Consider the following 144,179-nt stretch of genomic DNA (forward strand, 5'->3'; position numbering starts at 1 on the left):
AGTGCACAGCTGTCAGCAGATAGCTCCTGAGTGAGGCTACAGTGCTCAGCGAAAATGAGTACACCCCCTTTGAAAAGTAACATTTTAAACAATATCTCAATGAACACAAACAATTTCCAAAATGTTGACGAGACAAAGTTTTATATAACATCTGTTTAACTTATAACGTGAAAGTAAGGTTAATAATATAACTTAGATTACACTTTTTTTCAGTTTTACTCAAATTAGGGTGGTGCAAAAATGAGTACACCCCACAACAAAAACTACATCTAGTACTTTGTATGGCCTCCATGATTTTTAATGACAGCACCAAATCTTCTAGGCATGGAATGAAAAAGTTGGCGACATTTTGCAACATCAATATTTTTCCATTCTTCAACAATGACCTCTTTTAGTGACTGGATGCTGGATGGAGAGTGATGCTCAACTTGTCTCTTCAGAATTCCCCATAGGTGTTTGATTGGGTTCAGATCAGGAGACATACTTGGCCACTGAATCACTTTCACCCTGTTTTTCAGAAATCCAACAGTGGCCTTAGATGTGTGTTTAGTCATGTTGGAAAAGTGCATGACAACCAAGGGCACAGAGTGATGGTAGCATCTTCTCTTTCAGTATAGAGCAATACGTCTGTGAATTCATGATGCCATCAATGAAATGCAGCTTCCCGACACCAGCAGCACTCATGCAGCCCCACATAAGGACACTGCCACCACCATGTTTCACTGTAGGCACCATGCATTTTTCTTTGTATTCCTCACCTTTGCAACGCCATACAGTTTTGAAGCCATCAGTTCCAAAAACATTTATCTTGTTCTCCTCACTCCAGAGTATAGAGTCCCAGTAGTCTTCATCTTTGTCAGCATGGGCCCTGGCAAAATCTAGGCGGGCTTTTTTATGCCTGGGCTTTAGGAGAGGCTTCTTTCATGGACGGCATCCATGCATGCCATTCCTCTGTAGTGTACACCGTATTGTGTCATGGGAAATAGTCACCCCAGTTTGGCTTTCTACTTCTTTAGATAACTGCAGTGAACTTGCATGCCAATTTTCTTCAACCCTTCTCATCAGAAGACGCTCCTGTCAAGGTGTTAACTTCCATAGATGACCTGGATGTCTCTGTGAGATGGTTGCAGTTCCATCTTTCTTAAATTTTTGTACCACTTTTTCTACAGTATACTGACTGATAAGTAAAGCTTTGCTGATCTTCTTGTAGCCTTCACCTTTGTGGTGTAAAGAAATTATTTTTGGGGGGGAATTCTGAAGAGACAAGTTGAGCATCCATCTTGAAAAGAAGTTGTTTCATGGTGGCAGACACAAAGGGTTTGGGACATAAAAGCTGGCTTGACCAAAAGGAGCCTTCTGTTGAGACAGTCTGTGCATGTTAGTTTGGAAGCTGCAAATGAAGGATTCACAGGTTCCACTGAGATTTGAACTCAGATCACTGGATTCAGAGTGCTAACCATTACACTATGGAACCAAAGTCAAACAGTGTGATTGTTTTAACCATCAAATTACTGGCATTGACCTGGCAAAAAAAAAAAAAAAGCACAGACCAAGATGTACACAAGCCACAGTCCTTGATGCTGAAATCTGGGCTTGAGCCAAAGATGCTTAGATTTTCAGTCTAACACACTCCCAGCGGAGCTATTTCAGCAACTCCTGGGGCAATTACATCATGACTCTATCCAAACAGCTGGATACAAAATTTGTCCCTTGTCAAATACAAACAGCAAGCCGAAATTTTGTTTTGAGATTACATTAGAATATGTTACAGGCATTTAGCAGGTGCTCTTATGGGACTGTGGTCACAACAGATCCAGTTCGAATCTGCGTGACAGCACTGCTTTTTCCAGGTCACTCTTGAATGCTGGATCAGTGGCAAATATCGATGGACAAAAAGTGTTTGCCCATCAAGTGGGCGGTCCTCACTCTCCGGTACTACCTGCTCGGACACCCGTTCACCTTCTGTTCTGACCAGTGGGACCACCGCGTGGATCACTCTGGGTATCACCCTTCAGCACTTTAAATTCAATTTGGCCAGGCCGGGGGCTACATATGGTGGTGGCAGATTACCTCTCCTGCCAGGTAATGCCAGGAAAATGACAAAAGGGAGGTCATCAAGATCAATTTCCATTGACCTTCTCAGGGCTCCGAACCGGGCTTTTAGCCTACCAAACGCACATTCTATTACCATCCGTGCATGGCCCAAAGACAGTCCGAAGTACTGCTCTTGGGCAGTACTCCCCCCATTGGTGTATTCTTTGATCAGATATGGGAGCAGTGGATACGCGGGGTCGCCCAGTAGGTAAATTGGTATGGCCTCTTCATCAATAATTTGCCTGGGACAGGGTGGAATATTTCCATTTTTCAGGTATGTGTTTAGATTAGAATTTGCAAACATACGAGCATCATGGACGCTCCCCAGCCATTTATTTTAACATGATGGTGGCGCTGGTAATGGCGACAGGCAGCAGCAGCGGTGTGTGAGCGTATGAATGTCAGTGCGCATTTTTGTAAGCTCTAACCTCCTTGTTTTTTGTCTTTATCATCATTACTAACAAGTTCGGACTATTGTTACTATTACCTGCAACAATTACAATGACTTACCGCGGTATGTTGGGCCTTCTATTTCTCATCACTTTCTTCTGCCACCTGCTGAGTGGATTATGTGACCACTGAGGGCCTCTCCAATATGGCCGCAATTTTCTGCTGCTTCTGCGGGACAACAACGCTGGCAGTGTGGATCCCTCATCCACCTTCCCCGCGGAGATCATCCGTCCAGTATACATCAGCAGTAACTAGGGCTGGGGTCCCAAGCCACTGAGGAAGAGGGGGAGACGGGGTAGTGTGCGCCAGAGACTGAAGAGGCAAGGCCACCGCCGGATTCCTCTGCCCACTGTCATCTTAGCCAATGTCCTTTTCACTTCGCAACAAGATTGACGAGCTCCAGGCAAATGTCAAGTTTTCACCTGAGTATAAGAACGCTTGTCTCCTTGCCTTGACTGAGACATGGCTCAAAGATCATGACCCTCAGTCTGATTTGGAGATCGATAGCTTTGGAGATCGATAGCTTTGGGGAGCCTGTTCGCTTGGACAGAGATCCCTCGGTGACAGGTAAATCACTGGGGGGAGGCTTATGTCTCTATGTTAATAAGAACTGGTGCAGCATGGTGATAATCAGAGAATCACTATGTCACTTCGTCCAGTTTATTTACCAAGGGAATTTCCACAGTTATTTGTAACACTTGTCTCCATTCACCCGAAAGTTAATGCCGAGTTAGCAACCCAGGTTATAGTCAAGGCGGTGCAGTGGCTACAAGGGATTTCCCCGGATGCACCGGTCCTGGTCATGGGTGATTTTAACCATTGTCAACCAGGGAAGTCCCTGTGGAATGTTTACCAGTATGTGACTTGTCCGACTCGCCATGGAAAATGTCTGGACCTCTGTTACGGTTCTGTGAAGGGTGCTTACAAGTCCTTGCACAGAGCCCCACTTGGTTTGTCAGATCACAATGCCATGTATTTACTTCCGTCCTATAAACCAGTCCTGAAAGAACACAAGCCAGTGAAACGTTTGGTTCCAGTTTGGTCGGAGGAATCAATCCAAAGTCTACAGGACTGCTACAGCTGTACAGACTGGGCCTTGTTTAAGGAGGTCTGTACTGATCTAAATGATCTCACAGAGACTGTGTCAGCATATGTAATCTTCTGTGAGGACTTGGTTATTCCACTCAAACAGGTTTCTTTCTTTCCGAACAACAAACCATGGATTTCCAAATCAGTTAAAAACTTAATAAATCAGCGTAACTTGTTCTTATCAGGGGGACACTACTAAGTATGGAGAGCTACAAAAACAAGTTAAGAAAGAACTTAAGCTCGCCAAGTGTAGCTATAAAGATAGAGTGGAGAACCTGCTTTGTGCCGGTCGCTCCCGCCCTGCATGGGAGGGGTGAAATCCATGATGGGTATGAAAACCAAAAAAATGTTCTATTTCCCATGGCAGCATGTCTGACAATGAACTGAATGTTTTTTATAACCATTTTAATACACACAACTTTGCAGTGGAACAATCCCATTTTAAGGCTGTGACAGCGGACCAAAATCCCGTCCACATTGAGGAGGGTATTGTCCGGAGACTTTTCCAAGGTGTGAAGGAGAGGAAAAGTCCAGGCCCTGATGGTATCAGTGGCCACTTACTCAAGAATTGTGCACATCAGTTGTCTAATATTTTTTGCAATATTTTTAGATGCTCCCTCCATCTCAATAAGGTCCCTTGCTCATGGAAAGATTCCATTATTGTCCTCGTCCCTAAAAACAGAGCTCCAAAACAGCTGAATGACTACAGGCCCGTTGCCCTTACATCCCTTGTTATGAAGTCATTTGAGAAGATAGTTAAGAATGCACTATTATCCACTGTGAAAACCGGCTTGGACCCATTGCAATTCACCTATAGGCCAGGTAGAGGGGTGGACGATGCTATATGCACTGTACTGAACTTGGTGCTCTCACACCTTGAGGCAGCTAACACCTTTGCACGTCTTGTTTTTATTGATTTTTCCTCTGCTTTTAACTGTATCCAGCCACATATTTTAACTAATAGGTTAAAGAACACACAACATTGACCCTGGTCTTATTTCTTGGTTGATGGATTTTTTAACTGCCAGATCCCAACGTGTCAGGGTCAACGATGTTTTATCTGATGCTCTGCTCTCCACTGGTTCACCGCAGGGTTGTGTTCTCTCCCCCCTTTTATTTGTTTTATACACAAATTTATGTCAAAGCCAGCACACAGGACGGCATATTTTAAAGTTTGCTGACGACTCTGTTATTGTGTCTCTTTTAAAGTCAGATGATCCTGATCATGGCTCAGTGGTGTCTGATTTTATTAACTGGTGTAAGTCATCCTTTTTAGACATAAACGTCAGCAAAACTAAAGAAATGATCATTGATTTTAGAAAAAACAAAGATGTCATCTCCCCTGTATATATTAGTGATCAGGTAGTTGAAGTTGTGGAGGAGTATAAATACTTGGGTACCATAATCGACTACAGATTTACTTTTGGCAAACGTGGACACTGTATGCAAGAAAGCTCACCAACGTATGCATTTTTATCATAAACTGAGGAATTTTAACATGGACAGCAGTTTTATGAGAATGTTTTACAGTTGTTTTATTGAATCTGTTCTTACTTTTTCTTTTATCTGCTGGGTTGGGTTGCTGACACAGAAAAACAAGAACCGTATTTTTAACATTATCAGTCTCTGTAGCAAAATTGCCAAATACTCCCCTGAACAATATCTCCACTCTCCATAAAATCAGGTCACTCAAAAAAGCACAGGCAATTTTAGCTGACCCCAGTCACCCCCTGTTCTCAGAGTTCTCCTTTTTACCATCCGGACACAGATTTGTTTTAAAAAGGTTGTAGAACCAACAGATTCAAAAACTCATTTTTACCTGCTGTAACCATCCTTTTAAACACTTCTTGATGAATGTTTTTATTGTTCTAATTATTTATGGTTGGTTTATGTCTTGATTGTGACTGTATTTATTGTTGGTGCGTGTTTTTTTCTGCTGGCTGCAAAATGAATTGCCCTCAGGGGACATTAAAAATACCTTGAACCTTTCACCACCACGTCCATGAATGTATATTTGTAGTCGCAGGTAGCTTGAATATTTAAAGTATACCTGCCTTTCCTGTTAATGTAATCTGTGGAATTGGCTGAAGGTTGTTTTATCTCTATGTGTGCGCGCCCTCTACAGCACCTTGACACTGGGGGAGGCCATGCGCTTGCTGAAATCCGTGCACAAGCTGTTGGACAGCAGTTTCTGTTGTCGGCAGTCGTATGTACTTAGGACCAAGATGCACAGTAATCACTTTACACACTTCTCTGATTATTATGGAAACCATCGACCTAGAGAGCCCAAATGTATTTACCGTTTTCCGTATTCTACCCTCATCAGCTAAATAATATAGGGTGCAGGCTACTTTTGTCAATACACTGACTGGGCTCCGCATGACAGTCGTCTGGCCTTCAATGTAGGGATGCAGTAACTCTGCAAGCGAGAGCAGCAATGACTGCGACATTCGGAAGCTCTCGTGCCATTCCTCCAGGAGAACAACTTCATTTGTGAAGTTTAGCCACCAGGCAGCAGTTCACCCGGGTCAGATCCAAAAGCGGTGGCGACGTTGGTAAGCAGCAAGCCTTTGTCTTGGTGGTAGAAAAAGTGCCTGAAAAACTGCGACCCTCCTTGCAGTCCTTCTCCTCTGCTCCTCATAAAGCAGTTGTAGTCCTATTTGCAAATGCAAACAAGCCAAAAGTGTTTGCAAATATGTAAAAAGGACGACCACCCATGTTGCATCCATGAGACCATCAAACCAAAACATTGAGCACCTGACACAAATATTGTTCTGTGACGCATATCGTGACGTCGAGAAAACCTAAAACTCCGTTTTCCTCTATTTACACGCAGGCATGAAAACAGAGTTTTCAAAGAAATCCGTTTTCAGTGACTGAAACTCTGTTTACGTGTAAATGAGAGGTGCAACTGCATAAATAAACATGCGTCTTCATAGATATTCGGCTTTGTGTAAACACACCATGAGAATGCGTGTCACTTTATAGCTCTGCGGAACACTGGGAGCTGTTTGAGATGCGCTATCCTGGGGTTTAATATTGAAGGCACGTTCACGCTGTCCCTCTTCTTCCTCATCACCCGCTTCCTCCTTTTCATCACTTTGTTTGCACTGAACCCATTTTATAATGCCATCCAAGAAGTCTTTGTAAAACTGAAATTTTGGTTTGTACCAGTCTGTATGATCGGCCTCTCTTTCATAGTCCTCTTTTATCAATCTCTGTACTGATGCTTGCAAGTTATTAAACTCAATGAAAAATCCCTCAAATAACTTAATTTGTTTCTCAACAGTTTCTTTATCTTGGCCGGATCCAATAAGGCTGTTGATTTCGTTACGTTTATGTGTTAGAACACCAAGCTTCCCTCTGCGTGTTGCAATTAACTTAAACAGTTGTCGTTCATTTGAGAAATCCTGGTCTTCAGTCTCTTCCTCAGTCATATTGAAACTTAACTCAAAAGCTTTAAACACAAAAGTTCATGACTAACTTAAAAAGGTTGAACACAGCGCAGTAGGAAAGGCGAAAGGCAGTGCGCGCACAGGCCGGTTCAGTTTGTAAAGTGCGCGCAGCGGCTCGAGTTCAAATGTGAGCACGGCGGCCTGTTCAGCAGTTCAGCCTCATTCTCACCAACCAGAAAAGTCAGTCAATCCTACAAGCACGTAAATCCACATCCACGAACTCCCGACAAGTAATCCACAAGCTTGCAACAACGCAGCTTCCAATCTTCCAAGTATCCAAAGCAATATTTGAATTTCCACTGCAGTTGCCCAAACTATCGCAACGCTTCCAAACTGTGGTTTTCCAACTTGCAGGAGATTTTCGTACTTCAGACTGGGTTTTCCAACTTTAGGCCAGTTTTTCAATGATGCAATGTCTTCTTATAAGATACTAGATGCCAGTCAGAGATTTCAATAGTAGTTGTTGTTTTATTCCAAATGTAAATTAAGTAGTAAACAAAACAGTTCTTAAAGTCCATGAAACTAAACTTCACGCAAAAGAAAACGATAAGCAAACAAGCGATTGAAAAAACCGTGTGCCTGCTGGCATCTCCAAGCTTCTAAACTTTCCATACACCCTTGAGCACTCACGCGCACTCCGCTAATTTGCGCAGGTGAACCAATTAACCCTTTCATGTACCAGGCTCCACTTAAGGCCAAGACCAACAACTCATATCATCTCTAGCTGCTTTATCCTGTTCTGCAGGGTCGCAGGCAAGCTGGAGCCTATGTTGCAACAGAAGGCTTGGTTCGTCTTAGAAATGGTCAATGCACGACATAGGGGATGGCGTACGAATCCCCAAGAACGTCACAAGAAACTAAATTGCTATAGAGCATAATTTTTTGACACTGAATTTTCCTGATTCAGGGATTATTCTTTTGAGTACAAATTCCAACTCTGGACCCACCAGAGGCATCGATCCATCCATCCATCCATCCATCTATCTAAATTGTATCCGTCATTAGTCAAGGGGTTGGATTGGGAAACAGAGAATTTTGAGGTCAAAAATTGCAATCATTGCTGATCAGTGGTGAAGGTTTTGGGTTAGGAAGCAGAACATTTAGAGTTTAAGAATGCAATTATGGCTAGTTAAGTGGTTAAGGTCATGGGTCAAGAATTAGAAGGTTTTCAGGTTAAAACAGCAATCATTGCTAGTAAAGGGGTCAAGGTATTGTATACAGAATTAGAAGGCTCTGAGTGTAAGCAGACAATTAAGCCAAGTGTATCATATAAAGAATTGGAAGGCTCTGAGTGTAAGCAGACAATTAAGCCTAGTGGGGGTATCCAGTCAATCAGACTTGTTTTAAGGGCTATTCCCCACAACCCCTGAACCTAACCACAACCTCTACACCTAAATTTAACCGTGATCCCAGTACCTAACCCTAACCTCAACCCCTAATCTCAACCACTAAAATCAAATCTTGGATCTAGACCTTCCCCTCATCCCGTTCCCGAACCCTGGTTGAGGACCGTCAGACTGATCACCAACCCCTTCGACCAACATCCAGATTAAGGTACAGAAAGATTGTTTGCTCGGGAGTGTGATGTCTGGGCTGTGGGGGGGGTGAGAGAGTAGATGGACTTTGGACCGGCCCATGCAGAACGCAGGCCTCAGCTTTTGCTGGGGCAACGGAAAACGTTCACCCTCACCCTACCCTAATCCTAACCAGAGGTAGCCTATTTTGGGGAGTGGGCCAAAGATAGCACCTTCTGGAACACCAAACTTTACTTTAGCATGCATACCAAAGTCACCATTTACGTATACAAACTGACAATGATCAGTTAAATAAGACCTGAGCCAGCAGAGGACCATTCCTTTACCTCCAATGACATTTTCTTGTCTATCCAGCAGAATGGAATGATCAGTGGTGTCAAAAGCTGCACTAAGGTTAAGCAGCACAAGCAAGGAGACACACCCCTGATCAGGAGCCATTAGTTGGTCATTTACTACTTTAACCAGTGCTGTGGCTCTGCTATGATGAGATCTAAATCCTGATTGATACCTTTTATGGATGTTATTCCCATGTAGATATGAGCATAACTGTTATGCCACAGTTTTTTCTAGGATTTTGGAGATAAAAGGGAGGTTTGATATTGGCCTATAATGGGACAGCTGACAAGGGTTGAGGTAGGTTCTTTAATCAAGAGTCTGACAACTGCTAGGTACAAGGATTTAGGTACATAGCCATTGCTAAAAGAATAACTGTTTTTCAAAGAGGTTTGTTTGCTTCTGGTGTTATTTGTTTAAAGAATCATATAGGTAAGGGTTGAAAAAAAATCTCCACAAGTACACAAGTTGAAGATTTTGATTGAATAAGTGAAATTAGTTCGGTCTCTTTAAGGAGTGTAAAACACAAATCATTACTGTAGGTTGAATTGGGATTAATTAAATTATAAATTATGTAATAATTGATAATTAAATTAATCAATTTATAAATAAAGATCAGTCTCATAAAATCTTAAATTATTAATCTTAATACTCACCGTGAATGGTTACATTCAAGATTAATGGTAGCTCTGTATTAGATGGGAAACCCAGTTGTATACAAAAGCTAAATTCTGAAGGAAAAAGGAGTTCTAAATAGTTGACCTTGTGAATAAACAACAGGAACAAGTAAAATGCAATTCGATTTTATTAGCTTTTATTTGTCTACTACTCACTAATAATAATAATCTCAAAATACATTCAATGTCGGCAAAGGTAATAACAAGACAAAACAATGGAACAATTACACCTGGACTATAAATTTGAGGGAAAGAGAGAGAGAAAGAGATAGAAGGAAAAAGAATCCCTTGTGTGTGCGTGTGTGTGGAGGTGTGTGTGTGTGGAGGTGTGTGTGTGTGTGTGTGTGTGTGACCTAGCTTGTCGTTAGCTAAAACAAAGGAATGTTAGCTAAATAGAACAAAGGATTAGCTCTGTGGCTAATGTGTGCTTTGTGTAGGTATCGGTGGGCAGATGCTAACGACTAGCCACTCTGGCAATGCTTAAACAAAATGGCGGTCAGTGCCTAGGTGTCGTATCACAGGTAACTCAATGAGGGAGGTAACAAAATGGCGTCGGAAAAATGGCGCCTGCAGGCCTAGTCGAGAACACAAGCCTACGAGCTAGCGTATCACCCTGAGGTAGCTAGCAATAAATTGCTAAGGAGAATCCGACCACGCTACAGCTGGATCCAAACACTGCACTTAACAACAATTTCCAACAGACTATCTAGGCAAAGAACTCAACGAGAGAGAGAGAGAGAGAGAGAGTGTGTATGTGTGTGTATAATAGGTGTTGGATGGAGAGAGAGCTAGGCCTTGTAGCGGTCTAGCCTCGGAGATTAAAATAACAAACTTGTCGCTGCGCTGCTAATCAGATAGGGGAGCTAGCAATGGAGTTAAGGAAAGATATCATGCAAGATACCCTGTCTAACAAGTTCAAAGAAAAAAAAAAAAAACAGAACCAAAACAAACAATAAAAACAAACAAACACCTTTCGTGTCTGAGCGGGTATGCTAAATAGCTCAAAGCTTAAACATGACCCTAACAACCATCTGAATAAGCTACAAATTAAAAATTTGCCCAAGTGCCTACTCAATGCGATGGAAGTTCTTTCTCCGATGTCCGCGCTGAGGGTCGCAGTCCGAGGAGAGGAGGTTAGCGGCGCGTTGCGTCCAACCGCGGCTAACGAAACAGGGAGATGGAGGCCTAGCTGGCCCACGGTGCTTCAGGAGGAACCTCCGGTGATGCGTCGACGAGAAAAAGCTGAGAGGAGCGAAGCTGTCCGCAAATGCCTCTTAGCGTGGAAAACTACTTAACTGTAGTTAAACTTTGCAAAGGTTTAGAATCAAAACCACTATATCGCTGAAACTTAGCGGGTCGTTCAAAAGTTCGGCCGAAACTAATTTGAACAGGCTGTTCTCAGACAATAGCGGTTAGTCTCAACACTGTAGGCGAGCGTGCCTACAGTCCGTCCGACCACTCCAGTAGTCAGAACATGAGAGGACGAATCGAGGCGCTCTCGATACAGTTAAAGCAGTTCCACTTTACATCACATCCGGGTGGAGCGCGCAAGGAATTGTGGGATCGTTATAGGGGGCGCTGGCGAGTTACCAACATTACTCATAGTCATAGTTTTGGATACTTATCAAATTGTCTAGTTTCAAATTAATAGTTTGATATTTTTGCCTGATATTTTCAATTTTGCCATTGAAAAAAAAACTTCATTAAGCCATCGCTACTACATATTGAAGGTTTGCATGTTTCTGTGGTGGTCTTATTCCTAGTTAATTTTGCTAAAGTATTCCATCAAAATTTAAGATTATTTTTGTTATCTTCTATTATGGTGGAGAGAAACATTGAACAAGCAGCATTAGAAGCTTGTCTCTGGAGTTCCAGTGGCTCTCATTCCATGCTAATTGGAATACTATCAATTTTGTTTGACACCATTTTCTAATTTTACATGTATTTTGTATGTTTTAAGGTGCATGTGTGATTGTTATACCAAGGTGCTAGGTTTTTTTTTTCCTCCTGAATTATTTTAAGTGGAGCTACATTATCTAAAGTAAGGCAGAATGTTGACTCGAAGCATTCAGTTGTCTGATCAAGTTCTGCGAGGTCTAATGGGGATCCAATCATAGTTGATAACTGGGAAACTACTGATAAAACTTTATGCAGTAGTTGCTGTGAATGTACTTTTGATGTGATGGTGTGCAGGGTGCATATATTATTGGTAAGACATTTCAAAAAAGATGAGGTCATGGTCTGAGGGAGCATCAGACTGTGGAAGTATGACTATATTTTCTATATTTAATACAAATGCAAGTGCTAGATTGAGAGTGTGACCACTAGGAATCATACAAAAACCTGAACAAAAACAGGGTTAGGTCCTATGACATTCTGATTCACCCCTACTGAATCTAGAATGGACACGGATGCTGTTCTCAGAGTCTTCCAGGTGATTTAAACAAATAATGTCTCTAACAATTAATCTGTTGTCTAAAGATACAACCAGGTTTGAGAAATTCGGCAAATTCAGAAAGAACTTCAGAATTTAAACCACGGGTCTGTAAATAATTAGCTGAATCAACTGCATAGATTTTTTTTTTTAGCTACATACATTAGGATAAAGAACTTCAAGCAGAGTGAATTTTTGTTCAGGTTTTTGTACAATTCCTAGATTATTATAAACAACTTTGATGCCTTCTCCTCAACCAGTGAGACGAGCTTCATTTAAGTGCTCCGTACTCATTTGGTTTGATCGACATTTCCATTAAACATTAAAATCCTGATCAGAAATAATTCCATGAACAATTAGTCTCATGCTGCAGTACTACACTGATAAGAGTTACAGTTAAATCATTATTTGTATGGTGGTAATTAATGACTACTTAAGAGCAAAAGAAAACAGTCTCATTTTAAACATCACTATAAGGTTACAGATTTTAAAACAGTCATAGAACACTGGTCTACAACCAAAATGCTTCTGAAATAAATATAGTCAAACTTTCCTAATTCTGGATCACTGAGAACGAAAATGAAACTTAAAATTGTTCATTGGCTCGTTTTCAAGATTGGCTCTATGAATAAATCTATGAGTGGGTTTGGATAGTACAACCCCGATTCCAAAAAAGTTGGGACAAGGCCATGTTTACCACTGTGAGACATCCCCTTTTCTCTTTACAACAGTCTGGAAACGTCTGGGGACTGAGGAGACAAGTTGCTCAAGTTTAGGGATAGGAATGTTAACCCATTCTTGTCTAATGTAGGATTCTAGTTGCTCAACTGTCTTAGGTCTTTTTTGTCGTATCTTCCGTTTTATGATGCGACAAATGTTTTCTATGGGTGAAAGATCTGGACTGCAGGCTGGCCAGTTCAGTACCCAGACCCTTCTTCTACGCAGCCATGATGCTGTAATTGATGCAGTATGTGGTTTGGCATTGTCATGTTGGAAAATGCAAGGTCTTCCCTGAAAGAGACGCCGTCTGGATGGGAGCATATGTTGCTCTAGAACCTGGATATACCTTTCAGCATTTATGGTGTCTTTCCAGATGTGTAAGCTGCCCATGCCACACACACTAATGCAACCCCATACCATCAGAGATGCAGGCTTCTGAACTGAGCACAGATAACAACTTGGGTCGTCCTTCTCCTCTTTAGTCCGAATGACACGGCGTCCGTGATTTCCATAAAGAACTTCAAATTTTGATTCGTCTGACCACAGAACAGTTTTCCACTTTGTCGCAGTCCATTTTAAATGAGCCTTGGCCCAGAGAAGACGTCTGCGTTTCTGGATCATGTTTCGATACGGCCTCTTCTTTGAACTATAGAGTTTTAGCTGGCAGCGGCGGATGGCACGGTGAATTGTGTTCACAGATAATGTTCTCTGGAAATATTCCTGAGCCCATTTTGTGATTTCCAATACAGAAGCATGCCTGTATGTGATGCAGTGCCGTCTAAGGGTCTGAAGATCACGGGCACCCAGTATGGTTTTCCGGCCTTGACCCTTACGCACAGAGATTCTTCCAGATTCTCTGAATCTTTTGATGATATTATGCACTGTAGATGATGATATGTTCAAACTCTTTGCAATTTCACACTGTCAAACTCCTTTCTGATATTGCTCCACTATTTGTCGGTGCAGAATTAGGGGGATTTGTGATCCTCTTCCCATCTTTACTTCTGAGAGCCGCTGCCACTCCAAGATGCTCTTTTTATACCCAGTCATGTTAATGACCTATTGCCAATTGACCTAATGAGTTGCAATTTGGTCCTCCAGCTGTTCCTTTTTTGTACCTTTAACTTTTCCAGCCTCTTATTGCCCCTGTCCCAACTTTTCTGAGATGTGTTGCTGTCATGAATTTTCAAATGAGCCAATATTTGGCATGAAATTTCAAAATGTCTCACTTTCGACATTGGATATGTTGTCTATGTTCTATTGTGAATACAATATCAGTTTTTGAGATTTGTAAAGTATTGCATTCTGATTTTATTTACAATTTGTACTTTGTCCCAACATTTTTGGCAAAACAATGAATGATGCAATCTGAAGCCGGTATTGCATCATACATGACATTAGGTTATTCCTGGAAGTCACTGATGATGCATTCATAAATCAACTGACATCACTGCTGAACAAACGGTCTTATATCAGCTCAAAAAAAAAATTCATACAGTGCTATGCACTCGAGATCAAGTCTTTGCTTGACAAGAGATGCTCCGTTTCATGAATACAAGAGACAAGCTGCCAAAAAATAAATAAAAACCCATTGCGTACACAGAGAATAAGGACTAAACCTATTCAGTACTTATACATAATTGGTTTTTGCAATTTGGTTCATAATACATTTTATTTATATAAACTTTTTGCTGATTTTCTAGTGTTACATAAAGAGATCAAGTGAAATATCATGTAAACCGACCATAAACACATGAAGAGACCTAGTTTTACAATTTATATTTAAAACATTACGATCTATACAATGTACACAAGTATAAAATTTAAAATCTTAAATATCTTGGAAGCCATAGCCAATCAGCTGATTTACTGTCACTTATAATTCAACACACCAAATTTCATAATAGCCAATTTCATCTCTGAAGCAGACAACTTCTGAAAAATTGTTGACCAGTGTAACATGAACAATAAAGTTCAAAGTACAGGTCATTTTCAGTCAAAACTGTAATAACCATATTTAATTTGACAACTTTAAATCATGCAGTGTCTCTGACTTGGTGCACTTGAAGGTCTTAAATGTAACTAAACAAGCAAACATCTTTCCACACTGTGAGCAGTGATGCGGCTTCTATCCTGAGTGAATGCGCTGGTGTGTTTGGAGATCACACTGACGAGTAAAACTCTTTCCACACTGTGAGCAGTGATACGGCTTCTCTCCTGTGTGAATGCGCTGGTGTGTTTGGAGATTACTCTGGTGAGTAAAACTCTTCCCACACTGAGAGCAGCGATACGGCTTCTCTCCTGTGTGAATGCGCTGGTGTGTTTGGAGATTACTCTGGTGAGTAAAACTCTTCCCACACTGTGAGCAGTGATACGGCTTCTCTCCTGTGTGAATGCGCTGGTGTGTTTGGAGAGCACACTGCTGAGTAAAACTCTTCCCACACCGTGAGCAGTGATACGGCTTCTCTCCTGTGTGAATGCGCTGGTGTGTTTGGAGATTACTCTGGTGAGTAAAACTCTTCCCACACTGTGAGCAGTGATACGGCTTCTCTCCTGTGTGAATGCGCTGGTGTGTTTGGAGATCACACTGCTGAGTAAAACTCTTCCCACACTGTGAGCAGTGATACGGCTTCTCTCCTGTGTGAATGCGCTGGTGTGTTTGGAGAGCACACTGCTGAGTAAAACTCTTCCCACACTGTGAGCAGTGATACGGCTTCTCTCCTGTGTGAATGCGCTGGTGTGTTTGGAGATGACTCTGACTAGTAAAACTCTTCCCACACTGTGAGCAGTGATACGGCTTCTCTCCTGTGTGAATGCGCTGGTGTGTTTGGAGATGACTCTGCTGAGTAAAACTCTTCCCACACTGTGAGCAGTGAAACGGCTTCTCTCCTGTGTGAATGCGCTGGTGTGTTTGGAGATCACTCTGACTAGTAAAACTCTTCCCACACTGTGAGCAGTGAAACAGCTTCTCTCCTGTGTGAATGCGCTGGTGTCGCTGGAGATGACTCTGACGAGTAAAACTCTTCCCACACTGTGAGCAGTGATACGGCTTCTCTCCTGTGTGAATGCGCTGGTGTCGTTGGAGATGACTCTGACGAGTAAAACTCTTCTCACACTGTGAGCAGTGATACGGCTTCACTCCTGTGTGAATGCGCTGGTGTGTTTGGAGATGACTCTGCTGAGTAAAACTCTTCCCACACTGTGAGCAGTGATGCGGCTTCTCTCCTGTGTGAATGCGCTGGTGTGTTTGGAGAGCACTCTGATGAGTAAAACTCTTCCCACACTGTGAGCAGTGATAAAGCTTCTCTCCTGTGTGAATGCGCTGGTGTGTTTGGAGAGCACTCTGACTCGTAAAACTCTTTCCACATTGTGAGCAGTGATATGGCTTCTCTCCTGTGTGAATGCGCTGGTGTCGTTGGAGATGACTCTGACGAGTAAAACTCTTCCCACACTGTGAGCAGTGATGCGGCTTCTCTCCTGTGTGAATGCGTTGGTGTGTTTGGAGATTACTCTGCTGAGTAAAACTCTTCCCACACTGTGAGCAGTGATACGGCTTCTCTTCTGTGTGAATGCGCTGGTGTTGTTGGAGAGCACTCTGGTAAGTAAAATTCCTACCACACTGTGAGCAGTGATGTGGATCTCCTCCTGTGTGAATGCGCTGGTGTGTCTTGAGTGCATTCTGATAACGAAAACTCTTTCCACAATCTGAGCAGTGGTGAAGTTCCTTCTGTATATCATTATGGGAAGTATCAGAATGGATAATATCAGTTGATGTTGGTTGACAACTGGAGCATTTGGAGGGGATCTGAAGCTTATATTTAATCTCTCCTGATTCTCGCAGTCTCACGTACTCTTCATAGTGGCATCTCTGGATATGCTTCTCGAGGTAAATTTGAGATGCATCGGAACGAGGGCATGTGGAGCATGAAAAGACTTGCAGCAGAGCGTTCTTTACTTCTGGAGAAATGAAAGGACAAAAATAACAAATTGAACATGAAATGCAACAAGATTATAAAATATAACAAACTAACCCAATGTAAGGAGTGTTTTTACTGAAAATCAAGATTCTACATGAATTAAGACTGAGACAAAAACAAAAAGGTTGCGGACTAAGATATAGCAGCCTCTAGCTTGGAATACTGGGAGATTCAATAAGGTCCTGGAACAGCAGCTATGCACAGCATTGGCCATAGCCCCGTGGGTCTGAGCGACCAAAGGAGAGTTGTTGGTTCCTGTTGGACATCATGTCAAGTCTAGGTAATGGCAAGCCTAGCCTTATTTACATCTCATCCAGGATTGAGAAGGAAACTCAGCCCTCACATTCAAGGTTCTGAAAGATCCAAAAATGGGCCTTATTTATCAAACTGGATATGGATAGATTTATTTGCAAATAGTTTCTAGCAGCATTTACACAAGCAAATATGTATTTTCTATCTGGATTTTTTATATGGATTAGGTTGTCAAGTTTAAAAACACTTATTAATTTCAATTACACACAAATTTCATGAAATTAAGTTTTGTGGGATTTTGTGAAGCCCCATGATTCATATTAATGTAATTGATGAAAGCAAGCCAACATCCATAAATTAAGACATATAACAATAGTCATTTAAATTAAATGTAGGCGTATAAAAAAAAAAAAAGGGAGACACTGCATCGGTTCAGTTGGCATTCAAGTAGGTCTGCAGCAGTAGGAATTTCCTTACTGCAGTATTTGAAGAATGCCATGGTGTGGTTTATAGTAATAAAGCAGTCAAACCTCCATGTGTTTAATTGTTCATTAATTCAATTGGACGCTATTTGCTCCTTAACATGTAGAAGTTCTTCAGCTGCAAGAGTTTAAAGCGCATATCCAGGACCAATTTCATTTTTTTTATATGAAAGTATGTCCCTTTACACACTCACCCAGAAGGGTAATTTTGTCCAAGGCCATCTGTCGACAGCAGAAAAAAATAAAATAAAATGTCTCATCTCGTCTCGTCCGCTTATCCGGGGCCGCGGAGGCAGCAGCCTGAGCATGGAAGCCCAAACTTCCCTTTCCTCAGACACCTCGGCCAGCTCCTCAGGAAGAACACCGAGGCGTTCCCAGGCCAGCCGAGAGACATAGTCCCTCCAGCGTGTCCTGGGTCTTGCCCGGGGCCTCCTCCCGGGGGGACATGCCTGGAACACCTCCCCAGGGAGGCGTCCAGGAGGCATCCGAAAGAGATGCCCAAGCCACCTCAGCGGATTCCTCTCGATGTGGAGGAGCAGCGGCTCTACTCCGAGCTCCTCCGGAGTGACTGTGCTTCTCACCCTCTCTCTAAGGGAGTGCCCAGCCACCCTGCGAAGGAAACTCATTTCGGCCGCTTGTATCCGCGATCTTGTTCTTTCGGTCATTACCCAAAGCTCATGACCATAGGTGAGAGTCGGAACGTAGCTCGACCGGTAAATCGAGAGCTTCGCCTTTTGGCTCAGCTCCTCCTTCACCACAACGGACCGGTAAAGTGACCGCATCACTGCGGAGGCTGCACCGATCCGCCTGTTGATGTCACGCTCCATCCTTTCCTCACTCGTGAACAAGATCCCGAGATACTTAAACTCCTCCATTTGAGGCAGGACTTCACCACCAACCTGGAGAGGGCAAGCCACCCTTTTCCAGTCGAAAACCATGGCCTCGGACTTGGAGGTGCTGATTCTCATCCCAGCCGCTTCACACTCGACTGCAAACCGCCCCAGTGAATGCTGAAGGTCCTGGTTTGAAGAAGCCAACAGGACAACATCATCCGCAAAAAGCAGAGATGAAATCCTGTGGTTCCCAAACAGGATTCCTTCCAGCCCCTGGCTGCGCCTAGAAATTCTGTCCATAAAAATTATGAACAGAACCGGTGACAAAGGGCAGCCCTGCCGGAGTTCAACATGCACTGGGAACAGGTCTGACTTACTGCCGGCAATGCCAACCAGACTCCTGATCCGTTCATACAGGGACCGGACAGCCCTTAGCAAAGAGCCCCGAACCCCATACTCCCGAAGCACCCCCCACAGAATACCACGAGGGACACGGTCGAATGCCTTCTCCAGATCCACAAAGCACATGTGGACTGGTTGGGCAAACTCCCATGAACCCTCGAGCACCCTATGAAGGGTATAGAGCTAGTCCAGTGTTCCGCGACCAGGATGAAAACCGCATTGTTCCTCCTGGATCCGAGGTTCGACTATTGGCCGAACTCTCCTCTCCAGTACCCTGGAGTAAACCTTCCCAGGGAGGCTGAGAAGTATGATTCCCCTATAATTGGAGCACACTCTCCAGTCCCCTTTCTTAAAAAGAGGGACCACCACCCCAGTCTGCCACTCCAGAGTCACTGTCCCCGACCGCCACACGATGTTGCAGAGGTGTGTCAGCCAAAACAGCCCCACAATATCCAGAGACTTGAGATACTTGGGGCGGATCTCATCCACCCCCGGTGACTTGCCACCGAGGAGCTTGCAAACCACCTCAGTGACTTTGGCTTGGGTAATGGACTAGTCCACCTCTGCGTCATCAGCCTCCGCTTCCTCAATGGAAGACATGACGGTGGGATTGAGGAGATCCTCGAAGTATTCCTTCCACCGCCCGACAATGTCCCCAGTCAAGGTCAACAGCTCCCCACCTGCACCGTAAACAGTGTTGGCAGAGTACTGCTTCCCCCTTCTGAGGCGCCGGACGATTTACCAGAATTTCTTCGAGGCCGACCGATAGTCCTCCTCCATGGCCTCACTGAACTCCTCCCAGTTTCGAGTTTTTGTCTCCGCAACTGCCCGAGCTGTGGCACGCCTGGACTGCCGATACCCATCAGCTGCCTCAGGAGTCCCGGAGGCCAACATGGCCCGATAGGACTCCTTCTTCAGCTTGATGGCATCCCTTACTTCCGGCGTCCACCACCGGGTTCGGGGATTGCCGCCACAACAAGCACCGGAGACCTTGCAGCCACAACTCCGAACAGCCGCATCTACAGTGGAGGTATAGAACATGGTCCACTCAGACTCAATGTCCCCCGCTTCCCTCGGAAGCTGGGAGAAGCTCTCCCGGAGGTGGGAGTTAAAGACCTCCCTGACAGAGTGCTCAGCCAGATGTTCCCAGCAGACCCTCACCATACATTTGGGCCTGCCAGGTCTGTCCAGCTGGTGGTGATCAGACGACAGCTCAGCTCCTCTGTTCACCCGAGTGTCCAAGACACAGGGCCGAGGATCAGATGAAACGACAACAAAGTTGATCATTGACCTCCGACCTAAGTTGTCCTGGTGCCACGTGCACTTATGGACACCCCTATGCTCGAACATGGTGTTCGTTATGAACAAACCGTGACTAGCACAGAAGTCCAATAACAAAACACCACTCGGGTTCAGATCGGGGAGGCCATTCCTCCCAATCATGCTCCTCCAGGTGTCACTGTCGTCGCCCACGTGAGCACTGAAGTCCCCCTGTAGAACAATGGAGTCCCCAGTCTGAGCACCTCTCAGTACCTCTCCCAGGGACTCCAAGAAGGCCAGATACTCTATACTGCTATTCGGCCTGTAGGCACAAACAGCAGCAAGAGGCCTCTCCCTGATCCGAAGGCGCAGAGAGGTGACCCTCTCATTCACTGGGGTAAACTCCAACACATGGCGGCTGAGCTGGGGAGCTATAAGCAAGCCCACACCAGCCTGCTACCGCTCACCATGGGCGACTCCAGAGAAGTGGAGAGTCCAGCCCCTCTTGAGGAGCTGGGTTCCGGAGCCCAAGCTGTGCGTGGAGGTGAGCCCGACTATCTCTAGCCGGTACCTCTCAACCTCCCGCACAAGCTCAGGCTCTTTCCCCCCCCACTGAAGTGACATTCCATGTCCCAACAGCTCGCCGCTGTGTTCAGGGATCAGGTCGTCGAGGCCCCTGCCTTCGACTGCCACCCAATCCACACCGCACCGGCCCCCTACGGCTACCTCTGTGGGTGGTGAACCCACAGGAGGTCGGGCCCACGTCACCACTTCGGGCTGAGCCCGGCTGGGCCCCGTGGGCAAAGGCCCGGCCACCAAGCACTCGCATACGAGTCCCAACCCCGGGCCTGACTCCAGGGTGGGGCCCCGGCTGCGCCATACCGGGCGACGTCATGGTCCTTGATCTATTATTATCCATAAGGGTTTTGGTGAACTGCTCTTGGTCTGGCCTGTCACCTAGGACCTGTCTTCCTTGGGAGACCCTAACAGAGGCATAATGCCCCCAACAACATAACTCCTAGGATCATTCAAGCACACAAACACCTCCATCGCAATAAGGTGTCAGTTCTAGGAGGGAGAAAAAATAAAATGCATCTGGAAAAATCCCAAGGGAGTCTGGAGCCAGATTCGTGACGTTACTTGTGGAAGCGCCAGCAGGCTGCGAGAGCTTGCATGGTTTCAGTGCACAGTCTGTGCGAGTGTGTGTGCCTCGCACAAAGCGCTCCCATTTCTCTCTCCTTGTCAGGTCTTTTGGAAAACGATGAATACTAATCCCATCATGATTGGTGTTGCTACAACCTCCTACGATACATCTGTTAACCATTTCAATAATTATGTGATAACACTGAAGAAATTTGCAGAAAACCACCAGGTCATTTTCTCATAAACCAGCGCTGACGTAGGATTCAGAGGGAGGCATCCCACACGCGACGTCACAAAAATCCAAATGCCAAGTTTTTTCCAGAGGCGGACCATTTCACCTCAAATGGCTTGATTTCAACTGAATTTTTCTGGTCTTGCGCAAGGTAAAATAAGTGCACAAAATGCAAAATGTTACAGATATTTGACCATAGTTTAATATAAAATAGGAGAATTACATTGATCTTGCTCCTGAATTTACCCGTGATATGCACTTTAAGGAGCTAAAATTTAACATACTTAAAATGATAAGTTCTCCATGGTATGACTCTTGCGGAATTATTGAATTCCATAAAAATACTAAAATTGTTATTGCTTGTTAAATTGCTTGATAATATAACCATCACATATGCTCCTGAAATGAAATGTGTTGCAATTGATTTTTATAATGGTTGATGGGTTTGACTGACATCTGCATTATCCAATTAACAACTTCGCTTGGTTCAGACACACTGCATGTGTGTTTTCAACTAACTTTTTTCCAGCCAGCTGGTTATATTGCACTGAAGGTATTATAATGACACCCCCCCAGTGTTTCTGTAATATGGGGAGGTCTGACATTATCCTATATTATGTGTTTGCTGTGACAGGGCATCCCCCCCCGGATTTCTCCCTAATTTAGCCATGGCCAATTCCCACCCATCAGACTCCTCTCCAGTATCACATAACAGCTACCAACCAGGGAGGGCTATCATGCACTTCCTCCAAGACAAGAAACACCAGTTGACGACGTTTTACTCATACAATATCAGGGGGCTGCAAAGCACACTCGGACGAAAGCCCAATCCACTTACTTCCTATTAAATGTGCTCTCACACACCCATGGCTGGCCAGTGTAACTGACAGGGCAGAGAAGAGAGAGCATGCCATCTCTCCCTCCCGGAGAGCCCAGACAATTTTGCTCTCTTGAGCTCCCAACCACAGATGATTGTGGCGTCATCAGGATTTAAAAGTGGCAATATCTGGATGATGACTGGGACAACACTTTTCTGCTGTGCCACTAGGGATCCACAGGGCATGCATTTTACGCTACTTCTGGTTAAACTGGGCATGATGAATAAAACAACAATATCTTGTGGTTTACTATATACAGTGGTGCTTGAAAGTTTGTAAACCCTTTAGAATTTTCTATATTTCTGCATAAATATGACCTAAAACATCATCAGATTTTCACACAAGTCCTAAAAGTAGATAAAGAGAACCCAGTTAAACAAATGAGACAAAATATTATACTTGGCCATTTATTTATTGAGGAAAGTGATCCAATATTACATATCTGTGAGTGGCAAAAGTATGTGAACCTCTAGGATTAGCAGTTAATTTGAAGGTGAAATTAGAGTCAGGTGTTTTCAATCAATGGGATGACAATCAGGTGTGAGTGGGCACCCTGTTTTATTTAAAAAAAGAGGGATCTATTAAAGCGTGATCTTCAAAGCATGTTTGTGGAAGTGCATCATGGCATGAACATAGGAGGTTTCTGAGGACCTCAGAAAAAGCGTTGTTGATGCTCATCAGGCTGGAAAAGGTTACAAAACCATCGCTAAAGAGTTTGGACTCCACCAATCCACAGTCAGACAGATTGTGTACAAATGGAGGAAATTCAAGACCGTTGTTACCCTCCCCAGGAGTGGTCGACCAACAAAGATCACTCCAAGAGCAAGGCGTGTAATAGTCGGCAAGGTCACAAAGGACCCCAGAGTAACTTCTAAGCAACTGAAGGCCTCTCTCACATCGGCTAATGTTACTGTTCATGAGTCCACCATCAGAAGAACACTGAACAACAATGGTGTGCATGGTACGGCTGCAAGGAGAAAGCCACTGCTCTCCAAAAAGAACATTGCTGCTTATCTGCAGTTTGCTAAAGATCATGTGGACAAGCCAGAAAGCTATTGGAAAAATGTTTTCTGGATGGATGAGACCAAAATAGAACTTTCTGGTTTAAATGAGAAGCGTTATGTTTGGAGAAAGGAAAACACTGCATTCCAGCATAAGAAACTTATCCCATCTGTGAAACATGGTGGTGGTAGTATCATGGTTTGGGCCTGTTTTGATGCACCTGGGCCAGGACAGCTTGCCATCATTGATGGAACTATGAATTCTGAATTATACCAATGAATTCTAAAGGAAAATGTCAGGACATCTGTCCATGAACTGAATCTCAAGAGAAGGTGGTTCATGCAGCAAGACAAGGACCCTAAGCACACAAGTCATTCTACCAAAGAATGGTTAAAGAAGAATAAAGTTCATGTTTTGGAATGGCCAAGTCAAAGTCCTGACCTTAATCCAATGGAAATGTTGTGGAACTGCTCGCTTCAGGCCCTTCATATGAGGAAACCCACCAACATCCCAGAGTTGAAGCTGTTCTGTACGGAGGAACGGGCTAAAATTCCTCTAAGCCGGTGTGCAGGACTGATCAACAGTTACCGGAAACGTTTAGTTGCAGTTATTGCTGCACAAGGGGGACACACCAGATACTGAAAGCAAAGGTTCACATATTTTTGCCACTCACAGATATGTAATATTGGATCATTTTCCTCAATAAATAAATGACCAAGTATAATATTTTTGTCTCATTTGTTTAACTGGGTTCTCTTTATCTACTTTTAGGACTTGTGTGAAAATCTGATGATGTTTTAGGTCATATTTATGCAGAAATATAGAAAATTCTAAAGGGTTCACAAACTTTCAAGCACCACTGTAGTCAGTTTCACAATAGCAAGATATGCAGTGGGCGGACTTCACGTGTCTCAAAGGAAGCTGATAGACTTCACCCTCTCTGGTTGGTCACGGTCATATGATCGAGAAGACCTACCTGGTTGGTGGAACAGGTCAAAATGAGTTCTCTGGGGAATGCTCTAAATATTGCAGACTGCATTGTACAACAGCTTTCATCCCAGAAACACTGGTAGGCTCAGAAACGTCACGAAATGATGCAGAAAATAACCTCTATAACCTCTTAGACAAAAGTAACACCTTGCTGTGTGGTTGTTCCTGTAGGTGCAGGACTAAGTTCTTTGGTGTACTCCTCTTCATACCACACCAAGAGCTCCTGTCCTGGGTTAATCGATCGACAGCAACGATACAGAATTCCCCCTTGATACTCAAACGCCACAAGATTCTGTTCTTCTTCATTACGGGCACAATTCACATACCTAAAAGAGTGAGGCAACGTTTCAGAAAAAGGTAAAAAATCAGATCAGAGTTACAGACTTGGAGAAAGCATGGTAGAGATATCAATGACATGAAGATAAAGTTCTTCCAACAAATGAGGAGCTGTAAAATCAAATCACTAAAACAACCCAACAGCTGGTGTACTGCTCACCTCATCCAATTCACATGCGTCTCTCTTTTGGCATCGATGTATTCTTCACACTGCATGCTCCTGTATACCTGTAGAAAAATACCACATTTACATTTTTTTTTTACACGAAATCAAAATATGGCTTTAAATGGGGGTTTACAGAAACAAGAACAATGGCTCATGCCAATATTATTAAGCCTCATGAAGGCTGAATTAAAGGTTTTTGACTGTATCGTAAGATTCACAAAACAGCTGACAAGCTCCGAGATGAATTTAGTAACTATAGGAAAATGCAGGCAAGGCTTTATCAGAATTTAGGCAAAGGAAAGGTTTCTCATAAAAGGCTTTACTTCTGACATGGCAAAGCTGTGCTGTGAATCAGACCTCTCTGATAAATATCTGTCCCTTGTGTTTTGGTCTCTAAACAGACAGCTACAAAAATACACAACTTTAAAAGTCAGTTCTGTCTCTAAATGGGTTTTATATAAAATATTTTTGATCTGCACAAGTAATATTTATTTGGGCGCCAATGTTGTTTTAGTTCAGTGTAGCAGTGTTCATCTTTAATTTAAATGATTTAAGTTTACTTTTAGTCTTGTGTCCTGAAAATAGTAGCTACATTTTAGTTTTTTTTTTTTTTGGTCAAGATTTCATCAATGGAACTCAATTTTAATTTTAGTCCATCAATGTTTTAATCATAATTTCCTCAGATAGTTGCATGGTACTTGTAAAATATGCCCTGCAGTTTTAAGAGGGCCTGTTGCAGCAGGGGTTTAGCCGGATTCCCCCCCCCAAGCATATGGCTGGTTTTGTCACTATGCAGAAGTTACAGTACTCAGCATAAATGAGTACACCCCCTTTGAAAAGTAAACTTTTAAACAAACAATCTCAATGAACATAATTTCCAAAATGTTGACAATACAAAGTTTAATATAACATGTTTAACTTATAACGTGAAAGTAAGGTTAATAATATAACTTAGATTACACTTTTTTTTTCAGTTTTACTCAAATTAGGGTGGTGCAAAAATGAGTACACCCCACAACAAAAACTACTACATCTAGTACTTTGTATGGCCTCCATGATTTTTAATGACAACACCAAGTCTTCTAGGTATGGAATGAACAAGTTGGTGATATTTTGCAACATCAGTCTTTTTCCATTCTTCAACAATGACCTCTTTTAGTGACTGGATGCTGGATGGAGAGCAATGCTCAACTTGTCTCTTCAGAATTCCCCAAAGAAAGTAATTTCTTTACACCACAAAGGTGAAGGCTACAAGATGATCAGCGAAGATTTACTTATCAGTCAGAATACTGTAGCAAAAAAGGTACAAAAATTTAAGAAAGATGGAACTGCAACCATCTCACAGAGACGTCCAGGTCGTCCATTGAAGTTAACACCTTGACAGGAGCATCTTCTGATGAGAAGGGTTGAAGAAAATCGGCATGCAAGTTCACTGCAGTTATCTAAAGTAGAAGAAAGCCAAACCGGGGTGACTATTTCCGGTGACACAATACGGCGTACACTGCAGCGGAATGGCATGCATGGATGCCGTCCACGAAAGAAGCCTCTCCTAAAGCCCAGGCATAAAAAAAGCCCGCCTAGAGTTTACCAGGGCCCATGCTGACAAAGACGAAGACTACTGGGACTCTGTACTCTGGAGTGATGAGAACAAGATAAATGTTTTTGAAACTGATGGCTTCAAAACTGTATGGCGTCACAAAGGTGAGAAATACAAAGAAAAATGCATGGTGCCTACAGTGAAACATGGTGGTGGCAGTGTCCTTATGTGGGGCTGCATGAGTGCTGCTGGTGTCAGGGAGCTGCATTTCATTGATGGCATCATGAATTCACAGATGTATTGCTCTATACTGAAAGAGAAGATACTACCATCACTCGATGCCCTTGGTCGTCGTGCACTTTTCCAACATGATCCTAAACACACATCTAAGGCCACTGTTGGATTTCTGAAGAACAACAGGGTGAAAGTGATTCAGTGGCCAAGTACGTCTCCTGATCTGAACCCAATCGAACACCTATGGGGAATTCTGAAGAGATAAGTTGAGCATCACTCTCCATCCAGCATCCAGTCACTAAAAGAGGTCATTGTTGAAGAATGGAAAAAGATTGACGTTGCAAAATGTTGCCAACTTGTTCATTCCATGCCTAGAAGACTTGGTGTTGTCATTAAAAATCATGGAGGCCATATACAAAGTACTATATGTAGTAGCAGCGCTCGAACTAAGTCTCGCAGTCTCGCCGCGACAGTTATTTCCTCTGTGCGAGAGTTGTTCAGAAAGTCAGGTTGCCCCGCGTGCAACTTGATTTTTGGGGCATACAAAACGATCCCTTTACAAGCGGCGCGGCACGGGCTTTAATATATGCCAGCTGAAATAAACAGCGGGTTGATTGACGTCCCGCCTGTGTGGCACACGTGAGCGGCGCCTTAGTCTACCCCACACATAGGCTGTTGCCATGGCACCATGCTGGAGGTGGCCGTTTGATCTGGGATCGCGTGTACACTGCGGGTAAATCTATTCATTGGTCAGCCAATCACTACGATGGGCGCAAATTTACGAAATGAGCTGGAGACGTCGATGTTCACCGCAAACAATACGAGCCACATGATTGGTTGTACGAAACTGATACGCAAGTTCCAAGCCTCACTATCAAGTTTCTTGAACATCTATCTGAATATGGCGGGTAAAAACACGCTGTTAAAGTACTTGGCTCCTCGAGCATCAACAAGCCGAGAAGATGATACAGAAACTGCTCCCTCAAGTACAGACTGAGGAGCTGACCCCGAGACACAGGAGGAGGACTTGACAGGCGGGAAGACCGCAGCCGGGAAAGCACAGAAACGCGTGTCAACAACCCATGAAGAAGACACTGAAACTGCTTCCTTGTCAAGTTATGCGGAGCACCACGGAGCTGGCCCCGAGACACAGGGGGAGGATTCGACAGGCGAGAAGACCGCAGCCGGGAAAGGAAAGAAACGAGTGCGGAAATGTGCGTTTCTGGAATCATGGAAGAAAGATCGCGAATGGCTGCGTCACATCACTGAAGGAGACGTTGAGACTATGGTGTGTGACTGGTGCATCGAGTTCAATAAGTCTGGGGGCAGAAATAATTTCCGAACTGGCTGTACCACAACGAAGAAATCAAGTGTAACCGCACACGAGAACTCCGACACGCACAAGGTTGTGAAAGAAAAGAGAAGACTTTCATTGCTGCCTCGACAGGTTTGTTTACACAAGTATTCATTTTGTCTGAGTCGAAAAGTCATCCAATAAATTTTACATAACCCAGACAGGTTTGTTTACGCAAATATTCTTTTTTTTTTGTCGAAAAGCCATCCGATAGATTTAACATAAGCCGGGGTAACTTCGATTCACATTTGAGAAAAAAAAATTAACCGTGTCATACACGCAACTACACTGTACTGTTCTGACAAGAATGTTGCTGTTTAATAAAGTCCTTTGTGCGGCCATGTGGGCATGGCTACCGAAACTACCTCTCGTATGTTTTTCTCCTCTCGAACATGAGTTTAACATGGTGTTTTCATATATTTATAGCTGAAATAGGTCGAGCCAGGAATTGTAAGGCCGGGGACATGGGTTTTATTTTTTGAGTATGTTAATTTTTATTTTACGGTGAATTGTTTTAATTACTACATCATTTTTGTCCAAATGTAGAAATAGCATATTTACTAGACAGGCGCAAAGAAGCAGGAACACATCACCCCTGTCCTCTCCTCTCTGCATTGTCTTCCTATTTGTTTTAGAATTCAATTTAAAATACTACTTTTGGTTTTTAAGTCACTTCACGGCCAGGCCCCTATGTACATCTCTGACATGCTTCAGCACTACTCTGCACCCAGGTCCTTCAGATCTGCCGACAAAGATCTCCTCCATGTTGCCCGGTCCCGCCTCAAAAACAAAGGGGACCGTGCTTTTGCTGTGGCAGCTCCACGTCTCTGGAATGGTTTGCCTCCTGACATCAGATCTGCTCCCACAATCACTACTTTTAAATCCAGACTCAAAGCACATTTGTACTCCTTGGCCTTTGCCTCCAAGTTTATCTTTTATCTTGCCTTTTTATTGCACTTGTCTGTTGGAATGCTTTTTGTATTTTATGTATTTTATTCTTGTTGCTTGACCATGTCTCGCTTTTAGCTCATTTTATCATTTAATTCTAGTCTTTTAGTTTGACACTGTACAGCACTTTGGCCAGTTCTCGCTGTTTTTAAATGTGCTATATAAATTAAACTTACTTACTAGACATTTTTCCCTTTTTCACAATGCAGGAAAGACCCCTGCTACAAGCAGTGTGTAGGATGGAAGTACAAGAACAGTTGCAAACATTGTTCAGAACTGCCTTCTATTTGGCAAAAAACGGTAGGCCTTTTTCGGACTTCAAAGGCTTGATGGAGCTACAGAAGCATAATGGCCTTCGCACTGCAAGTGAAACATACCTGAATGACAAACACGCAAAAGCTTTTGCTATGTATATACATGACACCATGTTTGAGGAGCTGAAGAATGTTGTTGACCATGCAAGTTTCTTCTCTGTTCTGTCTGATGGCAGCACAGACACTGCAAATGTTCAGGAAGAAATTGTCTATGTTCAAGTCCTTGAAGGTTTTAGGCCAGTAACAAAATTTGTGCCATTGAAGCCAATTCACAACGCGGATGCACAATCTATTACTTCTGCCATAGTGGAAGTGCTCGAGAATGATTTGGGCCAAACAGAATGGCACAAGAAACTGGTAGCTGCGGGCGTGGATGGCGCAAATGTCATGTTGGGGCACGTATCAGGCGTTGTCACCAGGTTGAAGAATGAATCTGTAGGACAGCAGGTGATTGGCATTCATTGTTCGGGACATAAACTTGAACTTGCAGACAAGAACACATTAAATGATAATGCATACTTTAAGCATGTTTCTGACACCCTCCAAATCATTTACAAGTTTTACAAGAACAGTCCGTTGAACCTGTCTAGCTATAGGGCCACAGGTGAAGCACTGGACTGTCCTGCACTCAAGCCTGCCAGCACTGTGGGTACAAGGTGGATTGGTCATACTGAGAGAGCTGTAGGCGTAGTAGACAGAAGTTTCCAGGCTCTGGTCACACATCTAGAGCAAGTGGTTGAAACTGGAACTGGAGAAAGTAAAAGTAAGGCCAGAGGAATTCTGCAGACCGTAAAATCTGCAGAGTTTGTAATGTTCCTCAAGTTCCTACTGCACATCTTGATATATTTATCATCGCTGAGTAGTTACTTCCAGGAGAGGGAGGTGACGTTGGAACGGGTGACTACAAAAGTGGAGGATATAAGGGCAAAGATGGAGGAACTGAATGAAGACAACAGCAAGCTCAGGAAGATGATGATGGAGGACATAGAAACTGACAGAGATCAGCACCCTACAAGATATAAAACTATTAGTCTGACACACGGAAGGGGGAGGGGACAAGAGGAGTCTGTTATGGACATGGCGGAGTCTGTTGTGTCATCTGTTATCTTTCATCTGGATGGTAGATTCAAAGACACACTACTTAACAACACAGTCCTACATGCAGCTATGGTATTTGACCCCACACAGTGGCCACCAGCTGGTAAGAAATTGGACAGCTATGGGGAGGAAGATGTATCCACCATTTTTGCCCATTATAAAGAAGCCCTTGAGAGCAAAGGACACTCCCTGGAAGACTGTCTCCTGCAGTGGGTGAGTTAAAGAGGGTGGTGAAGAGATAGTTGGCCTCTGGACATACCAAGTACCTTGACCTGTGGCAAGAAGTCATGAGGGACCACATGGAGTCGGACAGGTTCAAGGACATCTTAGTGCTTGTACAGATAGTCTTGCTATTCCCACTGTCGACTGCAGCGTGAAAAAGAGGGTTCAGTCTTATGAAATTGATCAAGTCTGACTGGCGCAACAGCCTTAGGTCTGACTCACTGCCTTGATGGCAATATCACTTTCACCGGTGACAGTTGACAACTTTTGCCCAGACGATGCCATTGCCCAGTGGTGGTCTGCTGGAAAGACAGCCAGAAGGCCAAGGACCAGACCATATGGACAGAGGCCCAGGTCTGCAGAGTCTGAGCTCGAGTGCAGTAGTAGTAGCTCTGAGACTGAAGAGATCTGAGAGAGGAAGGTAGTGTTTTTCAATAAAACATGCTGTTTGAAAGCTTTTGTATTTATTTCTTGATAAAACATAAGTAGTTAACTAGAAGAAAAGATAATGGATAAGTAGCTGATTTGAAGAAAGTAATAACTTGGAAGTGGGGCAACCTGAAATGCTGATGGGGCAACCTGGCTTTTGACTCAGGTTGCTGCCTGGGCAACCTGGCTGAAAAAAGTATTTCGAGCACTGAGGAGTTTTTGTTGTGGGGTGTACTCATTTTTGCACCACCCTAATTTGAAGTAAAACTGAAAAATGTGTAATCTAAGTTATATTATTAACCTTACTTTCACATTATAAGTTAAACAGATGTTATATTAAACTTTGTCTCGTCAACATTTTGGAAATTGTGTTCATTGAGATATTGTTTAAAATGTTACTTTTCAAAGGGGGTGTACTCATTTACGCTGAGCACTGTATGTGGAGTTAGCCACGACTGTAATGGTGATGAGCGCTATTTTCATATGAAGACGTTACTTTGTTCAGACCAATGCCGTGTGTGTCCCCTGACTCATATACCCGTTAGAATCCAGGAGCATTATGAAAGCCATGCGAGCAGGGAAGTGAGCGAGTCTAGCAAACCGGATTCACTCCCGCTTCCCAACTACGGTCAGGAACGTGAAAAAGAGGGAAGGCAACATACTGGAATGGATTTTGCAAAGGATATTTCCCCTAGCTGTAAAAATTCCCTTGAGAAGTAAGCTAGGATGACTGTCTGAACAGAACCAGCTATTCTTGGGTCACGTTTATTCGTCAGGGCATAATGAACAGAGATTTTGTTTTGCCGTGCTTTTACCGGCCCTCTCTGTGGGCCTGTCATTTCAGGTTCACATGACAGCATACGTGTTCTCACCGGTCAATCACAACCAAGTTAGCTAATGCACATGAACATTCTACACTAATGCAAAAGCAGTGTGTAGCAGTGAAACAAAAGCCATGGAAAGGTCAAAAATTAAAGGAGGGGCCAAAAAACAAACAAACCAGGCATCAGAGGCATAGGCTTCTAAATGTTTTAAAAAAAGAAAATCTACATACTGTTTGGGCATCAGCACCCTGAATTGGCCTGCAATGCCATTTTCAAGGACCAGAATGTCCTGAAGCACATCAAAGGTCAAATCAGAATGTCAAGGCACACCAAATTAAAAGTTGGCTATCGATTATGAAGAATGTCACACATTATGATGGGCTGGAAGGTCATTTGCAAAATTTGACCCAGATTGCACTACAGCAGATTGTCATAATTATTAAAACAGATAGGTAAATCAGACAGGCAATTGTATAATTTATTAAAAACGTGAGGCAACGTTCATTACAGTGTTTTCCATGAGTTACCTAGACTGTAGTGACCAGGGCAGAAATTTCACGAGGGCCACGGCCCTCGTGCCCTCTCAATTTGGCTTTGTGCCCTTGGGGAAAAAAAAATATCTGCCCTAAGGCCACAGTGAACTTGATGCTCTGCGGTTTTGTAGTCTGCCTCGTGACTGCCAATAGGCTTTAACATCACCTGCGTCTATTGAGGAAAAAAAAAGTCTTTTGATGACATTCTGGATTCTTATTGGGCAACTCATCAGTGGTGGATCGGACTTGAGCCTGGCATGAACCGCTCTGACATGCTATAATGACACCAATCTATCACCAGCTAACCAAGAGACTTAATCAAATGCAACCCCCGCCCACTTGTGTCCGCGTCCGAGACGTTGAATTTTCACAGGAGGAGGGAAGAAGTTGACTGAGGTAAGACTGTGTGATAAATTAATGAACGAATAAGAGAGGAATTTCAACATATAGGGCTTAAGTTTGTTACCGTTAAATAAACATTGCTTGTACAGTAACGTTATGTCGTTATAATGCTGACCCACTTTTAATGTGCCAAGTACCGACTGTAGCCGGTAACAAATGCTAATTAGCTTGCTGTCAAAAGTGCAAAGACCTTAAATTGCTCTGTGTAAATTAGAAAATGGCGCAACTTCCTCTGTCGCCGTCAACAGACAAGCAAAGACTTGTCTTGAGCTTTGAGCCGATCACAACAGGGCAGCACTGTGGCCTGAGGTAAAACATAATAGTTTAAGTTTGTTTAAATTACAAAAATGAGTAACCCAATGACTGTCTTATATACTCTTCAGAAATGTTTTCTTTGTCGTCTATTTAGTTAATTTTATTTCCTCAATAATTTTCCTTGATTGAGAAATCGGTCTGGGCTCTTATGGGTTAATCAGTAACCTGCATGCTAGTATATGTTCCATTTACAGTCAAACATTTTGATGGACTCCAGGCTCAATTTTGATTAATCAAAAATCTGCGTAGTAGTACAGTCTGAAGATGCTCTTGCACATTCGGTGTCAATTGAACAAAAATTATGGGAGGATATAGGTTTAATAAGTTTTACAATTTTTGAAGTGAGTGATAAGTTTAGATGTGTTCAATATTTTCTTATCTTCAGACATAATAGTGTAGATGTTTCTTTACCTGCTTGATAGTTTCAACTGAGACTCCAATCTTCCTCAGAAGAGTCATTAGTCCTTAAATTAAATTAATTATAGACGTGAACTTAAAATCATTCTTTTATTTTATGGCCTTGGTGCCCTGGCTTTTGGCTTTCGTGCCCTCAAAAAACTGACAGCACAAAAGGGCAAGTGGCCTTGCCCCTAAAATGACGAAATTCCAGGCCTGGTAGTGAAGGAAGCATTTTCAAAACACAAACACCATTTGATTTGAGACTGATAACATTAAGTGTCCACTCCAGTCATCCACTAGTCCAAACACAATACTATGGTTATCAATTTAAAACAGCAAACAGATAACATCAATGGAGAAGTTAGCATTGATAATTAGCATTCATTAAACTTGAGCTTAGTTAGAGAACGTTAACATTAGCATGTCCGAATCTCATCTCCTCGCTTTAAAACAGTTCACGGTTAAATTTGTAGAGTTTTAGCTTATTTGAGTCAGAAAAGCTGCTAACACATCCGGTAGCATGTATTCGTCATTCAAAACACAAGTGCATGCTCTAACCAGAGTTCAAAATAGGTTTATTTTTGGCTAAAATGAAATTATTCTGCATGTTCTCTATTCAATATTTTAAATTTTCTAAAAAATAAATAAACCAGTTGAACACAGGTAACCACTTCTGCTTCATTTCTCTGAGCTAAAATGTATGCTCTAGTCATTTTATTAACCGTTTATGAACTGAAACTCCTTAACCATGCTTTGTGGGTGTGGCCTTTTTGCTGTGGCATCACCATTCTTATTGATACATACAATGTGTTTATGCTTAAATTACTAAAGCACAAAATTTTGTGCAAGTTCTTTATAGATCTAAAACTCTTAATTTTGCTCTCAAAGTGCACCAGTTTGATACATTTAACTTTAAAATAAACAAAAATAGCTCACAGGGGAGCATGCCCCCAGAGCGAGGTCCACTGACCCAAGTTTCACAAAATCCTGAGGGAAACACTATTATTCTGTCCTCATCTCATCTCATCATCTCTAGCCGCTTTATCCTTCTACAGGGTCGCAGGCAAGCTGGAGCCTATCCCAGCTGACTAAGGGCGAAAGGCGGGGTACACCCTGGACAAGTTGCCAGGTCATCACAGGGCTGACACATAGACACAGACAACCATTCACACTCACATTCACACCTACGCTCAATTTAGAGTCACCAGTTAACCTAACCTGCATGTCTTTGGACTGTGGGGGAAACCGGAGCACTCGGAGGAAACCCACGCGGACACGGGGAGAACATGCAAACTCCACACAGAAAGGCCCTCGCCGGCCCCGGGGCTCGAACCCAGGACCTTCTTGCTGTGAGGCGACAGCGCTAACCACTACACCACCGTGCCGCCCATTATTCTGTCCTTTTTTTTTTAATAACTACTGCCAGAGGAAAAGCTACCTGTTCTTTTGCAAGTTAGGGTAGCTGTGAAAGAAATCTCTCTCAGCTCAAATGTAGAAGTAGGTGACCGTGATTATGCAACATATCCTAGAAGCATGTTGATGTTCAAAAATAAACTTGAAGGGTAGTGAACTAATGTGGCAAGTGTGTGTGGAAGGAGAAATCATGAGACGGAGAGCTCCGCTTTTGAATATAAAAGTGTCTCATTGCATATCGTACAATGAAATTGGACGCCATCCTACCAGTGCAACATCTGCTTATTTTGGATTTAATTATTTATTTCGGTCATTTCAACTTTCAATAACATTCACACTGGTTACATACATATCAGCAAGAAAGACTGAAAAGGATTAGACTGAAGCAAAACGTCGCTGTCAGGTCAAAACCTGCTATGTGACATTTTTCCTTTTTTACAGGAGACGTAAAAAAACTGAATAAAACTCTGAAATAACAAGCTGAGAAGCCAGTAAAAGTTTACTTGTTCTATTATTAGCTTGGTCAGTTAAATATCCATCAAAATAGCTAATTGCAGCATTATATTAGCATAAACTGCAAAAGAGAACCCAATTTGACCTAAATTGTCACATAGCAGGTTTTGAACTGACAGCGACGAAAAGCTTATTGCGTCTACCCTTATTACATTTCATAAATTAATAAATCTGTTTTTTATGCCAAAGGAATTAAGGAAAGAAACAAAAAGGAAAAAAATTATAATAGTAACAATAGTATCCGTTATAGTAATAGTTATGGCTCTTGGGTAGAAGCTCTTTTTCGGTCTATAGACCCCTTACACTGACATCACATTTATGTTAGCAACGGTCACTACCCTACCCTATACCTGGGGGACAAGCAAACTTTGTTTACATACTGAAGCCAAGCAAAGATGTCAGACGTCCGTTGCTGTTGTCTGAAGAAAACTACAGCTAAAAAAGCTCTACTAACGGATTACTTGGATAATCTTAGTTATAAAGAAGTGAAGGATACATGGAAATTAGAGAGTTTATTAGTGGCTATGATCTGTACAAAATTCCTCAAAACCTATGGAGTGACAGTGCAGATTTGTGGCCTAGTGTTAGATACATGTTGGAATGTACTTTCCTTTTCCGGAAGAATCTGGACATGGAAGAACAGTTAAAAAAAAAATGCACACCCCACTACATAAACAAGAAAACCTTTGTGTAAAGAATTTTTACCGACATCAGCTTTAGGGAACAGAATGCTGCAAAAGCCTGAGCATTTACTCTCAAAGGACAACTACTTGAACTGTGGGCTAGATGGTATTCCCGGCCCACCATGTCTCAACAACCTCAAGGACATCAAGTTACAGAGCTATTTGCACTCATTTATACATTGATATTTATGATTTGTTAAAAAAGAAACAAATCTCCGAAATATTATTTGTAAAATAACGTTATCTTGCTCTAGACATTCAAACAATGTTGTAAGATTTCATTTTAATTTTATCTAATAGTGGATGGTACAATAATTACAATTGCAAACAGAATCGGCACATTCCAGTTGCAGCTGTAGTCATATAGCTAACTATAATCATGTAGTTAGCTATAATCACCCTTGTATTAATAATTTCAATAAACTGTTCATGTTCAGTTCCCTCTTCATTTATTCTCTATTCAAAAGGCACAACTGAGTCACACAGGTTGATAAGTGTGCAACAGACAGTAACAATTTTATCCAAAATAGTTTTTCCTGCCTTAGTCGATTTATTTCCATTTCACATGCCTGCAGCTGTTGTAAAGTTCAGTGCGTTTGTGTAGAACTCTCTCAAACTGTAGGTTCATTACTACACTCTGGCTCCAGGTTGACATTTTGCACAGGACTGAGTTCATCTGATAAGAGAAGCAAAGCTTCAGTGCTTTTTGCTCTTAATCTTTTCTGTTCTTTCAGGATGCATCAGGAGCATGTCGCTCCTTGTTGGGATTTTTAACGAATTATGTCAGCGTTGTTTGTTTGGTGCCCAATCTGGGTTTTCCATGTCGAATGAGGAAGTTGGTTCATCTGGAAGAAAATCATTTGATTTTGTCTGAACACTTTCATGAAGAAGCTAATTCAAATGTGAGCAGAAATAAAAGGAGATTCTTAAACAAACTCTTCCATACTCTGTTGCGCCTGTCTATTTAAAAAAAAAATACATTTTAAATAGTTGCAAATTTCTCTGGAGTTTTCAGGGTTAGCTCCTCTCGTTGTATTCTCTTTAACAACTCATTTCTTCATTGTTCTTGAAGCATTTGCTTCTCTTTGTTAACATTTTTCTTCATAGCAGGGAAATGGTAATATCCTTTATCTATTCCTCGATTTAAATGACTGAAACAACCAAAAACAGCGCAAAAATGAACCATATTTAAGACTGGTTAAGGCTTGCTTACACAAAAATTGGTGTCTTTTCACCTGGGGGTCAATTACCACGTGATGCGTAACATCATGTGCAAGGGGTCTATTTGTCCATTTCTTAATTGACCTGAACTGCCTACCCAAGGGCAGCAGTTCAAACAGAGAATTTCTGGGGTGGGACGGATCTTTTAATATACTGAGGGTTCTTTTGAGGCAGCAGGAACTGTAAAGCTCTTCCAGGCAGGGAAGAGGGCATCCGATGATCATCTGGGTGGTGGTGACAACCCTCTGGAGCACTTTTCTCTCTGCTCCTGTGCAGCTGACAAACCACACACTGATGCAGTATCTAAGTATGTTCTCTATGGAGCAACAATAGACACCATTTGACAAGCAGTTTTTGAGGGAGGTCGTTCATCCTGAGGATCATCAGTAAGTAAAGTCTCTGCTGTGTATTCTTTATCACTTGTGTGACATCAGAGCTCCAGGTCAGCTCCTCCTCTATGTGCACTGCAAGGAACCAGAAGTCCAGGATCCTCTCCACACATTGCGCACTGATGAGAATAGGCTGAAAGTCCATTTTCTTTTTCCTGAAGTCTATCAGCAGCTCCTTGGTTTTGGTGGTTGAGGACCAGGTTTGTTGTCTCAGCACCACCCAGACTCCTTCCCCCCAGAGATGAGCCCCAATATGGTAGTATCATCCGCAAATATGATGATGCCATTACGGGAGCGAACAGGGTGCAGTTGTAAGTGTAGAAGAACTACTTTTTTAATCCTAGAAAAAGCCATGGCACAGCAGTTATGCTCATATTTACATAGGCATAACATCCATGAAATGTATCAGTCAGGATTCAGACCTCATCATAGCAAAGAGACAGCTCTGGTTAAAGTAGTAAATGACCTACTGTTGGCATCTGATTAGGGCTGTGTCTCGCTGCTTGTGTTGCTTGACCTTATTTCAGCATTTGATACCATTGATTATTCCATTCTTCTGGATAGACTAGAAAATGTTGTGGGAGTTAGGGGAACCGCCCTCTCCTGGCTCAGCTCTTATTTAACTGATCGCTATTAGTATGTTGATGTAAATGGAGATTTTTCTAGACATACTGAGGTAAAGTTTGGTGTTCCACAAGGTTCTGTCTTGGGTCCACTGCATTTTTCTGATATATATATATATATATATATATATATATATATATATATATATATACACACAACCCCAATTCCAAAAAAGTTGGGACAAAATACAAATTGTAAATAAAAAGGGAATGCAATAATTTACAAATCTCAAAAACTGATATTGTATTCACAATAGAACATAGACAACATATCAAATGTCGAAAGTGAGACATTTTGAAATTTCATGCCAAATACTGGCTCATTTGAAATTTCATGACAGCAACACATATCAAAAAAGTTGGGACAGGGGCAATAAGAGGCTGGAAAAGTTAAAGGTACAAAAAAGGAACAGCTGGAGGACCAAATTGCAACTCATTAGGTCAATTGGCAATAGGTCATTAACATGACTGGGTATTAAAAGAGCATCTTGGAGTGGCAGCAGCTCTCAGAAGTAAAGAAGGGAAGAGGATCACCAATCCCCCTAATTCTGCGCCGACAAATAGTGGAGCAATATCAGAAAGGAGTTTGACAGTGTAAAATTGCAAAGAGTTTGAACATATCATCATCTATAGTGCATAATATCATCAAAAGATTCAGAGAATCTGGAAGAATCTCTGTGCGTAAGGGTCAAGGCTGGAAAACCATACCGGGTGCCCGTGATCTTCGGGCCCTTAGACGGCACTGCATCACATACAGGCATGCTTCTGTATTGGAAATCACAAAATGGGCTCAGGAATATTTCCAGAGAACATTATCTGTGAACACAATTCACCGTGCCATCCGCCGTTGCCAGCTAAAACTCTATAGTTCAAAGAAGAAGCCGTATCTAAACATGATCCAGAAGCGCAGACGTCTTCTCTGGGCCAAGGCTCATTTAAAATGGACTGTGGCAAAGTGGAAAACTGTTCTATGGTCAGACGAATCAAAATTTGAAGTTCTTTATGGAAATCAGGGACGCCGTGTCATTCGGACTAAAGAGGAGAAGGACGACCCGAGTTGTTATCAGTGCTCAGTTCAGAAGCCTGCATCTCTGATGGTATGGAGTTGCATTAGTGCGTGTGGCATGGGCAGCTTACACATCAGGAAAGACACCATCAATGCTGAAAGGTATATCCAGGTTCTAGAGCAACATATGCTCCCATCCAGACGACGTCTCTTTCAGGGAAGACCTTGCATTTTCCAACATGACAATGCCAAACCACATACTGCATCAATTACAGCATCATGGCTGCATAGAAGAAGGGTCCGGGTACTGAACTGGCCAGCCTGCAGTCCAGATCTTTCACCCATAGAAAACATTTGGTGCATCATAAAATGGAAGATACGACAAAAAAGACCTAAGACAGTTGAGCAACTAGAATCCTACATTAGACAAGAATGGGTTAACATTCCTATCCCTAAATTTGAGCAACTTGTCTCCTCAGTCCCCAGACATTTACAGACTGTTGTAAAGAGAAAAGGGGATGTCTCACAGTGGTAAACATGGCCTTGTCCCAACTTTTTTGAGATGTGGTGTTGTCATGAAATTTAAAGTCACCTAATTTTTCTCTTTAAATTATCCATTTTCTCAGTTTAAACACTTGATATGTCATCTATGTTCTATTCTGAATAAAATATGGAATTTTGAAACTTCCACATCATTGCATTCCGTTTTTATTTACAATTTGTACTTTGTCCCAACTTTTTTGGAATCGGGGTTGTATACACACACACACACACACACACACACACACACACACACACACACACACACACAAAACCCCGATTCCAAAAAAGTTGGGACAAAGAACAAATTGTAAATTAAAAACAGAATGCAATAACTTAAAAATCTCAAAAACTGATATTGTATTCACAATAGAACATAGACAACATATCCAATGTCGAAAGTGAGACATTTTGAAATTTCATGCCAAATATTGGCTCATTTGAAATTTCATGACAGCAACACATCTCAGAAAAGTTGGGACAGGGGCAATAAGAGGCTGGAAAAGTTAAAAGGTACAAAAAAGGAACAGCTGGAGGACCAAATTGCAACTCATTAGGTCAATTGACAATAGGTCATTAACATGACTGGGTATAAAAAGAGCATCTTGGAGTGGCAGCAGCTCTCAGAAGTAAAGATGGGAAGAGAATCACCAATCCCCCTAATTCTGCGCCGACAAATAGTGGAGCAATATCAGAAAGGAGTTCGATAGTGTAAAATTGCAAAGAGTTTGAACATATCATCTACAGTGCACATCATCATCAAAAGATTCAGAGAATCTGGAAGAATCTCTGTGCGTAAGGGTCAAGGCCGGAAAACCATACTGGGTGCCCGTGATCTTCAGACCCTTAGACGGCACTGCATCACATACAGGCATGCTTCTGTATTGGAAATCACAAAATGGGCTCAGGAATAGTTCCAGAGAACATTATCTGTGAACACAATTCACCGTGCCATCCGCCGTTGCCAGCTAAAACTCTATAGTTCAAAGAAAAAGCCGTATCGAAACATGATCCAGAAGCGCAGACGTCTTCTCTGGGCCAAGGCTCATTTAAAATGGACTGTGGCAAAGTGGAAAACTGTTCTGTGGTCAGACAAATAAAATTTTGAAGTTCTTTATGGAAATCAGGGACGCCGTGTCATTCGGACTAAAGAGGAGAAGGACGACCCAAGTTGTTATCAGCGCTCAGTTCAGAAGCCTGCATCTCTGATGGTATAGGGTTGCATTAGTGCATGTGGCACAGGCAGCTTACACATCTGGAAAGACACCATCAATGCTGAAAGGTATATCCAGGTTCTAGAGCAACATATCAGAAGCCCTTTATTGTCACTAGTCACGTACCAGCGAAATTAGCCGTCAACCTGTCCGTACATATACAACATACAATTGACATAGGGTAGACAGGACAGGAAGACGGGGATAAAGATAAAAAGGAAACACAACATGAGGAGAGATAAGAAAAAAAAAAGAACACCCCCACACTATGCTCCTGTCAGGAGTACAGTGTGGGAACATTAAAAAAACCTTTGCAGAAGCACAACTACAACACAGGTACACTTTAAACACGGGACTTGGGGGGGGGCGATCAGGGGTAAGGGGTGGGGGGGAGGGGAGGAGGTAATCCAGCGCAAGCAAGCAGCCGTCCACTCCTGCAGCCATGAAGGTGCTGGTCACGCACCCGCTTGTCACACTGGGGGTAAAAATGGTGACCGCGGAGAGTTAGAGAGGAATTCGAAAAATGAGTGTGTCTCTTGGCATTGACCTTCAGGGGGAAATGTTTTCTCAGCAACGGCCTAAAACAAGGCCGGTTCTGTCTCAGGGCGCCGAATGTTGATAAGATATGAATTGTTTGGTCTTTCCAGAAGCAGTCTTTGCACGTCCTCACCGCTCATCCATATCTGTCCATTCTATTCAAATTGATCTCCGAAAAACGTATTCCTTGCAAAGCTGAAAGCTGCTCCGAGATGACAACCATTTTGTGGTTAAAGTTCTGAATGTCCACGGTCCAAGTGCCAACAGCTTTGCCCACCACTCCAATATCGGGCAGCTTTGTGGGGCTTTGAACAGCTGTCACCGTTGTCTGATTTCCTCGATATACCAGGGCAATGCCTAATCCAATCAGCAAAAGTCTTGTAATCATGGTTCCGAATAGGTAGATATCTTCAGTGTCCTCCACAGAAAGAATCGCCAGGCACACGACCCGCCACCGCTCCCACGCGTCCATCGTGTAACCAGCCGCAATCGTTCCGGCAGGACAAACGGGTTCCCCCGAACCCAAAACTGTGTCAATTTCGTTAGGAGACCAGTTTAGCAATTCCATGCTTTTTAGTTTAGAAAGTAATGCAGGAAGAGTCTCTTCAAAAAGTACAGCAGACGAGACAAGACACAGAGCACAAGCAGGGAAAAAAAGGAGGGAGAGGAAGAGCAGAATGCGACCGCCTTCCGTGGAAGCATGGAGAGGGAAAAAAAAAAAAGGCTCATATGCTCCCATCCAGACGACGTCTCTTTCAGGGAAGACCTTGCATTTTCCAACATGACAATGCCAAACCACATAATGCATCAATTACAGCATCATGGCTGCATAGAAGATGGGTCCGGGTACTGAACTGGCCAGCCTGCAGTCCAGATCTTTCACCCATAAACATTTGGCGCGTCATAAAACGGAATATACGACAAAAAAGACCTAAGACAGTTGAGCAACTAGAATCCTACATTAGACAAGAATGGGTTAACATTCCTATCCCTAAACTTGAGCAACTTGTCTCCTCAGTCCCCAGACGTTTACAGACTGTTGTAAAGAGAAAAGGGGACGTCTCACAGTGGTAAACATGGCCTTGTCCCAACTTTTTTGAGATGTGTTGTCATGAAATTTAAAATCACCTATTTTTCCTCTTTAAATGATGCATTTTCTCAGTTTAAACATTTGATATGTCATCTATGTTCTATTCTGAATAAAATATGGAATTTTGAAACTTCCACATTATTGCATTCCGTTTTTATTTACAATTTGTACTTTGCCCCAACTTTTTTGGAATCGGGGTTATATATGTATGTTACCTCTGGGTGATATTATTCATAAACATGATATTAGTTTCCACTGTTATGCTGATGACACACAGTTGTATGTTTCTACAAAACCTGATGAGAGACACCAGCTTAATAGAATTGAGGAATGTGTGAAGGACATTAGACACTGGATGCTTATTAACTTCCTTCTGCTTCACTCTGACAAGACTGAAGTACTTGTACTCGGACCACATGCAGCTAGAAGTAAGTTTTCTGATTCCACAGTAACTCTGGATGGCCTTTCTGTTTCTTTACGTGCAGCAGTAAAAGACTTCAGGGTGATTATTGACCCCAGTCTTTCATTCAAAACTCACATCACTAACATTACCAGGTTAGCTTTCTTTCATCTCAGAAATATTTCTAAGAGAAGAAATTCAATGTCACTACACGACACAGAAAAATTAGTCCATGCTTTCGTTCCCTCCAGGTTGGATTATTGTAATGCCTTACTGTCTGGATGTTCCAATAAGTGCATAAACAAGCTCCAGTTAGTTCAAAATGCAGCAGCAAGAGTCCTTACTAAAACTAGAAAATATGACCACATCACCCCTGTCTTATCCACACTGCACTGGCTCCCAATCAAATTTCACATTGATTGTAAAATACTATTCTTAACCTTGAAAGCACTGAATGGTCTTGCGCCACAGTACCTGAATGAACTTCTGGTCCTCTATGACCCACCATGCCTACTTAGATCAAAAGGTGCAGGCTATCTGCTGGTACCTCCCATAGTGAAGGCTACATCAGGGGGCAGAACCTTTTCTTACAAAGCCCCACAGTTATGGAACAGCCTTCCAAGTAGTGTTCGGGAATCAGACACAGTCTCAGTGTTTAAGTCTAAGCTGAAAACATATCTGTTTAGTCAAGCCTTTTGTTAATGGTGTTTATGAGGTAAAGGTGTAGATCTGGAGGAACCTCAGACATAGAGTGTTTTGGTAAACTGGGATGTATGGATGCTGTCAGTTCCCCACTCGCTTGCTCGCTCGAGTTTGTTGATCCTGTAGTGGCTGCTGCTTTATTTCCCGGGGCTCCCTCATGCCTGTGTTACCTTCTGGCTCTCCCCTTTTAGTTATGCTGTCATAGTTAGTTTTGCCAGAGTCCCTGCTTGGGACTCTGGCAAAACTCAGTGCAAAATGTATACTGTTCCTACTCATCAGGTGACATTGGGCATACCCAACAACCTGTGTTTTCTCTCTTTTTCTCCCCCCTCCGTCCCTCTGAGTTACATGGCAATCCTGACCTCTTCTGCTCCTCAGACCTGCCTGATCCATTCTGATGAGACTCCAACCAGATGTAGGGCATCACATCGCTCCTGTGGAGGACGGCCCCATATGGACAGTTGAAAGTCACACTTGGAAGATGCTCTGGACTCTTACAGTAATGCTTTTATGGCTGAGGACTACAGCTGACTTGCTAACTTTAGGACTGCAGTTGTCATGAACAGTTTTGCACTCAAGTTTCCATCAATGAAGAGTTAGAACATCAACAAAACTGACTTCATGTTAAAAATGCTATAATCACACATTGTCTCTTATCACCCAAATGAGGATGGATTCTCTTTTGAGTCTGGTTCCTCTTGAGGTTTTTTCCTCATGTCGTCTAAGGGAGTTTTTCCCCTTGCCACCATTGCCACAGGTTTGCTCATTAGGGATAGATTAGGGATAAAATTAGCTCATGTTTTAAGTTGTTCAAATTCTGTAAAGCCTCTTTGCGACAATGTCTATTGTTAAAAGCACTATAAAAATAAACTTGACTAGAGGGTGAAGAGTGGGGAGCCATTGCTAAGGCAATGTGGGGGCCTTCTCTCACCCTCTGTGAGCGATCAGACAGGAAGTCCTTCATTCAGAGGCAGATGGATTAAGACAGTCCCAGGTCTGTCAGGTTGGACACCAGTCTGTGAGGGAGAATGGTGTTGAATGCTGAGCTAAAGTCCACAAAGAACAGCCTAGCATAGCTCTCCTGCTGCTCAAGGTGAGTGAGGGCAGTGTGGAGAGTTGTAGCTATGGCGTCCTCTGTAGACCCGTTAGCTCTATAAGCATACTGGTGTCTAACATGGGTGGGGGACTTGAGATGATGCAAGTCTGAACCAGTTGCTCAAAGCGCTTCATGATAACGGGAGTCAGTGCCACTGGGCAGTGGTCATTCAGGCTGCTAATGGTCTTTTTTTGGCAATGGAAGATGGTAGAGGACTTCAGGCAGGGTGGGATGGTGGACTGGGATCAGGACTGATTGACTTATGTGACATCCTATGCTCTGTACATAACATGGTTCTAGATGTTTTATTTTACTACAAGATACATGCCCATCAGAAATACTGGACAGAGGTGGTCAATTACTGCAGGAGTCTTGGTCAAGGTGGCTCATTGCTATTTAGCCCCTAATGTTCTCCAAGCTTTAACATTAACAGCCCCTTGAGTCTTTGCACTCTGGCAAGGCTCCGTGGAACTGGCAACAACTAAAGCAAGTGCCTTTTCTGGTCGCTACAATAATAATCCTCCTCCCTGGACCCAAATTTATTTTCAAAATGGGATTAAAGGCCATTTAGATTTAAAAAAAATGCAAAAGTTAAAAGCGACTACCTACAAACATTTTTAATGAAAAAGTACAGTCATTGTTGTACTTTAAAATATCTTATTTCATGAGCCTGCATAAAAATGCATGGGGTTGCTCAAAATTCCACAGCACACTTCACTTTGTCTCACAGCACACTGGGTATATCTAAATCAACCCTCACTGAACCGATGTTCAAATTATATTTTGTCTGCATTTGTGAATTCACGAAAATGAAACAACGTCACACCAACTGCAGACCCCAGCATCAAACCAACTCGCATAGGTGGCAAATTTTGTGGCATCGAAAACCATTGGCTCACTGGTGTGGTAACAAGTTTTATATTAACTTTAGCATTAATTATAGTTAACAGTATCTGTTCAGATCCTGTAGCGTCATGCTTCTCTGTTTATCCTTGACATTTAGAAAAGAAACAGTGTAAATGAATACGGTTCTTGTTTTTGTGTGTGTGTGTGTGTGTGTGTGTGTGTGAGAGAGAGAAGCTACCATGTTGTGCATGCAGCAGAGTCAAGGAAAACTTGGTACAGTTTTTCTCAACTGCACTTGGGAAAACAGACTATAACAGAATGTTGATGATGACGACTAATATTTTGTGTAATACAGGAAGCTGACCATGTTTAGGAGTCGTTATGGGAGGACCTATGTTGGTGACTACCTGGGCTTGTGATTTTATGGGACTTTCATGAATAATTATACAATAAAGAAATATTTGCTTGAGCATTACTTTATTTACTTGAGCACTGAGGTGTTACTAGTATTTTTATTAACAGGCAAGTTCCACCACACTGGCTAAAAGAACTGATGTCGGACCGCATTGTGCTCAAACTTGCGATTTACACCACTACTCCACATATCTGCGAGAAGAAATTGATATTAATTGGAGCTACCTTCATCTAGTCATCATATTTTGTTACATAAAAATATACAATCTTTATAATAAAATTTATGACAAACTCACAACTGAGGAGTCCCCACTGTTCTTGGCTTCCTCTCGGTTCACCAGCTCTCCCTGGCAGGGGCCGAAGTGTGCACCTACTGGAACAGTCTCCCCCTTATTAAACACTCCCAGGCCTGCATCAGGAATACTGGACTTCTGGATTTCTAGCCCAGGAGGAAGTGTTTGTCTGGCTCGGTCAGGGACTCCCATGGGAACAGGAGTATCAGGGATGAAGAGGGGTGGTCCATGAACCTCGCATTTGTTGAGGAAGAAGGATTTGCAAACTTCACAGTCTAGGAGTAGAGAAAACACAACAGGAAGAAATGAGGCCCAAATGTGTGTGCAATCTGTGTGTGTCTATCCAAGACCATATACGGTACATTAGTACTGTATAAAGATTATCCTAAGAAAGCTTGCCAGTAAGGTTCACTGAGCATCTGGTTGAGACTAGAGGTGTCCATCAGGACTGGGATCAAACAGGACACAACAAGGTACCAGTATTGGCAAAAAATATGGAAACACCTACCAAAATGACAAAACAACACAATTTGACCTTTTGTTCTCAAGTTCTCTTAATAAACTAAACATTTTCATCATAACAAACAAATGTTACAAGTAACCAGAGTAAATCATTCTAAAATATTATCAATATTTGGTATGGAACCCCTTGACACTGAAGTGCACCGACACAATCAGGCATGCCATCATAAAGTTTATGAATAAAATCAAGTGGAATTGATCTCCATATGTCTTGCAACACTTCCCAGAGCTGTGGCAGGTTTGAAGGAGCCCTTTTCACCTTCTCTCGCTCCATGTAGTTCCAGACTTGCTCAATTATATTCATGTCAGGACTTTGGGCTGGCCAATCAAGAATTGCCAAGCTGCCATCTTGTTCATTGTTTTGTAAATACTGTTTAACCATCCTGGCTGTGTGTTTTGGGTCATTATCTTGCTGGAAGATAAAGTTGTTGCCAATGAGAGCTCTTCCAGAAGGCACAGCATGATGGATAAGGATTTGTCTGTACTTGTCAGCAGTGAGGGTCCCATCTATTTTGTAGAGATGACCAACTCCATTGTAAGTGATGGCTCCCCATACTTGCAGGACCCCTCCACCATGTTTTACTGTGGGAGAAATACAGTTTGCCTTGTATCTTTCTCCCTTTCTGCACCTGACTTACTGTTGCATAGCGTTGCCAAATAATTCAAAATTTCTTCTCATCTGAGAACATGACCCTTTTCCACTGCTCAGAAGTCCAACTCCTGTGAATTTTTGCCCAGTTAAGTCTCTTCTGCTTATTTCCACCTCTCAACAAAAGTTCTGCGCAATGACACATGACCTTTGAGGCCTTCTGCTGAGAGCGTCTTCCTAACCAGGTGTGGGGACACATCCTTGCCTGTAGCATCTTGGAGGTCCTGTGCCAGTTCCTTGCTGGATTTCTTCCTCTCTTGTAGGGATGTAGTCTTGAGGTACTGGACATCAGCTTTAGTCAACTTTTTCTTCCTTCCTCTGCCTGAAATTTTCTTGAAGTTCCCAGTCTTCTGGTGATGCTTGAGGCATTTCCAGACAGCACTATGGGTCACATGCAGTTTCTTTGCTATGGCTCATTATGAATGACCCTCCTCCCACAAAACTTTCATCCTAATACGCTGCTCTTCTGTAGTTTCTCTCTCTGATGCCATTTCTGCCTGTTGCCTGGCTGTAGTCAGAGGATAAATACTTTTTCTAATTAATTATTTGTCGAGACCACATGATTTAGTTAATGGTTTTCACCTGTGGAATAATTAGCATATCAGGGTAGGATTGCCCCACAAGGAGTGATTAAGGTGGTTTTTGGGGCTAAACTAAACAGATGATACTATTTCCAATATCTTTATGCTGTTTATCACACAATGATGGCCAAAACTGCTAGTATTTTCATGGGTAAAGTATAAAATTGTGGTTAAAAGGTGTCTCTGTATCTTCATAATGTATTTCAGTTGCCTTCAGTGCAGATTCTGATGTCATTTGCATGGATTAAGTATGCAAAATTGATCTTTTCCTAGGCATTTCCATATTTTGTGCCAGTACTGGATACGAGTATGAGGGGTTTTTTTTACTTCCTTGTGGGAGTAAACAAATGGTCAGATACGAAGCTTGCAGGGCAAAATAAAACGAATGTTCATTAACATGACTGTGGCACTGCATGATATATTTACAGTATTGTCTTAGGACTTGCCTGGTCAGGGTTGTTTTAAATTCAGCTACTTGTTTGCTTATCTTCTGGGGAACAGAATTTCCCAAATTTGTTATGAAAATCACATGCAGGTACAAACAAAATCAACTGCGGCACGGTCGTGTCGTGGTTAGCACGGTTGCCTCACAGCAAGAAGGTTCTGGGTTCGAACCCAGCGGCCGGCGAGGGCCTTTCTGTGTGGAGTTTGCATGTTCTCCCCGTGTCTGCGTGGGTTTCCCCCACAATCCAAAGACATGCAGTTAGGTTAACGTGGGGCGGCCTTGAGCTGAGGTGCCCTTGAGCAAGGTACCTGACCCCTGACTGCTCCCCGGGCGCTCTGGTGTGGCTGCCCACTGCTCTGGGTGTGCGCGCGCGTGCGTGTGTGTGTTCACTGCTTCAGATGGGTTAAATGCAGAGGATGAACTTCACTGTGCTTGAAGTGTGCATGTGATAAATAAAAATTTTCTTCTTCTTCTGTCCACACATTAAGTAAGAAAGTAAGTAAATAAATAAATAGTCCAACGAGGAGGAGAACTTGCAAAACTTCACACAGACAGCAACCTGAGCTTAAAATCGAATCCAGGACCCTGGAGCTGCACCACTGTGATGCCCCGAAATCTGTATATTTGGACTCCTGTCTCTCACACCCACTGTCTCTTATTGAACATTCCATTCCAGAGGCATAATGAGGGGCATACTCTCTGTCCCCTATTAAATCACAGCTGGTTGGGATCTTCTGCGAGCTTATGCATGTGGGGAACAGAGCACATAGCACTGTCCTCCAGGTGTGTTTTGCTATCATGTGACACAGCATGAGCTGCAATTGAAAAAGAGGAGTTTGATGGCTTGACATGTCTTGGAGGAAGTACATGTTAGCCTTCACTCACATGGTTAGAGAGGCCTGGCTAGTGGGTGGATACTAGCAGGTGACCACACTGGACGACAAATGGGTGCAAGAAGGGGGGGGGAACCTATAATCTTCTAATGTGGTGAAGACGTTAGGACACATTTATTTAACATTTATGGAAGGAGACCCAGGTATCAGTCAGTAAATTTCCCCAAGATGGAAGTGTCTTCAGGACAGAGGACTTTGTGCTTTCTGGTTTCTCATACCCCTTTTCCACCAAATCAGTTCCAGGGCTGGTTCGGGGCCAGTGCCGGTGCTGGTTCACAACTGGTTCAACTTGCAAGCCAGCTGAGAACCAGTTTGCTTTTCCATAGCTCCGGTTCTAAAAGAAGACACGTCATTACGTCGCTGTATACGTCAGTTACGTCGCTACGTTTGCATAAACCTTGATGTGAATATCAAAGCAAAAACAAGACGGAAGAAGCAGCAGCAGCAACAACAACAATAATAATGGAGGACTTCGCGTTTGTACAGCTGCTGCTTCTCGTCGCTTAAAAATGGCGATATTTCGCGGTCTTGTTATTGTTGTTGGTCTTAACAACTCCCCCCCCCCCCCCTGACATAAGCGGTTCTTTCCTCTGGCCCAGCAGAGAGTTGCTGCTAGCCTGGAACCGGTTTTTCTGGCCCCCGAGCCAGTTCTTTGTCAGTGGAAACAGGAAACCCGGTTCCAAACTAAGCACGGGCCCTGAACCAGCCCTGGAACTGCTTTGGTGGAAAAGGGGCATCAGTCACACGACATGCCACATTTTTTTTTTTTGTCTCAGAATAAAACACAGGAGTGGCTGGAGGGAATGACAGACATTCTGCAACATTAAATGTAAACAGAGACAAATTAAACATTGAATGTGTCATTCATTAATAAATTCAAAATTGCAATAACAAGCAAATCACTATGGTTTGAGGGGAATCATACATTTTGGGCCATGCTGTAATATGAAAAAAACACGCAGCATAGATATTTTTAATACACACCCATCGTGTGATATTCCATGCTTTTTTTGTTCAGGTTAACATGCTCGATTTATAACGACAAAAGTATTTTAAATAAATAAACAAACAAACAAACAAACAAACAAACAAACAAAGTTTCTTTCACTCCTCGCTACCATGTTACACGCTCTATAAACAAAGTTCATACTTTCATCAATAAAAAATAAAAATTTCAATGTCAATTTGTTGATTAAAATAAGAGAGACTGTGGCTACATGCCAAATGTACTGTATTGCACTTTTAGTGCACCAGATAGTGTGCAGGGTAGAATAAACAGTGAGTCTGATAAAAAAGAAAAAAAACAAAAACTAACTATATTTAATATAAGACATAATGAACGTAATCGAAAGATAAACAGTGAGTGTTACTGAGCACCAGAGTGGCCTAATGTCTTACAGAGATAGTCTTTATCGTCAGGATCTTCCACTTTAACGGCGAGACCTTCAGGTGGGTTGTCGAGATCGTCTCCATAGCTGTAGACATTCAGCTCCAATGTCTCCTCTTTCTTCACACAGGCTTCTGAGGTCTCTCCATCCATGGATGTCTCTGTCTTCATGTCCTCACACAGCTAAAGATCAAACAAATCTGTTAGGGCGGGACGGTATCCATCCCACTCGGGAAGATGCTGCTCTCATTTCTCGCAGCATAGCTCATAGTCTCAGAACAGGCCTAGTTAATCCACGACAATCCAGAGCCAAGGCCAGGGAGCAGACGAACAGGCTAAACTGTCTGTCTGCTACCTGTACAGAGTCATCACACAGGTTTCATTACATTGAGACTGTGCCTGTTCCCCGAGCTACACAAAAAAGTAGAAATACTCAGAGTTTGTTCTAATAATCTAATTAATATAAAATTAGATCATACTGACTGTACAGCCGCTGCCAGCACCTTTGACCTACTGTAAAAGGTAAGACTTTTAAATATTTTCTCTCTTATGTCTGAAGCACGAACTGTTAATGAACTTCTTACTGATCAGCAGTTTAATGTACTGTGTTTAAACAGAAACATGGATTAAACCAAAGGAGTCTGTAGCATTAAATGAAACTCGTCCTCCTGGTTGCAGTTATATACACCAGCCTCGTCCAATTGGCAGAGGAGGCATCGCGATTCTTTATAATGATTATCTCGGCATGACACAAAAACCTGGACAGTTAGTATGAAGAACTTCAAACGCATTTGTGGCAGTGGGGGCGTGGCTTAGTGTCAGTTTGTGAATGTAGGGCGGGGCCAGGGAAGGTGAGTGGCAAAGTCAATGCACCTGTTGTCAATTAAATGTGTGTGTGTGTGTGTGTGTGTGTGTGTGTGTGTGTGTGTGTGTTGCAGTGACTGTGGAGAACAGAAATAGAGGGAGAGAGCAGAGAGAAGAGATTTCCCCAGACCAAAACACAACTGTGTGTATGCACACGTCTGTGTACCTAAACGGACATTAAAGCTGAAAAACAACATGAAAATAAAAGGTGTGTGTGAACGTCATCTCTCATCTGCCATGCTTCTGTACTCCACCCACATGAGGGACGTATTAGAGTGGTGCCGAAACCCGGGAGTACAGAAGGGAACCACGACATGGAATCTTCCCCATTAAAGGATCTCATCCATGCCCTCGCTACTGCCCAGCAGAACCAGAATCAAGCGCTGACCGCCCTCCGGAAGGAACAAGAGCAATGCTTTGAAGCCTTGATACTGGCCCAGCAGGAAGATCGCCAAGCATTCCGGCATCTGCTTGTGTTGTCGGGGACCTCGACCGCAGCGAACCCTCCCCACAGCACCCTCACAAAGATGGGCCCGTACAACGATTCGGAAGGCTTTAATTGCTCACTTCGAGCCAGCAGCCGAAGTGTGGGGGTGGCCAGTCGAGCAGCGCGCAGCATGCCCACTTCTGCTCCTGACTGGCGAGGCACAGCCCGCCACACAGCAGCTCGCTGCCGGCAGCTCGCTGCCGGCAGCCAGCTCATATACACCGACCTGAAGAGAGCCATCCTGCAGTGTGTCAGCCACTCTCCGGAACAACAGCGCCAGTGCTTCTGGACACGGACATTGGAGGTCGTCAGCCGGCCGTTCGCATTCGACCAATAGCGGCTGAGGGTGGAAGACCATGACACCAACAGGACCATCGATCTGGTGACACTGGAACAGTTTAATCGCTCAACTTCCGGAAGGAACGGCAGACTGGGTCCAGCATCATCGCTCAGCGTCCCTGGAGCAAGCCATCAAGTTGGTGGAGGGTCATCTGATGCCGGTTCCGACAGCAGGCAGATGGGTCACCTCTTCTCCCTTCTCGTCCCATCCCCACCCCATTCCCCCACCACAGAGACGGGGGCTGGCTCCCCACAGATGGCCCACTGCACCAGTGGTGTCCTCCCGTAGCCCAGCGGTCCTGGTACCCAAGACTGATAGATCAGTCTGGTTCTTTGTAAACTATAGAAAAAAGTCAACGTGGAATCTAAATTCGACACATACCCAATGCCTCACATTGATGAGTTGCTTGATCGGTTAGATGCTGCTCACTTTTATTCGACACTGGATTTAACAAAGAGATATGGGCAGATCCCCTTGACTCCTCTATCCTGAGAGAAAATGGCCTTTTCCACACCGTTTGGATTACACCAGTTTGTCACGCTTCTTTTTGGGTTATTTGGGGCTCCTGCCACATTCCAGCAGCTCATGGAGAATATCCTCCATCCCCACACTGCCTATGTGGCAATGTACCTTGACGACATTATCGCGTACAGCAATGATTGGCCTCGGCACCTTGAACACCTTAGGGCTGTCCTAGAGTCACTGAGGCATGTGGGTCTCACAGCTAACCCCCCAAAAAATGTGCAACTGGGTGGGTGGAAGTACGGTATCTGGGTCATGGGCAGGTGTATCCCCAAATTGACAAAACTGCTGCGATTGCGGCTTGCCCGAGGCCCAAGACCAAAAAGGGGGTGAGGCAGTTCCTGGGGCTGGCTGGCTACTATCCTAGGTTCATACCTAATTATTCAGCTGTCACCAGCCCACTGACTGATCTCACTAAAAAGGGAGCACCAGATCCGGTCCAGTGGACGTTGCAGTGCCAACAGGCTTTCACCAAGGTAAAAGCTGCAGTGTGTGTGTGTGGGGGGGGGGGGGGGAGGGGGGGCTTTTACACTCCCCTGACTTCTCTCTCCCCTTCATTTTACAGACAGATGCATCGGACAAAAGGCTGGAGGCCGTTTTGTACCAGAAGGTGGAGAGCAAGGAACTGTAAATCAGCTGCAAGCTCTCTATGCATGAAAGTATGTACAGCACCATTAAAAAGGAGTGCCTGGCCATCAAGTGGGCGGTCCTCACCTTCCATTACTACCTGCTGGGGTGCCCTTTCACTCTCTGTTCGGACCACGTGCCCCTCCAGTGACTCCACCGCATGACGGATGCCAATGTGCGGATCACCCATTGGTATCTCACCCTCCAGTAGGTTACATGGTTACATTCGAGGTGGTCCACAGGCCGGGGCACAGATGGTGGTGGCAGACTTCCTGTTCCATTGAAGGGGGAGTCCACTGCAGGATGGATGGCTCCCCGGCCCGAGTCGACCGGTGGGGGTATGTGGCAGTGGGGACATGGCCTAGCGGCAGTTTGAGAATGGAGGGCGGGTCCAAAGTTTCTTTATTTGTAACATACCATATTATTGGTAAATTCATTGTGCAGGCAGGAATTCAGCGATCCCAATACAAAATAACAGCTACGTAAAATACATTGTAACAGACAAGACAGCAACAGTACACACATCCTAACATATACAATCCTTAAAAGTGTGATGTTTAAAAAGTGCTTCAACATTAATTGTTCAGTGTAGAACTGCCACCTTATTGTGGTGGAGGAGTTTGTGTGCTTGAATGATCCTAGGAGCTATGTTGTCGGGGGCATTATGCCCCTGTCAGCATTTCCCAAGGCAGACAGGTCCTAGGTGACAGGCCAGACCAAGAGCAGTTCACCAAAACCCTTATGGAGAAACCATCGAGGACCGTGACGTCGCCCGGTATGGCGCAGCCGGGGCCCCACCTTGGAGCCAGGCCTGGGGTTGGGGCTCGTATGTGAGCGCTTGGTGGCCGGGCCTTTGCCCATGGGGCCTGGCCGGGCTTAGCCCAAAGAGGTGACGTGGGCCCGACCTCCTGTGGGTTCACCACTCACAGAGGTAGCAGTAGGGGACTGGTGCAGTGTGGATTGGGTGGCAGTCGAAGACAGGGGCCTCGACGACCTGATCCCCGGACACAGCGGCTAGCTGTTGGGACATGGAATGTCACTTCGCTGGGGGGGAAAGAGCCTGAGCTTGTGCGGGAGGTTGAGAGGTACCGGCTAGAGATAGTCGAGCTCACCTCCACGCACAGCTTGGGCTCTGGAACCCAGCTCCTCAAGAGGGGCTGGACTCTCCACTTCTCTGGAGTCGCCCATGGTGAGCGGCGGCGAGCTGGTGTGGGCTTGCTTATAGCTCCCCAGCTCAGCCGCCATGTGTTGGAGTTTACCCCAGTGAACGAGAGGGTCGCCTCTCTGCTCCTTCGGATTGGGGAGAGGGCTCTTGCTGTTGTTTGTGCCTACGGGCCGAAAAGCAGTATAGAGTATCCGGCTTTCTTGGAGTCCCTGGGAGAGGTACTGAGGGGTGCTCAGACTGGGGACTCTATTGTGCTACTGGGGGACTTTAATGCTCACGTGGGCGATGACAGTGACACCTGGAGGGGCGTGGTTGGGAGGAATGGCCTCCCCGATCTGAACCCGAGTGGTGTTTTGTTATTGGACTTCTGTGCTAGTCACGGTTTGTCCATAACAAACACCATGTTCGAGCATAGGGGCATCCATAAGTGCACGTGGCACCAGGACACCTTAGGTCAGAGGTCGATGATAGACTTTGTTGTCGTTTCATCTGATCTCCGGCCCCATGTCTTAGACACTCGGGTGAAGAGAGGGGCTGAGCTGTCAACTGATCACCACCTGGTGGTGAGTTGGATCTGCTGGCGGAGGGGGAAGCTGGACAGACCTGGCAGGCACAAACGTATGGTGAGGGTCTGCTGGGAACATCTGGCCGAGCACTCTGTTGGGGAGGTCTTTAACTCCCACCTCCGGGAAAACAGTGTGGGCTTTATAGATAATTGGGCTAATTTTGAGGGCACTGCTGGCCTGTTAGGGCGGGACGGTATCCATCCCACTCGGGAAGGTGCTGCTCTCATTTCCTGCAGCATAGGTCATAGTCTCAGAACAGGCCTAGTTAATTTCTGAAAATCCAGAGCCAAGGCCAGGGAGCAGACGAACAGGCTAAACCGACTGTCTGCTAGCTGCACAGAGTCGTCACTCAGGGTCCACTACATCGAGACTGTGTCTGTTCCCCGAGCTCAACAAAAAGGTAGAAATATTCAGAGAGTTTGTTCCAGTAACCTAATCAATATAAAATTAGATCATACTGACTGTACAGCTGCTGCCAGCACCTTTGATCTAAAGGTGGAGCTATTAAATATTAGATCTCTTACATCTAAAGTGCTAATGGTTAATGAACTCATTACTGATCAGGAGTTTAATGTACTTTGTTTAACTGAAACATGGATTAAGCCAAATGAATATATAGCATTAAATGAAGCGAGTCCTCCTGGATACAGTTATATACACCAGCCTCGTCTAACTGGCAGAGGAGGAGGCGTCGCGGTTATTTATAACGATTATCTAGGTGTAACACAAAAACCTGGTTATAAATTTAATACATTTGAAGTTCTTCATACTCATATAATGTATGTAGCCTCGAAAAATAAGTCTATCCAGTTAATTCCATTGTTTATTATTTACAGGCCCCCGGGGCCATATTCTGAGTTTCTTTCTGAATTTGCAGATTTTATCTCAGATCTGGTTATTTCCTTAGACAAAGCTTTAGTTGTCGGAGATTTTAATATTCACTTCGATAACCCAGAAGACCCTTTAAAAACAGCGTTTGTGTCCATCTTAGACTCAGTCGGGATTAAGCAGAATGTCATAGGACCGACCCATAATGGTGGTCACACCCTCGATCTAATACTAACATTCAGATTAAACGTAGACAATATAGTCATACTTCCACAGTCTGAAGTTCTCAGATCATTATCTCATCTCATTCAAACTATGTCTGAGTAATAATATATGCACCTCACCACGCTACTGTATTAAACGTACTTTCACGTCAACTACTGCACAGAGCTTTATAAATGATCTCCCAGGGTTATCAACTTTGATTGGGTCACTGTCAGCCCCTGCAGAACTTGATCAGGCAACTGAATGCTTAGAGTCAACATTCCGCCATACTTTAGATAATGTAGCTCCTCTAAAAAGGAAAATGGTCAGAGACAAAAAATTAGCACCCTGGTATAATGATGACACTCGCACATTAAAACAGACCACTCGAAAATTGGAACGTAAATGGCGTCAAACAAAATTGGTAGTGTTCAAATTAGCTTGGAAGGAGAGCTTCCTGAAGTATAGAAAAGCTCTTAGTGCTGTGAGATCAACATATTTCTCCTCCCTAAAAGAAGATAACAAAAATAATCCTAGATTCGTATTTAATACTGTAGCAAAATTAACCAGGAATAAGTCCACTATCGACACATGCACACCTGCAGTATGTAGTAGCAACGACTTCATGAATTTTTTTAATGACAAAATTGAGAATATGGGCAATTCCATGTAAATGTCAACCTCACCATGCAAAAATAAAGCAACATGTAATACATCAAAACCACTCCCAGAGATATCACCTAGACCTGTATTTTACAGATGTGAATAAGTTGAACCAATTTGTAACCAACCTAATACATCACTGTCAGTCTTTCTTTCTTATAATGTAAACCCCAAGCTAAAACCAAACCAACTTTGATCATGTACAATTCTATATTATTGCCATAAGCCACAGAAATGTATGCTAAAATCCACAAAACAGCAAAACAATAGCCATCCTAAATATTATTTAAGAACTTTGATAGTTTTAGCTGATATTTAGAGAGTTTTTCAAAGGGTTATGGTGGTTAAATTGCTGATTTTCTAAACATATGCCATGTCTATTTCAGACGCGTCACATCCGTAACGGAATTTCGTCACATCCATAACACTGACTTTTCCTTCCGAAACTCTGCATGAAATACAAAATATTTTAAACAAAGATTTTTTAATATTCACCTTGGACCCCTCTATCAAATGGATATCTCCATTTCGACATTAGGTTTACAATTTCACAGAGTTTGATAAAAATGTACAGTCACCCAAGAAAAGTGATACTTTTTCTGTCACATCCATAACACATCTTTTATTGGCATTTTCTGGCATGCCCTAGATGTACTATGGGAATTGTTCTTGTTCTATCACTTCTCCAGTATGGTACAACCTTAAAATATGCAACACCTGTTTAAATACTGGGAGACAATAAAACATGCACTGGGTCATTTGTTGCCATTTTGAGTTCAAGTGTCACGTCCATAACGCTGGAATTGCTCACATCCGACAAAAAATTCAAAATACTAATTTAAGGTCAGACAATGAAAGTGACCTTGTAGTTAACTATATAACTGTATCAGATCATCAGTTAGAATGTTTTACTCCCCTAAAAGAAACTGAATTATTTTCATTAATCTCTACATCAAAAGCCTCAACTTGCGTACTAGATCCCTTACTGACACATCTATTCAAACAGATAATGCCTGGAGTAATTGAACCGCTTCTAAAAATAATAAATTCTTCTCTTATGATTGGCTATGTACCCAAATCCTTTAAACTAGCAGTTATCAAACCCCTGATTAAAAAACCTGACCTTGATCCCTGTCAGCTGTCCAATTATCGGCCAATATCAAACCTCCCCTTTATCTCCAAGTTCCTTGAAAAAGCTGTGGCACAGCAGTTATGCTCATATTTACATAGGAATAACATCCATGAAATGTATCAGTCAGGATTTAGACCTCATCATAGCACAGAGACAGCACTGGTTAAAGTAGTAAACGACCTACTGTTGGCGTCTGATCAGGGCTGTGTCTCGCTACTTGTGTTGCTTGACCTTAGTGCAGCATTTGATACCATTGATCATTCCATTCTTCTGGATAGACTAGAAAATGTTGTGGGAGTTAAGGGAATGGCCCTCTGCTGGCTCAGGTCTTATCTAACTGATCGTTATCAGTATGTTGATATAAATGGTGATATTTCTAGATGTACCGAGGTAAAGTTTGGTGTTCCACAAGGTTCGGTCTTGGGTCCACTGCTTTTTTCTCTATATATGTTACATCTGGGCGATATTATTCGTAAACATTGTATTAGTTTCCACTGTTATGCTGATGACACACAGTTGTATGTCTCTGCAAAACCTGATGAGAGACACCAGCTTAATAGAATTGAGGAATGTGTTAAGGACATTAGACACTGGATGCTTATTAATTTCCTTCTGCTTAACTCTGACAAGACTGAAGTACTTGTGCTAGGACCACATACAGCTAGAAGTAAGTTTTCTGATTACACAGTGACTCTGGATGGCCTTTCTGTTTCTTCACATGCAGCAGTAAAAGACCTCGGAGTGATTATTGACCCCAGTCTTTCATTCGAAACTCACATTGATAACATCACCCGGATAGCTTTCTTTCATCTCAGAAATATTGCAAAGATAAGAAATTTAATGTCATTGCATGACGCAGAAAAACTAGTTCATGCTTTCGTTACCTCCAGGTTGGATTATTGTAATGCCTTACTGTCTGGATGTTCCAATAAGTGCATAAACAAGCTCCAGTTAGTTCAAAATGCAGCAGCAAGAGTCCTTACTAGAACTAGAAAATATGACCACATCACGCCTGTCTTATCCACACTGCATTGGCTCCCAGTCAAATTTCGTATTGATTATAAAATACTACTATTGACCTTTAAAGCACTAAATGGTCTCGCACCACAGTACCTGAGTGAACTTCTGCTCCTCTATGACCCGCCACGCCTACTTAGATCAAAAGGTGCAGGCTATCTGCTGGTACCTCGTATAGTGAAGGCTACATCAGGGGGCAGAGCCTTTTCTTACAAAGCCCCACAGTTATGGAACAGCCTTCCAAGTAATGTTCGGGAATCAGACACAGTCTCAGCATTTAAGTCTAGGCTGAAAACATATCTGTTTAGTCAAGCCTTTTGTTTAAGGTGTTTATGAGGTAAAGGTGTAGATCTAGAGGGTCCTCAGACATAGAGTGTTTTGGTAAACTGGGATGTATGGATGCTGACAGTCCCCACTCGCTTGCTCACTCGAGTTTGTTGACGGTGAAGTGGCTGGCTGCTTTATGTCCCGGGGCTCCCTCATGCCTGTGTTACCTTCTGGCTCTCTCCTTTTAGTTATGCTGTCTTAGTTAGTTGCCGGAGTCCCTGCTTGTACTCGGTGCAATATGTATACTGCTCCTACTTATTCAGGTGACATTGGGCATACCTAACAACTTGGGTTTTCTTTCCCTCCCCCCTCCCCCACCCCAAATCTGTCCCTCTGAGTTACATGGAGTCAACAGGAAATCTTTTGGTGGAGAGGGTGGAGACCTCGACTGGCTATCGTAGCCTGCAGGGAATCGGCCGTCAGACTTCTGTCGCATGTCCCAGACCCGGCGAAATGTAACTGAATTGTCTTGGCCAGCCCTAAGGGTCCCATCTGCATCTCATCATTGCTGAGGAGTGTGCTCCCATCACCCAATCAAGCATCCAGCCAGAGCAGGTCATGATATATTTTTTACCATATTAACATGCCATTGTTGTGAGTTATGCCTGATGTCAAGACTCTCGTCTCTGCGAGCCTACCACACAGATTTAATACTTGTCATTTTTAGGGCATACCTAACAACATGTTTTCTTTCTCTCTCTCTTCCCCCCTCAACCTGTCCCTCTGAGTTACATGTTGGTCTTGGGATTGAGATGCTGGCCTCTTCTGCCCCTCGGACCTGCTTGATCCATCCTAGTGCCCTATGTCTGGTCGGAGTTTTATCGCATCGCTCCTGTGAAGGACGGCCCCATGAGGACAGTTGAGGGTTATACCTGGAGGATGCTCTTGACTCTTACAGTAATGCTTTTATAGCTGAGGACTGCAGTTGTATTGCTAACTTTAGGACTGCAGTTGTCATGAACAGTTTTGCACTCAAGTTTCCATCAATGAAGAGTTATAACATCAACGAAACTGTCCTCATGTTAAAACTATTAATATTATAGTCAGGCTGTCTGTTGTTGCCCAAATGAGGATGGGTTCCCTTTTGAGTCTGGTTCCTCTTGAGGTTTCTTCCTCATGTCGTCTGAGGGAGTTTTTCCTTGCCACCGTCGCCACAGGCTTGCTCATTGGGGATAGATTAGGGATAAAATTAGCTCATGTTTTAAGTTGTTCAAATTCTGTAAAGCTGCTTTGCGACAATGTTTATTGTTAAAAGCGCTATACAAATAAACTTGACTTGACCTCCGGGAGAGATTTTCCCAGTTTCCGAGGGAGGCGGGGGACATTGAGTCCGAGTGGGCCATATTCTCTACCTCCATTGTGGATGCAGCTGTTCGGAGATGTGGCTGCAAGGTCTCCGGTGTCTGTCGTGGCGGCAATCCCCAAACCCGGTGGTGGACACCAGAAGTAAGGGATGCCGTCAAGCTGAAGAAGGAGTCCTATTGGGCCATGTTGACCTCCGGGACTCCTGAGGAAGCTGACGGGTATCAGCAGGCCAGGCGTGCTGCAGCTCGGGCAGTTGCGGAGGCAAAAACTCTGAACTGGGAGGAGTTCGGGGAGGCCATGGAGAAGGACTATCGGTCGGCCTCGAAGAAATTCTGGCAAACCGTCCGGTGCCTCAGAAGGGGGAAGCAGTACTCTGCCAACACTGTTTACAGTGCGGGTGGGGAGCTGTTGACCTCGACTGGGGACATTGTCGGGCGGTGGAAGGAATACTTCAAGGATCTCCTCAATCCCACCATCATGTCTTCCATTGAGGAGACTGAGGCTGAGGACTCAGAGGTGGACTCGTCCATTACCCAAGCCCAAGTCACTGAGGTGGTTTGCAAGTTCCTCGGTGGCAAGGCACCGGGGGTGGATGAGATCCGCCCTGAGTATCTTAAGTCTCTGGATGTTGTGGGGCTGTCTTGGTTGACACGCCTCTGCAACATCGCGTGGCGGTCAGGAACAGTGCCTCTGGAGTGGCAGACTGGGGTGGTGGTCCCTATTTTTAAGAAAGGGGACCGGAGAGTGTGCTCCAATTATAGGGGAATCACACTTCTCAGCCTCCCGGGGAAGGTTTACTCCAGGGTACTGGAGAGGAGAATTTGACCAACCTCGGATCCAGAAGGAACAATGCGGTTTTTGTCCTGGTCGCGGAACACTGAACCAGCTCTATACCCTTCATAGGGTGCTCGAGGGTTCATGGGAGTTTGCCCAACCAGTCCACATGTGCTTTGTGGATCTGGAGAAGGCATTCGACCGTGTCCCTCGTGGTATTCTGTGGGGGGTGCTTCGGGAGTATGGGGTTCGGGGCTCTTTGCTAAGGACTGTCCGGTCCCTGTATGAACGGAGCAGGAGTCTGGTTCGCATTGCCGGCAGTAAGTCAGACCTGTTCCCAGTGCATGTTGGACTCCGGCAGGGCTGCCCTTTGTCACCGGTTCCATTCATAATTTTTATGGACAGAATTTCTAGGCGCAGCCAGGGGCCGGAAGGAATCCTGTTTGGGAACCACAGGATTTCATCTCTGCTTTTTGCGGATGATGTTGTCCTGTTGGCTTCTTCAAACCAGGACCTTCAGCATGCACTGGGGCGGTTTGCAGTCGAGTGTGAAGCGGCTGGGATGAGAATCAGCACCTCCAAGTCCGAGGCCATGGTTCTCGACCGGAAAAGGGTGGCTTGCCCTCTCCAGGTTGGTGGAGAAGTCCTGCCTCAAGTAGAGGAGTTTAAGTATCTCGGGATCTTGTTCACGAGTGAGGGAAGGATGGAGCGCGAGATCGACAGGCGGATCGGTGCAGCCTCCGCAGTGATGCGGTCGCTTTACCGGTCCGCCGTGGTGAAGGAGCTGAGCCAAAAGGCGAAGCTCTCAATTTACCGGTCGATCTATGTTCCGACTCTCACCTATGGTCATGAGCTTTGGGTAATGACCGAAAGAACAAGATTGCAGATACAAGCGGCCGAAATGAGTTTCCTTCGCAGGGTGGCTGGGCGCTCCCTTAGAGATAGGGTGAGAAGCACAGTCACTCGGGAGGAGCTCGGAGTAGAGCCGCTGTTCCTCCACATCGAGAGGAATCAGCTGAGGTGGCTTGGGCATCTTTTTCGGATGCCTCCTGGACGCCTCCCTGGGGAGGTGTTCCAGGCATGTCCCCCTGGGAGGAGGCCCCGGGGAAGACCCAGGACACGCTGGAGGGACTATGTCTCTCGGCTGGCCTGGGAACGCCTCGGTGTTCTTCCCGAGGAGCTGGCCGAGGTGTCTGGGGAAAGGGAAGTTTGGGCTTCCATGCTTTGACTGCTGCCTCCACGACCCGGTCCCGGATAAAGCGGAAGAAGACGAGACGAGAACAAAATTATTCACCTCTGGGCCTTACTGTTCAGCAATACAATTGCTGTTGGTACAAAGCTCTTTCTGTACCGTTTTGTCCTTCCCTTAGGGACCCCAAAACCACAACCAGAGTGAAGGAGCTGGAACTCACCATGCAAAGGGTGTGAGCCATCTTTAAGAATACAGGTAGCTTTACGTTGTAACTGTATGTCATAAAGAAAAGACATGGTGGGTTGAGGCTTCTCAATTAGCCACCCAGCCCATTTATTTGGTTCAGGGAGTTTTTTTCCTGTAGTGACAGATTACCAAACCAAGACACAAAGGCAAAAGATAACAATGACTCAATAAAAGCACGATAAAATAAGGTCAGCATAGTTTTATCAATGTTAAAATGGAACAATTTCCGAAGATAAAACAACCGCTGATGTTCCCTCTTGCATACTGCTTCGCAGTTCTTGTTAAAAGTCAAATTATCATCAATGACAATCCCAAGATACTTGTAAATTATCCACGCGTTTAACAGATTGGCCCTTGATGACTGTGGGATCATGGTTTGGAGCCTGATTTCTAAAATCAATAATCATGTCTTTTGTTTTGGATGTATTAAGCACCAAGAAAGAAAGATCACACCACCTAACAAAATCCTCCAAGACTGGACCATGGCTGTATTCATTATTGTGTAACAAACTTACAATGTGCCTGTTTACATAGACACTCTTAAACATATCTGTATAAAGGATAAAAAGTAAGGGAGAGAGAACACATCCATGAATGAATAAGTTTAACTAGACAATTCCCCTGTGGGAAATCGTGAGAGTGATGCAGTGGCCGTAGCAGTCGCTATTGCAGGAGTTGTACTGTACTGTGTGAATGTGTGACTTGCTATGATGCTACGATGCTATGATCATGTGTGTGTTTGAGAGAGAGAGAGCAGCCCCTCCCCCATCTGCTCCCTGACTGGAGCTGGTTGCCATGGTGACGGTGCACAGGTGGAGGCAGACACATAATATCACTGGCACAGAGAGCATTTTCTCAGAATTTCTTCTCCTTGAACAATGGCAATTTACACGAAAACTAAAAGAGATTTCCACAAAATTCTTTCACATTGAGCGCTACAAGGCTCTCATGAACACACTGATGTAATTTTTTTGTCCCTAGTGTAAAAAATGTGGACAACAGAGCGAGTTGAAAACAACTGACATTTCTGATTTTGTAGTAAAAGCGCTGTCAGGATTATAATGGGAGTCAATTGGGCAGTCGGGCTGTGAACCTGTCACTTTGAGGCTTCTTGTGCGAAAACTGTAAATCCTATCGTTTAGGTAGACACATCGTGTGAATCAAGACAAGTGTGATTCCAACTTTTGAGAAAATTATATGTGTAGAGTGAAATTTGTGGCTGAAAACACAGTTTAAATGAGAAATGTAGGGCATTTTTTTAAAGCTGTGTACACTCTAGCTCACTCTAGCTCGACTGCATAGACACCCATTATAAAGTCTGAATTTCTCCAGAATTGATCATGGTGATTGATCTGTGACTGATCAAAAAGTATACAACCTAGCAAAAAAGTTGAACGCCAGATCCACACAGGAGAATTTTGTCTCCATTTTAAAGTTTGAATCATGTCTCTACCTAAACGATAGGATTTACAGTTTTCGCAAACTAGCATTTACTCCGGAGTAAATTTCTTAAGGGGTGTTCACACGGCAACTTTTACTCCGGTGTAGCACTGGGGCTGCCCCAGTAGAGCGTTCACACGATACAAAGTTATACCGGTGTAGTCCCTGAAAGCTGCTTAAACCGGTGCAAATCTAACCCTGCTCGGGAGGTGGTTTAAGAAATTTACTCCGGAGTAAATGCTAGTTTGTGGGGCAGCACCGATATAAAACGGGACGTCTGAACGCTACAGGGGTAGACTCGCTACGCGTGAGGAGAGTTGGTTACATATGGGCATTGCATAATTTGCATCCTGGTATTTTGCGCTTCCAAAATGGTGAATATCAACAACAACAAAACTGCGTGTCTTCCAGTGTTGCCAGATTGGGCGGTTCTAAGTGCATTTTGGCGGATTTGAACATATTTTGGGCTGGAAAACGTCAGCAGTATCTGGCAACACTGGTGTCTTCATCCACGTTGTTTTCCCGGCGCTTGGTGATGCCATGACAACCGGGAAAAGGAAGTACATTTTCACGCATGCGCATATTTCATTTTCATTATTACTATCATATAGCACGGTCGCAAAAACTGCTGTGTGAGCGCAAGTGGGGCTGCACCAGTGCTAACACGCTTCTCTCTAGAAAGCAGGTTTGTGACGTGTGAACGACCCACAAAATTTACACCGGTGTTAAGATATATCGCAACAAAATACATCGGTGCAGCATCGATGCAAATATGTGCCGTGTGAACACCCCTTTAACAGGGATGAGAGTGGCTTGTGATGAAAAAATCTGAAAAATTAGCCGGGGGTCTGGGGGCCATAGGCCCCCAGTGGGGTCCAGGGGCGAAGCCCCGGTGGGGGCCCAGGGGGAGAAGCCCCCGGGAGCTCATGGATTTTAGATATTTTTTACCCTAAAAACCATTTATTTTATCATGAAAATTTTTACAAATGTTGTTGAAATACCATACCCTGTTTGCTTACAAAATTGACACTCATACAAAAGTAGAACTCTCTTTCAAGTACATACATTACTTAAACTTTCATTTGATAAAGATCAACTACACCTATGTAAAGGAAACATTGACATAGGCCTTTTGTGATCAATTTTGCATATACATTCCAGGTGAGCACCAACATGATACTTCAAATTTGCTGCTCTAAATCCAAACTAAGGTAACACATTCACTGCTATATTAAATAATGGTTTATATGATTTATGAATACATTTTTCCGTTGGTTCTATAAAGTGTTTGTCTATTTACAATATATACAACTATTTCAGTTTCATCTCATCTCATCTCATTATCTCTAGCCGCTTTATCCTTCTACAGGGTCGTAGGCAAGCTGGAGCCTATCCCAGCTGACTACGGGTGAAAGGCGGGGTACACCCTGGACAAGTCGCCAGGTCATCACAGGGCTGACACACAGACACAGACAACCATTCACACTCACATTCACACCTACGGTCAATTTAGAGTCACCAGTTAACCTAACCTGCATGTCTTTGGACTGTGGGGGAAACCGGAGCACCCGGAGGAAACCCACGCGGACATGGGGAGAACATGCAAACTCCACACAGAAAGGCCCTCGCCGGCCCCGGGGCTCGAACCCAGGACCTTCTTGCTGTGAGGCGACAGCGCTAACCACTACACCACCGTGCCGCCCCTATTTCAGTTTCATGGTGTAGAAAATTTATTTCTTCTTTATTTTGAGCTTTTTAGCAAGAGCTAAAAGCTTGTTGGTCCTCTCCCTCTTTTTAGCCAACTCCTCTTGATTTTTCACATGCTCCAGCCTTGCTTTCTTTTGCTCCCTGTCTAACAACTCCTTCTGTATGCTCAAAGGAAAGCAATCGGATCTGCGCGATTCAGCCGTGAAAAAGTCGGCATCCGCGCCTTTAGTTTGTGTGGAGAGATATGATCTGCAATAACATGCATTGTTGGCTACAGACCGAAACATACTTTCAGAATGCACGACGTAACCCCCAGTTCAAATAGGACTAGAAATAATCATAGTGAAATAAGAAATATTTATGAATAAATAGCAATAAACACATAAATAAGGCACAGTCATTAATAAATACACTTATTAGAATCCACTTAGTACAAGTTTCTATGCTTTTAATGGTGTTTGAACCATCCCTTTAATTTAATGACACTGCCCCTTTAAGACACTGTCCCAGTTATGCACGAGCTAGTTCTAAACAATAACAGCAGACGCTAACAAAAATCACTACGAACCAACACGAAATATAGACCTCTTGAACAGTATCCAAATAAATCGCATTTAACATCTCTAATATAGTTCATCAACAGTCAACCCGACAACATCTTAGCGGTGATCTTAAGTGTTTTGAAGAGTGCTTTGGCAGGACTAAACTCGATGTGCCTTCTAATAATAATTTAAAAAAAAAGAACAGAATAGTAATTTGTAAGCTAAAAAGCCTGTGTCTACACTTTTTTCTTTCGCCGAGTGGCAGCTGTGTTCAACTGGGGCGGGACATGACTGAATGGGTGTTTCTGATTTGTTAGCTGTCTTTAACTGGGGCGGGAGGGTGGGACATGACTGAATGGGTGTTTCTGATTTGTTAGCCGTCTTTAACTGGGGCGGGACATGACTGAATGGGTGTTTCTGATTTGTTAGCTGTCTTTAACTGGGGCGGGAGGGCGGGACATGACTGAATGGGTGTTTCTGATTCGTCAGCTGTCATCCTTACACCGCATGGCATGCCCCAAGCGTTTACAAACACAGAATTCCAGGTTCTCCGCTCCAAAATCGGCAGCTTCAAAACGATTGATTTTTTTTTTAACTGACAACCAAAAAAAAATTAACCAGTTGACGTTGATTTGGTCAACCACCGGTCAAATGGTCATCGGTTAACATCCCTATACCCTACCCCCCTAAAATTTTCTCAACGGATTTGCAACAATATAAAAAAGGTCCATTTTGACTGAAAAAAAGCGGAATTCCGCCAAAAAGCGGAAAACTCTCATCCCTGCTTTAAACCACCTCCCGAGCAGGGTTAGATTTGCACCGGTTTAAGCAGCTTTCAGGGGCTACACCGGTATAACTTTGTACCGTGTGAACGCTCTACCGGGGCAGCCCCGGTGCTACACCGGAGTAAAAGTTGCCGTGTGAACACCCCTTTGGTGAAAGCATGCCAGAGCAGCAGATGTTTGAAAAACGTTGAAAATGTGTGATTTTTTTCATTTATTCCCATTGAAATGAATGGGAAATTGTGTGATTTTTTTCGCGACTACGTCGCTAAAAAAATCGTAGAATGCTGAACAAAGTAATAGCACAGCGAGTCCGATCGAGCCACACGTTTTGATGTATTGTTTGTCTGTGTGCGATGTACGGTTATTGGGTTATTCGAAATCGAAATTTGTACGGAAGATGAATAAGTTTAAGAAGAAGAAACATGTAGAAGAATGAGTTTGCAGTGCCTAACAGTGTTGGGCAAGTTACTTCAAAACTGTTTTGCATTATTTACTATTACTTGTCACTGTCATTTTAAAGTAATTAGTTACATTACAATATTACTGTATTTAAAATGTAAGGCATTACACTACTATTGCATTACTTTTAAGTTGCTCTCATCAAAATAACTGGAAGTATGGATTTGGCAATCTAAATGTAGCTCAAGACGCTCAATTAGCTCATCACACATCCAGTGGAAGGTGATGTGGTATCTGACTGAGCTAGGCTGATGGTTAAAAACACTAGAATATAATAGCCACAGTGATGCTCATGGCACAATACAAGGAACAATCATCGCAAGAACAGACAAAAGGTGAAAGTCTGGCAAACTGTGACAGAAATACTGTAACTTTAGGCCTATTCATATTAACATTAATTGAACTGTATTGTAATGTCTAAAGATATTACAGGATACAAAATTAGCATTTCTATGCCTTTATTGTTTTCAAGTTTACAGCATTAAGCATAGTTTATGCTTCATAAAAAAAAAAAAAAAAAGATTAGCCCTAAGGGATATGACTCCATTTCAGAAATTTAACAAAAATGAACATATTATGGCAAATCGTAGCCTACAATAAAACTGGCCTGAAAAAAAACCCACAAGCCTTTTAAATCACAGCTAGACAATGACTATTAGCTATATGAGGCTACCCAGTCACATTTAGAAAAACAGAATTAGAAATAACAAAATCAAAGTGCTTTTACTGATATTGAAGTGATTAGGCCTATTAGCCCTCGAAGGAAAGGCAGCTCAATCACTTTAGTCTGACTTCCGACCAGAAAAAAAACCTCAGTTATACAGGACAAAAATGTAAACAAACAGTCAGCATATCTTCAACAACAATCTCCGCCACAAGCTTCCTCACCTCCTGAGGCTGAAGGAGCATCTCAGAGCGGCAGAACGTTAATTTTGGCTGCTTGGTGATTTTATCGCCACTCTCATCCTCCGCTTGCTTCCTTGCTAACTTCATGTTACTGTTAGCCTGGGCCCGCCCATCCTAAGCGTGACGCAACACGAGGGCCTGTTCCGAGCTTAGTCTGGCCAGGCAGGCTATCTACAGCATTTCCAAGCTCCCGAAAAATCGGGAACCAATCAACTTTGAGCATCTCCAACGGCCCTGGGTAGAGGCGTGTTCAAGGCAGTGACGTAGTAGAACTGCGACCGGAAGCCATAGATTGTTTACAGAATCTATGCCGGAAGCGCTTTATTCACATCACGAACATGAAGCAGCGGCAAGCCTTTAACACAGCGGTAGATGCTGTATTGAAAGCATTCAACGGGAAGTTCTCAATGAAAACGGAGCAAGGAGCAGCCCTGGAGGCATTTATTGAAAGAAGGACGTTTTCGCCTTGCTCCCGACCGGCTTCGGTAAGAGTTTAATCTACCAGTTAGCCCTGTCGCGTCGCATACGTCAGACGAAAGAGTGATGTGATTGGTTTAAGCTTCGTCACAGCCTTTTCTGGCTTCGACCAGTAGCAAACTGAGGCATTTCAGGGAGGCGGGTCAACCACGGGCTCTGGGAAACGTTTTGGCTTAATAGCTTGGCCAGACCAAATGCTCAGAGAGCTTTGAAGTCACGTTAGCCAGGCTATGTTACTGTGGCACCTCTGTAAATGTTTAGTTAAATTACTGGTGCTATTTCGGGAGGTGGACCGTTCTTTAGGTTTAGCACACAAAGTGCATTTGACTACGATGTTCTTCACATCCTTATTTTTCACAAGTAATGGGCGTGTGCCCATCTGGAGAATGTGCTATCCGACGTTAGATCAGCTGCAGGTTCACTCATCTCTCTCTTCTGTCTGACTAGCCTAATAAAGGAAAAGGAAGCGAAACATTTTGCGCGGACGTTTCACCTCTGCTGATCTCGCGTGATTTTGGCGAATTTGTATGAAGGAAAAAAACCCACTTCATTCCAGGTTAAAAATGCATTGTAACGCACATTACTGACATTTGTACCGAGTAAAATATTACCAAATTTTTTTCTGTAATGCCTTACATTACCGTGTTACTGCAAAAAGCAATGCATTACAGTAATTGGTTACTTTTGTAACGCGTTACTCCCAACACTCGTGCCTAATAAAGCCCTGCGTATAAAACCAGCCCTGAGTTAAAGTAAGAGGTTTCATTGCTGCCAGAACTAATTGTTAGACACAGTTCTCTCTCTCCAGGGATAAGAGGTTTCGAGCTCAACACCATACGATTCTTCCAACAACAAGACCTCCCTGTTCGGGAAACCATGCCTAAAACAGTCCCGGGTGATTCTCTTTTTGCGGCAACATTTCAGGTTTGTAAAGTTGGGGAAAAAAATACTCGTGGAATATATTTTTTCATATTGTTTTTCAATATTGACATGTTTATAAGAAATGCATAAAGGTCAAGCTCAGGGATGAATATAGTAATAATTACAGGTAGTTTTATTAAATGTTGTTGCTGAAAGTGTTCCACCCTGTTAGGGACATTAACCTATAAACTGCATATAGTTCAATATAGTAATATTGATGAATAAGAACATTTTCATAGTAATAATTTGTCCTTTTTGATCCCATAATAGGATTTAGTTTTAATCTATAAAAAGTTATTTGATAATAAAACAGTATATGGGTGTATCCTATATGAAATGACTTTTTTGAACATCCCTTTTACTGACATCACTGGACAAATTGTCATCTCTTCAAACCTACATATATAGGTGCATTTAATATTCCTAACCTTCCAATGTAGCACAAACATATTAACAAGAGTTAGTGATTATGTCAAAATATTTAAAAAAAACCATTTAACTTAACAGGGTGGAATGGAACATAACAGGGTGGAAGCAGTGTTTCAGTATTTAAAATCATACAACAACACCTATTTCACACAATACTTATTTTTTATTTAGTTATGTAATCCTTAAAAGATGTGAATAAAAGTTTGAGGAACAAACATTTAAAAGTTATCAATGAAAAACACAAATCATCACATATTTCATTTCATCTGCGGTATGGCATACGTTTCAATTTAGCCATTATAACAATAATAAAAACAACAACATTTAGCTATTATAGCCTAACAATAACAATAACACAAATCACATATATCATCACATATCATCATACATATAATTTCATTCACATATCAGTTAATCATTATGGTTCATTACATTTGCTCTTCAATGAGTTTCCATGTGGCTGTATTAAGCTGCAAGTATCTTGCATGAGCTGTTGGTTCGGCTGTTGGCTCGATGAGGCAGAGCACCTGGCTTTCATCGTACCAGCTTATATCTCGCCTTGGGCTTGGCCAGTAAAATTTGTTGATCCCTTTTTTGTGTAGACAGTCCACCTCCACATTTCCATCTTCTACCCGAGTTATGACTCCAGGGTAGAAGTCGTGGTCGTACTCGACCACAACCCACCTTCCGACATGGTCGGCGCCGAATACCTCTGGCCGAGAGGCTCTCGTCATCTCTTGCCCTTGAGCTTCCTCCTCTTGCAAGACTGCCTCTTTCAGCTCATAGCAGGGGCAGTCGATCACCCCCTGCTGTCTTCTACAGAAACAAGAGACATCTCTGTAGAGGATCTTGCTTCTCTGTTTGCTGAGGACCTGGTGTATGCGCATGGTCCCTTTGATGGCTGTCAATGGGGGTAGCTATTTAAAATACAACAGAAAGATGGCAAATGAATGAGAGTGCATATCAATACAAGTCTGAAACGCCATTATAGGTGGGTGTGGCACAAGTCTGGGGTAAAATAAAACTCTTACCTGTAACATTTCATGCACTTTGGCCTCCACACTCTCCTCCCTTGTAAAAAACAGCTGCACAGCCGATTCCCGCTCCTTCAGTTTTGTGTAGAGCATTTCAGCAGATGGTATGTCAATGCCCATGCAAACAAGCCTGTCTGCTGAACGTTTGAGGGTGCCCCCAACACCGTCTGGAGCCCCTTTGCCGTGATTGGCCTCAAAGAAACTCCAGGTCACCTCTTGAAACCCATTTTTGAATGGTTCCCTGGATAGAAGAAAAAAGTTCCCCTTCTGTCGATACTGTGTCGCTGGGCCATCACTGAAAAAGTGCAGGCAGCTGACTTCGGGGAACTTTGTCTTGATCATATCCAGCACTGGGTGGACACATATTGCCGGCGGGTCATGCCGTCTGCTGGGTGAGATTGAGCAGAACGGAAGGGGAGGATTCTGTGCTGTATACAGCACGCCTGTGTGGAGGGTGGCCTGCTGGTGGGACCCCCCAAAATGCACAGACTGCACCTCATCACTGTATTGGCACACATAATTTTCACTAAAGTCTATGTGCAGCAGGCACTCGTGGCTCAGCAGATTCTCCCTCAGCTCCCTGTATGCCCTGTATTGCCAGCGGATGTTAAATAGGTGGCATCTGAATTTCACCATCCTGTCTTGGAATTCCGTTAGCCTCATCCTCCGTTATGGTACGCTCTTTCTTCACTGTTATGATGGATTTCTTGTCCTCTGATGAAATGCATTCTGTTGCCCATTGCTGGAATTTCAGGGGACCATTTGTGGCAGGCCGGAGTGTTGGGATGGCCGTGGTCTTACAAGTGCCACATTCTCCATAGGCACAGGATTTGGATACAGTGTTGTACATGGATGCGTCTGTCAGCTCTTCCAGGTGTTTAGTTGACAAAAGCCCACATCTGTAAAGAGGGCTTGCCATGAACTGCAGGTTCGATAACAATAACAATAGTAATAATGACAATAATAATAATAATAATAATAATAATAATAATAACAACAATAATATAATTTAAATATTTCCACCCTGGAAGATTCCCATTCCCCCCTGTTAGGCTCATAGTTCTAACAGGGGGGAACCCGACAGGGTGGAAAATTTTTCGCTAATCTCATGCTAGCTCCTTAATAGATGAAAAATTAGCTATCTGACCTTCAGTAGATTAACACTACTTTAATAACTAAATTGAATATTAAAAAAAAAAAACTGAATTAACATTCCACTTAAGTTAGCTTAACAGGGGGGAACTTTAAGCTTGACCCATAAGGGAGTAACATGTTTAAGATAAAAAATAGTGAGGAGAGAGTCTTAGTAGAAGCTTACCTCAGTTTCCACAGTTTGAAAATGCCTCCAAAATGATGTCACTTCCTGTAAATGGCTTGTATGGAATTGTAGTTTTTTATTACATCGCAATGACACTCATTCTAACAGGGGGGAAAATTACTACTGAGACATGTAAAGTAGGATTAAAATAGTATATAAGAAATAGAACTTTACCATATTAAATTACATGATTTAATAAAACTTAGTTTGGTCTATTCAACTGTGAAAGAGTTTTTTATATAAATATATTTTTTTATGTCATTCTACTAGATGATGTTGATTACCTGGCACTGTGGGACACAGTAAAATTAAGTGCATGTGATACCAAAAAGGTGTGTAAAATATGAAATAATATTTTAAATGCATTTGAATTGCATATAATGTTTGGCAAACACTTGACACATCATTGATTTACCTTATTTTTTAATATTTGGCACAGTTTGGCCAAAAATCAGGGCAAGTAAAACATGCGGACATGAAATGTTGCCCCAAAAAGAGAATCACCCTCCCCTATGATTTCATCCATTTTCAGTGTGTAAAGCTTTCTGCTCAACACACTGCAGAGGGGGTGATTCTGCCTGATTAGCTTAATAATAATAATAATAATAATAATAATAATAATAATAATAATAATAATAATTTTAAAAAATAAAAGCCCCGAGAAAAAAAAAGTCTGTGAGAAATCAAGTCGGAATTTTGAGAAATAAAAAGCTGGAATTGCGAGAAAGTCACAATTTAGAGAAAGAGGGAAAAAAACCCGTGATGGAAATAAACTTGAAGTGAAGCTTTAAATACTTTCAATATACAACTAAGCAGGTTAGCCAAACTACAACTCTCTCCTGAGTGGATAAATAGTGCACTATCTAGGGTGCACACGGCATTATTTCATACTGAACGGAGTTCCTAAAACAGTAAAGTGGAGATATATTTGGGATTCGACCGCACACCTTCAGTTTAACTTACCTCAGGGTTTTAAATCCTCAGAGCCAGACACAATAACGCGTTTTTATTTTTATAACTCGAGGGGCTAAAGCGGCTCAGGCGAGCAGCGGCTTTTTCTTCTCCAGTGTTTTCTGGCGGTTGGAGAAGCAGCTACTGGACGCGTTACCGCCACCACCTGGACTGGAGCGGAGTTTCAGGGTAGAGGACGCCTATCCCAGCCGAACCCAAAAGCCAGTATCTCACTGGGCTGCGACAAATTGCGAACGTCATGCGCGAGGTAGTTTCAAGTGTCTTGAAACATTCGCGGGACTTCTCAATTTCCTCGCATGAGTTGCAAAGTGTCGCCCCTTCATCGCTGATATTTTGAACATGTTCAAAAAATTAGTGCGACAAAATTTCTCTCAAAATAGCCGCAAATGCATCGCTGGTGTCGCAAAGCTGTCACGAACCCTTCTCAAGTCAGTTTCCGTGAGACAGGAAGTGCGAGTTCTTCAGCCAGTATCTCACTGGGCTGCGACAGCCTGCGGCTAGTTGGAGACACAGCAATTGCGATAAAATATGTGAATATCAATTCAGTGTGATTCCAAGTGAAAATTGTCGCTAATTCACATATTTTATCACAATTGTTGTGTCTCCAACTAGTCGCAGGCTGTCGCAGCCCAGTGAGATACTGACTTAACCCTCACACACTTCTACTAATAACAACTATAATGTAATTTTAAAAAGTGTAATGTTGCATGCCTGGACCCATTTGGTTGTTCTGAACATGTCCGGATTGGGGTTTTTTGTTTGTTTGTTTGTTTGTTTGTTTTCTGCCAGAAGCTAAAATTCTCTGGGGCTGGAATAATAAAGACTCCTCTGGGGCACATAAAGCCAGCATCTATTTGAACTGCTGCTCATACAGCATCACACACCAGCTGTCTACCCATTTCTATATGTAGGAACTCATAGACATTTGGCTAGTGTAACTTGCAGTTGACACCTCTCCCTTCCTGACTTTTGAGAACATCAGGATTTGGACTCCCAATCTCTAGATGATAGGGTGAATGCTTTTCTGTCGCAGCAATTAGGCACCACTGCCCAAGAAGCTCCATCCATCCATTATCTGTTGCTGCTTATCCTGTCCTACAGGGTCGCAGGCAAGCTGGAGCCTATCCCAGCTGACTATGGGCGAGAGGCAGGGTACACCCTGGACAAGTTGCCAGGTCATTGCAGGGCTGACACATAGACACAAACAACCATTCACACTCACATTTAGAGCCACCAATTAGCCTAACCTGCATGCCTTTGGGGGAAACTGGAGCACCCAGAGGAAACCCATGCAGACACAGGGAGAACATGCAAACTTCATACAGAAAGGCCCCCATCAGCTGCTGGGCTTGAACCCGGGACCTTCTTGCTGTGAGACGACAGTGCTAACCACTACACCACCGTGCCGCCCCCTGCCCAAGAAGCTTTCTGTCAAAATCTTGTTGATGTCTACAAAAAGTGTCCGTCCAAAGGGAAATTCAGTGTTGGGCAGTAGCGTCACTACAAGTAGCATCATGAGTAACTTAACTAAATTTCTCAGTAACATCACTATTTACTGAATCAAATAGCTTTTCAGTAGCTTAACTCTTTTATTGATCAAGTAGCATGGCAATGGCCATACAAGCTACTTTTTTATTGGGTATTTCTATGATAAACACAGTAGAGCAGCTGCCTGCAGTCTAAAATTATCCACGCAACACAAGCACTCTCTCTTTTTTTATCTTTATTGAAAATAACAGCAACAAAATATAAATACAGTTATTAATACACACACAAACAACAAACCAAGAGCCAGGGGGAGTTTTCAAATAAAAACAAAATAATAAGCACAAATGAAAAAATTTAGCAGCTTTCTTGTTTTTGGAGTTAGAGGTGATTTTGATTTCCTGTTCAGTTTCCTTTCTGAAGGCTATAAATGAAGGTTTTGAATGACTAAACTTGGCTTTATGAATATGGCATTTTCCTAAAATTATCAACAAATTTATATATAATTCTTTTTATTTTGTTGTTATAGAAACCAAACAGTACATATTTCCAACACAGAGAAAAATCAGAGTCAAGTTTGGCTTTAATGTACCAGGTTATTTCTGTCCAGAATGTGATGGTAAAGGGACATTGCCAGAACAGGTGCATTATTGTTTCCGGGTCTGTCTCACACAATGAACAGTCCACACAAATGTCTCTCTTAAACTTAAGCATATAATGCTTGGCAGGATAGTATCTATGAATCAGTTTGAAAGACACCTCCCTTACTTTGTAAGGAAGTATCTGTATGGGAGGCTCCACACACTGCTCCAGTTCAGGTCACCAACAAGACCAGTCCAGTATTGAACCACAGAGGGGATAGTGGTGATATCTGCCTGGAATAATGCACGAATATTGTGATTATTGTTCTTGTGTGTGACAGAGAAGCATACCTGACCCACTGAGGTCAATATGGGGTCCAGAGATGGTAAAGGCCTCTGCATGCTCTTGCGACAAGGCTTTCGGAGATAGCTTTTCGCAGACAGTTGTAATTTATCATTGAGCGGGGAGTAATAGGCGTGCACGATGTTATTCACCGCCACAACGCAAGGGGGCGCGAAGTCGTGAAATCGCTAGGAGTAGTTGGTGGGTGTGGTTAGTGGAGTGTTTATCCTCGGGTTACTTATAATGACTAGAACTGGAGTCATATAGATGTACGTACTTCCTCACTTCCTCGATCAACCGCTCTTCATGCTGCTCCATCTTCGCTCATGTTTTTAAAAATGGCGGTCGTGAAAACAAACCAAACCGGGAAAGTAGGGAAGCGGAAGTGTGTGTACAGTGGATGTAGAGTGGACCAATCAGAGCCCTCTTGTCTGCGACGCTGTCTGCGGTGGTCACAATTTTTGGGAGGTGCGAGCAGAGCATCTGCGAAGGGGGGGCTTCGCAGACGCCATCTGCGATGCCATCTGCGAGGACTGGGTTGTCAGCATAAATTGGCCTTAAGCAAACTGGTTTTTCAGCCCCTCTGAGAAGAGTTAGGATACCAGAGGGAATGGCATCCATTACAATGGCAAACTCTTTTGGGGTAACAGGAATACCAAATGTTTGGAGGAACTCAGTAATTTAGCAGATTTTGATTATCATTGAGTAGTTGTGTTACTAGTTATGTTGTTGAACCAGGATTGAAAAAAAAATAAGGATTTATTTTTATATTTAATGTGCTGATTATTCCAGATGAAGCATCTATGTGGGGAGAAGTTGTACTTATAAGTTAGTGACCATACCAAGAGCATTTGTTTATGGAAATTGGACAGGATTAGGGGAAGTTTCTCTATTTTATAATACACAAGAGTATGTATTCAAGGCCTCCAATCATAGAGAAAATGTACAAGCACTCAGGATTGTATGGGAGAGCAAAATATGCACACAGCTGTGTGCATCGCCAGTGGAAGCACTCTGTGGCCCTTTCCAAAACTAGCTACTTTGCCCTCCCCCTACTCACTTCCACTTGATTGATGCATTATAGTATAGTAAACTTTATTATCTCTGTGAGGGGCAATTTGTTGTACAGCCAGCAGAGAATAAAACTGTTAAGGGTAGCAAGATGTGGTGAGTTAGGATCCAATAGCAGAACACAAACCAGACAATCCAATGAATAAAAAGTGATTTAATTAAAGTCCAAAAAAAGTCAATGAACAAAAATAGCAAAATAATCCAGACAACAACGAGGTAGACAAAGAGCTAATATGAAAAAACATGAAAAATAGTTCTGACAAAAACTGGAGACAAAAAACAGTGCAAAAAACTGTGACAAGACTAGGCAAAACAGAGAGCAGAAATCTCATCTCATTATCTGTAGCCGCTTTATCCTTCTACAGGGTTGCAGGCAAGCTGTATCCTATCCCAGCTGACTACAGGCGAAAGGCAGGGTACACCCTGGACAAGTCGCCAGGTCATCGCAGGGCTGACACATAGACACAGACAACCATTCACACTCACATTCACACCTACGGTCAATTTAGAGTCACCAGTTATCCTAACCTGCATGTCTTTGGACTGTGGGGGAAACTAAAGCACCCGGAGGAAACCCACATGGACAACATGCAAACTCCATACAGAAAGGCCCTCGCCGGCCATGGGGCTCGAACCTGGACCTTCTTGCTGTGAGGTGACAGCGCTAACCACTACACCACCATGCCACCAAGAGCAGAAATCCAGGAAGCACAAAAATGGCACAAGAAACAAACAAGACATTCTGGCAAAGTCCCCTTCTACACAGCAGAGCAAACCAGGAAGTGAATGCCAGCAAGACGGAAGTCCCGTCCCAGATCCAGATTGTGCTCACCAACTTCTACCAGTGCACCATACAAAGTGTTCTGAGCTATGGATGCATAGTGTGGTTCTCCAGCTGCACCTCAGAGGAGAGGAAAGATCTGCAGTGGATCATCAGGACTGCATCATTGGTAACCCTCTCCAATCCCTGGAACAGATCTACTCTGCCAGGCTGAGAAACAGAGCCACAAAGATTAGGACTGACTGCATTCACCCCGGACAATGTCTTTTTGACACCCTTCCTGGAAGGCTTAGGGTTAGAAAGTCACAAACAGCAAGACACCAAAATAGCTTCTTCCCCAGGGCTGTAAAAGCTCTGCTGGAGGCTTGATCTGGACTTGGACTCACACTCTGCACCTTACTGTGTTTGGCTACATTAAATAATTACATACTACAATTTATACTACCGGCTAGTGGTAGTGTGTCCACCTCTCGATCGGGAGATCATGAGTTCTAGTCACGGTCGGGTCATAACAAAGACCCTCATAAAAATGGTACCTACTACCATCTGGCAAGGCACGCTGCAATACAGATGTGAGTGGGGAGTTAAACTCTCATGGTTACCAGAGGACTAGCCCCCCACTGTAACCCTAGCTATGTAATAGGCGAGAGGCCGAGGGCTGTGGAAATGGAGATCGGCGCCACACAGCGCGGGAAGGACTTTAACTTTTAACAATTTATACTACTGCTTATATGCCATTATGCTGCTTTTAAAAGGTTGTGTGTGTGTGTGTGTGTATATATATATATATATATATATATATATATATATATATATATATATATATATATATATATATATATATGAGTGATTCCACGCTTATGTGTACTGAAATGGGGACATGAACTTATTCACCTAAAACCATTTCTTTTTTTACCATCAGGTCACAAAACATGTAATCTTTAATGAATGATATGTTAAAAGATAACTTTAATTTTCTGAGATGTAATAAAAACATATTTATATGCCAAAGTCAAGCCTATGAGTTCCAAAATGATGTCTGTTACATTACTTCTGTTACGACTGTCCATCTCGCGTCTGTTACAAATTAATTACAATCTAGCTATATACCATGTTAATCTTATTGAAAGAATGTGTATGTTTATTCTACTACACATGTTTATTAATTATATTTGCTAAAACATCACCTTCCTATGTTTCAAAAAGTAATTCTACATTGTTAAAATTGAGAATATATATGTCCACAACACTTCTGTTACGTTCTGACTTTGGCATATAAATATGTTTTTATTACATCTCAGAAAATTAAAGTTATCTTTTAACATATAATTCATTAAAGATTACATGTTTTGTGACCTGATGGTAAAAAAAGAATGGTTTTAGGTGAATTTTTAAAAATAAGTTCATGTCCCCATTTCAGTACCCATAAGCGTGGAATCACTCATATATATATATATATATATATATATATAATTATTTATTGATATGCTGCTGTGATCTGAGCCCTCAAACAGTGTTTTGTTGTATAGTAATGTGCAATGACAATAAAGAATCAATCAATCAATCAATCAATCAATCAATCAATCAATCAATCAATCAATCAATGTTGTCCCCCATTTGTTATAGAAATTGCATCTTACAAATTTAATCAAAAATAACTTCATATTTTACAAAGAAAATATGTACAATTTCGGATAAATCCCAAAGCCAGAGAAATAAATTTTCAAACTCTAAATGGAGTGTACCATCCAGTGATCTGTTGCGACAGTGGTTAATTATTGAAACCAGGAATTGTGTGTTTTGTGAAAATAATGAAACCTCTGATCATTTATTTTTCCAGTGTATGTCTGTAGAAGCCTTGCGTAGCCACCCTTACAGGCTACCCAAACACAAGAAAAAAGTGGTTCGGGAAGAACTCGAGGCCATGCTCGAAATGGGCATCGTCGAGAAGTCCCACAGTGACTGGAGCAGCCCGGTGGTCTTGGTTCCCAAGGCCGACGGGTCGGTCCAGTTCTGTGTAGACTATAGGAAGGTCAACGCGGTGTCTAAATTCGACGCGTAACCAATGCCTCGTATTGATGAGTTGCTCGATCGACTAGGCATGGCTCGCTTTTACTCGACACTGGATTTAACAAAGGGTTATTTGCAGATCCCCTTGACTCCATTATCCTCAGAAAAAACGGCCTTTTCCACACCGTTCGGCTTACACCAGTTTGTCACACTTCCTTTTGGGCTGTTTGGGGCGCCCGCTACGTTTTAGCGGCTGATGGATAGGGTCCTTCGCCCCCACGCTACCTATGCGGCCGCCTACAGTATCTCGACGATATCATTATCTATAGTAATGACTGGCCAAAGCACCTCCAACATCTGAGGGCCGTCCTTAGGTCGCTGAGGCGGGTGGGTCTCACAGCCAACCCGAAGAAGTGTGCGATTGGGCGGGTGGAAGTACAGTATCTGGGCTTCCACTTGGGCAACGGGCAGGTGCGTCCCCAAATTAACGAGACAGTGGCAATTGCGGCCTGCCCAAGGCCCAAGACCAAAAAGGGGGTGAGACAGTTCCTGGGGCTGGCTGGCAATTATCATAGGTTTATACCTAATTTTTCAGACGTCACCAGCCTGCTGACTGATCTCTTATCAAAAAGGGTGGCACCAGATCCGGTCCAGTGGATGGAGCAATGCCAGTGGGCTTTTTCTGAGTTAAAGGCTGCACTGTGTGGGGGGCCACTGTTACACTCCCCTGATTTTTCTCTCCCTTTTATATTGCAGACGGATGCATCGGACAGAGGGCTGGGGGCTGTTTTGTCCCAGGAGGTGGAGGGGGAGGATCGTCCAGTGCTGTATATAAGTCGAAAGCTGTCAGTGCGTGAGGGGCGCTACAGCACCATAGAGAAGGAGTGCCTGGCCATCAAGTGGGCGGTCCTCGCCCTCCGTTACTACCTGCTGGGATGCCCTTTCACCCTCTGTTCGGACCACGCGCCCCTCCAGTGGCTCCACCGCATGAAGGATGCCAAAGCGCGGATCACCCATTGGTATCTGGCACTCCAACCCTTTAACTTCAAGGTGGTCCACAGGCTGGGGGCGCAGATGGTCATGGCGGACTTCCTCTCCCGTCGGGGGGGGGAGTCGGCTGTGAGCTGGACGGCTGCCCGGCCTGAGTCAGGCGTTGGGGGTATGTGGCAGTGGGGGCGTGGTCAAGCGTCGGTCTGTGACCGGAGGGCAGAGTCAGGGAAGGTAAGTGGCAGAATCACGACACCTGATGTGAATTAACCTGTGTTTGTGTGTCTTCCCAGCAGCCGTGCCCTATTTAAGGAAGAGAGCGAGAGCAGAGCGGGCTCTCTCCCCAACCAGATGACATGAGTGTGTGTATATATGTGTATAGTCAAGGCTGAAAAGCTAAAATAAATTTTTTTTGTGAACTCAGGGTTAGGGTTAGCACCACATTGGTGCTTAATTATTTCAACATCTGGCACCTACTTGGTTAAAATAAGCAGCAGCTGTAATGTGCACAGAGTGTACAAAGTGCTCCAAAGTGTCCTGTTTTTTTACTGCCGTCACTCCCAGTGCCCTTTTTTTAATATGCCACACAACAAAGCAAAATGCTCATTTCCTCTCCATGTTTTTTGAAAGAGTACAGACATTCTGCTTTTAACTGCCCTGAGTCAACAGGAAATGTTTCTGTGAATTATATATTATGTGTTTTTATATCTTGTGCTTAAGAACAACATGGTGAAAAATGTTAGAAAACCATGAAATCAACTCTGATATTTCCTTATTCACTTACCAGGATCTTTGATACCAAAACAGCTCTGAGTTGTGAGTCTTAGACATGAGTAACATACTATGACAAAATTGGTACTGAGGGTGGGCATTATTTCATTTCCATAATGCCTATGTGCTTGTCTATGTGATGATAGAAAGACACTGATCAATGCTAAACTAGTGACAGAGCACTGAAAATCAGGCCTCTTATGGACAATTTTCAAGGTCAGGGAATGGTGGGCCAGTGAGCTGCCTTCAGCGAATAAATTTATAGTAAGATAGTTAGATGAAGTTTTTTGCCTCTGCTGGGAATTTTGGGAAGAAAACTGGATAGAAAAAGCAACAGATGGTTTTGATCTCTGGGTTCTGGGCCCAGTGTGCTTCCGGTGCAGCACTCTGTTCACCTCACACCCGAGATAGGACTCAAACCAACAATCCCTGCCTCATGGAAAACATTGCTGTAAAAGAGCTCAGAACCAGCAGAGGATGATTTCCATTCATTGACCTCTGGGTTATGGGCCCAGCATGCTCCCACTGTGCCACTCTGCTCATCTCATGTGCAGCCTGGGACTCGAACCCACAATCCCTGGCTTATGGAAAATGTTGGTGTAAAAGACTGCAGAATGAGCAGAGGATGGCTTCAATCCATCAACCTCTGGGTTAGAAGCCCAGCATGCTCCTACTGTGCCACTCTGCTCATCTCACATGCCTCCTGGGACTCAAACCCACAATCCCTGGCTCATGGAACACACTGGCATAATAGACCTCAGAACTAGCAGAGGATGGCTTCAATCCATCAACTAATGGGTTATGGGCCCAGCATGCTCCCACTGTGCCACTCTGCTCAGCTTGTGTGCTACCTGGGACTTGCACCCACAATCCCTGGCTCATGGAAAACATTGGTGCAAGAGATCTCAGAACTAGCAGAGGATGGTTTTGACACATTAATCTCTGGGTTATAGGGCCCCCCACATCCCAGGTGGGACTCAAACTCATAATCCCTGGGTTAGGAGGTTAGTGCCTTACCCATTACAACTCAGGAACTTCCTGGTTCCTGAGTTGTTTGCGCCAAGTCCTTTTTCCCACGAGTGCTGGCATTAATTACTAATCTTTTTGAACTTTTTTCTACAAATAAATTTCCAGTATCCTCTTCAATTTTATTGTACTGTTGCTTTCCTTTTTGTACTTTCCACTTTCGCGTTCCTTTTTCTGTTTTTTCTCTCTCTTTTTTCAGAAGAACACAGAGACTAGAAGCTTTCTTTTTCTTTTTTTTTGTCTCTCCCCCTGTGTAAAGACCACAAGCGGAGGCCATCTACATCAGATCTGCTTTAATATCAACAGAAGGTATGTGAATCTTTTCATCATGGCACACGTTCAGCTTGCTCAGTGTGCTGAGTGCAGGATGTTTAGTCATTCTTCCTTTGTCGCTAGTCATAGCTTTATTAGCTTTATTTGTGATAAGTGCAGATTAGTTAGCTCTCCGACGGAGAAGATTATAGTGCTAGAAGCGTATGTCCAGGCTTTAGAGAAGGCCAGTGAGCATGAAAACAGTGTAGTTTCTGTAGGGGAAAGTCTGGATGCCCTAGGTGGAGTTAGTAATACCCCAACTCCGGCATTAGAGGCCTTACAGCGGGGCGAATGGGTGATGACTTGGCAGCATAAGTGTAGAGCCAAAGCTACCGCTGAGGCTAGCCCATGGGAGCACCACTCCTCTCCGCGTCACATGTCAAACAGGTTTGCTCTCCTTAGTGACGCACCCACTGAGAAACCTGAGAGAGCTCTGGTTATAGGGGACTCTATCATACGGCACATGAAATTAGCTCAGCCTTTAGGGGCACCAGCAGCTTTAGTCAGGTGTATACCAGGAGCCAGGGCGCCGGACATAGCAGGTAATCTTAGGGTCCTAGGCAAGCACAGGTTCTCAAAGATAGTTATCCATGCAGGAGCTAATGACATATGCCTTCATCAGTCTGAGGTTACTAAGAGTAACTTTGTAGAGGTGTTTAAATTAGCAAAGGCGATGTCCAATGCTGTAGTATGTTCTGGCCCCATCCCAATGCGGCGTGGCGATATAGTTTACAACAGGTTATGGTCGCTGAACTGCAGGCTGTCCAGGTGGTGCTCTGAAAACAGTGTGGACTTTATAGATAATTGGGCTAATTTTGAGGGCACTGCTGGCCAGTTAGGGCGGGACGGTATCCATCCCACTCGGGAAGGTGCTGTTCTCATTTCCTGCAGCATAGGTCATAGTCTCAGAACAGGCCTAGTTAATTTCTGACAATCCAGAGCCAAGGCCAGGGAGCAGACGAACAGGCTAAACCGACTGTCTGCTAGCTGCACAGAGTCATCACTCAGGGTCCACTACATTGAGACGGTGTCTGTTCCCCGAGCTCAACAAAAAGGTAGAAATTTTCAGAGAGTTTACTGCAGTAAACTAATCAATATAAAATTCGATCATACTGACTGTATAGCTGCTGCCAGCACCTTTGATCTAAAGGTGGGGCTATTAAATATTAGATCTCTTACATCTAAAGCGCTAATGGTTAATGAACTCATTACTGATCAGAAGTTTAATGTACTTTGTTTAACTGAAACATGGATTAAGCCAAATGAATATATAGCATTAAATGAAGCAAGTCCTCCTGGATACAGTTACAGTATATATACCAGCCTCATCAAACTGGCAGAGGAGAAGGCATTGCCTCGTCTTCTCGTCTCGTCTTCTTCCGCTTATCCGGGACCGGGTCGCGGAGGCAGCAGTCTAAGCATGGAAGCCCAAACTTCCCTTTCCCCAGACACCTCGGCCAGCTCCTCGGGAAGAACACCGAGGCGTTCCCAGGCCAGCCGAGAGACATAGTCCCTCCAGCATGTCCTGGGTCTTCCCCGGGGCCTCCTCCCGGGGGGACATGCCTGGAACACCTCCCCAGGGAGGCGTCCAGGAGGCATCCGAAAAAGATGCCCGAGCCACCTCAGCTGGTTCCTCTCGATGTGGAGGAGCAGCGGCTCTACTCCGAGCTCCTCCCGAGTGACTGTGCTTCTCACCCTATCTCTAAGGGAGCGCCCAGCCACCCTGCGAAGGAAACTCATTTCAGCCACTTGTATCCGCGATCTTGTTCTTTCTGTCATTACCCAAAGCTCATGACCATAGGTGAGAGTCGGAACGTAGATCGACCGGTAAATTGAGAGCTTCGCCTTTTGGCTCAGCTCCTTCTTCACCACGACGGACCGGTAAAGCGACCGCATCACTGCGGAGGCTGCACCGATCCGCCTGTCGATCTCACGCTCCATCCTTCCCTCACTCGTGAACAAGATCCCGAGATACTTAAACTCCTCCACTTGAGGCAGGACTTCTCCACCAACCTGGAGAGGGCAAGCCACCCTTTTCCGGTCGAGAACCATGGCCTCGGACTTGGAGGTGCTGATTCTCATCCCAGCCGCTTCACACTCGACTGCAAACCGCCCCAGTGCATGCTGAAGGTCCTGGTTTGAAGAAGCCAACAGGACAACATCATCCGCAAAAAGCAGAGATGAAATCCTGTGGTTCCCAAACAGGATTCCTTCCGGCCCCTGGCTGCGCCTAGAAATTCTGTCCATAAAAATTATGAACAGAACCGGTGACAAAGGGCAGCCCTGCCGGAGTCCAACATGCACTGGGAACAGGTCTGACTTACTGCCGGCAATGCGAACCAGACTCCTGCTCCGTTCGTACAGGGACCGGACAGCCCTTAGCAAAGAGCCCTGAACCCCATACTCCTGAAGCACCCCCCACAGAATACCACAGGGGACACGGTCGAATGCCTTCTCCAGATCCACAAAGCACATGTGGACTGGTTGGGCAAACTCCCATGAACCCTCGAGCACCCTATGAAGGGTATAGAGCTGGTCCAGTGTTCCGCGACCAGGACGAAAACCGCATTGTTCCTCCTGGATCCGAGGTTCGACTATTGGTCGAATTCTCCTCTCCAGTACCCTGGAGTAAACTTTCCCTGGGAGGCTGAGAAGTGTGATTTCCCCTATAATTGGAGCACACTCTCCGGTCCCCTTTCTTAAAAATAGGGACCTACACCCCAGTCTCCCACTCCAGAGGCACTGTCCCCGACCGCCACGCGATGCTGCAGAGGCGTGTCAATCAAGACAGCCCCACAACATCCAGAGACTTGAGATACTCAGGGCGGATCTCATCCACCCCCGGTGCCTTGCCACCGAGGAGCTTGCAAACCACCTCAGTGACTTCGGCTTGGGTAATGGACGAGTCCACCTCTGAGTCATCAGCCTCAGTCTCCTCAGTGGAAGACATGATGGTGGGATTGAGGAGATCCTCAAAGTATTCCTTCCACCGCCCGACAATGTCCCCAGTCGAGGTCAACAGCTCCCCACCCGCACTGTAAACAGTGTTGGCAGAGTACTGCTTCCCCCTCCTGAGGCGCTGGACAGTTTGCCAGAATTTCTTCGAGGCCGACCGATAGTCCTTCTCCATGGCCTCCCCGAACTCCTCCCAGTTCCGAGTTTTTGCCTCCGCAACTGCCCGAGCTGCAGCACGCCTGGCCTGCCGATACCCGTCGGCTGCCTCAGGAGTCCCGGAGGTCAACATGGCCCGATAGGACTCCTTCTTCAGCTTGACGGCATCCCTTACTTCCGGTGTCCACCACCGGGTTCGGGGATTGCCGCCACGACAGGCACCGGAGACCTTGCGGCCACAGCTCCGAACAGCTGCGTCCACAATGGAGGTAGAGAACATGGTCCACTCAGACTCAATGTCCCCCGCCTCCCTCGGAAGCTGGGAAAAGCTCTCCCGGAGGTGGGAGTTAAAGACCTCCCCAACAGAGTGCTCGGCCAGAAGTTCCCAGCAGACCCTCACCATACGTTTGGGCCTGCCAGGTCTGTCCAGCTTCCTCCTCTGCCAGCGGATCCAACTCACCACCAGGTGGTGATCAGTTGACAGCTCAGCCCCTCTCTTCACCCGAGTGTCCAAGACATAGGGCCGGAGATCAGATGAAACGACTACAAAGTCGATCATCGACCTCCGACCTAAGGTGTCCTGGTGCCACGTGCACTTATGGACACCCCTATGCTCGAACATGGTGTTCGTTATGGACAAACCGTGACTAGCACAGAAGTCCAATAACAAAACACCACTCGGGTTCAGATCGGGGAGGCCGTTCCTCCCAACCACGCCCCTCCAGGTGTCACTGTCGTCGCCCACGTGAGCATTGAAGTCCCCCAGTAGCACAATGGAGTCCCCAGTCTGAGCACCCCTCAGTACCTCTCCCAGGGACTCCAAGAAGGCCGGATACTCTATACTGCTATTTGGCTCGTAGGCACAAACAACAGCAAGAGCCCTCTCCCCAATCCGAAGGTGCAGAGAGGCGACCCTCTCATTCACTGGGGTAAACTCCAACACATGGCGGCTGAGCTGGGGAGCTATAAGCAAGCCCACACCAGCCCACCGCCGCTCACCACGGGCAACTCCAGAGAAGTGGAAAGTCCAGCCCCTCTCGAGGAGCTGGGTTCCAGAGCCCAAGCTATGCGTGGAGGTGAGCCCGACTATCTCTAGCCGGTACCTCTCAACCTCCCGCACAAGCTCAGGCTCCTTCCCCCCCCAGCGAAGTGACATTCCATGTCCCAACAGCCAGCCGCTGTGTCCGGGGATCAGGTCGTCGAGGCCCCTGCCTTCGACTGCCACCCAATCCACATTGCACCAAACCCCTACTGCTACCTCTGTGGGTGGTGAACCCACAGGAGGTCGGGCCCACGTCACCTCTTCGGGCTGAGCCCGGCCGGGCCCCATGGGCAAAGGCCCGGCCACCAAGCGCTCGCATACAAGCCCCAACCCCGGGCCTGGCTCCAGGGTGGGGCCCCGGCTGCGTCCTACCGGGTGACGTCACGGTCCTGGATTTTTTCTCCATAGGGGGTTTTTGGTGAACTGCTCTTGGTCTGGCCTGTCACCTAGGACCTGTCTGCCTTGGGAAACCCTACCAGGGGCATAATGCCCCTGACAACATAGCTCCTAGGATCATTCAAGCACACAAACCCCTCCACCACAATAAGGTGGCAGTTCTAGGAGGGGAGAAGGCATTGCAGTGGACTAGGTGTGTTACACCTAGATAATCATTATAAATAACTGCAAATAAAAGAAGGCATTGCAGTTATTTATAATGATTATCTAGGTGTAACACAAAAACCTGGTTATAAATTTAATACATTTGAAGTTCTTCATACGCATATAATGTATGTAGCCTCGAAAATGTTAGGGCTTAGCTGGGATTCGAACCTGGTTCGTTGGTGTGATGATCCAGCAAACCCCCACTAGGCCACCAGGGGAATGACTCAAATACAGAGGCCTGAGGCGGAAGTAGAAAAAGTAACAAAAGGTTTATTTATACTATGTACACTATATACAATCCAGGGCAAAACAAAAAAACAAAAACAAAGAGTATAATTCAAAAAGAAAAAGGCAAAAATGCAAAAGCTCAGAAGATCCACAAAACACAGTACAAAGGAAACTGGAGATAAACATAACAGCACAAAGACTCCGTGACAAGAGGACTGAACTCAGGGGGTATAAATACACAAACTAATTAAGGACACAGGTGAAGATAATTAGGACTAACAGGCAATTAACAAAAAAAACCACAAAACACAGGAACAGTGGCGGCCTCTAGAGGCCAAAATAAATATGACACGAAAAGGAAATAACAGCGGCCTCTAGAGGCCAAAACAGTCCAAGTCCTAACAGGACCCCCCCCTCTAGGAGCGTCTCCTGACGTTCCCAGGGCGATCCGGATGGGCCGAATGGAAGTCCCGACACAGTTCTTTATCCAGGACATCCCGAGCAGGAACCCAGCAGCGCTCCTCAGGACCATAACCCTCCCAGTCCACCAGATATTGCAACCCGCCGCGGACCCGGCGGGAGTCAAGCAGGCGATGCACAGTGAACACAGTCTGCCCCTGGAAGATGCGGGGGGGTGGGGGGTTCCTAGGGGCAGGGGCATACGTAGACGTCAGTACAGGCCGCAACAGGGAAACATGGAAAGTGGGGTTGATCCTCAGAGTCCGGGGCAACTGGAGCCGGTAGGAGACAGGGTTCACCCTGTGCACCACCTTGAAGGGGCCAATGTAGCGAGGAGCAAGCTTGCGGTTCTCCACCCGCAGCGGAAGGTCCTTAGTGGACAGCCAAACCCGCTGCCCAGGGCGGAAAGTGTGTGCAGGTCTTCTATGGCGGTTGGCCTGAGTCTGGTTGGTTCTGGAGGTCTGTATGAGGGTCTTCCTGACCTTGCTCCAGGTCTTGCGACACCGTCTCACATATTGGTTGACCGAGGGCACCCCCGCGTCCTCCTCCTGGTCCGGGAACAGAGGTGGCTGGAACCCGAATTGGCACTGGAATGGCGACAGCTTGGTGGCCAATGACTGCAGGGTGTTGTGGGCGTACTCTGCCCATGGCAGCCAGGTGCTCCACGATGTCAGGTTATCCATAGCCAGGCCTCGCAGGGTGGTTTCCAGGTCCTGGTTGAGCCTCTCCGTCTGACCATTGGACTGTGGGTGAAACCCAGAGGAGAGGCTGGCAGTGGCTCCGATGACCTTGCAGAACCCGTGCCACACTCGGGAGGAGAACTGGGGCCCTCGGTCTGAGACGATGTCCTGTGGAAGACCAAAGACTCGGAAGACATGATTAAATATAAGTTTCGCTGTTTCAAGAGCAGAGGGGAGTTTGCACAGAGGTATGAAGCGGCAGGCCTTGGAGAATCTGTCAACAATGACCAAAATGACCATGTTACCTTGTGACTCAGGGAGACCCGTGATGAAGTCGACTGCCAGGTGGGACCAGGGACGCCGGGGAATGGTCAGAGGATGCAGGAGACCCTGGGGACGCTGTCGTGGGTTCTTGGTTCTGGTGCAAACCTCACAGGACAGGACAAATGACCTTACTTCCTGCTCCATGTTAGGCCACCAGAAGCGTCTTTTCAGGAAGTCCAGGGTCCTCCGAGCTCCCGGGTGGGCGGTGAGAGGGGAAGAGTGACCCCACTGGAGAACCTTGGCCCGGGCTTGATGTGGGACATACAAGAGGCCCGGTGGCCCCGTCCCAGGACCGGGGTCCTGGCGTTGGGCTCGTCGAACAGCCTCCTCAATACCCCAGCGGACAGGGGCCACAATCCGGGACACCGGGATAATAGGCCCGACTTCATTCTCCCTGTTAGTGGCAGAGAACAGCCTGGACAGTGCATCAGGTTTGGTGTTCTTGGAGCCGGGACGGTACGAGAGGGTGAAGTCAAACCGACTGAAAAACAGGGCCCACCTAGCCTGTCGAGGGTTCAGTCTCTTGGCTTGCTGGAGGTACTCCAGGTTCTTGTGGTCAGTCCAAACCAGGAATGGATGTTGCGCTCCCTCCAGCCAGTGCCTCCACTCCTCAAGGGCCAGTTTGACCGCTAGCAGTTCTCGATCCCCCACATCGTACCGGGACTCCGCAGGACTCAGGCGGTGGGAGAAGTAAGCGCAGGGGTGCAGCTTTCCTTCCGAACGTTGAGAGAGTACCGCGCCGACACCACTGTCCGAGGCGTCCACCTCCACGATGAATGGTTGGGAGGTGTCCGGGAGGACCAGAATGGGTGCCGTGCAGAAGCGGGCCTTGAGGTCTTTGAATGCCTTTTCTGCCTGAGGAGACCAGCCATAAGATCCACCTGTCCCTTTGGTGAGGTCTGACATGGGTGCTGCCACAGAACTGAAGTTCCTGATGAACTTGCGGTAGAAGTTAGCGAATCCTAAGAACCGCTGAACCTCCTTAACGGACTTGGGAGTAGGCCAGTCCCGGACGGCCAGGGTCTTGGCAGGGTCCATTTGGAGTTGGCCTGTCCGTACAATAAATCCCAGAAAGGAGACCTCAGGAACATGAAATTCGCATTTCTGGGCCTTGGCGAACAGATTGTTCTGTAGCAGCCTCTGGAGAACCTGGCAGACATGGTGGCGGTGCTCCTGCACGGTCTTGGAAAAGATAAGGATGTCATCGAGGTAGACAAAGACGTACAGGTTAATCATGTCCCTTAAGACGTCGTTGATTAGGGCCTGAAAAACAGCTGGTGCGTTGGTGAGTCCGAAGGGCATCACCTGGTATTCGTTGTGCCCAGACGGGGTGTTAAAGGCAGTCTTCCACTCGTCTCCCTGTCGGATACGGATGAGGTGGTATGCGTTCCGTAGGTCCAACTTGGTGAAGACGGTGGCGCCTTGGAGCAGGTCGAAAGCAGTGGACATCAGCGGAAGGGGATATCGGTTGCGCACAGTGATCTTGTTCAGGCCCCTGTAGTCAATACATGGTCGAAGCCCCCCATCCTTCTTGCCGACAAAGAAGAAGCCGGCACCAGCAGGTGAGGTGGAGGGTCGAATGAACCCAGAGACCAGGGCGTCTTTGAGGTATTCCTCCATAGCCTTGCGTTCTGGCTGAGAGAGGGAAAACAGTCTGCCATGAGGAGGGGTAGTCCCAGGGAGCAAGTCGATGGCACAGTCGTAGGCCCGGTGCGGAGGAAGAACGGCGGCCCTGCTCTTGCTGAATACCTCCTTGAGATCCCAGTACTCTGTGGGAACTTGAGATAACTCGGTGAGATCAGGGGGCTCGGCAGGAGACACAGGATAGCTAGAGAGCAGACAAGAGGCATGGCATGCAGGGCCCCATTCCACAACCTGGCTTGTTACCCAGTCTATGCGAGGGTTGTGGCGAGTAAGCCAAGGAAGGCCTAGAATAACTGGGAACTCAGGTGAAGGAATCAGGTGCAGGGATATTTCTTCCTTGTGACCTTGAGACTGGAGGAAGACTGGAGAAGTAACTTGAGTGACTCTTCCATCACCTAACGCTTGGCCATCGAGGGCAGACACAGACAGAGGGACTTCAAGAGGTGCAGTAGGTATATTGATGCTTTGGGCAAAGTGAATATCCATAAAGTTCCCAGCCGCCCCTGAGTCTATCAAAGCTTGACAAGAGTAGACAGACTCACCCCAGGAGATGGAGACCGGGATGTAGATTCCTTGGCCAGGGAGTCCGGGAGAGAGGGTAGGCCCCGTCACAACCCTCCCTCGGCTGGACGGGGCGGTCCTTTTCCCAAGAGTTCGGGACATGATGCTCGGAAGTGACCAGGCTTGCCACAGTAGATGCAGCACTTGTCCCTCCTTCTGCGCTCCCTCTCAGATGCGGAGAGGCGAGTACGACCCACTTGCATGGGTTCTGGACAGTCACTGAAGGAGGTAGACGGTCTCCAGGTAGAGGTAGGGAGGCTGGGGGGCTCAAGGCTTGGTGGCGTTCTCTCATCCTGTTGTCCAGACAAATAGCATGTGAGATGAGGGTTTCGAGGTCACTTGGGCATCCAATAGAGGCCAGACCGTCCTTGATGGGGTCAGACAGACCATGGTGGAAGGCTGACACCAGGGCAGTCTCGTTCCATCCACTTACTGCTGCGAGTGTTCGGAACGAGATGGCGTAATCTGCGACGCTTCCTCCTTGCCAGATGGACATGAGCTTTCGGGCTGCGTCGGTACTGATGTCTGCCTGATCGAAGACCCGAAGCATCTCTTCAGAAAACAGCTGGAAATCAAAGCACTCAGGTCCCTGTCTTTGCCAGATAGCAGTAGCCCAGGCTCGCGCCTTACCAGCTAATAAGGTGATCACAAAGGCAATCTTGCGGCGATCCGTAGTGTAGGTGGTAGGCTGAAGCTCAAAGGTGAGTTGACACTGGGTAAGGAACTCTCGGCACTCACTGTGCTTGCCGTCATACCTCTGTGGTGCAGGAAGGCTGGGTTCGCGAGGTGAAGAAGGCAGCATGGCAGGAGGCACTGGAGCAGGAGTGGGAGCTGGATCTGGATCAGGAGCAGGAGATGCAGGCAGAGATGTCAGCTGTGCCAGGGTTTTCCCAATTTGCTGAAGCAGTTCCTCGTGGCGAGCAAGGGCCTCACGTTGGCTGGTGAGCGTACGTCCATGAGCGTCCATGGTCGCTCCGAAGCGTGTCAAAGCTGCCATAATTCCCTGAAGGTTGGCCGGGTAGACAGTTGAAGCAGCCTCTGCTGAGTCGGTCATGACGGAGTCTTTCTGTTAGGGTTTAGCTGGGATTCGAACCTGGTTCGTTGGTGTGATGATCCAGCAAACCCCCACTAGGCCACCAGGGGAATGACTCAAATACAGAGGCCTGAGGCGGAAGTAGAAAAAGTAACAAAAGGTTTATTTATACTATGTACACTATATACAATCCAGGGCAAAACAAAAAAACAAAAACAAAGAGTATAATTCAAAAAGAAAAAGGCAAAAATGCAAAAGCTCAGAAGATCCACAAAACACAGTACAAAGGAAACTGGAGATAAACATAACAGCACAAAGACTCCGTGACACGAGGACTGAACTCAGGGGGTATAAATACACAAACTAATTAAGGACACAGGTGAAGATAATTGGGACTAACAGGCAATTAACAAAAAAAACCACAAAACACAGGAACAGTGGCGGCCTCTAGAGGCCAAAATAAATATGACACGAAAAGGAAATAACAGCGGCCTCTAGAGGCCAAAACAGTCCAAGTCCTAACAGAAAAATAAGTCTACCCGGTTAATTCCATTGCTTATTATTTACAGGCCCCCGTGGCCATATTCTGAGTTTCTTTCTGAATTTGCAGATTTTATCTCAGACCTGGTTACTTCCTTAGACAAAGCTTTAGTTGTCGGAGATTTTAATATTCACTTCGATAACCCAGAAGACCCTTTAAAAACAGTGTTTGTGTCCATTTTAGATTCAGTAGGGATTAAACAGAATGTCATAGGACCAACCCATAATGGTGGTCACACTCTCGATCTAATACTAACATTCAGGTTAAACGTAGACAATATAGTCACACTTCCACAGTCTGAAGTTATCTCAGATCATTATCTCATCTCATTCAAACTATGTCTGAGTAATACTATATGCACCTCACCACGCTACTGTATTAAATGTACATTCACGTCAACTACTGCACAGAGCTTTATAAATGATCTCCCAGAGTTATCAACTTTGATTGGGTCACTGTCAGCCCCTGCAGAACTTGATCAGGCAACTGAATGCTTAGAGTCAACATTCCGCCATACCTTAGATAATGTAGCAATTCTAAAAAGGAAAATGGTCAGAGACAAAAAATTAGCACCTGGTATAATGATGACACTCGCACATTAAAACAGTCCACTCGAAAATTGGAACGTAAATGGCGTCAAACAAAATTGGTAGTGTTCAAATTAGAGTGGAAGGAGAGCTTCCTGAAGTATAGAAAAGCTCTTAGTGCTGCGAGATCAACGTATCTCTCCTCCCTAACAGAAGATAACAAAAATAATCTGAGATTCCTGTTTAATACTGGAGCAAAATTAACCAGAAATAAGTCCACTATAGACACATGCACACCTGCAGTATGTATTTGTAATGATTTCATGAATTTTTTTAATGACAAAATTGAGAATATCTGACAAAAAATTCAAACTACTAATTAAAGGTCAGACAATGAAAGTGACCTTGTAGTTAACCATATAACTGTATCAGATCATCAGTTAGAATGTTTTACTCCCCTTAAAGAAACTGAATTACTTTCATTAATTTCGGCATCAAAAGCCTCAACTTGCGTACTAGATCCCTTACCTACACATCTATTCAACAGATAATATCTGAAGTAATTGAACTACTTCTAAAAATAATAAATTATTCTCTCATGATTGGCTATGTACCCAAATCCTTTAAACCAGCAATTATCAAACCCCTGATTAAAAAAGCTGACCTTGATCCCTCTCAGCTGTCCAATTATAGGCCAATATCAAACCTCCCCTTTATCTCCAAGATCCTTGAAAAAGCTGTGGCACAGCAGTTATGCTCATATTTACGTAGGAATAACATCCATGAAATGTATCAGTCAGGATTTAGACCTAATCATAGAACAGAGACAGCTTTGGTTAAAGGAGTAAACGACCTACTGTTGGCATCTGACCAGGGCTGTGTCTCGCTACTTGTGTTGCTTGACCTTAGTGCAGCATTTGATACCATTGATCATTCCATTCTTCTGGATAGACAAGAAAATGTTGTGAGACAAGTCAAAAATTTCATACTAAACACTAAAATTATTTCATTTCATACTAAACACTAAAATTTACAAATAACAAAAACATAAAACAGACAAATAGTATGATGCTGCCTAGAAATAACTGAAAAGCTAATCGAGCTAGGCAGCAAATCTTTTTATGATTAATTGAAAAAGTCAGACGAGGCATAAATACAATCAAACATTGACAAAAAAGGAAAAAAAACAATGAGAAATGAAAATGAAGATTGTGGGAGTTAAGGGAACGGCCCTCTCCTGGCTCAGGTCTTATTTAACTGATCATTATCAGTATGTTGATATAAATGGTGATATTTCTAGACGTAATGAGGTAATGTTTGGTGTTCCACAAGGTTCTGTCTTGGGTCCACTGCTTTTTTATTTATATATGTTACCACTGGGTGATATCATTCGTAAACATTGTATTAGTTTCCACTGTTATGCTGATGACACACAGTTGTATGTTTCTGCAAAACCTGATGAGAGACACCAGCTTAATAGAATTGAGGAATGTGTTAAGGACATTAGACACTGGATGCTTATTAATTTTCTTCTGCTTAACTCTGACAAGACTGAAGTACTTGTACTAGGACCACATACAGCGAGAAGTAAGTTTTCTGATTCCACAGTAACTCTTGATGGCCTTTCTGTTTCTTCACATGCAGCAGTAAAAGACCTCAGAGTGATTATTGACCCCAGTCTTTCATTCAAAACTCACATTGATAACATCACCCGGATAGCTTTCTTTCATCTCAGAAATATTGCTAAGATAAGAAATTTAATGTCACTACATGACACAGAAAAACTAGTTCATGCTTTTGTTACCTCCAGGTTGGACTATTGTAATGCCTTACTGTCTGGATGTTCCAAGAAGTGCATAAACAAGCTCCAGTTAGTTCAAAATGCAGCTGCAAGAGTCCTTACTAGAATGAGAAAATATGACCACATCACCCCTGTCTTATCCACACTGCATTGGCTCCCAATCAAATTTCGTATTGATTATAAAATACTAATATTGACCTTTAAAGCACTAAATGGTCTCGCACCACAGTAGCTGAGTGAACTTCTGCTCCTCTATGACCTGCCACGCCTACTTAGATCAAAAGGTGCAGGCTATCTGCTGGTACCTCATATAGTGAAGGCTACATCAGGGGGTGGAGCCTTTTCTTACAAAGCCCCACAGTTATGGAACAGCCTTCCAAGTAATGTTCGGGAATCAGACACAGTCTCAGTGTTTAAGTCTAGGCTGAAAACATATCTGTTTAGTCAAGCCTTTTGTTAATGGTGTTTATGAGGTAAAGGTGTAGATCTGGAGGGTCCTCAGACATAGAGTGTTTTGGTAAACTGGGATGTATGGATGCTGTCAGTCCCCACTCGCTTGCTCACTCGAGTTTGTTGACGGTGTAGTGGCTGGCTGCTTTATGTCCCGGGGCTCCCTCATGCCTGTGTTACCTTCTAGCTCTCCCCTTTTAGTTATGCTGTCATAGTTAGTTACCGGAGTCCCTGCTTGTACTCAGTGCGATATGTATACTGTTCCTACTTATTCAGGTGACATTGGGCATACCCAACAACCTGTGTTTTCTTTCCCCCCCCAAATCTGTCCCTCTGAGTTACATGGAGTCAACAGGAAATCTTTTGGTGGAGAGGGTGAAGACCTCAACTGGGTCTTGTAGCCTGCAGGGAATCGGCTGTCAGACATTCTGTCGCATGTCCCGGTGAAATGTAACTGAATTGTCTTGGCCAGCCCTTAGGGTCCCATCTGCATTTGCCTGCACTCACTCTGATCTATAATCTTCTTTTATGTGTCCTCGATTTGCTCAGTTGAGATACTTTGCTGGCTCTGCACCAAAGTCAAACACTTGTAAAGTCTGGCTTTAATGTCAGCACGTCCTCATTTCAATCATAAATTGAAATGAGGATGTTGTCTATGGCAACACCTCTGAAACACATCTTTGCCCTCTCAATGTACTATATAACAGTCTCTGTAGATTTGTACTTAGATGTCCGTATAGGACACATCACTGTGTGATGTATGAAACTTTGGACTGGCCAGCTCCCAAGACCAGAAGGCAGCTCCATTGGTCAACCCTAATTTTCAAATGTATTCACTTAAAGGCTCCTCCTTACTTGAAACAGTTATTAACTCCTCTAAGCTCTCATTACAGTTTATGGCACATTGACCATTTGTTTCTAGTTACACCCAGAATTCGTAAAGAAATTGGTCGTCGTGCATTTAAGTTTAAAGCTCCATCAGACTGGAACAGCCTTCCTTCAACACTAAGGTCCATTTCTTCTCTTCACATTTTTAGATCATCTCTAATCACTCATTTTCAAACATCCTGCTCCTGTTTCTGAATGTTTTTTGTTCGTTTGTTTTTTCTCTTTTTCTTGGATTAGTTGTACTGATACCGTATGATATCGTATATAAATGACATTACTGTAGTATGCTGGGTGGGGGTAGTGGGGTAGTTTGGAGAGCAACGTTGGCAAGTGTGTGTGTGGATTTAAGTCCTGTTTTTCTTTTTTTTGTATTGTTATTAGGACCCCCTTGAAAATGAGATGCCACATCTCAAGGGGTTATCCTCAAAATAAATAAATAAATAAATAAATAAATTGCTTGCAAATAATTTTACCCCGACTTCAGTAAGTACACTTTTCTCTGGAGGCATGTACACTGCCACTCAAAGCCAGGCAATTTTACACAGGAAAACACAGCTTTGTACTGAATTTACATAGGTTGCACGATGTCGCAGTAGTTAGCAGTGTCACCTCACAGCAAGCAGCCTCGTGAGTGATCTAAAGTGAGCCTCATGGATGACCGGCAGTCTTTATGTCTGGAGTTTGCATGTTCTCCTTGTGCCTTTGAGGGTTTCCACTGGATGCTCTGGGCTCCTCCCCCAGTCCAAAAAGAAAGCACAACTTTATTCATCACACACTTGTGAAATTTTCTCTCTGCATTTAACCCATCTGAAGCAGTGAACACACACACATACATACCCAGAGCAGTGGGCAGCCATGCTAACAGCACCCAGGGAGCAGTTGGGAGTTAGGTGCCTTGCTCAAGGGCACCTCAGCCCAAGGCCATCCCATATCAACCTAACCTGCATGTCTTTGGATTGTAGGGGAAACCAGAGGAAACCCACACAGGGAGAACATGCAAACCCCACACAGAAAGGCCCTTGCTGGCCACTGGGTTCAAACCCAGAACCTTCTTGCTGTGAGGCAACCATGCTAACCACTACACCACCGTGCTGCCCAAGACATGTGGATGTGGATTAGGTCACGTGACAACTCTCAATAGGCCAGAGGTGTGGCTGTGTCTAGGTTACCCCTGAGATAGCTCATGGGTACAGAAAGTGAATGAATATATGTATACAAGTCAAGGCACTTGTTTAATTATGTATTATGTGTTTTTATGTCTTGTGCTTAAGAACAACATGGTGAAAAATGTTAGAAAATCATGAAATCAACTCTGATTTTTCCTTATTCACTGACCAGGATCTTTGATAGCATCCAGGGAGCAGTTGGGGGTTAGGTGCCTTGCTCAAGGGTACTTCAGCCCAAGGCTGCCCCATGTTAATCTAACCACATGTCTTTGGACTGTGGGGGAAATCAGAGCACCCAGTGGAAACCAATGCTGACACAGGGAGAACATGCAAATTCTACACAGAAAGGCCCCCATCAGCCACTGGGCTCAAACCAGGAAGAACCGGTCCACAGGACATTACATCACATCACATCACATCACATTTCATGTAAACTTCTGACCCAGTGGAATTGTGATAAATCCATTCATCCATTACCACTTATCCTGTGCAGGGTCACAGGCAAGCTGGAGCCCATCCCAGCTTGAACCCAGAACCTTCTTGCTGTGAGGTGACAGTGGTAACCACTACACCACAAAGCTGCCCACACAAATAACACAATCCCACCTGTGAAGCACTGGGGGGTGTCAGGCAGCATCATGATGTTGGGGTGCTTTGCTGCAGGAGGAACTGGTGCACAGGAGATGACATAATTGTAACGGTTTGTACGGGTGGGTGGAGCACAGAGGATGGCAGGACAGAGATCAGGTTCAGAAATAGGGCTTTTATTGGCACACTTTTCAGTCTAACAACTTTAAACAAAATAGACACACACACGACCGGTGTCTGGTTTGGGAAAATGAGCTCCTCTGCTCTCGCTCTCCCTCCCTAAATAGGGCGCGGTCACTGGGATAACACAGGTTAATTGCAGTCAGGTGTAGTGATTCTGCCACTTACCTTCCCTGACTCTGCCCTCCTGTCACAGACCGGCGCTTGACCACGCCCCCGCTGCCACATACCCCCACCGCCTGACTCAGGCTGGCTGGCCGTCCGGCCTGCAGCCGACTCCCCCCCGATGGGAGAGGAAGTCTGCCACGACCATCTGCGCCCCCGGCCTGTGGACCACCTTAAAATTGAAGGGTTGGAGTGCCAGATACCAACGGGTGATTCCTGCGTTGGCATCTTTCATGCGGTGGAGCCACTGGAGGGGCGCGTGGTCTGAACAGAGGGTGAAAGGGCACCCCAGCAGGTAGTAATGGAGGGCGAGGACCGCCCACTTGATTGCCAGACACTTTTCTCGATCGTGCTGTAGCGCCCCTCACGCACTGACAGCTTCCTGCTGATGTACATGATGGGGCGGTCCTCCCCCTCCACCTCCTGGGACAAAACCGCCCCCAGCCCTCTGTCCGACGCATCGGTCTGCAACACAAAAGGGAGAGAAAAGTCAGGGGAGTGTAGAAGTGGCCCCCCACACAGTGCAGCCTTTACCTCAGAAAAAGCCCGCTGGCATTGCTCCATCCACTGGACCGGATCTGGTGCCCCCTTTTTAGTGAGATCAGTCAGCGGGCTGGTGACGTCCGAATAATTAGGTATAAACCTACGGTAATAGCCAGCCAGCCCCAGGAACTGTCTCACCACCTTTTTGGTCTTGGGCCTTGGGCAGGCCGCAATCGCTGCCATCTTATTAATTTGGGGACGCACCTGCCCGTTGCCCAAGTGGAAGCCCAGATACCGTACTTCCATCCACCCAATTGCACACTTCTTTGGGTTGGCTGTGAGCCTCGCTCGTCTCAGCGACCTAAGGACAGCCCTTAGATGTTCGAGGTGACTCTGCCAGTCGTTACTATAGATGATGATATCATCTAGATACGCGGCCGCGTAAGTGGCGTGTGGGCGGAGGACTCTGTCCATCAGCTGCTGAAACGTCACAGGCGCCCCAAACAGCCCAAACGGAAGGGTGACGAATTGGTGTAAACCAAACAGTGTGGAAACGGCCGTTTTTTCTTGGGATAGTGGAGTCAAGGGGATCTGCCAATATCCCTTCGTCAAATCCAGCGTCCAATAAAAGCGAGCAGTGCCAAGTCGATCGAGCAACTCATCAATACGAGGCATTGGGTACGCATCGAATTTAGACGCTGTGTTGACTTTTCTATAGTCCACACAGAACCGGACCGACCCGTCGGCCTTGGGTACCAAGACCACCGGGCTGCTCCAGTCACTGTGGGACTCCTCGACGATGCCCATTTTGAGCATGGTCTCAAGTTCTTCCCGAACCACCTTTTTTTGTGTTCGGGTAGCCTGTAAGGGCAGCTATGCACTACCACCCCCCGGGGCATTGCTCTGTGGTGCTCTATGAGGTTAGTGCGACCGGGCAGGGGCAAGATAACATCTGAAAACTCGGTCTGCAACTGGGCGACCTCCGTGAGTTGGGCCGGGGAGAGGTGGTCTCCACAGGGGACCGGAGAGGTACGTGATGCCCAAGTCCCTTTTTGAACCTCCGGCCCCAGCTCTGCCTTCTCCGGAACCACCGACACCAATGCCACGGGGACCTCCTCATTCCAGAGTTTAAGCAGATTGAGGTGGTAAATTTGTAGCGCCCCACTCCTGTCCGTTCGCCTCACCTCATAGTCGACGTCCCTGACTCGCCGTGTGACCTCAAAGGGTTCTTGCCACTTGGCGATCAATTTGGAGCTCAATGTGGGCAACAGTACGAGTACTTTATCTCCCGGTGTGAACTCCCTAAGACGCGTACCCTTGTTGTACAGGCGGGCTTGCCGTTCTTGGGCCTGCCACAAATTCTCCTCGGTTAGGTGGGTGAGCGTGTGGAGTTTTGCTTGCAGGTCCATAACGTATTGAATTTCATTCTTGCTTTGTGAAGGTCCCTCCTCCCAATTTTCCCGCAGCACATGTAGGATGCCGCGCGGCTTATGCCCATATAATAATTCGAACGGGGAGAACCCCGTGGAGGCTTGGGGAACCTCTCGCACTGAAAACAACAAGGGCTCGAGCCACTTATCCCAGTTACGTGCATCCTCACTTACGAATTTTTTAATAATATTTTTGAAGGTGCGATTGAACTGTTCCACTAAACCGTCCATTTGTGGGTGATACACACTGGTGCGGATCGGCTTAATCCCCAGTAACCCATACAGTTCGCGCAGTGTCCGTGACATAAACGTGGTGCCTTTATCAGTCAGAATCTCTTTCGGGATTCCGACTCGGGAGATAACGCAGAAGAGTGCCTCTGCAATACTGCGTGCTGAGATATTGCGCAGAGGCACTGCTTCCGGGTATCGCGTTGCATAGTCCACCAGAACTAATATAAAGCGGTACCCCCGTGCTGACTGATCTAATGGCCCGACGAGATCCATTCCAAGTCTCTCAAACGGGGTCTCGATCAATGGAAGAGGGCGCAAAGGCGCTTTTGGAATGGCCGCTGGATTTACTAACTGGCAATTGCGGCACGCCGTACACCACCTACGAACATCGCCGCGAATCCCCGGCCAATAGAATCGGGCCATTATTCGGGCTAGTGTCTTATCCTGCCCTAAGTGTCCAGCCATGGGATTAAAGGGAGCCGCCTGGAATACCAGTTCCCAGCGGCTCTTCAGAATCAAAAGCTGCATGACTCGCTCTTTAGTTTGAATGTTCTGCGTCACTCGGTATAACCTATCCTTCATAATTGCGAAGTAGGGGAAGGACAGGGTGGCGTTCGGCTGGAGCATTTGACCATCGATTACTCTCACTTGATCAAACGCATGTCGCAGAGTCTCGTCTCGCGACTGCTCTAATGGGAAATCCGTGAGGGATTCCCCAAGAGAGAGAGGAGGGGCCGGCGGCTCCTCACTCTGATGTGGAGATGACGTAGACGGCTCTGTGACAGCTGCTCCCGCCAAAGCGTCACCGGGACCGCCCCCAGTTAAATGGCAGGACCCACTCTTGACTAAGTGCGTCATTAAATCCCAAAATCCCAGCCAATCAGTCGCCAAAATTAAAGAGTGGGTAAGGCAAGGATTAACCGCCGCCTTCACTATAACTTTTCCCCCTCTGAAAACAATGTAGACCGACACCAAAGGGTAGCTGTGAACGTCCCCATGCACACACAACACCTTCACCCCCTGTGCTCCCCCCAATGCCTTGTTTTGAACCAGGCTTTGGTGAATTGAGGTCTGATTACAGCCAGAATCCACCAATGCCTGATATGTATCCCCTTGGATACTCACCGGTATGCGATACGCTCCGGCCCAATCGAGGGCGGCCTCTGGCACATCGGGGATCCGAACCACCGCGCCCACTTCCATCGCCATGCACTGCTGTTGGAGGTGGCCCGGCTCCCCGCAGCGCCAGCAAACCGGCCCAGGCTTTCCCTCTGCACCGGTGTTCTGGGGCTCACTCACCTGAGGGGGGGGAGAGACAGACACAGAAGGGAGAAACGGGAGGGCACCGCGGGTGTGGAGGGCCGGCTGGGGTAGTGCTGGCCCCCGCCTCCGCGTTGGGGGAATGGGGCGAGGACGGGACACAGGAGGAGGGGGAGAGAGAGAGAGAGAAGAGGAGAGAAGATGCCGCCTGCTGTTCTGCCGCCGGAACAGCCGCCAAATGGTCCTCTGCCAGCTCGACTGCCTGATCCAGCGACACCGGGCGGTGGCACTGGACCCACTCCGCGGTTCCTGCTGGCAAGCGAGCGATGAATTGTTCCAGCACCACCTGGTTGATGATCCCCTCGGCGTCGCGGTTGTCGGCCCTCAACCACCACCAGCAGGCGTCCCGGAGCTGCTGGCCAAACATGAACGGCCGGCCGACTTCCTCCAAGCGCAATGCGCGGAAGTGCTGGCGCTGCTGTTCTGGGGTGCGCCCCACGCGCTGGAGGATGGTCCAGTGGAGGTCCGTGTAGGCCAGCTGGCAGTCGACGGGGAGCTGTAGCATGGCCAGCTGTGCCTCTCCCGTTAGCAGGGGGAGGAGGCGCGCCGCTCCATCGGCCACCCCGAGGCTTCTGCGACTTGCTCGAAGAGCATGATGAACGCCTCGGGGTCGTCCTGCAGGCCCATCTTGGTGACGGTGAGGGAAGATGGGCCCGCGGTAGGAGCGCTGGTGGACCCTGCCGACATGAGGAGGTGCCGGAACGCCTCTCTGTCTTCTTGCTGGGCCAGCACCAGGGCCTCGAAGTGTTGCTCTTGTTCCTTTCGGAGGGTGACGAGCGCCTGGTGCTGGCTTTGCTGGGCTGTGGCGAGGGCGTGGACCAGGTTGGCGAACGGGGAGGACTCCATGGGGCTGATCGGCTGGTGCTCCATGTCCCGGGTTTCGGCACCACTGTAACGGTTCGTACGGGTGGGTGGAGCACAGAGGATGGCAGGACAGAGATCAGGTTCAGAAATAGGGCTTTTATTGCCACACTTTTCAGTCTAACAACTTTAAACAAAATAGACACACACATGACCGGCGTCTGGTTCGGGAAAATGAGCTCCTCTGCTCTCGCTCTCCCTCCCTAAATAGGGCGCGGTCACTGGGAAGACACACACAAACACAGGTTAATTGCAGTCAGGTGTAGTGATTCTGCCACTTACCTTCCTTGACTCTGCCCTCCTGTCACAGACCGGCGCTTGACCATGCCCCCGCTGCCACAATCATGTTTCATGGAAACTTCTGATCCAATGGAATTGTGATAAAGTGAAATTAAATTTGTTGGAAACATTTCTTGTGTCATACACAGAGTAGAGGTCCTAACCAACTTGCCAAGTTATAGTTTGTGAGCATGAAATCTGTGGATTGGCCAAAAAATGAGCTTTAATGACTTCAACCTAAGTGTATGTAAACTTCTGACTTCAACTGTAAGTCTTCTCACTAAAATTCACCTCCTTACAGTCCCAGAGCACTGAGTAACAAAAGGGATGCTGTTGTCTGCTGCCTCATTGAGTACCCCCTTTGCAAAAAGAAGTTTATTCAAGTGTACTATGAGTATACTTATTTTGTACTAAATCTGAGGAAGTATACTTGAAGTTGACTTTTTATAAACTATATTTTATATACTTAAGAATAGTATAGTGAAGTATACTTGGCTTATACTGAAAAGTATAAACAAAAGTCTAAGACTAAGTACATTAATACTAAGACTTACACTTATACTTTAATACTAAAACTTATACTTTAGTATACTTTTTACGTTTTTCTGCCACAAAGTACTAATACTTAGTATATCTTGCTCCAAGATGCGGCTCCTCCTACTCAAGCGAGTAGGATGCTTCTTTGCTTTGCTCCTGCTTTCTTAATCTTTATTTCTATACTTTACTTTCTCATTGAATTTCCACTTTTTTTTTCTCTCTTCTCTTTTCTTCATCTTTATAAGCTTTTAAATTTAATTTTAATTTCCACTTTTTTTTTTTTTTTTAAATGCCAGGAAGCAAAAAATCCTGCAGAAAATGCATGGAATTAGAACAGAGGATTTCTATTCTGGAATCAAAGATTAATGCTCTGCCAAAAACGGACGAATTAAAAGCGATATCTCAGGAAAGGAGTACAGAAACAGTGGCTGAGAATGCAGAGATTGCGCTCCGACAGACTGAGGACATTGCAGACCAAGTGGAAGAATTCATAACTCAAGCTGTACAAAATGTGAGTACTGAAAACTGGCAAATGATGGGTGCTAAGCCTAAAAACAAAAACAGAAGAGTAATTACTTCAACACCAGCTCTTTCTACAAATTACAATAGGATCTACAATCCTATGGAAAATCCACAGCCCATAAAGCTTCAGAACAAATTTGAATGCCTCAGGGATGTGGAAGAGGATTTGTCAAGTGGACAAACACATAGTAAAAAGAGATCGCACCAAGATCGAAGAGCTGTGAGAAGAGGCAAAAAGCAGCTCGTAACACCACCTGATCCCACAACCCTTGTTCTTGGTGATTCCACTGTAAGACAATTAAAAGGTTATGAGATGATTATTTGTTGTCTTCCAAATGCATCCATCTCTGACACCAAAGACAGCATTTTGAAACTCATGTCCGAGCATAAAACAATTAAGCGTATCGTTGTACATGTGGGAGCAAACGATGTTTTCAGAGAACAGCTGTTTGTCCAAGATGATTTCAGAAAACTTTTTTCTGAGCTCTACAAGACTGGAATTCAATCTTTTATCAGTGGCCCACTCCCAGCGAGAGGAAGTTTTGCTTTTTCTCGACTCTTCAGTCTTAACACCTGGCTTGGAAAAACTTGTTCTTCATTTGGTATGAATTTCATAGACAATTTTAATCTTTTTTGGAATCGCAAAGAATTCTACAAGCCAAATAGCACTGAACTCAGCTGGATTGGAGCCAAAGTCTTAGCAGACCACTACAAACTTGCAATCTTTTCTCAGCCAGCACCAAGGAAAACAGTTGATAAGATGTCGCAGACTGACATAGTTACAAAGCCTAAACAATCATCTTTGCAAGTCGTCATCAAGGACACACAAACATCTGACTTGCAGGCCTCCCAACATTCAAGGACAGACGACTCCACTTCTCCTCGGATGGATTTCCCAAATAGCATGAAAAAACTGCTTCCTATGGCTACACTCTCTTTTTCTAGTCCAAATTTGTCGCGACAAGCAGTGTACCCAGTTCATCAAAATTGTGTTCGTCCAGGACTTTCAGCTGGCTACAAATCTTTTTCACCATCCAAAAGATACATGTCATCTCCAGTCCTTTCACCCTCAAACCAAATGGAACATTTAGAAAGTCTTGTTTGATGTACTCTGGGTCCCTGCAAATGGATGTAGAAAAAAGCAGGGATCCGATGTTGACACTATTCCTGTGTTGATAAGAAACAGAAAACATAGAGCACATTTAACCCTGGGGGTAAACCAATCTAATCTCCTTCCTGTTTTAAAACAGCATCAGAGTGCACAACCAAATATTACTGTAAAACTAGCCCTTCTGAATATTAGATCACTTTTAAACAAGTCATTTTTAATTAATGATCTTATTTGTAAACACAATCTTGATTTTTTGCTTCTAACTGAAACCTGGCTGGATCAAGCAAATAGTGCTACCACCCTTATCGAGGCAGCTCCTCCAAATTTTAATTTTTTGAATGTTACCCGACAAGGGAAAGGTGGAGGGATCGCAAATATTTTCAAAGTCTCTTTTCAATGTAAACAATCCTCACTTGGTGATTTTATGTCCTTTGAACACTTATGTGCACTTGTTACATGCTCTCCTAACATATTATTATTAACTATTTACAGGCCTCCGAGACATTCAGCCAAAGTCTTTCTTGAAGAGTTTGGTGAATTGTTATCAGTCATTTGCTTAGAGTTTGATTGTCTTATTATATCTGGGGATTTTAACTTGCATGTAGATAATACTGATAACATTTATGCCAAAGAACTATTTGCAATTATTGATAACTTTAACCTAGTACAACATGTACAGGGACCGACCCACTCTCGTGGTCATACTCTTGACCTCGTCATCACAAAGGGTCTTACTGTTTCTTATACTGTTGTTGACCTGGCCTTATCTGATCATTTCTGTGTTTTCTTTGAAGTTTCTATGCCTCCTCACATTCAGAATAGCTCAACGACTATAGGTAGGAGAGTCATAAAAGACAACACATGTGCTCTTTTTAAGCAAGCTCTCTCTCAGAACTCAACCAAAATGTCAGACTCTGTAGATGATTTACTGGAATTTTTTAATTTAAATATGACCCAAATTATGGATGATATTGCTCCATTCAAAATCAAAAGAATCAATGATAAGCAGAAAGCACCATGGAAGCAGTACCCGGCTGTTAAACTGCTAAAGAGAGAATGTAGAAAGACTGAAAGAAAATGGCGCAAATCTAAACTTCACATCCATTATCAAATCCATAAAGAGATGCTTTGTAATTATAATTATGAAATTCGTAAAGCAAGACAGTCTTTCTTCTCCAATATCATCAGCAGGAATATGAACAATGCCCGTGTGCTATTTTCAACAGTAGAGAAGCTAACTAATCCCCCACCACAATTAGCACCTGAACTTCTCTCAGTTAATAAATGCAATGAGTTTGCATCCTTCTTCAAAGGTAAAATTGATAAAATACGGCAGAATATTTCTCATAATATATCTCAGTTGCAAAAAAATTGAAAAACTGCAATCACCAATGACACAGATAGATAACTTTAACACAATGTCAGAATTTTGTTTAATTGATTATGAGACTCTTGAAAAAACTGTACAAAATCTCAGTTCCTCAACATCTGAACTGGACATTTTGCCCAACAACTTTTTTAAGTCTGTTCTTCATCTTATAATTACAGATGTGCTTCAATTTATAAATACATCCTTGGAGACTGGTGTTGTTCCTGTGTCCCTAAAAAAAGCTGTTGTAAAGCCCCTTCTTAAAAAAAATAATCTGGATCCTTCAGTGTTAAATAATTACAGGCCAATATCAAATCTACCATTTATCGGGAAAATCCTGGAAAAAATTGTCTTCAATCAATTAACTGCCTTCTTGATATCAAACAGCCGTTTTGATAATTTTCAGTCAGGATTTCATGCCAATCATAGCACTGAAACAGCGCTGATTAAAGTTATAAATGACATACGTCTTAATACTGATGCAGGCAAAACATCGGTCCTGGTATTACTGGACCTCAGTGCAGCTTTTGATACTGCTGATCACAACATACTGCTATATCGACTTGAACACTGGGTTGGATTGACTGGTAAAGTTATCAATTGGTTAAAATCATACTTAAAAGATAGAAGCTTCTTTGTTACCCTGGGAAATTGTTCCTCAACATCAATGCCCTTGACCTGTGGTGTCCCCCAGGGGTCGATTCTTGGACCATTACTTTTCAACCTTTATATGCTCCCACTTGGGCAAATTATCAATAAAAATTCAATTTTGTATCACTGCTATGCAGATGATACCCAAATTTATTTTGCTCTATCACCAAATGATTATGCCCCCCTTGAATGTCTCTACCAGTGTATCGATCAAATCAATAGCTGGATGTCACAAAATTTTCTTCAGCTGAACACAGATAAAACAGAAATAATTCTATTTGGAAAAAAAGATGAAAGACTCAGGATTACCACTATTCTTGACACAAAAGGGATTAAAACTAAAGAAATGGTTAAAAATCTTGGTGTTTTCATTGACAGCGAGCTAAACTTTGACAGTCACATGAAAGCAATCACTAAACCAGCATTTTATCACCTAAAAAACATTTCCAAACTAAGAGGACTTATGTCAAAACATGATCTGGAAAAACTAATACATGCCTTCATCTCTAGTAGGGTTGATTACTGCAATGGCCTTTTCACAGGCCTGCCAAAAAAGACCATCAAACGACTTCAGCTGGTTCAAAATGCAGCGGCGAGGGTTCTCACACGAACAAAAAGAACAGAGCACATTACTCCAATTCTAAGGTCCCTTCACTGGCTTCCAGTAAGCTACAGAATTGACTTTAAAGCATTGCTGCTGGTGTACAAATCTCTAAATGGTACAGGGCCCAATTACCTCTCTGATATGTTGCAGTGGCCTAACCCAATCAGATCTACCAGATCGCAACAGAAAAATTTACTATTAAAACCAGTTGTTAAAACAAAGTGTGGTGAAGCAGCTTTTAGCTACTATGCAGTACAGCTATGGAACCAACTGCCAGAGGACATTAAAAATGCTCCTGCTGTTGGCAGCTTCAAATCTAGGTTAAAGACCAAGCTGTTTTCAGATGCTTTCTGTTAAATAATTAATATTTTTACATTTTTTATAATCTTTTTTCTGCATGTTTTAAATTTATTTTAACTTTATTCTATTTTATTCTGCTAGGGTTTTTTTCTCTTTCTCTTTCTCCTTTTTCTTTTTGGCATTTTAATATTTTATTTCTACTATTGTTTAATTCTTATTATTTTCTTTTAATTCTTTTAATTCTTTTAATTAATTATTTTAGAATAAAGATAAAATTATTTTATGTAATTTTATTTCTCTATTGTTTACTGTTTTTGTTTTTACTTCTGTAAAGCACATTGAACTACCATTGTGTATGAAATGTGCTATATAAATAAACTTGCCTTGCCTTGCCTTGCCTCCAAGTGCATAATAAGGTCAAGTCATTGACTCATGCTGAACATTTAATTTATATATTAATATAATATAATGCTGGAGTTTAAAACTTTACAGTATATAGTATGTGTGCTCAATTGCATTATCTTTATGTACCTTAAAATCATACACAAAAACAGAAAAACTTTTGACTTGACTTTATTGATCAAGCAGGCGAAATTCCCTGACACCACCATGCAAGATGTGAGACGAATCATAAAAAAGAAATGCAACAACATAAGCTACGCCAAGCAAGTAAATGAAAAGAAGTCATAAAAGTACAGATTTTGTTTCTATCTAGTTATTTATTTTTGGTTCCAAAGGTGTGCATTTTTCTTTTACCTTTTTTGACAAGGAAGGACTTTAGTTCTCAGTTGAAGACGCTATGTTTACATTTTTACAAGCATATGCACAAGTTTAGCTTTACCACTTTTTACAAATAAGGACTTGATCTTGGAGAGACCATTATGTTTACATTTTTACATGCAAATGTGCACTTTTTCCTTTCATTTTCTCCAGTAAGGAAGGACTTGATTTCATAGGTCTTTGTTTTTGAAATGTTTGAAAGTATATCAAACTTGTTTTCAACATTGTCTTGTGATTTTGTAAATCCATCACACTCGTGTACATACAGTATGAGTAAACTTTAAGAATACTTTAAGGAGTATATGTCCAGTATATAAATAGTAAGCTACAAGTAATATGCCAAGCAAACTTAAAGTATAACAAGTAAACTAGTGAAATAACCAACGTTTATAACAGTATACTTAAAGCATACAATAATAAATTAAAAATAGGGACTGGAAGTATATAACTAGTACAATGGCAGTATACTGATAAGTGTACTTGTGGTATACTTTAAGCATACAAGAGGGATATACCAAGTACATTGATAGTATATAGATGAGTGTACTTGTTGTATACTTTAAAGTGTACTTTTGCAAACTTAAAATGAACTTTAAAGTATGCTTTTATAAAATTGAAATGTTCCAATTTAGTCCAAAAAAGTATTAAATTTGTATATTTTCTAGTACACTAAAAGTACATGGTCTGTAGTATACTTGCTATACTTATACTGAAGCATACTTAATAAAATGAACTTTAAGTATACTACTTTTTTGCTAAGGGCCCTGGGGAACAGCAAGAAGAATTCTTCCAAAACTGCCAGGTATGTTATTAAATGATTGATCAGTTCAAGGTATTCACATGCTGGGTGCGATTTGCTGGGGGGATGGGGGGGATCATCCCCCCCTCTGGTTTTTATCTCTGCTGAAAAAAAATCCTCGGGGACAACCTCGTCAATAAAACAAACAAACCAAAAAAAAGTTGACATGACAGGCATGTTGTGACACAGTTTTCTATGGTCTACATTGCACTCACTTTCAAAATGACCCGAAGTGGCAGCTTTGATGTTCACGAACGTCCCCAGCAAATAGATACATTGTAGATAATAACAATATCCAGAGTGTGAACATATCAAGTATGACCGTGTTATACTTCAACCATCTCTGTGCTGACAAATGTGATGTCTTTTTCTCCAACAGAAGCAGGGAGACAACATGTGGGACCAAAAGGGTGAGGTTAGAATACCCCACAAAATTTCTGGAGGCAGTGACCGCCTTTTCAGCTGCAGCAACTGCACGCAAGCAAACAGGAAGTCCAGCTGTCACTGGATCCAGCCTGCTGGAGAAGTAAGCTACAGGTCTCAATTTATCCCCGTGTTTCTGCAAAAGAACAGAGGTCATAAAACCCTTCTTTTCATCGACAGTTTGAACAAATGGTTTATTGGGGTCAGGCAGTCCCAGCATGGGTGTGGTCTGCAGGGCGCCTTTTAGGGCCAGGAATGCTTCTTCAGCCTCTGGTGTCCATACGACAGGTGACGAAGCGGTGAGGGACAAACCGTACACGAGCTCTCTCACTGGACTTTCCAGGATGGAATAATTCGGAATGAATGCTCTGCAATAGGAACACACTGGGTGCGATTTGCTGGGGGGGATCATCCCCCCCTCTGGTTTTTATCTCTGCTGAAAAAAAATCCTCAGGGACAACCTCGTCAATAAAACAAACAAACCAAAAAAAAAGTTGACATGACAGGCATGTTGTGACACAGTTTTCTATGGTCTACATTGCACTTACTTTCAAAATGACCTGAAGTGGCAGCTTTGATGTTCACGAACGTCCCCAGCAAATAGATACATTGTAGATAATAACAATATCCAGAGTGTGAATGTGGATTTAGTGCCATGAATCACATCCTTACTGATGAGCACAACAGAATGAATGTATCCACACTGACAGCCTTCTTTTCCTTGCTGTCAATGGGTCAGACGTGCATTCCTTCCCTGCTGAGAAATTTGCAGAAATGTGGATTAAAGAAGGGCGAAACGTGGCGGATAGCGCACCGACGGGAAAGCAGAAAAGGCCACATGAACTGCGCCATCAGAGCAAACTGTTCATTTAGTATTCATGTATTTTAGTGATTTTTGAGTCACTGTCCATTTAATCCGGAGGGAGAGAAACATCACAGCAACGCGACAAGCAATGTGAACTTTGTTGTGTGTTAGTGTATTTAGTCAGAGAGATAGGAAGATGAATTTACTATCTCTGGTTTAGTGTTCATTTTCATTTAGTGTTTGTGGCAGCGGGGACGTGGTCAAGCATCGGTCTGTGACAGAAGGACGGCAGGACAGAACTGATTTCACACAACTCGCTTTTATTCAGCTTTTCAGCTTCTATCTGCACTCGCACACACACACACACACACACACATCAGTCATCTAGTTGTGGAGAGAGCTCCCGCTGCTCTCGCTCTCTCTCCTTAAATAGGGCGCGGTCACTGGGAAGACACAAAAACACATGAATTAACGACAGGTGTAGTGATTCTGCCACTTACCTTCCCTGACTCCGCCCTCCTGTCACAGACCGATGCTTGACCACGCCCCCGCTGCCACAGTATTATTCATTTGATATCATCGGATGTTATTGAGCTGTTAGCCTATTGTTACCTTAGTTTTGACGTTTCATGATTAAAAAAAAACATCCCCCCTTCTGGTTTTTTGACAACTGTTCACATGGATACACAAACTCTCATCTCATACCAGGATCTGGATCAGTTCAGCATGATCTGGGTTTGTGGTGATGTGTTCTGTGAAAGAAAATCAATTTATTTTTTCTGTGGAGTTGATGTGATCCATTGAATGTTTGATTTTTTTTTCATGTGTCTGCTTTGAAGATGATTATTTTTTCATAATTGGATGATTGAAAATTGAGAAAATAAATGTATCTTTTCCTCAGCTCCTCTCCTCCTCACTCCTTATCTGTTCCCCTCTCCTCTCCTCTTCATCCCTTCTCCACCTCTCCTGTCATGTCCTTCTCTGCTTTACACTTAATCTCCTCTCCTCCTCATCTCCTGTCCTCCTTTCCTCTCATTTCCTTCTCGTCTCCCCTCTCCTCCTCCTCTCATCTCCTCCTCATCTGCTCCCCTCTCCTCTCAACCTCCTCTCATGTCTTTCTCTCCTCCCCTCCTCATCACCCGTCCTCTTCTCCTCTCCTCATCATCTCTTCTCCTCCTTATATCATGTCCTCCTCACCTCTCCTCATTTCCTCCCATGTCTTTCTCTCCTCCTCATCTCCTCTCCTCCTCGTCTCCTCTCATGTCTTTCTCTCCTTCTCTCCTTTCATGTCTTTCTCTCCTTCTCATCTCCTCTCCATCTCCTCTCCTCATCTGCTCCCCTCTCCTCTCCTCCTCTCATGTTTTTCTGTCCTCCTCATCTCCTCCCCTCCTCTCATGTCTTTCTCTCCTCCTCCTCTCCCCTCCTCCTCATCTGCTCCTCTCCATCTCATCTCCTCTTCTCCTCTCATGTCTTTCTCTCCTCATCATCTGCTCTTCTCTCCATCTCATCTCCTCCTCTCCTCTCATGTCTTTCTCTCCTCCTCATCGCCTCTTCTCCCCTCATGTCTTTCTCTCCTCATCTCCTCTCCTCCCCAACTCCTTTCCTCCTTTCCTCTCATGTCTTTCTCTCCTCCTCTCCTCTTCATCTCCTTTCATGTCTTTCCCTCCTCTCCTCTTCATCTCCTCCTCATCTACTCTCCTTTCATGTCTTTCTCTCATCCTCTCCTCTTCATCTCCTCCCCATCTCCTCCCCTCCCCTCTTAATCTCCTTTCCTCCCCATCTCCTCTCCTCTCATGTCTTTCTCTCCTCCTCTTCTCCTCCTCATCATCTCATTTCCTCTCCTCCCCATCTCTTCTCCTCTCCTCTTCATTTCCTCTCCTGTCCATCTATTCTCCTCTCATGTCATGTAAACCTTGTGTGTAAGAGAGACATTGTAAACATTGTAAGGCAAGAGTGCATTATTGTCCACTGTGCAAAAGACTGCAGTGTGAGTAGTGTGATCAACAGTCCGTGAGAATCAGTCCAGTCCCTCAGAGTTGAGGAGTCTGATGGCATGAGGGAAGAAACTGTTACAGAGCTGAGCTGTGAAGACCCGAATGCTTTGGTACCTTTTTTCCAGATGGCAGGAGCTCAGATACTGCAACTAGTTATGAGTAGATCTGATGATAAAACAAGTGACCTAATTGAAAAAAATGTATTTTGAAGTCATATCCCATTTTATTAATGAGACCTTGTTTCAAGGAGTTTTTTTTAACCAAGATAAACTTGGTTATAAATAAATAAGATTAAAACAAACAAACAAAAACACCAAATTGAAGATGAATCTGTCACCATGAACCCTGTTTTTGGATGTCTCCTTTCCAACAGAATGTAATCAATGGAATTATTGCAGTAGACATAAATCATGGCCACATCAAAAAAGGATTTTCTTGTTCATTAGGATAGCAGACAGCTTGTCGTGACTCTTCTTGGAATCACAACCCCTGCTACCGAATTTGTCTCACATACCAAGACAATGTATTTGTAGCCCTGGTTGAAGACAGCAGAATCAGTGAAGCCATACAGATTTTCTGAAGAAAGCAAAGGTAACATGAACCTGCTTTCCCTGGAATATCCAGTGCAACTGTCTGAAATGTTCAGCATGATCCTGCAGACATGAAAAGATATACTTTTGCAGGATATAATGGAATTCCAGCAGCACATGCTAGCTTGTGGGTGGGTTGCTTGGCTTGTTTGGCTCATTGATTTAGGGGTATGAATCTTGCTGTGAGGTGTTGGGTTAAAATCCCAGAGAGCTTCAACTTTAAAACATCGACCTCCTGTTGGAAAGAAAAATAAAGGAAGCCTGGACCATGTGGTTTTATATATATATATATATATATATATATATATATATATATATATATATATATATATATGTCTTTATTTCGTACTCTGGGTACAACTAACAGCAACATAAAAAAAAATTAAAAAATAGAAAAGAACAGTTAACATATTTACAAATTTCAAGCTATCAATTTACACATATATTGTTCATAACATAATCACACATTTCCTTCGAGAAGCCTGGTATGACCACAGATTGAGAGGACATATCATGATACACGCTGACAATAGAACTCTGGTCAGCTGTTAACTCATATGCATTGTGTATCTGACGGATATTCAACAACAAATCATCATTAAAATTAGTGTCATATGCATAACGAAGATGAGCAATGTTTCTACCAAGTGGAGACATAGCACATGAATGAGCAACCTTTGCAATGTACGAAACAACAGGGTTTACATGATAAAACATATTATACAAAAATCTGAGGGACTTGATTTGCAGTTGGACAGAAATATGCAGTTGATTAGTTATTGGTCCTAATAACCAACAATGTGTATAGTACGGTAAACATAAAAGTTTCCTCAAAGCCTTGTTCCATTGAACACAACAAGATTTAAAACCAGTTGACGAAAAATCCCACAACTGAGATCCATAAAAAGAACAACAAAAGGTGCGAAACAGATACACAATATTAGATGTTTGCAGTTTACCATATAATACAACCAGTTTATTTACAGCAGCATTAAAAACACCTTTCTTCACAGTGCAGTCGCAATTGTCCCGCAGGTCAGAGTCCACATAGTGACCAAGGTGTTTAACATAATCAACCCACTCGATCACAGATCCATCCAGATAAACCTTTTCATTACCCTTCACATTTGATCCAAATTTTATACAGGCAGTTTTCTTAGCATTAAAACATATGTTATATTTTACAGCAAATGTGCTACATATGACTAACATTTCATTAAGTGCCTTTAGACTGGGGCTGAACAGCATCAAGTCATCAGCGTAGCCCAGAACGCCGACGTAGTGATGCCCAACATAACAGCCTATACCAGACCGCTCCAATGTCACAATTAGTTCATCTATATACACTATAAACAGGATTGGTGACAATACCCCACCTTGTTTGACACCATTAGATACGGTAAAACATCTGGATGTACATGCATCCCAGCAGACACATACCCACTGACGAGTGTATCCGTCCAGCAACAGGCGAATAACAGGCAGAGGTAAGCCACGAGTGATCAACAGTGTGAACAATTTACCGTAATGGACTTTGTCAAATGCCTTACTTGCATCCAGTAAACAACTGTAGACATAGCTATTTCTACGTTTATAATAGTCGACAGTTTCTATATATACAGCTGTACACAAAGTTGTGGACAAACCAGCTTTGAAACCGAATTGCAAGTCAGATGTATGCAGAAATCTGCTATATATATCAATAATAACCATGTCCAAAACTTTACACAAGGCACAACACAAAGCAATACCACGATAGTTGTCTGCAGAACACAGCGAAGCTCTAAGATCTTTAGGAATAGATACAATTGTTGAATAAAGTAGATCATTGGCCGTATGACCGTGTACCAACATACAGTTGAATAGAATAGAAACGTAGTGGTACAACATTGAAGTACCATTCAACAAATGATCCGATTCAAAACCAGCCCCACCATCACGCTTACCTGATTTTAATTTCAATATACACTTTTCTACAACATTTCTAGTGATGTAACAACACGCACTGCTCTCAGTGATACCTTTTGCGATGGTACTGTATAAATCATTAATTTCACGTTGATTTGTGGGCACGCTGCTATACAGTGTTTCATATCTGGAGACAAATAATTCTGCTATTTCGCTCGGACAAGAAGCATGTTCAACAGATGTAGGAATAGTTTTTGACAGAGGGTTAATTTTCTTCAATTCTCTCCACATATCTGTAGTCCCACAAACACACAAAGCCAATTTTTGTTTTCTTAAAGAAAATTCCTCAGCTCTTGCCTTTCTCACAGCATAATGGTACCGAGCGCGGGTTTTACGCATCACATCGTACACATAACCTTGTCTAGGTTTACCACACTCAACTCATATCCAGTGCCAGAACAGTGAATGTTCTTTTTCAGGTTTAACGATATCATTCCATCCCAGAATAATTTTACTGGCCGAATTATTCGTTGGAATGTTAACTGCACCTGCCTGAATGCAACAGTCTATAATTTCATGGCAGAACTGGTCAATATCAGCCTTGTGGGCTTCACTGACACAAGACATATTACAACATTCTACAGTTTCACATGGTATCACAATGTTACTAAGTAAACTATCTAAATCAGACTGGTACGATGATATATCTACTTCAGATGCCTTATACCATTTACATCATCTAGACGGTGAAGATACATTTTTCAAAGGCGTTCTTGTAATATCGAACTCGGTAACTAGTGAGAGTACGTTATGATTAGACGGGTTTGTGGGGTCATAATGCACACCATGTCTGACAATTTTGTCAAATACACCGCCACTAACAATAAAGTGATCAATGCAAGACTCGTGCTGCAAGGCAAAATTGATGTAAGTATTGTCCACCACAGCAGAAGGATGATCCCAAGCAATTCTCAAATCGTTACGGCTGACAAAATCTCTCAGTAGAAGTGAATGAGCATATTTATGCTCGAAGCATGTATTTAAATCACCACAAATCACATAAGCATTACAATCATATGCAAGTATTGTACTCTCTAACACGTCGATTGTATCAGCATAATCATCAGCAACGGTACTTTTAAAGTAGTTATCACAGGGCATATATACACACAGTATTAGTACCGAGTAATTAGAAGATGGTGTGAACATGATACCACATACTCTACTGCTGTCAATTTTTTACATGTTTCGAGACACTTTTATTATACAGGATAGCCACGCCACCATACAGACGTCCAGGCAAGATCTCTTTTGTTTCGTCAACACCCGATTTTCCATGGTAAAGATAATCTTGATGTATTAAACCAAGCATCTTCAGATTACTTTGTAACAACCAAGTTTCTTGTAAGCACAGAATGTCACACTGAGACTGACATAACAAAGCATGAATGTAGTCCCTTGAACGGTGGATTCCCTCAGTTGTAAGAGCAAATATTTATATTACTAAACACTGTGTTCATGAATCTGCAGGAGACTTCTTACACCAGTAATGTCGACAACCAATCCCATCAGGCCAGAAGTCCGAACTAAGAATGCTTTGGATGTCATTTGATTCCACCACTAAGAGAAAGGAATTTGTTACTTGGCTGCATCATTCTTAAAATGTATGGAATGTCCCTAAACCACACTTCTTTCCTTGTACAAAGCAATAATCATTATGTTGATTGACCATGTGTTTTTGAACCATAGCTGATCCAAAAGGCCATAAATTGATGGAAAATCAATAAGATCAGCCGATTTTCACGGAATCTGCCAAGATTGAACTGGAAGATCCTGAAGGGGTACGTGACATCACACGTGTAACAATTCAGGTATCAATTTAATTCCCATGAGCAGCAGTGGTGTTAGGGTTTTGCTGGGATTCGAACCTGGTTCGCTGGTGTGATAATCCCCCACTAGGCCACCAGGGGGATGACTCAAGTGCAGAGGCGTGAGGCGGAAGTAGAAAAGTATCAAAAAGTTTATTTACAAAATGTACAATCCACGGCAAAAAAACAAAAGTAATCCAAAAGCTCAGAAGATAAAGGGAAAATAAAAAATATCCAAAAGTTCAAAGTCCAAAAATAAGAAAAGAAAAGGCAAAAATGCAAACGCTCAGATGATCTCAAAAATGGTAAAAACAAAATTCAAAATGGTCCAAAAAGAAAGCAAAGTACAAAACCACAAAGACACAGGCAAGGAACATGGAACAGAGGGAACTAGCACTAACAGGCATAGCATAGGAAAAAGACTCCGTGACAAGGGAAAAAACAGAGGGGTATTTATACACACACTAATGAAGGAACAGGGCGGGGCAGGAAACAGGCAATGAAGGCAAACACAAAAACACAGTGGCGGCCTCTAGAGGCCAAAACAAACATGACAAGATGGAAATAACAGCGGCTTCTAGAGGCCAAAACAGTCCCAGTCCTAACAGGACCCCCCCTCTAGGAGCATCTCCTGATGTTCCCAGGGCGATCCGGATGGGCCGAATGGAAGTCCCGGCATAGTCCTTTATCTAGAATGTCCCGGGCGGGGACCCAACAGCGTTCCTCAGGGCCATAGCCCTCCCAATCTACTAGATATTGAAGCCCGCTGCGGGCCCGGCGGGAGTCAAGCAGGCGCTGCACGGTGAACACAGTCTGACCCTGGAAGATGCGGGGGGGTGGGAGGGTTCCTAGGGGCAGGGGCATACATGGACGTCAGTACGGGCCGCAACAGGGAAACATGTAATGTGGGGTTGATCCTCAGAGTCCAGGGCAACTGGAGCCGGTAGGCGACAGGGTTCACCCTGCGCACCACCTTGAAGGGGCCAATGTAGCGAGGAGCAAGCTTGTGGTTCTCCACCCGCAGTGGAAGGTCCTTGGTGGACAGCCAAACACGCTGCCCAGGGTGGAAAGTGTGGGCAGGTCTTCTATGGCGGTTGGCCTGAATCTGGTTGGTTCTGGAGGTCTGGATGAGAGTCTTCCTGACCTTGCTCCAGGTCTTGCGACACCGTCTCACATATTGGTTGACCGAGGGCACCCCCGCGTCCTCCTCCTGGTCTGGGAACAGAGGTGGCTGGAACCCGAATTGGCACTGGAATGGCGACAGCTTGGTGGCCGATGACTGCAGGGTGTTGTGGGCATACTCTGCCCATGGCAGCCAGGTGCTCCACGATGTTGGGTTATCCATAGCCAGGCCTTGCAGGGTGGTTTCCAGGTCCTGGTTGAGCCTCTCCGTCTGGCCATTGGACTGTGGGTGAAACCCAGAGGAGAGGCTGGCAGTGGCTCCAATGACCTTGCAGAACCTGTGCCACACTCAGGAGGAGAACTGGGGCCCTCGGTCTGAGACAATGTCCTGTGGGAGACCAAAGACTCGGAAGACATGAGTGAATAATAGTTTAGCAGTTTCAAGAGCAGAAGGGAGCTTGCACAGTGGTAAAAAGCGGCAGGCCTTGGAGAATCTGTCAACTATGACCAATATGACAGTGTTACCTTGTGACTCAGGGAGAACCATGATGAAGTCGACGGCCACATGGGACCAGGGACGCCGGGGAATGGTCAGAGGATGCAGGAGACCCTGGGGGTGCTGTCGTGGGTTCTTGCTTCTGGTGCACACTTTGCAGGAAAGGACAAATGACCTCACTTCCTTCTCCATGTTAGGCCACCAGAAGCGTCTTTTCAGGAAGTCCAGGATCCTCCGAGCTCCCGGGTGGGCGGTGAGAGGGGACTAGCGACCCCACTGGAGAACCTTGGCCCAGGCTTGATGTGGGACGTACAAGAGGCCCGGTGGCCCCGTCCCAGGACTGGGGTCCTGGCGTTGGGCTGGTCAGATGGCCTCCTCAATACCCCAGCGGACAGGGGCCACAATCCGGGACACAGGGATAATAGGCCCGACTTCACTCTCCCTGTTAGTGGCAGAGAACAGCCTGGACAGTGCATCAGGTTTGGTGTTCTTGGAGCTGGGGTGGTACGATAGGGTGAAGTCAAACTGACTGAAAAACAGTGCCCACCTAGCCAGTCATGGGTTCAGTCTCTTGGCTTGCTGGAGGTACTCCAGGTTCTTGTGGTCCATCCAAACCAGGAATGGATGTTGTGCTCCCTCCAGCCAGTGCCTCCACTCCTCAAGGGCCAGTTTGACCGCTAGCAGTTCTCGATCCCCCACATCGTACCGGGACTCCGCAGGACTCAGGTGGTGGGAGAAGTATGCGCAGGGGTGCAGCTTTCCTTCCGAACATTGAGAGAGCACCGCGCTGACACCACTGTCCGAGGCATCCACCTCCACGATGAATGGTTGGGAGGTGTCCGGGAGGACCAGAATGGGTGCCATGCAGAAGCGGCGCTTGAGGTCTTTGAATGCCTTTTCCGCCTGAGGAGACCAGACATAAGATCCACCTGTCCCTTTGGTGAGGTCCGACATGGGTGCTGCTACAGAACTGAAGTTCCTGATAAACTTGTGGTAGAAGTTAGCAAATCCTAAGAACCGCTGAACCTCTTTGACGGACTTGGGAGTGGGCCAGTCCCGGACGGCCAGGGTCTTGGCTGGGTCCATTTGGAGTTGGCCTGTCCATACAATAAAACCCAGAAAGGAGACCTCGGGAACATGAAATTCGCATTTCTGGGCCTTGGCGAACAGATTGTTCTGTAGCAGCCTCTGGAGAACCTGGCAGACATGGTGGCGGTGCTCCTGCATGGTCTTGGAAAAGATAAGGATGTCGTCGAGGTAGACAAAAATGTACAGGTTAATCATGTCCCTCAAGACGTCGTTGATTAGGGCCTGAAAAACAGCTGGTGCGTTGGTGAGTCCAAAGGGCATCACCTGGTATTTGTAGTGCCCAGACGGGGTGTTAAAGGCAGTCTTCCACTTGTCTCCCTGTCAGATACGGATGAGGTGGTATGCATTCCATAGGTCCAACTTGGTGAAGACGGTGACACCTTGGAGCAGGTCGAATGCTGTGGACATCAGCGGAAGGGGATAACGGTTGCACACAGTGATCTTGTTCAGGCCCCTGTAGTCAATACATGGTCGGAGCCCCCCATCCTTCTTGCCGACAAAGAAGAAGCCAGCACCAGCAGGTGAGGTGGAGGGTCGAATGAACCCAGAGACCAGGGCGTCTTTGAGGTATTCCTCCATGGCCTTGTGTTCTGGCTGAGAGAGGGAAAACAGTCTACCACGAGGAGGGGTAGTCCCAGGGAGCAAGTCGATGGCACAGTCGAAGGCCCAGTGCAGAGGAAGAACAGCGGCCCTGCTTTTGCTGAATACCTTCTTCAAATCCCAGTACTCTGTGGGAGCTTGAGATAGCTCGGTGAGATCAGGGGGCTCGGCAGGAGACACAGGAGAGCTAGAGAGCAGACAAGAGGCATGGCACGCAGGGCCCCATTCCACAACCTTGTTACACAAGCTTGTTACCCAGTCTATGCGAGGGTTGTGGCGGGTAAGCCAAGGAAGGCCTAGAATCACTGGGAACTCTGGTGAAGGAATCAGGTGCAGGGATATTTCTTCCTTGTGACCTTGAGACTGGAGTAAGACCGGAGAAGTTACTTGGGTGACTCTTCCATCACCTAAGGCTTGACCATCCAGGGCAGACACAGACAGTGGGACTTCAAGAGGTGCAGTCAGGACATTGATACTTTGGGCGAAGTGAACATCCATAAAGTTTCCAGCCGTCCTGGAGTCTAACAAGGCTTGACAAGAGTGGACGGACTCACCCCAGGAGATGGAGACCGGGATGTAAACTCCTTGGCCAGGAAGTTCAGGAGAGAGGGTAGGCCCCATCACAACCCTCCCTCGGCTGGACGGGGTGGTCCTTTTCCCGAGAGTTCGGGACATGATGCTCGGAAGTGACCAGGCTTGCCACAGTAGATGCAGCACTTGTCCCTCCTTCTGCGCTCCCTCTCAGATGCGGAGAGGCGAGTACGACCCACTTGCATGGGTTCTGGACAGTCACTGGAGGAGGTAGACGGGCTCCAGGTAGAGGCAGGGAGGCCGGGGAGGCTCAGGACTTGGCGGCGTTCTCTCATCCTGTTGTCCAGACGAGTAGAATGTGAGATCAATGTTTCGAGGTCACTTGGGCATCCGATAGAAGCCAGACTGTCTTTGATGGGGTCAGACAGACCATGGTGGAAGGCTGACACCAGGGCAGTTTTGTTCCATCCACTGACTGCTGCGAGCTTCCGGAACGAGATGGCATAGTCTGCGATGCTTCCCCCTTGCCGGATGGACATGAGCTTTCTGGCTGCGTCTTTACTGATGTCTGCTTGATCGAAGACACGAAGCATCTCCTCAGTAAACAGCTGGAAATCAGAACACTCGGGTCCCTGTCTCTGCCAGATAGCAGTGGCCCAGGCCCGCGCCTTACCAGCTAACAAGGTTATCACAAAGGCAATCTTGTGGCGATCCATAGTGTAGGTGGTAGGCTGAAGCTCAAAGGTGAGTTGGCACTGGGTAAGGAACTCTCGACACTCACTGTACTTGCCGTCATACCTCTGTGGTGCAGGAAGGCTGGGTTCGCGAGGTGAAGAAGGCAGCATGGCAGGAGGCACTGGAGCAGGAGCGGATGGTGGAGCAGGAGCAGAATCAGGCAGAGGAGATGGGGGCAGAGAAGTCAGCTGTGCCAGGGTTTTCCCAATCTGCTGAAGCAGTACCTCGTGGCGAGCAAGGGTCTCGCATTGGCTTGCGAGAGTCCATCCATGAGTGTCCATGGTGGATCCAAGGCGTGTTAACGCAGCCATCATTCCCTGAAGGTTGGCCAGGTAGACAGATGAAGAAGCCTCTGCTGAGTCGGTCATGACGGAGTCTTTCTGTTAGGGTTTTGCTGGGATTCGAACCTGGTTCGCTGGTGTGATAATCCAGCAAACCCCCACTAGACCACCAGGGGGATGACTCAAGTGCAGAGGCGTGAGGCGGAAGTAGAAAAGTATCAAAAAGTTTATTTACAAAATGTACAATCCACGGCAAAAAAACAAAAGTAATCCAAAAGCTCAGAAGATAAAGGGAAAATAAAAAATATCCAAAAGTTCAAAGTCCAAAAATAAGAAAAGAAAAGGCAAAAATGCAAACGCTCAGAAGATCTCAAAAATGGTAAAAACAAAATTCAAAAAGGTCCAAAAAGAAAGCAAAGTACAAAAACCACAAAGACACAGGCAAGGAACATGGAACAGAGGGAACTAGCACTAACAGGCATAGCATAGGAAAAAGACTCCGTGACAAGGGAACAAACAGAGGGGTATTTATACACACACTAATTAAGGAACAGGGCGGGGCAGGAAACAGGCAATGAAGGCAAACACAAAAACACAGTGGCGGCCTCTAGAGGCCAAAACAAACATGACAAGATGGAAATAACAGTGGCCTCTAGAGGCCAAAACAGTCCCAGTCCTAACAAGTGGTTAGACCATTCTCAATATGGAATCACATTTTGGAGAGAATTCTGATAGTGACTGGGATTCTTATATGTCAGATGAAGGGGGCAGAAGATTATCAAGGATATTCCAGAGTAAATGGTTATCTTTTTGAGCCCCCAACATTTGAAACTGCCAGTTCACTCAGTTCATGACAGTCTTCCTCTATAGCATGTGTAAGATGGAGAGAATGATAGAGATGTGCAGAACACAGTGGTTACCTTTCATTATGTTTTCCTGAACAAAACTAAAAACAAATCGAGTCTTGCAATATTGCAATCTGAGAGCATTTAACATCTCATCTCATCATCTCTAGCCGCTTTATCCTTCTACAGGGTTGCAGGCAAGCTGGAGCCTATCCCAGCTGACTACTGGCGAAAGGCAGGGTACACCCTGGACAAGTCGCCAGGTCATCACAGGGCTGACACATAGACACAGACAACCATTCACACTCGCATTCACACCTACGGTCAATTTAGAGTCACCAGTTAACCTAACCTGCATGTCTTTGGACTGTGGGGGAAACCGGAGCACCCGGAGGAAACCCACGCGGACACGGGGAGAACATGCAAACTCCACACAGAAAGGCCCTCGCCGGCCACAGGACTCGAACCCAGACCTTCTTGCTGTGAGGTGACAGCACTAACCACTACACCACCGTGCCGCCAGCATTTAACATGTTTGAGTGAATAATTAATTATGATGACTGCGCGCATGCATTTTTCTTCCTGTTAAAGTGCATCAGATATGATAAGATTGGATGTCGCAGGCGTGTAAATGTTGCTCATAATCCTGCATCTGGTGCAGTGTGTGTGTGTGTGTGTGTGAGAGAGAGAGATCATAGGGGAATCGATTAACTGCCCAAATGTCAGATCAAATGTAATTTATTAAGTCAGTGGGGTTCTTTTTTGCTCCAGTAATTACAACGTGATCATTCTGGTAGTGGTGAACACTTGATGAATCAGATTTATTATTAGTAGGCAACACGAAATCTGTATGCTTCTTTGCACAAACCTCATCCACTGTTGCTTTAGATTAGTGTCATTTCTCTGAAATTCGTGAACTGAATGTTCTGTTGTATATGAATTTGAACATCCAAACACAACACAGTGCTTTCTCATCATTATTTTTGTAAGATTCCAACAACAATGTCCAATTTCAGCGAGTAAACAAGCACGGAGTCAGATGAACTGAAATGACCCAGATAATCGGGGTTCTGTGTGTGATGTGTGAAGGAAAATTAATGGACGAACATTATTATTCTCTGTGCTTCTGTATGTTAAGCTCAAGGGACTTAGTGTACTGAGAAAAGTTATTTTTCCAATGCTGTAATCGCCTTTCTGTGGCCTTGGCTGGTGATAAGCAGGATGTCTGAGTTCCTGCACATCTCAGAGAATGCCAGGTGCACGCTTTAACAAAGCTTCCTAGAAAATCTTGAGCCAATCACGTGAAGATGCAAGCAGTAAGCAAATGCCTTTAGAGTATAATAGATAACAGCCACAAAAACACAACTCAGAGAGTGCGCGCATACTCTCACATCACTAGAGATGATGTTCTGCTTTAATCTTCTTTCTTTCCTATCTTATATTCCTTTTATATGATTTACTTTAATAAATAACTGAAAAGATGACTGCTAAGCGTTCTGAAGTGTTTATTGAAAATTTCCATTACAATTCGGTTGTCATGGTCCTACCTGTGGTTTTCCTCTCTTCAGGTAACAATTCCACTCCTCTCCACTCAGTATTACCTGCCATGCCCGCATACTCCTCCTCTTATTAACTTTCAGTAGCTGTCATTGGCTGTTGCCTATCACCTGCTCCTCCTCTGTGGGTATTTAAACTGCAGTCCTCCCAAGCTTCAGTGTCAGATCGTCTTCAAGGCATCGACTCTGTCAACTCTTCAGTCCTGTTAACCTGACCCTGCATTTCTGTCCCTAATCTTGCTACCTGATCTGTGACTCTGTGTTCCAGCCTGTTCCCTAACTCCTGCCTGTTGTGCTGTCCTGTCTGTCTGCTGAGGGACTGCTTGCTGGGAGACTGCCTGAAACCCAAGTGCTGTCAGCTTACAGCCACGCTACTCTGACAATGCCTGATCCTGTCTGATCTCAGAAGCTAAGCAGGGTCAAGCCTGGTTAGTACTTGGCTGGGAGACCGCAGACATAACCACCATGCTCCCACCAGCCATCCCTGCCTCTCAGTCCTCCAGCCACTGAACTTCACACATCCTCCCAACTCCCTTTCCCCTGCTATCAATAAAACTCAACATTTAACTTGCGCTCTTGGGTCCTCATCTGTTTATCCTGACAGAACGATCTGACCATCATGGACCCAGCGCCCTCCCCGACCAGCATGGTGATTGAGCCCGAAATGACTGCCCTGCAGCGACTGGAACGTACAGAGGGGGACATAAACTGGATGTCCGGTGACATTGCATCTCTGCTCCAGCTTAACCAGCAGCAACAATTGTTTCAGCAGCAGCAGCATCAGCTAACCCAGGTCCTGCAAGTATTCACCAACCTCACCACTCCATCTACTCATGTTGCTCTGGCTCCCAGTGACCCGGAACCGAAGATCGGTAATCCGGAACGTGTCAATGGTGACCCAAACCAGGTCCGGCCATTCCTGACCAGCTGCCATATCCAGTTCTCTCTGCAGCCCAGGACCTTCTCGACGGAGGGAGCCAAGGTGGGGTATGTCATGACTCACCTGACCGGCCGGGCTTGGCTGTGGGGGACAGCAGAATTTGACCGGCAGACCCCTGGCCTGTGCCTCCTTCAGTGCCTTCACCGAGGAGATGTTAAAGCTGTTCGACCTGGGCTCGTCAAAAACAGAGGTGTCACGAGCACTGATGAGTATCCGTCAGGGCAACCGGACGGTGGCGGACTACTCCATCGACTTTCGTACCCTGGCGAGGCGCAGTTCGTGGAACATGGCAGCGCTAGTGGATGCCTTCCTCCACAGTTTGGTGGACTATGTCAAGGACGAGCTCGTTTCCCATGAGCAACACTCGATGAGGCCATTGCCCTTGCCGTGCGCATCGATCATTGTATCCAGATCCGTAGACGAGAGAAGGGGCGTCCTAGTCAACCTGCCACCTGCACTTGGGGGGAGTCTTCCGCTGCCCAGTTCCTGCCTGTCATGCCCCAAAGCCGACATAATCAGTCTGAGCCCATGGAGATCGGCCGTGCCTCCCTCTCCCCCGAGGAACGACAGCGCCGCCTAACCTCCATTCGTAAACCCCTGCTTCAGCTCCGCCTTCAGCTTCCCGACACCACTTGTGCCCTGACCGCCCTGGTGGACTCTGGAGCCGAAGCCAAAATCATGGATACCAAGTTCGCACGGCAGCTGGGTGTGGGTCACCACCACCTCACTCCACCCGTTCCTGTACGAGCGCTGGGTGGACATCGTCTCAGTACAGTGACACACATCACAACCCCCATGACCATGCTGCTGTCAGGAAACCACCAGGAGTCCATCCAGTTCCACCTCCTACACTCACCCGGCCAACCACTCATCCTAGGGTACCCGTGGCTCCATCTACACAACCCCCAACTTGACTGGGAGACTGGCACCATACGAGAGTGGGGAAGGGGCTGCCATCAGACCTGCTTGAAGGGAGCCGTCCTGCCAGCCAACCAGGAGACCACCAACTCCACCCCCGACATATCCAAGGTTCCTGTCTGCTATCACCACCTGAGAGAGGTGTTCAACAAGTCCAAGGCCACGTCGTTGCCCCCACACTGACCATACAACTGCACCATCGACCTCCTGCCAGGCACCGCACCCCCTAAGGGCCATCTCTACTCCCTGTCAGCCCCGGAAAGAAAGGGCATGGAGGACTACATAAATGACTCTTTGGCTGCTGGCCTAATCCGTCCATCATCCTCTCCTGCCAGAGCTGGATTTTTCTTCGTGGGAAAGAAGGATGGTTCTCTTCGCCCATGCATAGATTACCGGGGCTTGAACAACATTACGGTTAAGAACCACTACCCTCTGCCACTATTCTCCTCTGCTTTTGAACTGCTGCAAGGGGCCACAGTGTTCACCAAGCTAGATCTCTGGAACACCTACCCTCTGGTGTGAGTGAGAGAAGGCGACGAGTGGAAGACTGCGTTCAACACCCCGACGGGACATTATGAATATGTGGTCATGCCATTCAGTCTCACCAATGCCCCAGCAGTGTTCCAGGTGCTGGTAAACAACATCCTTAGAGACATGCTCAATAAGTTCATTTTAGTTTATTTGGACGATATTTTGATCTTCTCAAAAACCCTGTCTGAACACACCCACCATGTCCAGTTGGTCCTGCGCCGCCTGCTTGAAAATTCGTTGTTTGCGAAAGCAGAGAAGTGCGAGTTCCACGCTCAGTCTGTCTTGTTCCTGGGATATGTGGTGACCGAGGGCAGCATTCAAATGGACCCTGCGAAGGTGTTGGCAGTGATGTCGTGGCCGGTTCCAGAGAGCCGTAAGAAACTGCAGCAGTTCCTGGGGTTCGCCAACTTCTATAGGAGGTTCATCCGGGGCTACAGCACTGTGGCAGCCCCACTCACCACACTGACCAGCATCAAACAACCCTTCCAATGGACTGCAGCAGCTGACAAAGCCTTCGAAACCCTCAAGGCCTGTTTCACTTCAGCTCCCATCCTCCGGATGCCTGACACCAAGCGGCAGTTTGTGGTGGAGGTAGATGCTTCAGATGTGGGAGTCAGGGCAGTGCTTTCCCAGTGAGCAGCAGAGGATGGAAAAATGCACCCCTGTGCCTTCTACTCCCGAAGACTGACCCCAGCAGAAAGCAACTATGACATCGGCAATCGCGAGCTACTGGCTGTCAAGCTCGCCCTCGAGGAGTGGCGCCACTGGTTGGAGGGGTCCAAGGTTCCGTTTGTGGTCTGGACAGACCACAAAAACCTGGAATATATCCAGACAGCCAGGAGGCTAAACTCCCGCCAGCGCCGGTGGTCACTATTCTTCACCCGATTCAACTTTGTCCTTTCCTACTGTCCTGGCTCCTGCAACATCAAGCCCGATGCACTCTCCTGGATGTTTCAGAGGGATGAGGCATCCAAAGAGGAATTAACACCCATCCTCCCAAGCCCCTGTGTCGTTGCTGCCCTGACCTGGGACATCGAGGAGCAGGTTCGAGAGGCCATCAGGGACCAGCCAGACCCCAGCACTTGCCCCTCCAACCGTCTCTATGTCCCAGCCGACCTGAGGTCTCAGGTGATTCAATGGGGACATGACTCCCGCCTAGCCTGTCACCCCAGGGTCACACGCTCCTTCCATCTGCTGTCTCAGTGATTCTGGTGGCCATCGATGAGGAAGGACATCCAGGACTTTGTAAGAGCCTGCCCCACTTGCAACCAGCACAAGTCCCCCAGTCAGCACCCAGCCAGGTTACTCCAGCCCCTGCCAGTACCCATGCGTCCCTGGTCCCATGTCTCCCTGGACTTTGTTACTGGTCTTCCTCCATCAGAAGGTAATACGGTCATCCTCACCATTGTGGACCGTTTCAGTAAGATGACCTACTTTGTGCCTCTCCCCAAACTGCCAACTGTGAAGGAGACTGCCCGGGTCATCTTAGAACACGTCTTTTGGGTCCACGGCCTGCCCAGGGATATCATTTCTGACCGGGGACCGCAGTTCTCCGCCAGGGAATTCTGCCACCTCCTCGGGGCCACTGCCAGTCTGTTGTCCGGGTGTCACCCACAGTCAAATGGCCAAACGGAGCACATGAATCAGGAACTGGAGAAGGCACTTAGGTGTGTGGCTTCACGCAACCCCCACACCTGGGCTCAACATCTGCTCTGGGTGGAATATGCCCACAACTCCCTCACCAGCTCTGCCACCGGACTCTCCCCCTTCCAGTGTGTGTATGGCTATCAACCACCTCTGTTTGCCAGCCAGGAGGGAGAAGCCACCTGCCCGTCTGCTCTCGGCTATGCCCGCCGCATGTGGGCCCAGGCCCACACCGCACTCCTGAAGTCCAGTACCAGCTATGCTATTGGGGCTAACCGGCGGAGGACCCCTGCACCCGTTTACCATGTCGGCCAGAAGGTATGGTTGTCTGCTCGAGACCTACCACTATGGGTGGAGTCACGCAAATTGGCGCCTCACTACATCGGACCCTTTCCCGTACAGAAGGTCATCAGTCCCATGGCAGTTCGGCTGCTGCTGCCCAAGACCATGAGGATACATCCCACCTTCCATGTCTCCAAACTCAAACCAGTGCACGAGAGCCCCCTGGTCCCGGCAACACCGCTGCCTCCTCCTCCATGCTTCATTGATGGTGGATCAGTCTACACGGTCCGGCGACTGCTCCGCTCTCGACGAAGGGGTAGGGGCATGCAATACTTGGTAGACTGGGAGGGTTATGGTCCGGAGGAGAAGGCATGGGTCCCTGCTGGAAGGATTTTGGATCTGGCCCTCATCGCCGACTTCCATCACCTACACCCTGACCAGCCCTCCATCCGACGGGGTTGACATAGGGGTTCTCACCATACGGAGCCACTTCCGGACCCTGCCACCACCCCTGCTCCAGCGTCCGAGTCTTCCAACAGTGAAGATGGTGTGGAGGCTATGGACACTGACCGGTCAGAGGAATTCTGACCCTCCACCGGTATTCCCCCTCCTCCCGCCCGTCTTGGTGGGTCTGCGCCTAGGGACTTCTGGAGCCATCCCTTGGGGGGGTTCTGTCATGGTCCTACCTGTGGTTTTCCTCTCTTCAGGTAACAATTCCACTCCTCTCCACTCAGTATTACCTGCCATGCCCGCATACTGCTCCTTTTATTAACTTTCAGTAGCTGTCATTGGCTGTTACCTATCACCTGCTCCTCCTCTGTGGGTATTTAAACTGCAGTCCTCCCAAGCTTCAGTGTCAGATCGTCTTCAAGGCATCGACTCTGTCAACTCTTCAGTCCTGTTAACCTGACCCTGCATTTCTGTCCCTAATCTTGCTACCTGATCTGTGACTCTGTGTTCCAGCCTGTTCCCTAACTCCTGCCTGTTGTGCTGTCCTGTCTGTCTGCTGAGGGACTGCTTGCTGGGAGACTGCCTGAAACCCAAGTGCTGTCAGCTTACAGCTACGCTACTCTGACAGCGCCTGATCCCGTCTGATCTCAGAAGCTAAGCAGGGTTGAGCCTGGTTAGTACTTGGCTGGGAGACTGCAGACATCACCACCATGCTCCCACCAGCCATCCCTGCCTCTCAGTCCTCCAGCCACTGAGCTTCACACACGCACATCCTCCCAACTCCCTTTCCCCTGCTATCAATAAAACTCAACATTTAACTTGCACTCTTGGGTCCTCGTCTGTTTATCCTGACATCGGTGTCCCCTGGGTGGGCCCTATGCGTCTGATCCTCGGACGACGGAACACTCCCAAGGCTATGGTGCGGAGCTGAGAACTCGGATGAGAGACCAGGCCATCAGGGCTCACCGAACCAGTAAGTGATAACTTTGCATTCTTGCATAAAGAAATTAGTGGAAACAGTATTTAAAGAATTATACAAGAAATGGACAGAGATTTGTCCTAGTATTTAAAGAATGATATAAGAGATGGACAGAGGTTGTCCCAGTCAAGGAAGACTGATATAAGAGATGGACAGAAGTTTGTCCGAGCCCAGGAGGACTGCTAAGCTGTGGTACCATCAATATGTTTGCAGACAATGGATAAAAAACAATTTTGAGACAATAAACCGCGAGTAGTTTATTGGGTTGTGTAAGAGAATTACCCGCCTAAGTGACGACTGGGTAATCGCTCGCCTACTTGAGCAGGGGAAGTATGGGTGCGTGTTTCGATGGATTCACGTTCAGTGATTCATAGGAATTGAATCTTGCTCCCTTTGTTCTGTGTGAACAACTGGCCCGTCGGAGGAACGGGATAGAGAGGTTCGATCACGAAAATGCAAAGACCGGTGTGCACGCAAAATATTGATGAATTAACAGAGTACTGTCCTCCTCCAAATTCTGAAACAAAGAAATAGATTTTGTACACATGCGCGAATTGTCTTTGAGGTTGTTGTGCTAAATGATACCTACTTTAGTTTAAGGCAAATGTCAGATAAATTGTTTACTTATAAGAACACACCTAAAAGATTATTGTGTCGCATTTTTGGACATAGTCCAACCTGTTCTTCTTGTGATCCTGATAAAGAAACTCAGCCACTGTTGTCACAGCCTATTAATAGAACAGTGTACAATGGGGAACAGAAGCAGCAAGTTAGGGAAAGGAAAGGAAGAAGCAAGTAAGCCTGAGGCTACATGTGCTATAATAAGAAGTGGGTGTTCCTATGACAACCCAAACATCCAGTTTATGAAAACCTCGTATGGTGAGGATTGTTTGGCACAGTTTGACATATGGGTAAAGGACTTAGGATTCCCTGAAAAGGGCAGTTTTAGTCCCAGGCAGATAGAACAGTTAGTAGAAAAGTTGAAACAGAAGGAAAAAGAAGAGCCTGCAGATAATGTTAAGTTCTTAGGGGACTGGAGGGCGTTTTCTGCATGGAAAGAAGAAACACTTAAGAGAGAGTACAAAAGAGAGAAACGACAGGCAGGGTTCTCACCCTCTTCTCGGTGTTTGAAATTTCAGATGGACCCTGACCTGGAGTCTGCCCCACTACCCCGACACACACTGCCTCCTCAGCAAGGCAGAGCATCATTCCCACAAGCACCTCACCCACAGAGAAGGGGAGAAGTTGAGACAAAGAAAAAACTGAGCCTCTGGAATCTCCTCCAGCCTACCAGCCACCTCCAGCATCAGTGCCTCCCCTCGCTTCTCCATCACACATGAGATCCGGTCTTGCATATGGCGATGGAAAAGACACCCTCCTGGACCTGACCATGTGCTCACCAGTGGGTCCACAAGGCCATAATCTAAAGTCTGAAGTCCTTCATCTTCCAGTGATGGAAGTGGCTGGAGCTGATGGTGTGCTTTTAGTCCACAGACCCTGGACGACAGCTGACATGAAGGAAAGCATGGCTTCTCTTCCCAACGTGAGAGAGGTAGGAGGAAAGAGATTTGGTAATGAGCTGTTGATATTTTGCAGAGAATTCTGACCAACCACCCATGAACTTTGCCGCCTGCTCATGATCAAGATGGGTATAGATTGGAACAAAGTTTCCAAAGAGTGGCCGGAAGCTGACCAGCGAATGACTACACCAGACTGTAGCGCGGCTGGCAATGGTGAGTATAGAGATAGCATCACTGCTCTCTGTGCTCGTCTGGACAGTGCTTTTCCCTTGAACATAGACATGACTAAGATCAGTATGTGTAAGCAAGAAGATGGAGAAGGGGTGTCAGCGTTTCTCGCCCATCTCACTGCCGTGCATGAGAAACACAGTGGCCTGACGAGACCTGCAATGCTGGCTGGAGTGGAAGGCACTCCTGAGGTCTGGGAAGTGCACCTGCGGAACAGTTTCATGAGCAGTATGAATCCAGCAGTGGCCAAGTTAGTAAAGCAGCTCTGTCTCCTGTGGGAAACCACCAGTCTCACCAAGATCGAGTAGTACACTGTGCATGCAGAAAAGCTGCTGAAAGAGAAGGAGAAGACAAAGTCGGCACAAAGAGACCAAGACCTACACGCTGCCACTCTCCCTCTTTTCCAGACTGTTCAGCCTGGACAAGGAGGAAGAGGAAGAGGTCGAGGTAGGGGCCGAGGCAGGATGACCTGGGGTAACCCATCCTGGAAAAAAGGCGCAACCTGCTACAACTGCAATCGGAAGGGACACATGGCTCGAGATTGTCTCCACAGTAACAGGCAGAAGCCCTGTGAGGAGTACAGCAAAGCAGACTGATGGGCGGACTCCAGGAATGGGCCCCACACAGAGAACAGGGGAGGTAACACACACACCTGATGATACACATACACATAGACAGGAACATTCACATAACGTTAAACACATTAGTAGCAGCACCTGCATGCAACAGCAAGACTACATGGAAATGCCTGATACACCAGTCCAAATTGATACACCTGAAGTTGCCTTAAGTTTGTTAAAATACACAAATACTCCCTTTTCTAAACTCCCTTGTATGCCCCTCACTGTGTGTGGGCATGTGTTAACCTTTTTAGTAGATTCTGGAGTAGGACACTCAGTGATACAACATGGGGTACTTCCAGTAGACCCACCACTCAGCTCAAATTCTATTCAGACAATGGGCATCTCAGGACGACCTGTAACTGAAACTTTCTCAGTCAACCTCCCGTGTGAAAGCGAGGGAGGAATTGTTATGTCCCACTCATTTCTCATCTGACATACATGTCCAGTAAATTTGTTAGCACGTGATTTAATGTGCAAATTAGGAGTAAATCTCATGTCCACTCCAGATGGGCTAACTATTGAAGTAAGTGAAATGTGCAATGTGCAGTATGGGTTTGGAAGCCCCCTGTATGTGTATGTCTGGAGGCTCTGCTCAGATCAACTCACACAAACTCCAAAACACCTTGTACAGCTCGCACACTTGAACACCATCAGTTGACACTTGATTATATGAAAGAGGAAGATTTGCATTGCACAGCACATGTTCACCAAGGGCAAGATGCAGAGTTTGAAAAGACTTGGTTTGCAGACCCCCACACACGTGAAAGATTGACCCTCAAAACTACATATTGGTCTAAACATTATTGTGCTGTGCAGGTCCATTTTACTCATTGTCCAAACAGCTGCATCAATGCTCATCGCAGTGTTCTCAAACATGTTATACGCAGCCTCATGACAGAGGACTCTGAGGTTGACTGCTGCGAACATGATTTCTTTGACATCGTTAATTCTATACCCCATGTCTCATTAGCAAAACCGCGAGCCGCCCATTGGAAAGACGTGGGGAAGTGGGTCAGGAAGTGTGCAGCCAATGACAATGAATGGTCCTGAACAGAGGACCCTAGTGTGTTGTTTTGTCAAAGGCTTGGGGTCTACAAGCAAAGTCAGGCTATGTGTGTGCATGTTAAGCGCAGCGTAATATTAGCCACTGATGACCAGGGTCCTGGGGAACCCGGCCATAGTGGCCTGTTTGTCTCTGTTTCCACAGGCATAACTCCAGCAGAGGTGCACCCCAAATTGGTGGGAGTTCCAGATTCCATTTGGGCGAAGGGTAAACATGATGTGGGACTAATAAATAATGCTGAACCAGTGGTGATCACCCCCAAATCAGATTTCAGGCCTAGACAGACCCAGTACCCACTCAAACCAGAAGCAATCGCAGGTATAAAACCGGTCTTTGATTCATTGCTGAAGGCAGGTATAATTGTCCCTTGCCCGGACTCTCCAGTGCACACTCCTATTTTTCCAGTTAAGAAGGCAAGAAAACCGTCCCAGCCCGATGAGTGGAGGTTTGTCCAAGATCTGCAAGCAGTCAATGCTGCGGTTGTTCCGCGTGCAACTGATGTCCCTAACCCGTACACTATTTTGGGCCAGGTGCCCACTGACAGTAAGTGGTTTTCAGTGGTGGACCTAGCAAATGTGTTCTTTTCTATTCCTATACATAAAGACAGCCAGTATTGGTTTGTCTTTATGTCATCCATACACTTTCACTCTTTTGTGCCAGGGTTACTGTGACTCCCCAACCATATACAGCCAGTGCCTCAGAGACAGCCTCGCTTCGTTAACTTTGTCACCAAGATCAGCTTTGCTGCAGTATGTTGACGATTTAATGATTTGTGCCCCAACTAAAGTTCAATGTGAAGGTGACACCGTAACGCTACTGCGACACCTTGCTAAGGAAGGTCATAAGACTAGCCTCATAAAATTACAGCTTGCAAAACAGAAGGTGCATTTCTTGGGGCATGATATCACAGGGGAGGGAAAAACGCTGTCTGCGGACAGAATCTCAGCTATTCAGAAAAGCTGATCACTGTGAAACAAGTTTTGTCATTTTTGGGTATGTGTTCCCAGGGTGTGATTTGTCAAAAAACCAGAAGGGGGGATGTTTTTTTTTTAATCATGAAACGTCACAAAACTAAGGTAACAATAGGCTAACAGCTCAATAACATCCGATGATATCAAATGAATAACACTGTGGCAGTGGGGGGCGTGGTCAAGCATCAGTCTGTGACAGGAGGGCGGAGTCAGGGAAGGTAAGTGGCAGAATCACTACACCTGTCGTTAATTCATGTGTTTGTGTGTCTTCCCAGTGACCGTGCCCTATTTAAGGAGAGAGAGCGAGAGCAGTGGGAGCGCTCTCCACAACTAGACGACTGATGTGTGTGCATGTGTGAGAGTGCAGATAGAAGCTGAAAAGCTGAATAAAAGTGAGTTGTGTGAAATCAGTTCTGTCCTGCCATCCTTCTGTCACAGACTGATGCTTGACCACGCCCCCGCTGCCACAAACACTAAATGAAAACGAACACTAAACCAGAGATAGTAAATTCATCTTCCTATCTCTCTGACTAAATACACTAACACACAACAAAGTTCGCATTGCTTGTCGCGTTGCTGTGATGCTTCTCTCCCTCTGGATTAAATGGACAGTGACTCGAAAATCACTAAAATACATGAATACTAAATGAACAGTTTGCTCTGATGGCGCAGTTCATGTGGCCTTTTCTGCTTTCCCATCAGTGCGCTATCCACCGTGTTTCACCCTTCTTTAATCCACATTTCTGTGAATTTCTCAGCAGGGAAGGAACGCACGTCTGGCCCATTGACAGCGAGGAAAAGAAGGCTGTCAGTGTGGATACATTCATTCTGTTGCGCTCATCAGTAAGGATGTGATTCATGGCGCTAAATCCACATTCACACTCTGGACATTGTTATTATCTACAATGTATCTATTTGCTGGGGACGTTCGTGAACATCAAAGCTGCCACTTCGGGTCATTTTGAAAGTAAGTGCAATGTAGACCATAGAAAACTGTGTCACAACATGCCTGTCATGACAACTTTTTTTTTTTTGGTTTGTTTGTTTTATTGACGAGGTTGTCCCCGAGGATTTTTTTTCAGCAGAGATAAAAACCAGAGGGGGGGATGATCCCCCCCAGCAAATCGCACCCAGTGTGTTCCTATTGCAGAGCATTCATTCCGAATTATTCCATCCTGGAAAGTCCAGTGAGAGAGCTCATGCACGGTTTGTCCCTCACCGCTTCGTCACCTGTCGTATGGACACCAGAGGCTGAAGAAGCATTCCTGGCCCTAAAAGGCACCCTGCAGACCACACCCATGCTGGGACTGCCTGACCCCAATAAACCATTTGTTCAAACTGTCGATGAAAAGAAGGGTTTTATGACCTCTGTTATTTTGCAGAAACACAGGGATAAATTGAGACCTGTAGCTTACTTCTCCAGCAGGCTGGATCCAGTGGCAGCTGGACTTCCTGTTTGCTTGCATGCAGTTGCTGCAGCTGAAAAGGCGGTCACTGCCTCCAGAAATTTTGTGGGGTATTCTAACCTCACCCTTTTGGTCCCACATGTTGTCTCCCTGCTTCTGTTGGAGAAAAAGATGTCACATTTGTCAGCACAGAGATGGTTGAAGTATAACACGGTCATACTTGATATGCCTAACATCATTGTGAAACGTTGTACTGTTCTGAATCCTGCCTCACTTCTCCCTACAGAGGACAATGGAGAGCCACATGACTGTGTTGCTCTCACTAACGATTTTTGTTCCCCCAGGGGCACCGCCAGAAATTTTGGGCCCCATGAAAGATTAGAATTTTGGGCCCCCCAACTTTGCCCACCCTCGTCACAATTGCACTATTGTCATTATTTGACTTTTGATAGCCCATGGACCTTGAGTTTGTGACTTTGTTATTACATTTTATGTTTTAACCTACCAGGGACTAGATGAAAACTGGTCAGTGACTAATTCTGGTGCATTTACAATCACAAATGAAAATTCAAGATTTTGCCACATGCCTTCTTGTGCTAGGACAATTGGTAGTGAAATGCGTGATGTGACTGCTAAGCAACACTTTAATCTAGCAAACTATTAGCAACACTTTAATCTAGCAAACTGTATATGGCGCTCGCTCATTAAAAACTTCAATCCTAAAGCATTTAGGCCAAACAAAATAATATATGTGTTTCCTGTTTCCTGGGTTTTCAAAATAGGATAGGTAGGTAGGGAAAAAAATAGTTTATCCCAAAAGTTTACAACAAATTTTCTAGGGCAGGTAGGAAAAAGTGAGAAGTTTCCTTTGAAAACTTCTTTTTTTTGCAAAATACTCATTCAAAACAAAACCTAGTCATCAGATATCGTTGATGATATAAGGATGCACTTGTATATAAATTGTTCTAATAATGATGGCATACTTTCATTTTCCAGGTAAAATGGGAATATTTTGGTGGATGATCTATTTGGTGGTGGCCAGAGTGGTGGTGGTCCAGTACCTAGATCTATCCCTTCAGTTCTGAACATTTCCAAAATATATTTTTATATACTAGTGGGAACTTTCATACTTAAAACTGATGTGTGTTTATCAAAATTGGGTGCGTGCCTAACATCTCGGCCTTAATGACATTATATTTGCTTCATGTTTTTTTCTTATTCTGTCTATGAATGCAATGTTCACTTATGTTGTTCTAATGAATACAGCTGCTCTGTGCCATTTTCTTTTCAAATAAAGAAACTAAATTTCCTATATTTAAGTTTCCTATTCTGTGTTTGTAAATTGTGTTGCAAAATAAATGCAAATGCTTTCATTTTTCAGCCCTGTTAGTCCATGGTTCATACAATTCGCTCTAAGGTTTAAATCAGGAGGAAATCAAGGAATGTATCATTTCACTGACACAAAATCCTCCAATTTCAGATTTATCATCAATTCAGATATCTTAAGTTGAATATAGAATAGCATTGGAAGTGTTGAATACCTGATTTATACCCTGAGCAAACAGTTCCTTGTGATGTATGCATTATTTCAATCACTATCTAGCCATATCCACACTAAATTATTTTCCCCGCATAAGACCTCTGACCTCTCCCCCAAGGAAGCAGCACTGCCAGGGCGGGCTAGCCTCACGCCTCGGGACGAAGAGCCACGGTGCTCGGCTTTAGTTTTGTTTTTCTATTGGCGGCTCCTGCCCGACTTTGGATGCTCATAACTTGGGCAGGGGAGGTCCCAGCCTCCCCAACTTACTCCTGACGGGCCTCATGTCTTTCGGCAAATACCGAGTGGTTTATATGACGCCCTAGCGGTTCTCATTTGACTCGCCAGGTGGCTGCCAAGCAGGTAGGGTCGGCCATGAGAAATAGTTTGTTTATTGTGGTCATAAACAGTTGAAGGATCGCAGTGTTTTTACAGGTTCGGTCTGGTAACTGGAAACACATATATTATTTTGTTTGGCCTTATGGGTTGTATTGCTGCTTACCTCCTTCTCCAAAGGGGGGTTCAGTGGTTTGGTAGGGCGGAGGTCCCCCTGAGGCTGAATCTGTGCATATTTAGGGCACCCCATTAGTTATGAAACTGGTTATTAGCACTAGTTATTAGCACCAGCATAACGTAATATTTCATCTTGTTTATCACACAAGTCAGTTCAGTTATTAAAATGGAAAAAATGTCACTGTACAAACTGTAAAAGTGTTCTCTTCATAGGCTAATCCAACCACATTCATACTGTTCATTTACCATTCGCTAATATTTTGAACACACATGTGAGCGATAGCTACCTTTCTTTGGGAAAAACTGAGTGACCAGTTGCCTGCCTCTCCGGTCCCTCTCAGCTTTCAGCTGCCTTTCTTTACGTTTTTGACAGCCACACTTCATATTTAGCGATTATAGACTGTACGCATTCCACTGCTGGCTGGCTGCTGCACCATGACACAGCAGCAAGTAGTGTTGCACTGATCAGCACGCAGATTTAACGCATCATGCTTCTACCAGAACTGGACCGTACCATTTCGCAAAAGGGGGAGGGTTAAATGACAATATGTTGTAAATATTCCTATTTAATACTGTAGCAAAATTAACCAGGAATAAGTCCACTATAGACAGATGCACACCTGCAGTATGTAGTAGCAACGACTTCATGAATTTTTTTAATGACAAAATTGAGAATATCCGACAAAAAATTCAAACTACTAATTTAAGGTTAGACAATGAAAGTGACCTTGTAGTTAACAATATAACTGTATCAGATCATCAGTTAGAATGTTTTACTCCCCTAAAAGAAACTGAATTACTTTCATTAATCTCTACATCAAAAGCCTCAACTTGCGTACTAGATCCCTTACCGACACATCTATTCAAACAGATAATGCCTGGAGTAATTGAACCGCTTCTAAAAATAATAAATTCTTCTCTTATGATTGGCTATGTACCCAAATCCTTTAAACTAGCAGTTATCAAACCCCTGATTAAAAAACCTGACCTTGATCCCTGTCAGCTGTCCAATTATCAGCCAATATCAAACCTCCCCTTTATCTCCAAGATCCTTGAAAAAGCTGTGGCACAGCAGTTATGCTCATATTTACATAGGAATAACATCCATGAAATGTATCAGTCAGGATTTAGACCTCATCATAGCACAGAGACAGCACTGGTTAAAGTAGTAAACGACCTACTGTTGGCGTCTGATCAGGGCTGTGTCTCGCTACTTGTGTTGCTTGACCTTAGTGCAGCATTTGATACCATTGATCATTCCATTCTTCTGGATAGACTAGAAAATGTTGTGGGAGTTAAGGGAATGGCCCTCTCCTGGCTCAGGTCTTATCTAACTGATCGTTATCAGTATGTTGATATAAATGGTGATATTTCTAGACGTACCGAGGTAAAGTTTGGTGTTCCACAAGGTTCTGTCTTGGGTCCACTGCTTTTTTCTCTATATATGTTACCTCTGGGTGATATTATTCGTAAACATTGTATTAGTTTCCACTGTTATGCTGATGACACACAGTTGTATGTCTCTGCAAAACCTGATGAGAGACACCAGCTTAATAAAATTGAGGAATGTGTGAAGGACATTAGACACTGGATGCTTATAAATTTCCTTCTGCTTAACTCTGACAAGACTGAAGTACTTGTGCTAGGACCACATACAGCTAGAAGTAAGTTTTCTGATTACACAGTAACTCTGGATGGCCTTTCTGTTTCTTCACGTGCAGCAGTAAAAGACCTCGGAGTGATTATTGACCCCAGTCTTTCATTCGAAACTCACATTGATATCACCCGGATAGCTTTCTTTCATCTCAGAAATATTGCAAAGATAAGAAATTTAATGTCATTGCATGATGCAGAAAAACTAGTCCATGCTTTCATTACCTCCAGGTTGGATTATTGTAATGCCTTACTGTCTGGATGTTCCAATAAGTGCATAAACAAGCTCCAGTTAGTTCAAAATGCCGCAGCAAGAGTCCTTACTAGAACTAGAAAATATGACCACATCACGCCTGTCTATCCACACTGCATTGGCTCCCAATCAAATTTTGTATTGATTATAAAATACTACTATTGACCTTTAAAGCACTAAATGGTCTCACACCACAGTACCTGAGTGAACTTCTGCTCCTCTATGACCCGCCACGCCTACTTAGATCAAAAGGTGCAGGCTATCTGCTGGTACCTCGTATAGTGAAGGCTACATCAGGGGGCAGAGCCTTTTCTTACAAAGCCCCACTGTTATGGAACAGCCTTCCAAGTAATGTTCGGGAATCAGACACAGTCTCAGCATTTAAGTCTAGGCTGAAAACATATCTGTTTAGTCAAGCCTTTTGTTAATGGTGTTTATGAGGTAAAGGAGTAGATCTGGAGGGTCCTCAGACATAGAGTGTTTTGGTAAACTGGCATGTATGGATGCTGTCAGTCCCCACTCGCTTGCTCACTCGAGTTTGTTGACGGTGCAGTGGCTGGCTGCTTTATGTCCCGGGGCTCCCTCATGCCTGTGTTACCTTCTGGCTCTCTCCTTTTAGTTATGCTGTCATAGTTAGTTGCCGGAGTCCCTGCTTGTACTCGGTGCAATATGTATACTGTTCCTACTTATTCAGGTGACATTGGGCATACCTAACCACCTGTGTTTTCTTTCTCTCCCCCCCCCCCCACTCCAAATCTGTCCCTCTGAGTTACATGGAGTCAACAGGAAATCTTTTGGTGGAGACGGTGGGGACCTCGACTGGCTATCGTAGCCTGCAGGGAATCGGCCGTCAGACATTCTGTCGCATGTCCCAGACCCGGTGAAATGTAACTGAATTGTCTTGGCCAGGCCTAAGAGTCCCATCTGCATCTCATCATTGCTGAGGAGTGTGCTCCCATCACCCAATCAAGCATCCAGCCAGAGCAGGTCATGATATATATATTTTTTTTACCATATTAACATGCCATTGTGTGTCATGCCTGATGTAAAGACTCTCGTCTCTGCGAGCCGACCACACAGATTTAATACTTGTCATTTTTAGGGCATACCTAACAACATGTTTTCTTTCTCTCTCTCTCTTCCCCCCCCATCTGTCCCTCTGAGTTACATGTTGATCCTGGGATTGAGATGCTGGCCTCTTCTGCCCCTCGGACCTGCTTGATCAATCCTGGTGCCCTGTGTCTGGTCAGAGTTTTATCGCCCCACTCCTGTGAAGGACGGCCCCATGAGGACAGTTGAGGGTTATACCTGTTAAAACTGTTAATATTATAGTCAGGCTGTCTGTTGTTGCCCAAATGAGGATGGGTTCCCTTTTGAGTCTGGTTCCTCTCGAGGTTTCTTCCTCATGTCGTCTGAGGGAGTTTTTCCTTGCCACCGTCGCCACAGGCTTGCTCATTGGGGATAGATTAGGGATAAAATTAGCTCATGTTTTAAGTCGTTCAAATTCTGTAAAGCTGCTTTGCGACAATGTTTATTGTTAAAAGTGCTGTACAAATAAACTTGAATAAAACTTGAATGAATGAATGTTGAAGAACTCAAGAAATAGACAACCTTGTTCAATTAGCTCATTTTATCAGATGGAATATTGCATTGTTGTTATTTCAAAAGTCTTATTCAAATAATTAAAAGCATATTATCAGCCCCTTGAAGGGCCCCATGGCAGTGCTGGGCCCCTAGAATTGTTCTAACCTTTCTCCCCCTTGCAGCGCCCATGCCCAGGGCAGACTTAAAGAGCGACTGTGGCAGCGGGGGCATGGTCAAGCATTGGTCTGTGACAGGAGTGCGGAGTCAGGGAAGGTAAGTGGCAGAATCACAACACCTGTCGTTAATTAATGTGTTTGTGTGTTTTCCCAGTGACCACGCCCTATTTAAGGAGAGTGAGAGAAGAGGGGGTTCTCTCCCGAACCAGACGGCTGATGTGTGTGCATGTGTCTGAGTGTGTGTGTTTATACAAGCTGAAAAGCTGAATAAAAGAGAGTTTTGTGAACTCAGTTCTGGCCTGCTGTCCTTCTGTGCTCCACCCACCTACATGAACTGTCAAAGTGGTGCCGAAACCCGGGAAATGAGCACAGAAGAGAACAGCCCCATGGAGTCCTCCCCCTTCACGGACCTGATCCACACCCTCACCACAGCCCAACAGAGCCAGCACCAGGTGCTGCTCGCCCTCCGAAAGGAGCAAGAACAATGGTTCGAGGCCCTGGTGCTGGTGCAACAGGAAGATCATCGGGTGTTCCGGCACCTGCTCGCGTCGGTGGGGTCTACCAACGCTACCACCACGGGCCCGTCCCCTCCCACCCTAACAAAGATGGGCCCGCAGGACGACCCCGAGGCATTCATTACGCTCTTTGAGCAAGTCACGGAGACCTCGGGGTGGCGGATGGATCAGCGCGCGGTGCGCCTCCTCCCCCTGCTAACGGGAGAGGCACAGCTGGCCGCACTACAGCTCCCCGCCGACTGCCGGCTGGCCTACGTGGACCTTCGCTGGGCCGTCCTTCAGCATGTGGGGTGCACCCCTGAGCAGCAGTGTCAGTGCTTCCATGCTTTGCGCTTGGAGGAAGTCGGCCGACTGTTCGCGTTTGACCAGCAACTCCGGGACGCCTGCTGGCAGTGGTTGAGGGCCGACAGTTGCGACGCTGAGGGACTCATCGACCAGGTGGTACTGGAACAGTTCATCACATGTTTACCAGCAGGAACCGCAGAGTGGGTCCAGTGTCACCGCCCGGCGTCACTGGATCAGGCAATCGAGCTGGCGGAGGACCATTTGGTGGCTGTCCCGACAACAGGACAGCAGACGACCTCTTCTCTTCTCTCCTCTTTCTCTCTCTCTCTCTCCTCCTCCTGTGTCTCCTCCTCGCCCCATTCCCCCACCGCAGAGGCAGGGGCCGGCACCACCCCAGCTGGCCCGCCGCACCCGCGGTGCCCTTCCGTTTCTCCCTTCTGTGTCTGTCTCTCCCCCCCCTCAGGTGAGTGAGCCCCAGAGCACTAGTGCAGAGAGGAAGCCCAGGCCAGTTTGCTAGAGCTGTGGGGAGCCGGGCCACCTCCAACAGCAGTGCTCGGTAATGGAGGTGGGCACGG

General features: G+C 45.0%; 2 protein-coding genes across 2 annotated transcripts; both read right to left on the reverse strand.

Moving 5' to 3' along the window:
- Window positions 1-14,632: 14,632 nt before the first annotated feature.
- On the reverse strand, window positions 14,633-74,191 carry LOC132874725 (zinc finger protein 271-like). The gene is made up of 6 exons (XM_060911097.1): window positions 74,047-74,191; window positions 50,818-50,989; window positions 46,333-46,604; window positions 24,735-24,802; window positions 24,386-24,564; window positions 14,633-16,744 (listed from the first exon to the last, which is right to left on the reverse strand). Exons 2-6 carry the CDS (start codon window positions 50,975-50,977, stop codon window positions 14,916-14,918), a joined length of 2,508 nt encoding a protein of 835 aa, XP_060767080.1. The 5' UTR covers window positions 50,978-50,989; window positions 74,047-74,191; the 3' UTR covers window positions 14,633-14,915.
- Window positions 70,964-73,206, reverse strand: LOC132874730 (uncharacterized). The gene is made up of 2 exons (XM_060911108.1): window positions 71,763-73,206; window positions 70,964-71,648 (listed from the first exon to the last, which is right to left on the reverse strand). Exons 1-2 carry the CDS (start codon window positions 72,426-72,428, stop codon window positions 71,160-71,162), a joined length of 1,155 nt encoding a protein of 384 aa, XP_060767091.1. The 5' UTR covers window positions 72,429-73,206; the 3' UTR covers window positions 70,964-71,159.
- Window positions 74,192-144,179: the final 69,988 nt, after the last annotated feature.

Source organism: Neoarius graeffei, chromosome 27 (genome assembly GCF_027579695.1).
Source record: "Neoarius graeffei isolate fNeoGra1 chromosome 27, fNeoGra1.pri, whole genome shotgun sequence".
In the NCBI taxonomy this organism is placed as follows: Eukaryota; Metazoa; Chordata; class Actinopteri; order Siluriformes; family Ariidae; genus Neoarius; species Neoarius graeffei.

What these genes read in the sequence shown, in the direction of transcription:
- LOC132874725 (XM_060911097.1), bottom strand. Translation starts at nt 50,977, where the DNA reads ATGAAGACAGAGACATCCATGGATGGAGAGACCTCAGAAGCCTGTGTG. An exon ending in TGACGATAAAGACTATCTCT is followed by an intron (nt 46,605 to 50,817) that starts GTAAGACATTAG and finishes CTCTACTCCTAG; the next exon opens with ACTGTGAAGTTTGCAAATCC. An exon ending in ACGCATGTGAATTGGATGAG is followed by an intron (nt 24,565 to 24,734) that starts GTGAGCAGTACA and finishes TCACTCTTTTAG; the next exon opens with GTATGTGAATTGTGCCCGTA.
- LOC132874730 (XM_060911108.1), bottom strand. Translation starts at nt 72,428, where the DNA reads ATGAGGCTAACGGAATTCCAAGACAGGATGGTGAAATTCAGATGCCAC. An exon ending in AAGTGCATGAAATGTTACAG is followed by an intron (nt 71,649 to 71,762) that starts GTAAGAGTTTTA and finishes TATTTTAAATAG; the next exon opens with CTACCCCCATTGACAGCCAT.